This window comes from Acomys russatus, chromosome 4 (genome assembly GCF_903995435.1).
Source record: "Acomys russatus chromosome 4, mAcoRus1.1, whole genome shotgun sequence".
NCBI classification, from domain to species: Eukaryota; Metazoa; Chordata; class Mammalia; order Rodentia; family Muridae; genus Acomys; species Acomys russatus.
In genome coordinates this window covers 41744183-41861334 of record NC_067140.1, presented here as the reverse complement: position 1 = coordinate 41861334, position 117152 = coordinate 41744183, and the positions used below count along the sequence as shown (strand labels likewise).

Genomic DNA, 117152 nt, shown 5'->3' with positions numbered 1-117152 from the left:
CACGCCTGGAATCCCCGCACTCAGGGAAGCAGACCTCTATGAGTTGGAGGCCAGCCTGGTCTACACAGGGAGTCCAGGACAGCCAAGGCTACACAGAGCAACCCTGTATGGGGGTAGAGGTGGGGGTGGGGAGAATCTCCTGTTGTTGAACATCCAACTTGCCCTAAGGAATTCAACACCCCTAATCAGCAGAAAGTTGTCTCACGATAACTTCTCCCCTTTCTCTATCCTCTCCCCTCTCTTATATAGTGTTAGGGGGTTGAAAGGGAAGAAAGGGGGTGAAGAGGGGTGGAAGGAAGAGGAACCCACAAAGTAGCAAACACTGACTACACAAGTAGACCTCTGCGAATTTGAGGCTAATCTGGTCTATACAGGGAGTCACAGGCCAGCCGAGAGCTACACAGTGACAGGCCTTCTCAAGAAGCAGAACCACCAAAACCCCACAAACAAACTAGGCACATTAGTCTGAATTCAGATAGGAGAAGTGAACGTTTAACTAACTGGATAGCTTTTTATTTAGTTGTATTCATCCAAAGTGAATCGCCTGAGAAGTGTATAATTTTTAATTTGTATGGGTATCCCGTATGTGAGCATGTAGGCATAAGGTTATTGTGTAGCTCAAATGCTGATTTCTGTACCCCCCCCCCATATCTGGCTGCAATCCTTGTTCTGAGAATCTATCTCAATGTTGTATAAACTCTGCTCCCCAATTGTCCCCTGATATGCCAATAAAGCAGCTTACAGCCAATCGCTGAGCAGGGGAGAGAATAGGGCTAAACTTCCTGCCAGCCAAGGGAAGAGTTAGAGGAAGGAGGGGACTCAGCCACAGGCAGAGGTCCAGGGGAGAGGAGCTGGGCAGGGAAAGCTACAAAGTGCAAGTATCTCTGGGATGTATGCTGGGAGGAACCCAGGTTAGTTAGAGGGCTAAGAATAGAGTAATACGCTGGGCTGTGGTAGCACGCGCCTTTAATCCCAGCACTTGGGAGGCAGAAGAGGTGGATCGCTTGAGTTCAAGACCAGGACAGTCAAAGCTACACAGAAAAACCTTGGCTCAAAAACCAAAAAAAAAAAAAAAGAAAGAAAGAAAAATAGAGTAATAACTGCTTAGTTATTGTGTTGTGATGCTTATTATTAAACAAATATATAAAAGAGTCTCAATTATTTGTGTGATAGCTGGGTTAAGAGAGAAACTAAGAAACAAACACGTTTTTGAAAAAAATAACTTTAACATGAGCACACCAACCACTGGTCATGTGGAGATCAGAACACAACTTTGTGTGTGTTTTAGGAATCAGCAGAAGTTGTCTGGGTTACATGTCAAATGCTTGATGGGCCAACTCCATCTAGGCATCCGAGGATGACTTATTTATTTATGCATTTATTTATAGTTAGTGTGTGTGAGTGTGTTCTCAAGTTTGAGGCCTGTAAGTGGGGGTCAAGGGACAACTTTCAGGCTTCCTTTACCATGTGGGTTCCTGAGGTCATGATGGAACTCGGGTCATCAAGCTTGGTGGTAGGCAACTTTACCCACTGAGCCCTTTCACCAGCACTGTCTTAAATATGTTTATGTATGTGCATGTTTGTGTGTGTGCAGCTGCATGCTGGTACCCTGAGATCAAAAGAGAGCAGGGGCTCCCCTGGGCTGGAGTTACAAGGGGTTGTGAGCCACACCTTGTGGGTACTTTGCACCAAACTCTGGTCCTCTGGAAGAGCAGCAAGCCCATCTGTTATAAAACAAAAACAATGTGCTGCCTGGTAAATGGTTTGAGGGGGCTCCACTGTACTGTACCCAGGCTTAAATCTTTTAGTAATAACTACATGTGCTTTTATAGCGTTTGAATCCACATTTTATAAGCAACAGGTAGAAGACTGACTGTTTTGCTTTAAGAAATGCATAATTTGGGGGCTGGAGAGATGGCTCAGAGGTTAAGAGCAAAGGCGATTCTTTTGAAGGTCCTGAGCTCAATTCCCAGCAAACACATGGTGGCTCATAACCATCTATGATGAGATCTGGTGCCCTCTTCTGGCCTGCTGGCTCACATGCAGACAGAACACTGTATAAATAATAAATACAACTTTAAAAAAAAAAAAAAAAAGAAATTCATAATTTGGCTGGGCGGTGGCGGCACACACCTTCAATACCAGCACTCGGGGGGGCAGAGACAGGCAGATAGATCTCTGAGAGTTCCAGAAAACACAAAGTTACACAGAGAAACCTTGTCTCGAAAAAACCAAAAAAAAAAAAAAAATTAATTTATGCTCAGTTATAAAGCATTTTTTAAAAAACCAGTTAGGTCACATGTCTTTTATTATTTAAGATCGAGGCAGATAACAAAATGTTTTCTGTTAGTGTAGTTTGCTATTTTAGTGCCTCAGGCTTGGGGGTGGGGGGTAGTTTTCTCCGTGCAGCAATGACCGATCATGCCATGCGGGCACCAACTTCACGGACCTAAGGAGATTAGACTACCCAAGGAGGCTTGTCCTGACATGGTATTTAGGGGAAATGATCTTCCCTTCTGGACCGCAACCTCTCCGAGGGCTCCTCTAGTTTATGAACAAACCAAGCGGAGGAGGGAGAGAGGGAGGGAGGGAGGGAAGGAGGGAAGGGGGACAGAGAGAGAGAGAGAGAGAGAGAGAGAGAGAGAGAGAGAGAGAGAGAAAGAGAGAGAGAGAGAGAAGTTGACTTAGACGGAGTCAATACTCAATTTTCAAAGTCGTGTGTGTGTGTGTGTGTGTGTGTGTGTGTGTGTGTGTGTGTGTGTGTGTGACAAAATGAGTACAAGGGAGTGAAGTTGACGTAGACGGAGTCAATACTCAATTTCCAAAGTCCTGGCAGGGAAGGTGGTTTTACCTTTAGCTTCCCTTTTCTCCCGCGCCCTGGGCGGAGCGCCTCCGCTTTTCCGTACGGCAACATGGCGCCTCCCTGCGCAGCGCGAGTGACTTCGAGCCGCCCATCGCCGCGCTCCCTCGGCCCGCACCGGGCCCCGCGCCAGCCTTTTCCACACAAAAGCACGACAAGTAAGGCTCAGCTCCGACCCACCGGTTCCCGAGCCGCTTCGTGGCGGCGGGAGAGCTGCCCGACCGTCCGTACAGGAGCAAGGCGCCGCCCCACGCAGGGCAGGCGCGTCCCGCCTCCCACAGCCCGGCCCTGAGGAGCGGTCTCCGTGGCCGCTGCCCACCGGAGAGGGGCTGAGAGGCCGGCCGCCCTCGGCACCGCGAGCCAGGTGGCCCGGGAGGGCTCGAGGCCCAGGCGCCCAGCCCGCCGCGTCGCTCCCGTCTTTTCTCTGTGCTCGCTCCGCAAGATTCGCGGACACAGGGAGCTCGCCAGGTGAGCGGGGTGGGGGAGGCCGGCGGGCCAGCCCGGGGGACACCGGGCGCAGGCACCGGCGTTTCCTGACTTCTCCCGGCCGGTCGGGTCCCCGGGATGAAGAGTGGAAGCGAATAGGAGAAAGGGGAGGGTAAGGCCCACCCTCCAGGCCGCACTCCCGGCGCGCCCCTGCCGCTCCCTCGCCCGCCAAAACAGCTGTTTACAACGGAATCTCGACGCGCTTCCTGGCGCCGGTGGGCAGAGATCTTTTTTTTTTTTTTTTTTTTTTACTGAAAGACCCTTCCTGGAGGATTCTTTTGTGCTCAGCTGGGGCCCGTGTGCAGCTCCCACAGATGGATACCGGTGCCTCGGTTTTCTGCTTAGGTACCATAGATCAGGTTTTTATGATTGCTGAGTGAATGAATGAGAACCCCCGATGCAGCTCTCTAATTCGAGTTGCCAGGCGTGGACTTGTTGTTGTGTGCCAGCCTGTGGTTGCTGTGTAGTTTTTAATCCCTTAAAAGAGGAGGCGCATAGCTCTGTTGAAAACTGAAGTCACATAAGCCACCAAAGAGCCAGAATCGGTCCTCAGCAGTGACGGAGAATAGGACATTTTAAGAAGAATTGATGACTTTTTACTAGAGTTATTGTCAGTTTTAAACCACAGGCCCAGTGCTACCCTAACACTTTGGGCAGCCTCTCCCAATACAGTGACATCACACAGATGACACAGGGATTTATGTCTTATCAACAAACGGGTGCCTATTTGCTGAGACGGGAGGGGGGGTTGCGGATATACTGATAGAGCATTTGCGGAGAATATGGGTGGTCGCGGCTCTTGAGAAGTTCAAAATCCAGGCAAAGAGTTTCATTTTGTTTGTTTTTTAAAGTACAAATTAGCACTTTCTCCATTTGACCCCCCCCCCAACTTCTCTTACCCATCTTTACTACCTGCCACTTTTGCATTTCAGGTGTCATGCTTCTGCCAGAGGAAAGAAATACCCCCTTCACACACACACACACACACCCAACACACTTTATAGCTGGGTAAAATTCTATTCCTTTCAAAGATAGGTCACATGTCATCTTTTCTGGGAAGGTTTTTCTCAGCTTCCTCCCGCTATTCAGAATAGCAGTGTCATGCTACTTTTGAGTTTAATTGTGGTTCCCTGCAAGCATGTCTGTCTTTCTCTCTCTCTGGCTAGATTGTTTTCATCGTTCTATCCCAGTTTAAATTATCTTATTTTGGCTGGACTTTAAGGCAATGATGGATGTTAACTGTCTAGCAGTCAGCCCTTCAGGACTTCGGGGAGACGTGTAAACATTCCTAAGGTTGAAGGAGGGGCCCTAGAAGCAGACAAGAGTCTTGGGGGCAGTCTCCTGAGCGTCAAGGAGTCTTGCCTTTTCTCCTTTCTGTACCCAGGGAATGACTTCCCCTGGGCAGCTCCTCAGCATGTGAGGAGGATATGGTTTTATATCTTATAGAATCTGTAGTTACTAGTATACATCGGCTCTGTTGCACTTGCAAACTCTAGTAGGAGTAAGGACAAGGAAGGCATGGCTTTTGGAAGGAAAAGTTGGGCCGGGTGTGGTGGCACAAGCCTTTCATCCCAGAGCTCAGGAAGCTGGGGCAGGCAGTTCTCTCTGCGTTTGGGGGGCCAACCTGGTCAACATGGTGAGTCCTAGGCCTGCCAGAACTACATAGAGAGACCCTGTCTCCAAAAACCAGGATTGGGAGAGATGGGTGACAGGAGAGGGGAACACGACACAGTAAAATGCAGCTGGGTATACAGCCACCTTCTTAATCCCAGAGGCAGAGGCAGGTGGATTTCTGTCAGTGGTGACCAGCCTGTTCTCTGTATAGTTTCAAGCTAGCCAGGGTTATGAGACCCTGTCTTAGCAGCAACAACAAGAGACCAGAGCTACTTGGGCATGGAAGGCGCATTATTTTGACTCATAGTCCAGCAAGAGCATGAGGTGGCTGGTCACATTACATCCGTGGTCAAGAAACAGAGCAGCAAATGTTCGTGCACAGTTCTCTGGCTCCCTTTCGTTAGACCAGAACCCAGCTCAGGATATGGTGCTGCCCACATGTGGAGAGGAGCTGCACATCTCAGTGAACATAACCAAGAAAATCTCCCAGGCATGCCCAGGAGCCAGCTAAGCTAGACAGTTCACAAAGGGTCCTTTCCAAGGCGAAGCTACAGATCACCAAAGTGACAGATGAAATTGACAGTTACAACACGCCTGAAAACTCCAATCCCAGTGACTTTATCCTGTTTAATAGAGGGCTAGTGAGATTTTAGATAGTTAGACCAAGTGAATCTTCTCTCTCTAAGGTGCAGAAATGTGCCAAATCTCTTTAAAACATCATACATTTGTTTAGATTCTTTGACTACCTTCCAAGTGTGTAATGCAGCCAAATTAATGTTTATGACAATAGTTTGTGATCTTCAAAGTGTTATTCTCAGTGTTGTAAATGCAGAAGCATTGTCTTTCTTAACAGGAAATATCTAAAATAGAGAAGGGTGGGAAGTACTTAAAAAAACAAACAAACAAACAAATAAAACTTGAATAGCTAAAGAGATAGCTCAGTGGTTAAGAGCACTGACTGCTCTTCCAGAGGTCCTGAGTTCAATTCCCAGCAACCACATGGGGGCTCACCACCACCAATAATGTGATCTGATGCCCTCTTCTGGCATGCAGGTGTACATGCAGACAGAGCACTGTATACATAATAATAAATAAATCTTTTTTAAAAATAGCCTTAGTTAACCTGGGGCAGGGAAGATATTAATTCTCTAAACTACTTCCCATAGTGGGGCAGGTATGGAATACCTGTCCCAATTCCATGCCATCTGGTTCTAATAATTTCTGTCAAGCTACCTCTCATCCATAATCCCATATACTTGCTACTGTTCTTCATCTGGGCCAAATCCTCCATCCACGCTGGCCGTGTGCTTCTCCCCCACCTCATCCATGATGGCGCAGCCTCCTTCTCCAGTCTCTCCTCTTCCAAGATTCTCCCTCTTTCTGAGCCGGGAACCTTATCCATGCCTATCCCATTTGCCCTGCCCAGGTGTGATGGCCTCTTATTGGTCAAACAGGTTAGGCTCTTAGGTAAAGTACAGGAGGGGCAGAGACAACAAGCAATAATTAGCATCAAAATACATCAGACCAACCTCCAGCAGTTTCCCTTTTCTGTCTAAATAAAAAGGACATTCTCTTTGCATACAGTAAGAACAATTATGAAAAACTATAAGAACCAATAGGTAAGACTTACATACATAATGTCTAATCAAAAGGTATTTGGCAACTTTGAAGAAAATATTATCTATTCTATTTTGGTGAGTCTAAAGTTCAGACCTAAATCAATATCTATCAAAGCTCATATCTACAACCTAAAAATATCCATCTAGACCTAAAAGTATTTTCTTAACTCCTAAGCAACTAAGCTTAATTTTAAAACTATCTGGTCTTCAACCCCATCAGAGACTTGAGAAGGAATAAAATCAAAATAAAATACATCAGACCAACCTCCAACATCTTTCTCTCCTAGGAAAAAGAATAGACTTAACTGAGGATGTCTGAAAACCTTGACAAGTCCCATGTAGAAGGAGGAGAGCCAAAGCCGGATGCCTCTGAGCAAGGCCTGGAAGGTGCTCTGGAGCCCTCTGATGAAGCCTTACAGAAAAGAGCAAAGGCGGACTCACCTAGTCCCCAGAGAGTGGGAAGACCTCACTGTAAGCAAATTTAACTTTGATTAAAGTACTATGATTATTCTTTGCTTTTCTCTCTCTCTTTCTTTTTTTTTTTTTCTTTTTTCCCAAGATTGGGTTTCTCTGTGTAGCCTTGGCTGTCCTGGACTTGCTTTGAAGACTAGGTTGGCCTTGAACTCAAAGAGATCTGCCTGCCTCTGCCTCCCTGAGTGCTAGGATTACAGGTGTGTGCCACCACCCCGGCCATGATTGTTATTTTCAAATGGTTTCCTTGTGCCTGTGGCTCTGAACTAAGCTCTCATAGTATCACAAGACTGCCAGTGATGAGCAATTGACAATAGCAGCAGTTTCCCAACTACTGCTGCTTACTGCCTTGCTGTACTGCCTCCCGGCTTACTGCCCAGCTGCTTACTGCCCAGCCGCTTACTGCCCACCTCCTTACTGCCCAGCTGCTTACTGCCCAGCCGCTTACTGCCCACCTGCTTACTGCCCAGCCGCTTACTGCCCACCTGCTTACTGCCCAGCCACTTACTGCCCACCTGCTTACTGCCCAGCTGCTTACTGCCCACCTGCTTACTGCCCAGCCGCTTACTGCTCACCTGCTTACTGCCCACCTGCTTACTGCCCAGCTGCTTACGGCCCACCTGCTTACTGCCCAGCTGCTTACTGCCCACCTGCTTACTGCCCAGCCGTTTACTGCCCAGCCGCTTACTGCCCACCTGCTTACTGCCTTGCTGTACTGCCCAGCTGCTTACTGCCCACCTGCTGTACTGCCCAGCTGCTTACTACCCACCTGCTTACTGCCCAGCCACTTACTGCCCACCTGCTTACTGCCCAGCCGCTTACTGCCCAGCTGCTGTACTGCCCAGCTGTTTGGGTTTGCAATTGCACAAGAAGTGAAAATTTTAGAACAATGAATGTTCCCATCTCTCTCTAGCCTCAGTGGCATTCTACTTTCTCTGAAGTAGTCTGAGAAACAGGAGGGTAGAGTGAGACTGTAGCTTTAAGAATGAAAAGTGTGAGGCTCCTTTGAGCCAGGACTGTGCTTATGCTGGTAAAAGAAAAAAAATGAATGCATTTACCACACCTTAAATTCGTTTCCCCAGGGCTCAGTTCCCAGTGGCAGAGGGGATTCAGTTTGCTGAGTGAGTGTGGAAATCTTTTGAGGTGCTGGCAGGGAGGAGGCCTCCTAGATGAAAGGTGGCAAGCTCTGCCTGCATGCCCATCAGTTGCCCTGCTTATGTCTTTTATTAAGAACCCGTAAAGTTTTTGAAGTGAATCCAAAAATGCAGGTCTTTTGAAGGAGTGTCACAGTCTAAGAATGTCAGTGTTGATGTTATCAAACTGTAAATGAACGGTTGGTCTGCAGATTGGAAAGGAGAAATATTTTGGGGTTTTGGGGTGTGTTTCTAAAATAATCAAAGCCATTCTAGAATAATTTATCAGTCAACATAGCGTTCTTATAGCATGTACATACAAGTGGGCCTATTTTCTTAGTTTATGGGCACATAGACTAATAAATAGCACAAATTGTTCGCAGGGAAGTTCGCTCACTATAATGGTACCTGCTCTGCATATGTACTTGCTGTCTCCGATGTGTGTAGTTAGGGAGGTGGGTTCCCATCTTTCACACGAGGCACTGCCTCCTACGGTAGTTGTGGACGCTCAGCGGATCCGTGTAAAGCATGAGCACAGTGCTAGAAGCAGTAAACGTTCAGTAAACAGCAGTGGTGGGCACCACTGCTAGCATTATATCATCTGCTGCGTTATCTAATGGCAGGACTGAGTCCTGGGACGTGGATGCTGTCCTGTGGGTCTGAAACATCTTCCGTACGTCCATAGCTGTGGCACTATTGTAGTGAGAATTTTAGAATGTCATTTTCTTTAAAAAGAAAAACACAGGGCTGGAGAGATGGCTTAGAGGTTAAGACTGCCCCTCCAGAGGTCCCGAGTTCAATTCCCAGCAACCACATGGTGATCTGATGCCCCCTTCTGGCGTGCAGGTGTACACACAGGCGGAGCATGGTATACATAATAATGAATAAATTAATCTTTAAAAAAACACACAGAAATATTATGGGAATATGTTTTCATTTTAACACAAAGTGTGGGGATATGGGGCTGCTTCTCAGCAGGTGACTCTGATTTGTGACAGGCGCTAGCAGGGGCATGATTTTGCCGGCTGTAGATAGTTTGTGCGATTGTTCATCTTTGGGATTCTGGGGACTTTTCAGAAGATGTATAAATGCTAGGGCCCTGAGAGGTGGGAGGCTGTTGGTTGCTGCTGGTCACAGTTTGTTAAGTACTCGTGTGCAAAGAAGAAACAAGAGGAAATTAGATGGTGAAGACCAAACTTGTTCCCAATCAGCAGAAGGTGTCTAACAATAATGCCACTCCCTTTCCGACCCCGACTCAGGGATCGCTTTCCTTTGTTCTCCATCATTTTTTCTCTCATATCTAGTGCTAAAAGGGTAGAAGAAAAGGGGTAGAGAAGGACGGAGGGAAGAAGAACTCATAATGTAGCAAATGGTAGTCACACAAGCACTGTAGAGGCATAGAGAGTGTAGACGGAAGAACTGCCCCTGGATGGACTGTTGGAGCCCCAAGCACTTCTTCATTCTCCTGTGCCTTCTGGGCTGAGCTGAGCAAATTTCTCAGTCATGTGGAGCCTGCCACTATGTGCAGCTCACCACAGACCCAAAAGGATGAGTCTACTAGATCAGCTTCTGGAACCTCCAAAACTATACGCCAACTCCCAACTTGCTTTGTAGACCAGGCTGGCCTTGAACTCACAGAGATCTGTCTGCCTCTGCCTCCCTGAGGACTGGGATTACAGGCATGTGCCACTGCACCTGCCCCAAGTGTTTGGCTTTTTAAAGATTTATTTATTTATTATTATGCATACAATGCTCTGCCTCCATGTACACCTGCAGGCCAGAAGAGGGCATCAGATCACATTACAGATGGTTGTGAGCCACCATGTGGTTGCTGGGAATTGAACTCAGGACCTCTGGAAGAGCAGACAGTGCTCTTAACCTCTGAGCCATCTCCCCAGCCCCCAAGTAGTTTTTAAGATCCAGCGTCACGTAGGCCAGGCTGACCTCACGCTCTCTCTGTAGCTAAGGAGAACCTTGAGCTTTTCATTTTCCTGTCTCCATTTTCAAAGTGCCTGGTTACAGACTTGTACTACCGTGTGTGTGTGTGTGTGTGTGTGTGTGTGTGTGTGTGTGTGTGTATGCATGTATGTGTGTATGTATGTATGTATGTATGTGTTTGAATCAAGGTCTCACTCTGTAGACTAGGCTGCCCTGGAGCTCACTTTGTGGGTTGGCCTCAAACCCATGTAGTCTAATAGCCTCAGTCCAAGTGCTGGGATTACAGGTATAAGCTACCACACCCAACAACGTTTTCTCTCATTTATCTCCAGTATTTCTTACAGCAGCAGAGAACTAACAGAACTGGTAGTGTGGTTTTTCTTAACCATGTTAGTTTCTAATAAGTGAGGGTTTTTGGTCTATGTTTTCAGTTACTCTGTGAAGGATGGGACTTGCTTTTTAGCATTCTGTCCATGATGGCACAGCTTATTTCTAAGGCAAGAGCATTTCCCCCAGCACCTATGGTCAAGTTTTCAGGGAGCTAGACGCTTCTAAAACAGACCCAGGTTTCATTTCTAGCACCTACATTGGGCGACGGACAACCGCTTATAATTGTAGCTCCAGGAGATCCATTGTTTTTCTCCACTTTGGGTGCCAGCACTCATAATTCATATAGCTATATCTAGACTCACATAATTATTTTAAATATTATTTTTAAAATTAATATTTGAGCCAGATGGTGGTGACACACCTTTGATCCGAGCACTCAGGAGGGCAGTCTTTGAGTTCGAGGCAAGTTGGGTCTACAGATTGAGTTGTAGGGCTACACAGAGAAACCCTGTCTCAAACAAAAAGTGTTGAGTTTCATTAAAAAATAATTGAAGCCAGTGTAGTGGCACATGCCTTTAATCCCAGCACTCAGATATTGAAGTCTCCTGGTGAAGAAAACCCCTAAGCCCCAGGCAGCCTTTAAACCATAAAGATGAAGAGGCCAAGACCTTTTAAATTTTCAAAACGTAGGCCTTAGCTGGGCAGACTCTCAACGATCGCACCTAAGTTAACCTGTCCACCTTGCCTCACCCAGCCTCGTGGCCATCTGTCTCCCAGGCTCACAGTCACATCTGTCTCCTCCCATGTATCCTGAAAAAAGGCTTTTTTCTTTCCTCTTCCTAGAGTCCCAGAGTTCTCTACCAGGAAGTCCCACCATCCACTTCTTGTCCTTCTACTCAGCTCATTGACCAATCAGACTTTCATTGATGGCTGCTACGTCCATACAAGACATTCCTCTACACTCTGCCTCCCAGGTGCTAGGGTTAACGGGGTACGCTGCCATGCCAGGCTAAAATAAATCTCTTTTTATGATTTACTATTATAAATGTTGAATGTGTATCTGGCTTTTATGCCCTGTATATCCTGGGTCATATAAAATTTCTTGAGTGAAAAAGAATCACAAAAGCCAGGCACAGTGGCACATACCTTTGATGGCTGGAGAGATGGCTCAGTGGTTAAGAGTACTAGCTGCTCTTCCAAAGGACCTGGGTTCAATTCCCAGGAACCACATGGCAGCTCACAACTGCCTGTAACTCCAGTTCCAGGGATCTGACACCCTCATACCAATTCACATAAAACAAAAATAAATAAACCCCCAGCGCCCACAAGGTAAAGCCAGGTCAATCTCTGTGAGTTCCAGGCTAGCCTGGTCTGTAAATTCTAGGACGGCTGGAACTACAGACAAAAGATTCTTGGGGAAAATTAATAGTAACCAGTATGTATATATCTCTATATCAGTTTCAACTACATAACCCGAAGTAAGATGGATGGATGTATACACACACACACACACACACACACACACACACACACACACACGCGCGCGCGCGCGCGCCTCAAATCCTTAGGTTCCTTAGAACTTTACAAATAGAATGTGCAACTCTCAGAACATGGTTGGATGATGACCTTTGTAACTGCAAACCGCACCACAACCTTGAATTGCTAGAATATGGTCATTACCTCCCAGAATTCTCTGGTGCCCCTTGGCAGCAAATCCCATCTGTCCATTACAGTGTTGTGTTTTTTCCTCCCAGCACCAAGCTCCCAGAATAATGACTCATGAGACTCATTTATATATTTACAAATACCTAAGCCATATAGCTGGGCTGTTCTCTGATTAGCTCATAATTCAACCTATTTATACGAATCTACATTCTGCCATGTTGCGGCTGGTTACCTCTGCTCAGGTACCATACACATGTCCTCTTCATGTCTTCCTGGAGAATCTCCCCTGTGCCTGGCTCTATCCCAGAATCCTTTCTGCCTGCCAGATGTCCCACCTCCTATTTTCTGTCTCAGTTTTGGCCATTAACTTTTTATTGACAGGTGATGCTTCCATATAGACAGGAGAGATCCCTTCTACATCACAGCCCTTGGTAACCAATGATCTGCTTTCTGTATAATCTTGCTGTTTGTGTAACTTTATATAAATGGAATTTTGGGGACTGGAGAGATGATAGCTCAGTGGTTAAGAGCACTGGCTGTTCTTCCAAAGGTTCTGGGTTCATTTCCAAGCACCCACATGGCAACTTATAACTGTCTGTAACTCTACTTCCAGGGAATCTGACATCTTGACATATACAAACAGGCAGAATACCAGTGTACATAAAATGTAAAAATAAATAAATGAATCATCTTTTTTAAAAAAATGGTGGTACACATCTGTAATCCCAGTAATCAGGGAGGCAGAGGCAGGCAGATCTCTATGAGTTTGAGGCCAGCCTGGTTTACAAAGTGAGTCCAGAAAGGCTACACAGAGAAATCCTATCTCGAAAAACAAAAACAAAAAACAAAACAAACAAACAAAAAGGAATTTTCGGGCTCATGTGATGGCTCAGTGGGTAAAGGCACTCACTCCCTGCCAGGCTTCATGACCTAAGTTCAGTCTTTGGGACCCATAGCATAAAAAGAGAGAACCAGCTCCCACAACTTGTCTCTAGCCTCCACACGTGGTACACAACACAACACATATGTATTAATTTTAAAATAATTTTTAAAATAGAATTCTAGTGAATATTGTTGCTTTTATCTGACATTATCACTTGAGACAGTTCTTCTGAAATTTGTGGTTTGCATTTAAGAGCAGTTTCTTTGTGTTGCCAAGGAACATCCATTTGTAGTGATACACAGTTTCTTTATTCTTCTGCAATTGGTAGACATTTGAATTTGTCAAGCTTTTGTGAATAAGATTTTTAATATATGAACACAAATCTTTTCATAATCTTGTTTTCTTGGGTAATGGATTAGGACTGGGTTTCTGAGTCATGTGGTTAAGAGAGCTGAGGATATAGGTCAACTGGTAAAATATTTGCTCAAGCATAAAGATATGAATTTAAATTCCATAAGTCACATAAAACAGCTAGATGTGGTGGCACGTGCCTATAATTCCAGACCAGAAGAGTCAGAGACTCAGCAGAGCTTGTAGCCAGACAACCTAGCATAGGGTGAGTTCCAAGTTCAGACCATCCCGCTCACAAAACAAGAAGGAAGGTTCCTGGGAAATGACATCCAGGATTGATCTCTGGCCCCAACATACATACACACACACACACACACACACACAGGCACGCGTTGTGTGCGAAACCACATCAACTGTTGCTTCTAGACACTCTGCCTTTGTGCCAGTGTTCAGCTTATTTGCGTGCTCAGCCTGCTTCTGGCCAGAGCTAGTGCATATGTTGTTACAGCTCACAGTGGGTTTAATCTGCATTTCCCTAATGACAATTAACATTTTTCCATGTGCTTACTAGGCAATTGTATATCTTCTGTGAAGAAGTGTGTGTTTGACTCTTTTGCTCACGTTTTCTTGGCTGTTTGCTGTCTATTACTGAGTTATGGGATCTATAGAGCTGGCTATCTGTCTGTCAGGTGCTTCACCTGTGCTGTCTCTTGAGGCTACTTCCAGGTTCTCAGTAGATCTTTCACAGAGTACAAGTTTTAAATGCAAGTCTAACTTACCCGTTTTTCTTCTTAGAGTTTGAGCTTTTTGTATTGTAAAATTAATGTAGAGGCTTTTTCTACACCTGTTCTAGCTCCCAAATAGTGACATGGAGATCTGTTACATTTAAAGCACTCTAGCTGGGCAGGCACGCAGCTCTTCTAGCCCAGCTGTGCTGGCCCAGCCTGCTTCCCAGCCCTGTGCCCCACCACCCGCCAGCTCAGTCTCACCCTGGCTCCTCCTGCTCCATGTTTGTCCTCATGGCAACTCCCTCCTGGCTCCTGAGTTCTCACAGCAACCTTCTCCTTTTCTCTCTCCCTCCCCCGGGGGCCCCTAACTGGGATTGGAAGTGCTACATCAATTCTCCTGCCCAGCTATTGGCTGTTCAGCTCCTTCTTAACCATTCAGAGATGATGGAGAACAATGTTTGCATTGGAACAGGAGATTCTTCAGTAGCAATGACAGTGTTCATGTCCTGATTGCAACCAGATCCCTGGGCACAGAATCAACCTCTGAATATACAGTGCACTAAACCAGCTCCCCAACATTGTATCCTAAAACAAACAAACAAACAAACAAAACCCTGCTTCATCTAAGATCACAAAGATTTTCTTTCATCTTATAAAAGTTATATTATCTTTTTAAAAACGATTTATTCCAAATAGTGTTCAGCCTGCCTGTGTGCCTGCACACCAGAAGAGGGCACCAGATCTCATTATAAGTGGTTATGAGCCACCATGTGGTTGCTGGGAATTGAGCCCAGGACCTCTGGCAGAGCAGCCAGTCCTCTTAACCACTGAGCTATCTCTCCAGCCCCAAGTTTTATTATTTTAGCTGTTACATCTATGTTAACAACTCATTTTGAATTGGTTTTTGTTTATCTTGGAGGAAAGAATTGAGTATCTCTCTCTCTTTTATTTTAATGTCATTGTTCTTTGTCATTGTTGTTTTGAGACAGGGTCTCTTTATATAGCCCATGCTGTCCTGGAATTCACTGTGTACACCAGGCTAGCCTCAAACCTAGATATGCCTGTTTCTGAGTCCTGAGATTAAAGATGTGCACCATCACACCCTGCTGAGTGTCATTCCTTTTTGTTTTTGTTTTTTGTTTGTTTTTCAAGACAGGGTTTCTCTGTGTAGCTCTGCCTATCCTGAAACTCACAGGCATGTGCCACCAGCGCCTGGCTGTCATTCTTTTGTATATGGGTGTTTGTTTTAGAAATATTTCATTAAGCTGGGCATGGTGGCACACACCTATAATCCCAGCATTTAGGAGGCAGAGGCAGGGAGATCTCTGTGAATTCAAGGGCAACCTGGTCTACAAAGCAAGTCCAGGACAGCCAAGGCTACACAGAGAAACCCTGTCATAAAAAACAAAAAGAATTTTATTAAAATTGCCCTCCGACTACATATATATACACACAAGAGTGTGTCTGACTCTGTGTGTGTGTGTGTGTGTGTGTGTGTGTGTGTGTGTGTGTGTGTGTATTTGGGCCTATTTCTGTATTCTCTGTCATTTTGTGTGTCTGTGTATGTAAAACTTTATAGTCTTGATGATTATAGCTTGATAGAAAGTCTTGAAAGCAGCACAAATCTTCTAGTCATCTTTCTAGAATAGTCTTGGCTCTCCGGGTCTTTTGCATTTTCATGTACATTTTCGAATCAATTGGGAATTTTCAAAAGAGTCTGCTGGGATTTTGTTTAGGATACGTTCAATCAGTAGACTGACTTAGAGAAAATTTACATCTCCAAAATGTCAAGAATTGAAAAAAAATATTATTTAGGCTTTATTTGGGACATTTATTCTATTTTACCAATATGGATGATGTTAATTTTATTTTTATTTTGTATTAATATTTTCTGGAAATGCTGAGAATTTTGTGAGGAAGAATTCTGAAGACTTCTACAACTTTCTCATATGTGATTTAATAAAGTTTTTGTTGTTGTTGTTTGTTTTTGGGGGGTTGTTTTGTTTTAACCAAACAGGCTATAGCCAGCTCTTAGATTTGGTTCCCTTCTCAGGGGGCAGTGGGGAGCAAAGGAAAAGAATAAAGTTGGAAGGAGATGTATTTTTCTTTACCCTTGGAACTTTTCATCTGTTAAACCCTGGGCAAAGCATCGACGTTGCTTATCTGGTTTTAAGGTGAGATGGCATCACCATCCCAGGAGACTAAGGAATTCTCCAGTCCCTGGCCCTCGGAGGATCAACATCAGACTGAGACTAAGTAGAAGTACAATTCTCCTGTCCTGCCCAGACTCTGTATCCAAAACCCTGGGAGGCCAGCAGCCAGCCCCGCGCTCACTCCCTGTGGCTTAAAGCAGGAGAAACATGGCCACAGACCGCCTCCCTAGGGGTAAGCCTACCCCCTTGCTCCTTGCTTCAGAACAGTAAGGGGGAATTTTACCAGAACTTCTGATGCAGAAGATACACCTCAGGCTGCATTGAAAGAAATGAAAGCATGGAAAACAGTTCTGAGGCTGTTTGCAGTCAGCACAGGAGCAAAGGCTTCAGGACTTTCTAGAAAGAGATTTGGGAGGAGGTGCTTATAGTGGATGCACACATGTTTTTGTTTGATCCCAAGTGTGGGATGGGGAACGGATTTGTGAGAAAACAGGTGATATTTATCCACTAGGAGATGAGCCACCTCGCGAGGGGGCATGGTGTCTGTCAGCTGAAACACTTCTTAGTACAGACTCTGAGAGGAGATACATGTGCCCACCACAGGAGGCAGGGGCTTTTGGGTCTTGGAATTGTTTGGCTGTTCATCACTCCACTTCCAGAAGCTCCTAGAGAGAACTGCTCCAGAGCATGCTTTGGGACTCTGGGTTCTGGCTTCTGTTCCAGGTTTCAGGAGCAACTTTGGTTGAATTGCTGGTCTGCTGAAATCCTGCCAACTATGCCAAAGGAATCGCTCCCAGGAACTGATTCCACAAAGGTCTACTTCTCCTGTTCCCATTAACCTCTTTTCTCTCCTATCTAGGGTAGGTGGGTTGAAAGGGAGGTGTAAGAATGAAAGAATGTCAAATAAAGTAGGTTTTAAAAAGGTCAAAGCCTACAGGTGCTCCTGTGACTTTTTTAGTTTTTGATTTAGCAGGTCTGTCTGTATATTATAGAATTCTAGTACTCTTACCTTCTGATCTCTTCATTGGCAAGCTACAAAGATCTCAGTCTGTCTTTCTATCTTGTACTAGGTTTTTACTTTGAGATAGTGTCACAGATATATAACCCAGACTGACCTTGAACTTGTTATGTAGCTGAGACTGGTCTTGAACTCCTGACCCTCTTGCCTTTTTGTTTTGGTTTTGGTTTTTTGTTTGTTTTTTGAGATAAGGTTTCTGTGTAGCCTTGGCTGTAGGCTGTAGGTGTAATTAAAATTTTTGTTTGTTTGTTTTTTGTTTTTTGAGACAGACTTTCTTTGTGTAGCCTTGGCTGTCCTAGACTCACTTTGTAGACTACACTGGCTTCGAACTTAGTGATCTGCCTGCCTCTGCCTCCCCAGTGCTGGGATTAAAGGCGTACGCCACCACACTTGGCTAAAAAAAAACTATTTTTATTTTGCGTTCCTTAAATCTCTTTCTCCCTATTCCACCCCAGTCCTTTCCAACACCCAACACCAGCTAGGAGAGAAAGAAGGTTAGTGGGGAGAAGGGGCGTAGATTTCTTTGGCTACTTCCTGCTGTTTAGGGTTGTCAGGTTCCTTGGGGCAAGTCTAATCTCTGTTTCAGAATATCTCCAACTTTTTCTCATCACACTGCATCAACAGCAAGCAGGAGCAGCAGAGGGAGGTGCCAGCAGTCTTCTTCTTCTTTTTTTTTTTTTTTGGTTTTTCGAGACAGGGTTTCTCTGTGTAGCCTTGGCCATCCTGGACTCACTTTGTAGACCAGGCTGGCCTCGAATTTACAGCGATCCGCAGTCTTCTTTCTTGGAGCCCCCAATCTCCTCTTTCCATCTGGCATTTATCCCCGCAGGTGAGGGCCACACCCCTGCAGGAGTAGTTCCCAGCTGACAAAGATCACGCGCCCTCTCATGAGGCAGTTATCAGCTGTGGACAAACTGGAGCAGCCCCCATATCCCACACCTGGGATTAAAACAAAAACATAGCTGGGCGGTGGTGGCGCACACCTTGGGAGGCAGAGGCAAGCAGATCTCTGTGAGTTTGAGGCCAGCCAGGTCTACAAAGCGAGTCCAGAACAGTCAAGGCTACACAGAGGAACGCTGTCTCAAAAAACCAAAAACAAAAACAAAACGTTTACATATTGTAGGCTTCTGGAGGCAAAGGGCCGTAAACACCAGTACTTAATTTGTAACATTCAGCCTGTGGAGATAATGTAATAGATATATCTAAGGCCAGATCCAAGGCTGAGCTGCCTTCAGTAGCATGCATTAGATCAGTAATACCTAATTCCCGTTTTCCTGGGAGTCCATTACTTCTGGACTGGCCAGGGAAATCTGGCTGGTATTGTTGGTGGCCCCCTCCCCCCCCCCACCCCCTACCCCCCGCCTGCCGATGGGCCCCTCCTGCTGTTTCCCGCTGGTAAGATGTTACCTTGCACATCACTTTTAGATTGACAATCCCTAGCCCAATGTTTTCCTTTCCCACATCGGCTACAGTACCCTGGACGTCTTGGCACCTCATAGCCATCATGGCCAGAGGCTCCTTGTTCTGCCCTATGAGTACCATTTACTCCACATTGAGTGCACCTGTTATCTTGAGGTCTGGAACTTTTAACCTTACAGTTTCTTTGTACAAGACCAATTCTGCCACAATTAAAGCACCGGCTGTTATGATATCTGTGACCTCTTGCTATAGCTTGTCCTACAGTATTGTTTTGGTGTTCTGGAAAGCTAATATTAACTGTTTCTCTTACCTGTTCATCTAATGGAGCTCCTCTTTAAGGGTCTGATTGCCCTCTTACACTCCGTGTTAGCATTCTCATATGCCATAATGAGTTTCAATGCCTGTTTGGTGTCAGAATCTATTATTGCTCTATCAAGCACTGATCCCAATCTCTGCAAAAATTCTGTGAAGGCTTCCCCAGGCCCTTGAAATATCTTAATAAAGAGAACAGTTATCTTACCAGGTTCCTCTACCATGTCCCAAGCTCTTAAGGCTGCAACACGACATTGTTCAATCACTGTATCATCATATTGGACTTATCTTAAGTCAGCAACATATAAACCAAAACTTCCACAACACTTGGCTGTCCTGCAACTCCCTCTGTAAATCAGGCTGCCCTCGAACTCACAGAGATCTGCCTGCCTCTGTCTCCAGAGTACTGGGATTAAAGGCGTGTGTCATTAAAGTAAGTTTTTATTTTATTTTTTTTAAGTGTGTGTGTGTGTGTGTGTGTGTGTTTTAGAGGACAAGTGGATTTGTTTCTCTGTCAATGCAGGTCCCAGGGATTGAACTCAGGCTGTCAGGCTTGGTAGCAAGCACCTTTCCCCGCTAAGCCATCTCATGGATCTTAGGGTAGTGACTTTGACCTTGCTCAAGAATTAATACTGTTTTAATTTTGGGAAATATCAGTGTTAGTGCAAAAGTAAGTTGTTTGTGGGAGCAGAAAATATCCTTTTAGATATATTTGTGTTTGTGTGTGTGCTTATGGGCTCACACATTCCACAGTGCACATGGGAAGGTCAGAGGAGTCAGTTCTGATCTTCTGCCGTGTGGGTTCCAAGGACGGGACTCAAACCAACAGGCTTGGCAGCAGTCCCCTTCCCCTACTGTGTCACCTCATTGACACCAGAGAAGATCTTAAAGCTGGTATTTTCCTTTTGGGAAGTCAGGAGTTAGCAGAGGCAGAATGTAAACCTTCAGCTTTTTGGAGTGATGAAACCTGTAATTTAAAATTTCAGTCCCAATTTACTGTAGGTTTTTCCACTAAGCAGTCTTAGTGGGTACCATGTTTTGTGTATTACATAAATGCTCATTACTTTTAGCATTCTAGGTAAAAGGAAAATAAGAAAAAAGCTAAACCTGTTGTCTGAAATGTTGGGATTCACCAGCACTTGGAAGGAAGAGGCGGGTAGATCACTGAGTTTGAGGCCTGCCAGTTCTATAAAATGTGTCCAGGACAGCCAAGGCTACACAGAAAAACCCTGTCTCAAAGATCTAAATAAATAAATAAATATAAATAAATAAAGTTGGGATACAGTTATCACTGCAGCTGCCATCTGGGGCCTTAGTTTAACAGACACTCTTACACTGCTTTCTGTTACAGCCAGTCCTCCTCGGCTTGTCACTGTAGAGGAACTTCTAGAGACAGCAAAAGGAGTCACCAACATGGCTCTGGCCCACGAAATTGTAGTAAATGGAGACTTCCGGATTAACGCCGTTGAGTTAGCAGAAGGCAGGTGCGTGTGCAGACTTGTTTACTGGAGCTTTCCCTCTTCTGGGAATAACTTTTCATTCCATGCCAGCGTGTTCAAGTACGTTCTTCCTTTGGTACATTAGTGCTAAAAATGTTCCTAGGTTAGGAGTGACTGTTGTGCATGAGGGTCTGAAAGCCACGCATGCTTCAGGATACAGGTAAAGGGTCTGCAGTCTGAAGATCTTTGGTGCCGTCTCTTCCCTTTAAGATTTAGCCATCCTTTTCTCACTGTTTTCAGTGTATTCGTTTCCTTGTAACTATGACATTGTTCTGGAGTTATCATCTAAGTTGCATCCTTTGCCAGATTTTAAACTATGTGAAAGTAAGGCAGCCGGGTGAGGTGGCACATGGTTGTAATCCCAGTACTCAGGAAGTGCAGGCAGGAGAATCAGTTCAAGGTCCTCCTTAGCTATATGGTAAGTTAGAAGTCAGGCTACAGGAGTCCCTATCTCAAAAACCAAAAGACAATAATAACAGTAAAAGCTGCCTCTGTAGTTAAGATACTTACTGCTCTTGCAAGAGGACTTGAGTTCAATTTCACGCAGCTATGCTGGGCAGTGTACAATCTCCTGTAACTCCATTTCCAGGGGATCCCTCGTCTCTGGCCTTTGTAGGCACCTGTATTCACCTATGTGTATCATAGGAACTTGCTGCTGTCAGAGAAACTAAAATTAGCAACTCTGAACTTTCCAGTCTTTCGGGAATTTTACACTTTTAAGTTTTGTGTGTGTGAGTGTTTTTCCTGCATGTATGTATGTGCAGCATGTGCATGCTGGTGCCCACAGAGGTCAGAGGAGGGTGTTGGACCTCCGGGATCTGCAGTTATGGAGAGCTGTGAGCTCCCATGCGGATGCTAGGAAGTAAATCCCCGTCTTCTGCAAGAGCAGCAAGTGCTCTTGGCCACTGAGCCATTTCTCCAGCCCCGAGTCTTCATTCTTTATGGCAATGTTATGTGGTAGTCACTGGATTCGTGTTGCCTACTACGTGAGGTGAAAGCCTCTCAAGAGGCAAAGGAAATAGTATGTTGTCAGCTTATGTCTGGGATGTCTTTCCTTGGTCCTTATGGTTTTGAAGGTTTGTCACCGTACAGCCATAGAATTTATGATCTGAAAGTGATTTTAAGCTCTCACACATACTATATTATATATAAATATATAATATATATACACATGTAAATAATATGTCTTTTTTTTATCCTGTTGTCTTCAGCTTGGAGAAGAGAGTAAAGGAGATTGTGCATAAAGCATTCTGGGATTGTTTGAGTGTCCAGCTAAGTGAAGATCCTCCAACATATGACCATGCCATCAAACTTGTAGGAGAGATCAAAGAGGTGAGACGGAGAGTGAGTGGTGCTTAGGGAGTGTTCAGTCAGCCTCTGTGTTAGTTTAGAACACTAAAGAAATTGAGGGCCACAAAGTAAAATGATTTGAAGGAATTTTGATTGGGTACTTTTCACTTAGCAGCACTGTTCTTTTCTTTTTTGGTTTTTCAAGACAGGGTCTCTCTGTGTAGCCTTGGCTGTTCTGGACTAACTTTGTAGACCAGGCTGGCCTTGAAATCACAAAGATCAGCCTGCCTCTGCCTCCCGAGTGCTGGGATTAAAGGCGTGCGCCACCATCGCCCAGCTACCACCACTGTTCTTTAAAGCTTTTTCTTCAGCCAAGCCATGGTAACCTGAAGGCACTACTTATGTACAACAACAACAACAACAAAGTAAATATTATGTGGAGACTACAAAGCTTGGGTCATGAAATCTAGGGTATTTATAAATTTTTAATAGGTGTGGACACATTCAGTTTATGTTAGCTAAATGTGATTTGTGCTTTTGGATAAAGAAGACTCTGTGGTTGGCTCACAGGCTTCCGTAGCCACTGGCCTTTCCTTTGCTTATCATTGATCAGTTTCAGCCAAACATAGTAATACATACCTATGATCCTAGCACTTGGGAAACTGAGGCAGAAGGACAGCTAGCTTGTAGTCAGATGGGACAGCACAGCGAGACCCTGCCTCAAAGAACATAGACAAACTACCAACAAACTCCCAGGGTGGTTGTTGTTTGGCTTTTGGTTTTTTTCATCCAGGTGATTGCTAGAATATGAACAGAGCTTAATTAGCTATCTAAATGATTTGTGCTCATATTTGCCTGTAGCTTTGTTAAACAAGAACCTAAAACTATGTCCAGCATTATAATAGCCGCTGATGATCCTTTACTTTTGAATAGTAATAATTATGTATGTTACAAATGTGCTCTCTTGTAGACCCTGTTATCTTTCTTGCTGCCTGGTCACACTAGACTAAGAAACCAGATAACAGAAGCGTTGGATCTGGAGCTGATAAAACAGGAAGCAGAGAACGGGGCCCTAGACATTTCCAAGCTGGCAGAATTCATTACTGGCATGATGGGGACATTGTGTGCACCTGCTCGAGATGAGGAAGTAAAAAAACTAAAGGACATTAAGGAAATAGTGCCTCTTTTCAGGTATGAAATGTGTCTGTCATAGCACACCTAGTTGGAAACCTGTGCATATTTATACTTCCTCACGCCTAGGGACTCAGTCATTTCAAAAGTGTTTTAAAACAAACTTCTAAAACACAGAAATGTAGGAATTTTACCAATCACAGCCACTGTTTTTGTAGCACTAATAGGCTAAGGTAGGATCTTGAGTTCAAATCCCGGTTTGGGGCACATAGTGAGATACTGTCTGAAAAATGAATGCGTGAGGGCTGAAGAGCTGGCCGAGTGGTTAAGAGCGCTGGCTGCTCTTCCCAGCTACCTCATGGCAGCTCACAACTGTCTGTAACTCCAGCTCCAGGGGATCAAACACCTCACACAGACATACATGCAGGCAAAACACCAATGCACATGGAATAATAAATCATTTTTTAAAGTGAATGGCTAAATAAACAAGGGAGATCGCAGTTCTTCTTAGTTCCTGCTGATTGTGGCTGCGATGACTCAGGCTGTCCAGTCTTTGACTTATAAAGAGAAGTCAGGAGCATGCTTGGTTTCCCCTGCGTCAGTAGCTGCCCACGGGCAGTCCTGCAGAACTGATGGAGCATCTGCAGTAGAGGTGGCATGCCTTTCTGGAAAGTGGGCTGCTGTGGCTCAGTGAGCGGCATGAAATAGCAGGGGCCCCAGGGGCATCTTTCCATGTACATGATTTTCATGCAAAGACTGTGGCTGCAAAGGGCCATGGACCCTTGATCTCCTGCCCGTGTGCAGGGCCACACCTGCACCTGAGCCTAACCCACCTCCGGCAGGTGGACACTTAGCAGGCCATAGTCGTGGCATAGGCCAGACAGGATGGAGGGTGTTCTCAGTAGCAGGTCGGGAGTTTGTCCTTTGGGTACAGAGTGTCAACTAGCAATTATGACACTGAACTAGAGCATAGAATAACCCCAGAGAAACTGGGGTGTAAGAGAGAGGAAGAAGGAATAAAGGCCATTTTTGTTTTGTTTGGAACAGTGTCTCTCATGTAGCCCTAGCTGTTCTGGAGCTCCATTTGTGGATCAGGCTGGCCTCAAACTTGCAGAGATCCTCTTGCCTCTGCCTTTAGAGTGCTGGCACTGAAGACGGAGCCACCTCGCCAGCTCATTCTCATTCTTTGCTTAGGAAGTGGCTCGAGCTATGTAAGCATGAAGATGAAGGAGCTTTTGCTCAGGTCAAGATCTCTGCCCTTCAGGCTGCCAGGAGGGCTGACCTAGGACCAAGGAACATGTTCTGGGCTGGAAAGGCAGTGTTGAGTGTGAGCAGCAGAGGGTGAGACTAGGGGGTTAAAGTACCATAAAATTTTGCGGTCTTTCAAGCCAGTAAGTATTTGTGTTCTAGATTTTTTACTTTTTAGAAAATATTTTTATTTTATTTTAATTATATGTATGAGTGTCTGTGGGTATAGGCATGTGAGTGAGGATGCCTGAGGAGGCCAGAGAGCTACCCAACATAGGTGCTGGGAACTGAAATAAAGTCCTTCCTCTCTGATGTTTTTAGTTAAGTGGACATAAAACCTAGCCAGCACAAGCTGGGCACGGTGGCGCACACCTTTAGTCCTAGCACTCGGGAGGCAGAGGCAGGTGAATCTGGTGAATCTCTTGAGTTCTGAGTTCGAGGCCAGCCTGGCCTACAATGTGAATCCAGGCCAGTTAGGGCTCTGTTACACAGAGAAACCCTGTCTCAAAACAAAGAAACAAAAATCTAGCCAGCACAACTGATCCCTTGCCAGCTTTACACAAACTCATCACTTTTCAACTAGAACCTTTTTTTTCCCCACATTTATCCCCGTGATGGCACGTTAATATTAATATCACAATATAAAACATAAATAATTTTAAAAGTCCCATGGTCCTTATAAATTCAAACACGTTAAAAGTTCAAACTACCCAGTCTCTTAGAATCCAAAATCTCTTTCAAAAACTCGAAAGTCTCTCAAGTGTGGGCTTTTATGAAAATCCAAATAAGTTAAATACTTTCTTACTTCAAGAGGGAAGAACCAGGGCACAGTCACAAAGCGATCAAAGCAAATACATACGCTTAACTGTGTGAACCACTCAGTGTCCACTATCTGGGACTCAGCTCTGGCTGTGCGGGCTCCCCCAGCGGGCCTGGCCACACTCAGCCCCCTCCCTAAGCAGTCACACAGCTCATCTTCTAGGTTCAGGCTGGCTCTTCCTCACCATGGCGGCTGCTGCTCTTCACAGTTGGTCCATGGTACTGGCACCTCCAAAACGCTGGGTCTTCTGCTGCAGCTGCCTCTCCTGGGCTCTCTGTGGGGTATAAAGCCTCAACTTTCTCCATGACCCCTTCAGTCATGGGCCTTCCACTGCTGTTCTGCTTCCACCTTCACCAGTGGCCTCTCACAGCACCAGGCCTCAGCTACTTTCCATGGCACCTTTATATCTTCAAAACCAGTACAGCCTGGTTGGCTCTTACACCAAGTTCAGCTGTCAATGTGAGGTACAGTCTTGGCCACCTGTGGAACTCAACTTCTGTGTCCCGACTCTGAGGAAACACTTCCAAGAAGATTTCACCTCCTGATGCTCATCTCTTAATCACCACAAATCTCTTAGGTCCAGCTGACCAGCATTAATTGTTGCAGTAACGCAAAGGTTTTACTTCAGTGGTTCTGATGTCTGGTTAATCACAGCTGATTGATTCTTCACCTCCCCCTCCCCCACCTCCCCCCTCACCTCCCTTACCCCAGCTTACCAGAAACATGTTGTTCAACTAGCAAACAGCCTTGCTAGAGTTGAGTGTTTGTTTTGTTTTGTGTTTTGGTTTTTCGAGACAGAGTTTCTTTGTGTAGCCATGACTGTCCTGGACTCACTCTGTAGACCAGGCTGGCCTAGAACTCAAGTGATCCACCTGCCTCTGTCTCCCAAGTGCTGGGATTAAAGGCATGCTCCACCATGCCCAGCTTTGCTAGAGTCTTTAGGTGACTCACACTTCCCTCTGGAACTTTCCAAGCCAGGCCTCCATCGTCTGCACTGCTCTTAACAGCTTCCAAGCTCCCACAGGAAAGCTCACTGGAACACCCAATGGCCTTTCTAGCCCAAAGTTCCAAAGTCCTTCCACCACTCTCCCAAAACAACATGGTCAGGTCTGTCACAGCGATACCCCGTGATCCTAGTTGTCTTAGGGTTACTATTGCTGTGATGAAACTCTGTGACCAAAAACAAGTTGGGGAGGAAAGGGTTTATTTCACTCGCAGTTCTGTACAATTTATCATCAAAAACAGTGAGGATAGGAACTCAAGCAGGGCAGGAAGCAGGAAGCAGGAAGCAGGAGTTGACGCAGAGGCCATGGAGGAGTGCTGCTTACTGGCTTGCTTCCCATGGCTTGCTTAGCCTACTTTTTTTTTTTTTTTTTTTAAGATTTATTTATTATGTATACAGTGCTCTGTCTGCATGTACTCCTCCATGCCAGAAGAGGACATCAGATCATATTATAGATGGTTGTAAACCACCATGTGGTTGCTGGGAGTTGAACTCAAGACCTCTGGAAGAGCAAACAGTGCTCTGAACCTCTAAGCCAGCTCTCCAGCCCCTTATCCTACTTTTTTAAAAGCCTGCTTTTTCTTTAAAAAAAAAAAAAAGAATATTATGTATACAATGTTTTGCCTGCATGTACGCCTGCATGCCAGAAGAGGGCACCAGATCTCATTATAGATGGTTGTGAGCTACCATGTGGTTGCTGGGAATTGAATTCAGGACCTCAGGAAGAGCAGTCAGTGCTCTTAAACTCTGAGCCATCTCTCTAGCCCCAAAGCCTGCTTTCTTATAAAACCAAGGGCCCCTTTAATCCCAGTACTCAGGAGGCAGAGGCAGGCAGATCGTTGTGAGTTCAAGACCAGCCTGCTCTACAGAGTGAGTCCAGGACAGCCAAGGCTACACAGAGAAACTCTGTCTTGAAAAAAACCAACCAAACAAACAAACAAACAAATAAAACTAACACAGGACCATCAGTCCAGGGATGGCATCACCCACAATGATCTAGGCTCCCCCTATCAGTCACTAATTTAGAAAATGTCCTACAGGCTTGCCTACAGCTCAGTCTCATGGAGGCATTTTCTCAACTGAGGCTTCCGCTGATGACTCTAGCTATGTCAAGTTGACATAAAAGTGGCTAGCACAGGTCCTCTGGAAGAGCAGGAAGAGCCATCTCTACAGTCCCCCAAATTTATTTTCCTCATGATTTTCCAGATTGCTTTTGCTGCCCTTTCTAAGATGAAATGCGTATCTCTTTCATTTAAATGACTGCCTGCTTCTAAATTATTTTTCTCTTGTTTTTAGAGCAATATTTTCTGTGTTGGACCTAATGAAAGTAGACATGGCCAACTTTGCTATCACTAGCATTAGGCCACATCTCATGCAGCAATCAGTCGAATATGAGAGGAAGAAGTTTCAAGAAGTATTGGAGAAGCAGCCAAGTAAGTAAGCTGTGTAATACCTTTTCATTGTTGGCATTTGTGATGTATTTTAGTTACTGTAATGCGTTAACATAAAAGCGAACAACTGCTTCTAACCCACAACGAGAATGTGTGAGGGTAGTGTAATTTTAAAAAGGAAAAGCATGGGATGCTGTTAGGCCTCAAAACCAAAATGACAGTAAATAAACTCAACCGACAAGCAAGAGCGATGTGGGTAGGACACGAGAGTAAAAATGAAAAGAATGAAAATTACTAGATTAAATTTTTATTTTTCTCCAAGGAAAACGTCAGTTTCAGCTAAATTTTATTTTGAGTCATGATCTTTGTCCTTGATGACAAATCTCTTCTAATTAACTTTTCTTCTGTTTATGGAACAGCAGGGAATGCCACTGTCACAGGTCTTTGCTCTATGCAGGAATCGGTTTTCACAATAAGTCAGTTTTTACTCTTCATTACAAGTGTTGCTTGGTTGGTTTCATTTGTTTTTTTCTGAGACTGGGTCTCAAAATATATGTAACCCTGGCTAGCCTGCAACAACACTGCCTTTCTGGTACCAGGATTAAAGGCATGCACTGCCACACCCAGTTTTGGTTTTGTTTTTGAGTCCAGGTCTTGCTCTGAAGCCCATGCTGGCCTTAAACTATGACAGTCTTCCTGCCTTTGCCTTCCCAGTGCTGGGAAGAAAATGGCATTTTTACAAGCCCCACGTGACTGCAGGTAAACAACTGACTGAAGCATCTAGAATGGTTGTTTTAGCCATGCTTACAGATGCAGTGTGTGCTGAATTTCACATAGCAGCAGTTTTGCTGATGAGGTGAAAATGGAAGTCTCTGACTAGATCTTGTTGCCTGACCAGGCTGGTTAATTCAGTGGCTCCGAAAAGTTAATTTGTGTAGCCTCAGGTGGATGCTTGGGGCCTGGAAGGAGTGGGCAGAGTGGAGTAGAGGTGGGAGAAGACTGGCTGATGAGCCCTTCAGTCTCTCCCGTGCTGTGGCGCCCCAGGCGGCACCCGGGGACATGGTCTTAGAGGCCAGGGAGTGTGGTAGAGTATGGCCCCAGAAGCTCAGCTGCAGCAGAAGACTCACTGCTGTATTGGAGCCATCCTAGAGTCCCTGGTCGTCAGAGGATGCCACAGAGAAAGGCTGTCTCTAGAAGGCTAAAGGCAGGGTGAGGCCATGTGGCTTAGCCGCCAGGACCAAATCAAGAACTTGGTTCAGAGAACGCCAGGGAGGAGCTGACAGCTGCTGTAACCCCAGCTGCTGTCTTGGTTTGAAGGCGGCCTCCAGCAGAGCTGCCACTCTTTTTTACTCAACGTGGAGGACACTTGTGTTCTGATAGGCTACCTGCTGCACCACTTAGGAAAGCAGAGGGAGCATAAAGGCCCTGAAAGTCCCCACCCCTGTCCCCGCCAGGGCCCCACTGACAGACAGTGTTCCAACTGCAGTGACTTACACACCAGACTAGGCTGTGTGTAATCCTGACTGCGTAAGCCCTCAGTGTAAATGCTGAGCTGCACAGGGGACTCCAGCTGGTGTCTCGCCCTATTGGTCTGTGGGCTAGAAGTTTTACCATCCCTCAGCTGTAGTCACCTGGGCTTCCAGCCTTGTCGAATGTGGTGGTCACTGCTAGAGAAGAGAGTAGGAAGGAAGGGGCAAGGCCTGGCTAGGCACTGTGAGGCAGGTGCCAGGCCTTTCTTTGTAACAGGAGTCTTCTCTTCAGATAGACTTGTCTGAGGTCACGGAGTTATCGGTGAGCAATATGATGATTTGGATTCAGTTCCACGGGTCCCAGAGCTTATTCTCCATCCTGAATTTCACTGGAGGAAACGTTCTTCCTTAATGAAAATCCAAGAAGTGTCCCTGAAAGTGGCAGGGTAATGCGTGCAGTCCTGTTTTCCACAGATTCCCTGGACTTTGTCACCCAGTGGCTGGAGGAGGCCTCAAATGACCTTCTGACTCAGCCGCACAGACATGCCCTGCCGCCTGGGGGAGGGGCTGCCGGCTCTGGGGATGCCCCGGTGCTGACCCCTGCTTCTGTCCAGAACTACGCCTACCTGAAGCTTCTGAAGTGGGACCACTTCCGGAGACCCTTCCCCGAGGTAGCTGCTTCCGGGCACTTCAGCCAGTCATACTTTTCCTCAACACTGCTCAGCTTTTTTGGAAGAACCGTGTTATTTTGATATAAATCACATATCAAAAATGTCTTTTCATTTGAAATTATAATTCTTTATAAATTTTTCAGTGTAGAAAATCATGGTTTAGGAGCTGGGCACGGTGGCGCACGCCTGTAATCCCAGCACTCTGGGAGTCAGGCAGGTGGATCTCTGAGGGATTCCCCACTTTCCTGGCAATAACTAACCTGGCCTGTGGTTTCCTCTGTCGCATTCACTCCTACTTCCGGCTTTAGGCCCTGTGGCTTCTGTACATGCCTTTCTCGTGTTCCTTATTTTTTTTTTTTTTTTTTTTCTTTCAAAAGCTGTAAGCTTCCCTTTGTGCCTGAGTTCCCTGTTGGTACTAAAGGTGCCTTTGCGTAGGTGATGTTGGCTTATCGGAAAATGTGACTTTGGGTAGTGGCTTGAGAGCTGCTAGGGGGAAGTTCTTGACCTGACATTTCTCTTAAAACCTGGCAGTCTGGAAGAGAGCGGTTTTCACTGGGACTGCACATCTCTTCTTGGCATTCAGCGTGTAGATTTGCATGCTGAAGTCAACTCCTGCCAGAGTTAAGTGACAGCATGGTGACATTAGGAGCGAGATAAATTGAGGCTGTTGCGAGGCCCATTACAGTGAAACTTGTTACTGAGGGGGGACCTCAGTATTCAGGGAGGGTTTTACTGCCAAAGAAATTTGGGCTCTCACCCCATTTTTAAAATGTTTGTTTGAGGCAGGGTTTCTCTGTGTAGCCTTGGCTGTCCTGGACTCGCTTCGAACACCAGGCTAGCCTCCAACTCACAGAGATCCGCCTGCCTCCACCTCCTTCAGTGCTGGACAGGTGTGCACCACCTTGCTGGCTTGAATCAACATCTTTTTAACCCTCCTGCTGTTTTTCCCTGCCCGCCTCTGCATTTCTGGTAGGGAAGGACTGGGTTCTTTAACACGAGAGGCATCCACTTTCAGTGGCTTTGTGCGGTTATCAGCTCTTCCGGGTTTGTCATTTTTTTTTTTTTTTTTTTTTACTGTTTTCTCTATTTACTTACGTGAGGTTGTTGTTGTTGTTGTTGTTGTTGTGAGTCAGAGTCAGACTCTGTATCTCAGGCTGACCTTAGAGACAGCGATTCTTCTGACTCAGCCTTGTGGGTGGGTGGAGGGGTGCCCAGCTTGCCCAGTTCCTGAGTCTCCCTTGTGTTCTGTGTATTAGAATGAGTAATTGTAGGCCCAGCTTCAAGGAACTCCTCCCCCCTGCCAGCACAAGTGACTTCCTGGTTTGAGGGAGACAAAGATAGCATTACAGGACTTGGATGTGTTCCTTTCAGATCTGGGACAGTCAGTCCTGGATACCAGGAAAGCACTGGCCACCCTTGCTCCATCTTCTGACCCTTTGGGTCCCGCTGCCATTTACTGATAGAGCAGTGGCTCTCAGTCAGTCCCCTGCGGGTCGGGTTTCTTCATCTTTCAAGCAGCGATACGAAAAGAACCCCCTTTTTGTATATCCTCAGAAAGTAAAGGAAACTTGCCTAAGGACACTCTGGTGACTGTGGTATCTCCAGGCCCGCCTCAGCTAAAGCATGGTGCTCTTCCAGGTCTGAAAGGGCACCACAGAACAGGCGGAGGTATGGCCCACTGCCCCCAGCTGGCCAGCTTAGATCTCTGCTCAGCAGCGTGTCGTGTTCCTTGCAGACCCTTTTGATGGACCAGTCTCGTTTCCAAGAGCTTCAGCTGCAGCTGGAGCAGCTGGCTGTCCTGGGAGCTGTGCTGCTGGTCACATTCAGTGCCGCCGCCCCTGGACTTTCTGACCAGGCTGACTTTGCTGAGAAACTCAAGATGATGGTGAAGATTCTGTTGACAGACATGCACCTGCCGTAAGTGGTTAGGGCCCTGCAGTGGATGGAATTGCAGTGTGTTGTGGGAGTTTCCCAGTGTAAGGCTACTAGGCACTTAGGAAAGACTGTGCAGTTTATTCATGGCTGTCATGTTCAAGTTTACAGGGAACTGTGGGCTTAGCGAGGCTCTAGGATTGTGGTTCTCAAATGTCTGTGCTCAGAGCCCACACTGAGCAATTTGGTTTTTCCTGTGACTGGTACATTCTAACACACACGTAGAACTGAAGTGAACACTTCCCAAGATGGAACTTACTCTAAGTTTAACCTCTGTTTTCTAACCTGATCTTTTTTTGTTTTTGTAATTTTATTTATGTACTACATATACAGTGTTCTACCTGAATATAGCTCCTGCAGGACAGAAGAGGGCACCAGATCTCATTATAGATGGTTGTGAGCCACTATGTGGTTGCTGGGAATTGCACTCAGGACCTTTGGAAGAACAGGCAGTGCTCTTAACCTCTGAGCCAGCTCTCCAGCCCCTCTAACCTAATCTTTTTTTAAAAAAGACTTATTTATTATATATACAGTGTTTTGCTTGCGTGTATGTCTGCACACCAGAAGATAGCACCAGATCTCACCATAGATGGTTATGACCCACCATGTGGTTGCTGGGAACTGAACTCAGGACCTTTAGAAGGGCAGGCAGTGCTCTTAACCTCTGAGCCATCTCTCCAGCCCCTCTAACCTAATCGTATTTACTAAGAAACACCCCTTGGGTTTTTACCCACTTAAGTACTTTCACTACCATCGAGCAGTAAAACCGCAACCAGTGGAACATAGCCTTTGTCCCCCAGGACAGCCAGTTGCTTCAGCTGTGGCTCTTGGGAGATTAAGATCATAGAAGAAACAAACCTTACGCCTCAGGGGCACACCCACAACATTAGCTTCCTGCCCTTTGCCCATCCCTCATAGCATCTCATCATGAATGTGTCATTTTATCACACTGTAAAGTCTCTAGCAGCTGCTCCCTCAACATAGCGAGTCCATGCCTCCCATGATTCATAGCACACAGGGTGGATTTGAATAGTTCCAGTAAGCCATACTGTATCTGACAAGGCCCAGTGCAGAGAGTCTAGGAGGGAACTCAGCCCCTGACCTTCTCATCTGTCTCAGTTAGGGTTTCTATTGCTGTGAAGACACCATGACCATGGCAACTCTTAGAAAGGAAAACATTTCATTAGGGCTGACTTACAGTTCAGAGGTTTAGCCCTTTATTGGGAAGTATGGCAGCATCAAGGCAGACATGGTGCTGGAGGAGCCACGAGTTCTATATCTGGATAAACAGGCAGGAGGAAAAGAGAGACCCAGTGGGCCTGGCTTGGACATTTGAAACCCCCAAACTCACCCCAAGTGACACACTTCCTACAAGGCCACACCTACTCCAACAAGGCCACACCTCCCAATGCCATTCCATAAGCAGATGACCTTTGTTGTTCAGACCATTACATCACCCGTACGAAAGGCAGGGCTGGACTTGAACAGTGTGTGTGGTCAGTGCCTGTGGAGCACAGTTACACACTGTGACCGCAGGTGACTCAGCTGAGGACACGAATGACCTGAGGCCTACCCTGGCATTATTGCCCAGGCTCAGCCTTTGGTTGTCACCTCCATTTCCTGCCTATCCAGACTTACTTGGGAGCTCGGAGGCTACACAGCACTGCATCAGCCTGGAACTTGCTCCCCTCAGAAGTCCTAGAGTACAGAGGCTCTAGACCCAGAAGACTGTTGTCACTTTACAGTTATATGAGGTGCATAACCACTAAAGAGTAGCTGTGTCTAAAAGAGCTGAAAGGAAAATATTCTCATAGGGGTCTCGCCAGCAAGAGGCTGTCCTGCAGGTACTCTCAAGGAGTCAAGGACATTTGTTTTCTTTTTTGGATTTTCTTTTTCTTCTAAAAATAGCTAGTATAAGCTGGGATCCCAGTGCCTGAAAGGTAAAATGGGAGGGCCAGAAATTCATGGCTAACCTTGGCTGCCTGAGATCCTGACTTAAAACCAAATCAAACAGAAGCAGCGTCAGAGGGCTGGGCTATACCTCACTGGCAAAGCTCTTACCGTGCATGAGGTTTGGGGCTTGATCTCCAGCATGGTAAAAAGAAATCAAGATACAAAAGAGTATCTGCTGAAAACCTGTCGCACAGCTACCACGTTCCAGGGTTCTCTGTGTTTCCATGGAGGCGTCTGATGATAGTCCAAGCTTATCTCGCCACATAGGCATGAGCGGGAACTGTGCTTTGAGGCTCGGGGAGTAGCTGTTGGCAGAGTGCGGGTCTACCATGCCTGTGCCTACCATGCCTGTGCCTACCATGCATGTGTCTACCATGCATGTGCCTACCATGCCTGTGCCTACCATGCCTGTGCCTACCATGCCTGTGCCTACCATGCCTGTGCCTACCATGCCTGTGTCTACCATGCCTGTGCCTACCATGCATGTGTCTACCATGCATGTGCCTACCATGCCTGTGCCTACCATGCCTGTGCCTACCATGCCTGTGTCTACCATGCCTGTGCCTACCATGCCTGTGCCTACCATGCCTGTGCCTACCATGCCTGTGCCTACCATGCCTGTGCCTACCATGCCTGTGTCTACCATGCCTGTGCCTACCATGCATGTGTCTACCATGCATGTGCCTACCATGCCTGTGCCTACCATGCCTGTGCCTACCATGCATGTGTCTACCATGCCTGTGCCTACCATGCCTGTGCCTACCATGCATGTGCCTACCATGCATGTGCCTACCATGCATGTGCCTACCATGCCTGTGCCTACCATGCATGTGCCTACCATGCCTGTGCCTACCATGCCTGTGCCTACCATGCATGTGCCTACCATGCATGTGCCTACTATGCATGTGCCTACCATGCCTGTGCCTACCATGCCTGTGCCTACCATGCCTGTGCCTACCATGCCTGTGCCTACCATGCCTGTGCCTACCATGCCTGTGCCTACCATGCCTGTGCCTACCATGCATGTGCCTACCATGCCTGTGCCTACCATGCCTGTGCCTACCATGCCTGTGCCTACCATGCCTGTGCCTACCATGCCTGTGCCTACCATGCCTGTGCCTACCATGCCTGTGCCTACCATGCCTGTGCCTACCATGCCTGTGCCTACCATGCCTGTGCCTACCATGCCTGTGCCTACCATGCATGTGCCTACCATGCATGTGCCTACCATGCATGTGCCTACCATGCCTGTGCCTACCATGCCTGTGCCTACCATGCCTGTGCCTACCATGCATGTGCCTACCATGCATGTGCCTACCATGCATGTGCCTACCATGCACGGAGCCCTCATCCCCAACCTGGTTGGTAGCTTACAACTCTAATCCTAGTAAGTTCTAGACAGCCTGGGTTACATGAGACCCTGTCAACAAGCAAACAACCACCCACCTTGGTATGATTTTAAAAGGCTTCATAGGGCTGCGCATGGTGGCACACGCCTTTAATCCCAGCACTTCAGGAGGCAGAGGCAGGCGGATCGCTATGTGTTCAAGGCCAGCCTGCTCTACAAAGCAAGTCCAGAACAGCCAGGACTACACAGAAAAACCCTGTCTTGGGAAAAAAACAAAAACAAAAAAACAAAAAGGGGCTGTACAGCCTGGGAGGTGAGGGAACAGAGAAGAAAGCCACAAGTCCCCAGGAACTCAGTGCTTTCACGCTTGTCACGACAGGGCCAGTGACACAGGATACATGAATACTTTGATTTCATGAGGCCTTTGTTTTCCTTGCTGTTTTCTCTCCTCTGTTCTAGTTCCTTCCAGCTGGAGGATGCCCTGACTTCCGTTGGGGAGAAGGTGTGCCTGGAGGTGCACAGCTGCCTCTCCCTGTGTGGCTCCTCCCCGTTCTCCATCAATAAGGAGACTGTGCTCAAGGGCCAGATTCAGGCCCTGGCCAGTCCTGAGGACCCCATTCGCAGGATCATGGGTACGTCTGGGGGACAATGTCTCAGAGGATGTCTTAGTTACTTTTTATCGCTGTGATAAAACACCGTAAGCAAAAGCAGCTTTCAGGGAGGAAGGGGGTTTATCTCATCTTAGAACTGTCAAGTCACACTCCATTGGCGAGGGAAGTGAGGATAGGAGTTCGAGGCCGGGACCTGGAGGCAGGAGCTGAAGTTGAGGCTGTGGGGGAGTGCTGCTTACTGGCTTGCTCTCCGTGGCTCACTCAGTGGCTTATAGAACCCAAGATCACCCCCTAGGGTGGCACCACTCACAGTGTGATGGGGCATCCCACATCAATTACTCTTCAAGAAAATGGCCAGGTGTAGTGGGCCGACCTTTAATCCCAGCACTCTTCCCTTCCACCGCAGAGTCCCGAATTTTTGCCTTCTTGGAGACATACCTTGCCTCTGGCCATCAGAAGCTCTTACCTACAATGCCTGGGGGATTGGGTCCCATTCAGAAAGAGCTGGAAGAAGTTGCTGTGAAATTTGTGCGCCTGGTCAACTATAACAAGATGGTGTTCTGTCCTTACTATGATGCGATCCTCAGTAAGCTCCTCCTCCACTCCTGAGGTGCACAGCTGCCTCAACAGCTCTGCCGCAGTGCCCCTGCCGCCATGTGGAACATTCCTGTTTAACCCTGCTGGTCCAAAGGGAAGACTGTCACTGGCGAAAAGACTGGAGAATGCACTGAGCTCCGTTTTGAGGATGGTATTTATGAGTGCAAGTTTACAAACCCAAGAAGCGTTGGTTCTCTTGAGTTTGAGTTTATAGGTAGCAGTTAGCTTTCATCAGCTGGCTGCCGCCGCCTGCTCCAGCTGCTTCAGGTTGGAGGAGCCACTTCTCCCAAGGAGCCTGGGACCCAGCTCCCTTGTGGGTCATTGTTCTCAGATGTTCTATGCTGACAGCCATAAACTGTGACATGTCCTCCTGCCCCACTTACAGCATTCCTCCCACCACTCTCCCCTGTGGGTGTTTTAAGATAGGGCTATCTATAGCCTTACAGTGTCCTATCCCACACTTTCCCCACCTCTACCTGTCCATTGCTCTTTGGGTCTGGCCTAACCAGTGTTCAGCAGCCCTTTTGTTTTCCAGCAGAGTTAACTGATAACTTATTTTGTCTTATTTTATTATCACTATTATATATACCTGTGGCTGGCCTGGAACTTGTTTACGTAGAACAGTCTGGCCCCAGACTTGCATCAGTTCTCCTTCCTCTGCCCCGCAAATGCTAGGGATACAGGCCTCTGCCACTAAAGCCAATTGACATAATGAGATTTTTCAAAGCTTGTTTTGTTGGCTTTGATCAGAAAATGGAGCAAGGGTGGTCAGTGATTGCTTAGCCTGCAGAAGGCTCTGGGATGGACCTCTCACATCTAAACAGTGAAAGATGTACGTCATGCCGTCAACTGCTGGCATAAGTCCCTGTAACTTCGTTACTTCAACGGTAGGAGGATTGTTTGTGCCCAGCAACCCAGGAGCAGCTTAAGTAACAGAGACTCCAACTTAAAAGAACAAGAGCAGAGCCAGGCGTCGTGGTGCATGCCTTTAGTCCCAGCACTCAGGAGGCAGAGGCAGGTGGATCTTGGAGTTCCAAGACACCTAGGGCTACACAGAGAAACCCTGTCTTGAACCCTCCTCCCCCGCAAAAAGAGAACAGAAATACTGTTCTTTCTGTAAAAGTGCTTCTGAGCCATTACGGCTGCAGTTAAAGCTTATGGAGCCAGGCATGTTGACATATGCTTGTAATTTTGGCTCTTTGGAGGCTGAGGCGACAGAATTGCAAATTGAAGCCTGGATTATATAGTGAGAGCCTCATTCAAAAACAAGACATCAGTGACCTCAGAGGTCTAAAGAAATGAAATTATAGCTGGGCATGGTTGTGCACACCTTTAATCCCAGCACTCAGGGAGGCAGAGGCAGGAGATCTCTGAGTTCAAGGCCAGCCTGGTCTATATAGTTAGTGAGTCCAGGACAGCCAAGGATACACAGAGAAACCCTGTCTTAAAAAAAAAAGAAAGAAATTATCCTTAATCCTTAAAAGATGCATATATTTTAGTATAACAGGAAAGAAGAGAAGTAATTCACTGTGATGAGAACACGCATGCCGATGGAATTCTAATTCAGAAGTTAGACTTAAGCGTTTCAGGTAAAACAGCGCAACCTCACTAATCTGGAAGGAAGTAAGAAAGTCCTCAGAATTTGAGCAGAACTGTTAAGGAACTTGAGTGGCCAGGATTCCTGACACATGCTGTGACCACAAGAGTGCTTTGGATGTGGTACAGACGATCTGTTAAAAAGCAAAACTATACATACTGATATGAGCTTTCTAGACAGGGGCATTACAGTAGAAGCAGAGCCTTGAGGTGGAGTGATCTCCAGCTGGGTTCTCCAGGCACCAGAGACAAAAGGAACACTCACTCTGAACCGTCCAGTAATACTAGGCTCCAGGAGAGGGCGTGGTAAGCCCAGCCTGGGGCATAGTTCTGAAATCCCAAAGCTTCAGAAGCTGAGGCAGAAGGCTAGCCTGGGCTGCATAGCAAGACCCCACCCAAAAAAGAAAAAATATAAATAAAAAGAATGAGTGGCTGTTTGAGGATGATTTCTTCAAATATGTGCTACAAACTACTCTAATGCTGATTTTTGTTTCCAAGTAAAATATTGTGCTGGGTGTGGTGATGCACACTTTATTCCCAGCACTCCGGAGGCAGGAGCAGGCAAATCTCCATGAGTTCAAGGCCAGGCTGGTCTGCATACTGACTTCCAGGGTATAGAAGGATGCATAGTGAGACCCTGTCTCAAATTCTCAAATACGTAAATAAAAGTATGCTACAGTATGTGCTCAGAAAATCCTTAAGTTTTTTTGTTGTTACTGTTGTTTCTGATACAGAGTTTCTCTGTGTGTAGCCCTGGCTGTCCTGGAATTCCCTCTGTAGACCAAGCTGGCCTCAAACTCAGAGATTTACCTTCCCCTGCCTTAAGGATGATGCATCACCATGCCTGGCTGGAAGGTCATTAAAGTGTAGCCAGATGTGTCTGCTAACACCTGCAATACCAGAACCTATAGGTAGAGGCAAGAGGACTAGGAGTTCAAGGCCAGCCTTGGCTACTAGCACATCTGAGCCTAGTTTGGGCTACATGAGATCCTTTCTCAAAATACCGAAAGAAAGCAAACAACGTTAAAGTTTAGGACAGATTACACCTTCTCTTCCTCAGTAAGTAGGACATAAAAGTAAATAGATAGCCCTGGGGGTATAGATCGGTGGTAGAGCGCTTGCTTAGCACGTGCAGGCCTCCAGATTTGACCCTTAGTCTCCCAAGCCCCAAATCATTTGGTAATAACACAGAAGCTTCTGGACAGTTTGGGAGAAGTAACTTGGAAGCAGTTTAAAAGGCTCCAGCAGCTGTTTCTGTGTGGCCAGGGCCAAAGGACCATTTCAGACTTCTGTTCAAAGATGTGTGTGGTAGTTGTGGAGTTTGTAGGAGAGTTAAAGATCCCATGGGAGGCATTGTAGAGGTACTGAGCAGAGGGACGGTGCCTCTAGGACTGGCGTCCACTTCCATCACCTCTGGTAGTGAACGCCAAGCTTCCCTCACCTCCTGACAACTCTCTTCAGCCAGGATTTCTGCTCATCCCACTCTTACGTGAGTAATGATGAAGGAACGAATGAGGGGTGGCTGCTGGCATGCTGCGCTGAGCCTCGTGGATGAAGGCCCTCGTTTCACAGTCCGGCGACAGCAGGGTCTGCAGTTGTACCCCGGGCTTTGCATTATATGATGTTTTGGTGCGCAGCATTCTTGGTCATAGTTTTTACAGCAATGTCATGGTCTTGGTGAAGGGACAGCCTTGAAGCTTAATAATCTCTAAGCTGTATTTATTACTTATTAAATTTTATTTCAGGACTAGAGCTGGCTCAGCGGTTAAGAGCACTTGTTGTTCTTGCAGAAGACCCACATGGAAGCTCCCCACCACCCATTATGTCCGTTCCAGGGGACCTGACAGCCTCCTCTGACCTATGTGGGCACAAGATGTGCACATGCATACATGCAGGCAAAGCATTAATACACATAATCTAAATTTTTTTCACTAGTACCTTCAGAAATAGATGGTTCTAGAAATGAACCTCAGTAACTTAGAATTTTATGTAATACTCCTCATGTAGGTTTTGTTACACCTGTCCTCAATGTATCACACTCTGAACTCAAGAACCAGAACTATGGGCTGGAGAGATGGCTCGGCGGTTAAGAGCACTGGCTGCTCTTCCTGAGGACCTGGGTTCAGTTCCCAGCACCCCCATGGCATCTCACAACTGTAACTCCAAGATCTGATGCTCACAGACATACATGAGGTCAAAACACTAATGCACATAAAATGAAAACAAATTATTAAAAAGAAAACCAGAACTATGATGAAGGCCAGACATGGTGACATCACTTGATTTTGAAGTCAGATGTGTGTAGTGTCAACAGCACTAATTGGGTTTCGCTTCCCTTAAGCCTAACCTTTTTTTTTTTTTTTTTTTTTTTTTTTGGTTTTTCGAGACAGGGTTTCTCTGTGTAGCCTTGGCCATCATGGACTTGCTTTGTAGACCAGGCTGGCCTCGAACTCACAGCGATCCGCCTGCCTCTGCCTCCCGAGTGCTGGGATTAAAGGCGTGCGCCACCACGCCCGGCTTTTAACCTTTTTTTAATTCTTCGTTTTATTCTATTATTTTTGGTGGTGGTTGCCTCTATGTCTCCATGAACCACATGCATGCAGCCCTAGAGGCCAGAGGCATTGAGTCCCCTAGAGCTGACCTTACAGATGATGGTCGGACCCCGGCATCAGCCCTGAGCCCTCTATAGGAGCAGCCAGTGAGTGCTCTTAGTCACTGAGCTATATTTCCAACCTGTAAGTCTTTGCTTTACATCTCACTATCATAGCTTTGGCTGGCTTCAAACTCACAGAGCTCCTTCTGCTTCTACCTCCCAAGTGCTGAGATCAAAGCCATGTTCCACCATGCCCAGCTCCTGTCTTTGCTATCTGAAGCACTGTTGGCATGCTCAAAACTGTGGCCAGTGCTCAGACAGCAGGAATAAAGCTTTATAATGAAAGATGCTTTTAAAAAATACTTAATCTGCCTTTAATCCCAGCACTCGGGAGGCAGAAGCAGGTAGATCTCTGTAAATTCAAGGCCAGCCTGGTCTACAAAGGGAGTCCAGGACAGCTGAGGCTACACAGAGAAACTCTGTCTTGAAAAACAAACAGAAACAAATCTCCTAAAAGTTAAGTGTGATACTAGGAGCTACTGCTGTAAATGCTCTAAGTTTGCTTTAGGTGTAAAATAGTTATTTTTATAAAGATTTCATTTATGTGTGTCTGTATCTGTGTATGTGTGTACGTGAGTGCCCTCGGAGACAGAAGGTGGTGTCAGATCCCTGAAGATGGGAGTTACGGGTGGTCATGGACAACCTGTTTGGGATGCTGGCAACTGAACTTGGAGCCTCCGGAAAGGCAGTCTCTGCTCTTAACCGCTGATCCATCTCTTCAGGGTCTCAGAAACGCTTTTTTTTTTTTTTTTTTTTTTTTTTTTTTTTGGTTTTTCGAGACATGGTTTCTCTGTGTAGCCTTGGCCATCCTGGACTCACTTTGTAGACCAGGCTGGCCTCGAACTCACAGCGATCCACCTGCTGGGATTAAAGGCGTGCGCCACCACGCCCGGCTTCAGAAACACTTTTAAAAAACAAAATCAATGAATTTCTACTGTGTAAGTAAACTCCCCTCCCTGGCTCCTGAGTCAGGGTTTCTCTTTTTAGTAAGTCCTGGGCTTACTTTGTAGACCAGGCTGGCCTGGAACACACCGCTAACTGCCTGCCTCTGCCTCCCTGAGTGCTGGGATTAAAGGTGTGTAAGTAAACTCAACACATACTAACCATATTCCATTAGGTATGCTGGCAGAAGTAGGGTTTACTTTACTCTGTAGCTCAGGGTGGCCGCTCACTCTAGAAATCCCCTGGCCCCAGCCTCCTGTGGGGTTACAGGTTTTGTTTTTTGAGCTGTACAACTTGATTAATTTTATATTCCTTTTCTAATTTTTACTTTGCTAGTGTTGGCAGTACATTAGTGACATCCTGTTTCAAACATGGTCATAAAAGCCAGTTTGAAGCTGATATTTTTTTCTTTCTTTTTTTTAAACAGGGTTTCTCTGTGTAGCCCTGGCTGTTTTAGAACTTGCTCTGTAGACCAGGCTAGGCCTTAAACGCAGAGATCTACCTGCCTTTGCCTTCCAAACGCTGGGACTAAAGGTGTGTGTGCACCACAACAGCTTGCTGGGACTAAAGGTGTGTGTGCACCACAACAGCTTGCTGGGACTAAAGGTGTGTGTGCACCACAACAGCTTGCTGGGACTGAAGGTGTGTGTGCATCACAACAGCTTGCTGGGACTGAAGGTGTGTGTGCATCACAACAGCTTGCTGGGACTGAAGGTGTGTGTGCACCACAACAGCTTGCTGGGACTGAAGGTGTGTGTGCATCACAACAGCTTGCTGGGACTAAAGGTGTGTGTGCACCACAACAGCTTGCTGGAACTGAAGGTGTGTGTGCATCACAACAGCTTGCTGGAACTGAAGGTGTGTGTGCACCACAACAGCTTGCTGGGACTGAAGGTGTGTGTGCATCACAACAGCTTGGCTACAGGAGCTTTTTTAACATCACACACTCCCATGCTGCTTTTTGTTTTTGTTATTTTTGTGTTCTTAGTCCCATCCCTCCTAGATTTGATCTCTCTGAACCACAGCCCTTTAGAAAGGGTCAGTTCCCAGCTTTTCTGCAAGTGAGTCAAGAAGAGGGCTGTTTTCTCCGTGGTAACTGAGGAGCAAATATAGTTCTTTTGACAAGTTTTTCCTCACTATAATTTGGTTTTAAGTCTCCTGTTTAGCTCATGAGAAAAATATACTTAAGTACCTTCTGAAAATATGTCAACAGAGAATGAGATACAGTGAGTCCTTGAAGAACTTCATACTGACATTGCTTTTAAGAAAGATAAGCTGGGTGTGGTGGTGCATGTCTTTACTCCCAGCACTCAGGACAGCCAAGGCCCTGTCTTAAAAAACAAACAAACAAAAAACAAAAAGAAAGATTAAAAAAAAAGTTTAGCTTAGTGACATATGCCTTTAATCCCAGCACTTGGGAGACAGAGGCAGTGGATCTCTGTGAGTTCAAGGTCAGCCTGTTCTGTACAGTGAACTCTAGAACTACATAGACCCTGTCTCAAAAAAAAAAACAAAAACAAAACAAAACCCAAAAAGCAAAACAACAAAACAAATAATGAAGTAGGGATTGGGGAGATGGCAATTAAGAATATTTCCTGTTCTTGCAGAAGACGAGAGTTCAGTTCCCAGCACCTATACCAAGGGCTCATAACTATCAGTTCCAGTCTCAAGGATCTGACACCCTCTTGTGGTGTCCATGGCACTACATGCATACAGCATACAGATAGGCACACAAATTAAAAATAAACCACACAAAAAATGGAGGGGGCTGGAGAGAGAGGTCAATTTCAGTTCCCAGCATTCATGTCCAGTAGTTCATAACCACCTGTGACTCCAGCTTCAAGGGATCCCACACCCTTTTCTGGTCTCTGGGGACCACCACACATGTGACATGCATAACATTAAGAATAAAATATTTGCTGGGTAGTGGTGGTGCACTCCTTTAATCCCAGCACTCGGGGAGGCAGAGGCAGGCAGATTGCTTTAAGTTTGAGGCTATCCTGGTCTACAAAGTGAATCCAGGACAGTCAAGGCTACACAAAGAAACCCTGTTTAAAAAAAAACCAAAAAAAAAAAAAAAAAAAAAAAAACCCAAAAAACCTCAATCTCCCTCAGCTTGGGGAAATGGTGTGCACATTTAAGTATTTATAAATGGCTGGGTGGTGGTGGCACATGCCTTTAATCCCAGCACTCGGGAGGCAGAGGCAGGTAGATTGCTGTGAGTTCGAGGCCAGCCTGGTCTACAAAGTGAGTCCAGGACAGCCAAGGCTACACAGAGAAACCCTGTCTCGAAAAACCAAAATAAATTAAAAAAACAAAAACAAAAACAATTTACTCATGCAGGCCCATGTTCTCTCCACCCCAGCCCCCTTCAGCCTAGCACAACCCTGAAGTCAGTACAGGAGGACCTTAAACTCTTGGTCCTCCTGCCTCCTCTTCCCAAATGCTACAATTACAGAGTCCTAATGCTAGGCAAGCACTCAACCTACTGAACTTCATTACCAGCCCCTAATTTGTCTCTTAATCCAACAACAAATGCAAAACAGGAAATGACATATCATTGAATGTACACAAAATATGACTTCTTGTGTATTGCTAACATTTAATGTAAGTAGTATTAGGTGAATAATATGTCTCTAATTATTGTAATAAAATCTGAGGAAGCAGAAGAAATGGAGAGATGGCCAGTGGGTAAGAGGGCATGAGGCTGACTTTGAATCCCTAGCACCTACATAGAAAGCCAGCATACAGACTGCCTGGAAGCCCAGCATTAGGGGCAGAGATAGGCAGACCTTAGGAATTCTCTGGATTATCACAAAAGGTATGCTTCTGGTTCAGGGGAAACAGTGTCTCAAGGGAGTAAGTTATAGAAGACACCTGATGTGCTCTGTTGGCTTCTGGTAAGCACATTTGGATGCCCCCTCCCCACAGACACAGACATACACAAAAACAGAAGGAGGTATGTTTTTGAAGTCCTTTTATTTTTTTTCAAAGGACCTTTTAAAAAATTTATAACTACAAAACAGACACCATATATTCTGCCATAAATAAAAACAAACAGTAAGGCAGGACTACATAAGCAAACTGAGAACAAATATTTTCAGAAAATGTGAGAATGTTTTACAATCATAAGCCATCCAGTTTTTAAAATAAAACTGTGGAAAACTCACAAATCTTCAAGTGGCACATACAAGACACCCTTGAAAAGGAACAAGATGTGGCTTTGCCATTTGTACTGTTCTCATATATTCTTGCTTAGAGGATAGGTCTGCTCCATATTCAAAATCCACACAGGCTTGGTTGTTTATTTTTTTCTCAACCATATGATAGAGGCACCAATGACAATACAACTTTGTTTTAAAAAAACTTTGTAACAAAGTGTTGTCTCTTTTAAAACATATGACTTAAGAGGCAAAAAAGGAATCCCAGGTAAGAGTTTTTTTCCACTGAGAGGCAGGCAGGTTTTGAATCTGTCTTATCGTATTCGTTTCTGCTGTCGTGCTCTGTAAATGTCATGAACAGGGGGCACCACAGCCCCCTTTTCTTCATCTTCATCTGAATCCTCGTTGGGCCTTTTGACAGCCTTGGTGAGTACAGTGCTACTTTCCACTGGGCCATTGCCTTCCACTGCCAGCTCTGGGGCTCCACCAGTGATGATCCTCACGGCTTCCTCAACAGCTATTGGGATGGGGCAGAAAGGACAGCGCAGGAGGCTACAATGACTACTATAAAAGAGTGGGTGCTCTGCTCATCCCATAGCCTATCAGCAAGTGTGGAATAGTGTTACCAGTACCAAGAAAATGATTAGACAAATCAGAGTGCCAGGACTCTGATGCCAGGACTCTGATGGCATCTATCAGAATGTGCCCACTGCAGGAGGCTCAGATCGTTCCAGGTGGCACTGTACCTCTGCAGACTGGACTGTTGTCTTTAGAGAACGCCCCTTCCTCTTTGGGAACAGCAGTGTGGGCTTCACACTGAGGAGGGAACTTCTGTTACTTACTGTTTGGTATCTTGCATCTTCGGAAAATTTCCATCAGTTCATCCACTTGTACAAAAGGACCCTGTCATGACATGAACAGAATAAATCTCAGTTGCCTGACAAACTATTTTGCACTTCTCATTATATAAGAGAACATATGTGTGCACACATGCACACTTACTGTGCCCACAGAACCAGTGAGTACAGAGAACAAACCTGGAAGCAGATGGGAGGAGGGAGCAGTTTCATTAAGACAACAGCAGCAGGAGGCACTGGAAATACTCCACCAGGAACCGGGTGCAGGCCTGGAGCTGAGAGAGAGGGGAGGCATGAAGCAGGTGGGAGCAGCTTCTAGGTGAGATGCCCTGCATGCTTCCTATGTCCCCGCTGATTTTTTCTCAACACTTGAAAGTGTGCTGTAGTGCTTGACCTGCATGGCCAACTGAAATGGGCCAGGCAGGAGATGCAGTGTCACTTCAGTCACTGGGAAACAACATGTGACTTCATGTAAAGCAAGCAAGGGTTGAACTAAAGGACATTTTGTCAACTATTTTTGAATTACACAATGTTTAGCAACCCTGTTTAAAGTCAGGTATTCAATAGCACTGTTAACCAGAAGGGTCTTGTTCAAAGAGGCCCTAGAGGGGCTGCTAACCAGTCAAACTGTGGCACAGTCTGTGATACTGCAGCGAGTTTCCAGTTGCTCAGGTAAGCTGCACGCTGCAGCAGCTAGGAGAACTGCCACTAGGAATGGTCTACATGAATCTGTAGCACTTAGGGTTTTTTGTTTTTTATAACATCCTTAGTTCATCCAGTTCAAAGATTACTTGTCACTGTAGCCCTAAGTCTAATAATTAACTTTCAGTAGAAAAGGCCAGGTTACTTCCCTCCCACACCTTGGATTGAAATCAAACAATCTCAGTTCTGGATCTTACGTGCTAAATGCCGTGGCTGAAATGGAATCATCTGCTGAGTGTCTGGCTTAGGGTACTCTGGTTTTCTATCCACTTCATCTTTCAGAACAGGCACTATGGAAGGAGCTACAACTGGGTCTGGAATTATAGCAGCTAGCTTAGCACGGGAGACGTCCTGAAAATGCAGAACAGAAGAATCCTAAACCCGAAAAGGGTCTTAGAGAGCATTGTGAAGTTCCAGTCTTGAGGGTCCAGTAAGAACTGGGTTACAGGCATGGGAGGATGGAGAAGGGTAAGCAGGAAATCTCATCATGATAAAGACTGTCCAACACTCAACAAAGAACTCATTGGCTTTGAAGGTTGTATCTTTAAATTTTTACCTTAACCCAACTAAGAGTCATTAGCCTGCCTCCCGGCAGGATCCTTGCAAGGTAAATACAAGGCTGCAGGAACGGTTGTATAAGAACGGACACCAAGGGAACAGTGGGGGTGATTTGGAGGAAAAGACTCAAGATTTAGACTTTTGTTTGAGACAGGGTCTCACTATGTATGTATGTTCTCGAACTCACTATGTAAAACTGGCCTCAGACTTACAGGGATCCGCTTCCTGTGCCCGAGTGCTGGGATTAAAGGCATGCGCCACCATGCCCAGCTAAATAATTCTTTGGTTTTTGATACCTCCCTTCCACTGGAACTGAACAGCATCTCAGGTAAAGTGAAGAGCCCGGCTTAAGTGAAATCTTGCTTCACGACAGCCAACATAGAGATTATCGGTACCTATGCTGGCTAATAGCATTTTGTGAAAACAGTGAACTTCTTTATAATGGTACAGGAGAAGATGAATGTATATTGAGCAACTATTATTTGTCAGGCTTTTTTAGCCAGACTGTATTCACCCTTTGAAGCAATCAGTAGCATTCCTGGCATGGACTGAAGCTCAAAAAGAGGATCACATAGCTAATATCAGAGGAAGTGGAGACAGGACTAGGAACCCATCCTCTGACCTCAGATCTTTCAGCACTAGCAGGACCCTCTCCAAGGTATGCCAAAGGAGCAGTGCAGTCACCTGTTAACAGGTCCTATCCATTCTGGTCCTTCAAATCTGGTCAGACATAGTTGGTGACACTGCTACCATGCGGGCAAATCTAAATGAGCACTCACGTGAAACTGCTTGCTGTGGTGTACACCTTGCTATGCGACCAACTACCGCAGAGTGAACTACTCTAGTTCTCCCCAGTTACAAATAGAAATGGGAATACAGGCGGAAAAGTCACTAAAAAGTAGTTCTCATTAGAAATGGCCACAATCCCCCTGCCCCACACACTATTTTTTCCTGAGACGGGTCTCAATATGCAGCTCTGGCAGGCTGACCTTGAACTTACAGAAATAAAAGATACACCTGCCTGTGTCTCTGGAATGATGGGATTAAAGCCATCTGTCAATAATTTGTCATCTCAAAAAATGTTAAATTCTATTTGTGAGAGTGCAGCATGCACACAGGCGCACGTGTTTGTTAGAGCTTAGGTTGGTGGGTTCTAGGCATTGAACTCAAGTCACCAGGCTTGGCAGCAAGCTCTATTACTCACTGAGCCATCTTGCTGGCTTTTTTTATTTTCATTAAACTCTTTTAAAACCATTTTTATCCTAGAAGAAAAAAAAAAAGGCCTGGGGCTGGAGAGATGGCTCAGTGGTTAAGGGCACTGACTGCTCCTCCAGAGGTCCTGAGTTCAATTCCCAGCAACCACATGGTAGCTCACAACCATCTATAATGTGATCTGATGCTTTCTTCTGGCCTGCAGGTGTATTTGCAGCCAGAGCACTATATAATAAATAAATAAATAAATAAATAAAAAATTTTTTTTTAAAAAAGGCCTTTTCTAATAATTGTAAAGAAAAAAAAGCCTTAAAATGCCTGTGGTTTTGCACTGAGTAGTAAAAAAGGTATAAAGCTAAAGTATGTATGATTCTTCTCAAAGTTTTCAGTCTGGTTCAGACAGACAGTGAGACTAGACCAAAACAGTGCAGTGAGGATGGCCGATGGCCAAGATCATCCGATTGCCAGTTGATTTAAAGGGCCAGCACAAGACACAGCTTCCCTGTGAGTTTCCATCTTATGCCAAGGGCAACAAAAGAATCAATGGTTTGGGGCACAAAGACTATTTCTGAGGCTGCAAGAACATTAGACTTCAGGGACTCAGTGACTTTTCTCTTGAGTCAGGCACCTATACAGATAAGTGCCACACTTAGAGAAGCCAGTTCCTCTATGGGCGGCTGTTGAGAGCTGCAGATCTTTCAAGGATCGTGGGGCTTAGCAAGCTGTGGCTTTGCTTTGTTTGAACAGCCTAGGCTGGCCTTACTTGCTAACCCCCTGCCTTCCCTGTCCCCAATCCAAGGCTTACAGGGTGTGTGTACCACATCACCTACCTATGTCCCTTTTTGGTGTCTTGACAAAATATCCAGCAGTAAATGCATTTAGTTGAAGCTCTATCAAAAATAGTCATCAATTGATAAGATTTATTTTTAAAAAACCTAAGGGTCACTTTTCTCTATCATCCACAAGGCACTGACAGTTCCAGGTACACAGCGAAAGCCATTTACTCTCTCCCCTCAAACATTTAATTTTAATTTTTGTTACTTTTGGTAATCATCAACAACAAAATCAATGACTGTTTTCTGTCTTATTAGTAGCATAGTAAAGAATTGATCTTAGAATGAAAATTATCCATGAACTCCTAAAAAACCTTGGGGAAGTGGAGATAACAGGGTATCTTGGTGCCGAGTCCATACCTTATAGCCCAGTGCTTTGAGTTCACTTGCAGAACAAGGGTATAAATCCATAAACTTGTATCTGTCTACCAGCAAAGCTGTTTCTTTGCCTTCATACTCTTCTCTGAATGCTGTAAACCGTCGTTTTTCTACTTTGAGTATACTAGCTAAATCACCAATATTACTTTCAAAAGCTAGAAATCGAGCCCAGATTTCTCTGTAAGAAAGTAAATATAAACAGTACTTAGTCATAACAATTGTTTTAAAATAAAGATTTCCAAACAGAAAAATAGGATAATATAACAAACACCTGTCTTCCATTAGGTTTAATAATTGTTAGTATTTTCCCCTATTTGTTTATTTTTATTTTTGCCTAAATATTTGAAAATCAAGTACATACACAACACTTTACCCAAATATTTGGACATTCAAGCCCCCTCAGTATCTCTCTCTCTCTCGCTCACACACTCACACACACACACACACACACACACACACACACACACACACACACACACACACTTTTCCTATTTGAGGTAAGTAAGAGACATCAGAGAGGATAAACTGGTAGTGGAAAAGGAACGAAGAGTCCTATAATTTTTCCTGCATAATGTGGCTTCATCACTTTGTTTAGTGGAATGAATTATGTTGTAGAAGATGTTCTTCATTTAATGTATGATTAAAAATATATCCTAAAATCTTCTATGATTGATTCACTGCAGCTAAACTGTGTATATCACTGGTTTTGTCCTTTGTTTGGTTTGGTTTGGTTTTTTCCCAAGACAGGGAAGGCTTCTCTGTGTAGCCTTGGCTGTCCCTGGAACTCCCTCTGTAGACCAGGCTGGCCTTAAATTCAGAAATCTACCTGTCTTTGCCTTCAGAGTGCTGGAACTAAAAATATGTGCCACCACCACCTGGCTGTGCATATCACTGTTTTAATGTTCTTAGATTACTTAAATGTCACAGGCACCTAAAATAAGATGCCTATAATGTCCAGGAACAGGATACTACAGAACTCCCACACTGGTAGACATGTTTGTGATTCAGTGAGAAGGTTAAGGAAGTAAGGAGGAATTCACTACTGTTTAAGTGGCTAAGTTTGGAACTGAAGCCAAAATGCAAGGCCTTCCTATGTTGGCTGTGCCACTATACCACATCATTTTTTTTACAGGCACAGCCATAAGGTGAGGATGTAACAGGGAAAACCACTTTTCAATACTAAAGAGCCTCTGCCTTCAACTAGAGAGATACATTTCAGAATGCCAATATATTAAGTTCTAGAAAGATTAAAGTGGAAAGATATAGTAAAATATTTAATAAGTTACAAAGGTATCTCAAAATAATTTTCATCCTCTATAAAATAAAAATGTAAGCGTAAGCAAGTATGAAAATATTGCAGGTAGGTAAAATGAGACAGAAGAGAAATTCTTCCTGACACTCACACTCAAGTGCAGTCTCGTACATCAAAGGCCACACACTTTGCACGACTTACCCAGACTTCTCAGGAGGAAGGCTTCCAGATGTTAGAACTCTTTCAAACAAAACTCGAGTATTGTTGTCCTCTAGGATATTTTAAAGAGATTAAATGTTAGTAAAGTTTCACAGGTCAGCAACCCTTTTTTATAGCAGCGTAAAACAAACCCAAGCTTTATCTTGGTTAATCCTCACAAAAATCCAGTGCAGAAAAGTAACTGTCACACTCATTCTTACAAGGACAGGGATGGACTTGCAGGTTCGCAAGCATACCCGGCAACATTAACGAGCTCCCTATAAGGCTGCCTGAGGTGCCTAAAGTACCTCTCTAAGTCATTCCCCACAACTGAGGGAACCTTGGTGGAGTGCTGGAAAAGAGAAAGCATATTCTCCTAGGGAGAGGAAAGTTGGAATCCACTGAGAATGGGCCAGCACTGCCAGGATGTAAGGGGAGGGAAGACAAAGAGTTTCAGTGGGTTTGGAGAGCTTTTGCTGCCCCTGTAACAGAGCTGATGGACCCCAGCCCTCTCAAGGCCTGACAGCCAGAGCACATGAAACTGACTCCAGCATGACTTAACACAAAAAGCACTCCCGACTCTGAGAACTGAGCCTCATTACAAACAGCTGACCCTCCACTCCTTTAGCCCTTCACTGTCACCTACACAACTCCTAAAAGAGAGGGAGGCTCCCCGAGTCACAGGGTACCACAATCATGTGACCACCCCACAGTGTTTAACCTTACAAAGCAAGTATCTTTTGGTTTGGTGGTTACCGACTTTCTTGTTTCTGTTTTTACAGAACTGTACTCCATACGTCCCATCTAGTGGGCAAAGCTTTGTTACCAAACTACAGCACTAGCCCTAGAGAGGTTTTAAATACTTGTTTACCCCTAGGAAACAAGACAGGAGGTGCACAGAGTGGCCAGAGAGGAACAGACTACCGTCTCCTAACCAGCTTCACCTACTGCTGGTAGCGCTTTCCTGATTCAAAACCACTCTGTAGAGTCACAATCTACCACTATTCAGGGAGTGTAAGTACATGGTTGATAGGACAGGGGATATAGCTCAGTTGGTAGAATGCTTGCTGTAATATCTATTCTTGACTACATCTGGAGCTAACTAAAACCCAAGTGGCTGGGGATACCTCTGAGAATTTCTTTTATCCACATCTATTGAGGTAGGAAGATCCATCTTTAATCTGGGGCACACCTTATGGTGGCAGCTTATAAAAGGGCATGGAAGAAAGAAGCTTTCACTCTTTGCCAGCTTGTTCTCACTTTTACTGGATAGTTCATTCCTTCAATGGCATTCGAAGCTACTTTTTCAGGATTCTGGCATACACTGAAGACCAGCTGAGACATCCAGCATCATGAACTTAACAACTATTGGATTCTTGGACCTTCTTTTGGTAGCCAGTCATTGTTGGAGTAACTGGGCCACAGCCTGTAAATCATTCTCTCAACTACCCCCAAACACATACACATACATGTTTGAATATAACATCTCCTACTAACACACTTGCATAGCACGCAGGTTGGGCTCAGTGCCAGCACTGCATAAGTTGGGTATGGTAACCAACATGTAGGCAGGTAGATTTGTGAGTTAAAAGCCAAACTGTTCTACATAGTGAAGATTAGGCCAGCCAGGGCTATATAGCAAGACCCTGTCTAAAAAGAAAAACCCTGAATTTATGGATGATAGGTCACTATTTCCCGGGTGTCTATCAGTAGCTGGTTCTGCTGTGACGTTGGAATTACAACACTTTAAAGAATATAAAGCCACCCAAACCCCAAGTACATAATTTCAGATTGTTTAATATTAAGAAACCATGGCAGGGGTTGGAGAGATGGCTCAGGAGTTAAGAACACTGGCTATTCTTCCAAAGGACCTGGGTTTGGTTCCCAGCACCTGCCAGCAGTCTGGAACTCTAGCTGCAGAGGATCCAACACTCTCTTCTGGCCTCCAAGGGCAATGAAAACATGGGAACACAGACATGACATGCAGGCAAAGGACCAATACACACAACATAAAACTAACTGAATCTTCACAACACACACACTGAACCAAGGCAGATTTTAGAACCAACTTACCATTGAGGTGAGAGAGATAGTCAATATAAGCCAAAACATATTCTGGAATGTCTCCATATTTCTTTAGTCCCAATTCAAAAATCTTAAAGGCAACAGATTTATCCTAGAAGTAAAGACAGTACTGGTTTCCATGAAATACAAACAGTGTACTCAAAACAATACTAAAGCTAGAGAATCTAATAGGCATGGTGGTGCACACCTATAATCCCAGCGTAGGGACTGAGAGGCAGGAAGATTGCCACAGTGCAAGGTCATTTTAGTTTACATGGCAAGACACTTTCTCAAAACAAACAAACAAACAACAACAAAAAAAAACAATACCAAAGAAAAACTCCTACAATCTCTAAATACAAGAAGGCAAAGAAGAACTAAAATGGGAAATTAAACTCATGTCACATAAAAACCCTTGAGCTAAATAAAAAGCCCAGCACCACCATAAACAAAATAAAACAGCCAAGTAGCCAAGCATGCTGTCTAGGACATATAACAAGGCTGCCTGTGGTATTGTGTTGCCTGCAACCCCAGTACTGGGGATTACAGTGGAAGTTGGAGGACCAAGAGTTTGAGACCATGTATTTAGTGATATGCACCTCTAAACAAACAAACAAAAAAGCCAACAAACAAACAACAGACAAGGGGGAGCTGGGATGGGTCGGTCAGTGGTAGAATTTGTCACATATCAATCCCTGAGTTCAATTCCCAGCACTGGCTCCAACACCCCAAAAAGTTCTAAGTAAAAAGCTTATCTAGGATGCAGGAGGCCCTGAGTTCAATCATCTCCTGTAGACAGCCAATCAATTAAGAAAAAAGGAGGGGGCTGGAGAGATGGCTCAGAGGTTAAGGGCACTGGCTGCTCTTCCAGAGGTCCTGAGTTCAATTCCCAGCAACCACATGGTGGCTCACAAACATCTATAATGAAATCTGGTGCTATCTTCTGGCCTGTGGGCATACATGCAGGAAGAACACTGTATACATAATAAATAACAAATAAAAAAGAAAAAGAAAAAGAAAAAAGGAGAAAGAAAGAAAGAAAGAAAAAAATTAAATGTGGAGTTTAATAAGACATAAATGAGCAAGCAACTGAGTTGAATAATATTCAATGTAATTTTATGCAGATAAGCTTAAGATCTTTTTTACAAAATGGAGCAATTAAGCTCAATTATTGGGCTGGCCTAGAACTCATTAAAATATGCCTATCTTCACTTATAGTTCCGGGGTTAAAGGTTTGCCCCACCATGCCCAGCAGAACTACTTTTCTTTTCATGACTATATCTTAGATGAAGAAAATTTCAACATCACTATATAAGCATTCCAGTATTCACCTTACTACAGTAATACTCCATGAGTGCTGCAGTGACATAAACATGATGGCGGGTTCTGGCATCCTCTCTTGCTTTTTTAAATATCATTCTTCCAGATTTGATACCTTCTGCTCTCCTTGCAAATTTCATATATTGGATATATACCTACGAGAAAAGAAGTATTTGTATTCTACAAATTAGGCAAAATATGGTTCTCACGGCATCTAGTACCAGGGCATTGAGTTCTGTGCTAATGTTTCTAGTGTAAGAAACTACAGAGTAGAATTATAAGTTACTTTTCCCCAAGTGTTAGACACATGCTAATTTTTATTTATTTATTTATTATTTTTTTTTTTAAATTTTATTCTTGTTACATCTCAATGTTGCTAATTTTTATTGAGACATAATTTACAAAACAGAAAATTATTCTAAAGTGTATAATGCAGTAATTTTTCTTTTCTTTTTAAAATTATCATCAGCAGGTCATACAGTAATGACTACTAATCTTTGTTGTTGTTTCTCAGGGCAAAGGTTTTTCTGAGTAGCCCTGCTGTCTTGGCTGTCCAGAGCCTATAACTCCCTCTGTAGATGAGGCTCACTATAGAGTCAGAGATAACCTTGAATTCCTGATCTTTCTATCTCCACTTCCCAAATACTGAGATTACAAGGGTGAATCATCATGTCCAGCAGTGTTTTGTGTATAAAAACAATGAATCTTACTGTATATGAATTAAATTTTTGTTGTATCAAGTTAGACTATGATGGTGGGAGAGCAAGACTTAGGTTACTCACCAAAGTGGGGTCAATATCCTCAATTGCCAGAAGTCTGTTATATATACTGTGAACCTTCTCATACTTCATGCGACTCTAAAGTAACAGAGAAGTGAATATGAATATATACTCACAAATGAGCAAATCTGAGCGTTAAGGAACCTGAAGACTGTACTTCTGTTGCCACATACACACAACGGCACCTAGATTACATATAAATTTATGTGAACTTGAGGACTAGCAACTGTTTACTGTCATCAGCTCTGGCAAAACAAAGAACCTACCAAAAAATTTAGTCCTGCAGTAAAATTATAAGCATTAGATGTAATCCCAGTATTTGGCACGCTCAGGAACACACACACACACACACACACACACACACACACACACACACACACACTTCTAACCCTTCTGACTCTTCTTACCTCTTCATAATCTGCATATGCAAAATAAAGGAGCATGTTCTTCTTTAGTAAAGTGCTTATGGCTCTTTCGTATATATTAGCAGCTTCATCACTAAATAATTTGGCATTGTTCATATCCTAAGAGGAAAAATAAAGCACATCCTTAATAACTTTAATGTAGTTGAAAGAGTAAAACAGAGACAGTATCTACTTTAAGACTTATAAAAATCGGGGCTGGAGAAGTGGCTCAGCAGTTAAGAGCACTGTGCTCTTCCAGAGGTCTTGTGTTCAATTCCAAGCGCCCACATGGTGGCTCACAACCATCTATAAAGTGATCTGATGCCCTTTTCTGGTTTGCAGTTCTATATGCAAATAGAGCACTCACATACATAAAATTAACAAATATTTTTTTAAAAAAGAATTATAAAAATCACCAAGGATTTCTTCCTGTTCTGGGCAGAGGACTTGAGACCAGGAGCCTCTACCACTACCATCCAGCTATGCACTTCAGCCCCCAGTACTTTAAATTATACAAGAACCATTTAGGGGCTTTTTTTTTTTGGGAGGGGGCGCGGTTCAAGACAGGGTTTCTCTATGTAGCCTTGGCTGTCTTGGACTCACTTTGTAGACCAGGCTGGCCTGAAGCTCACATCGATTTGCCTGCCTCTGCCTCCTGAGTCCTGGGATTAAAGGCCTATGCCACCACGCCCAGCAAGCCATCATATTTTAATTCTAAGGAACTCTAATTATGAGTGTTCCTAAAGCTCATACTGACATGTTTAAATTTTTCTTTTTCTTTTTTGTTTTTTTTGAGACAGAGTTTCTCTGTGTAGTCCTGGCTATCCTGATATTTGTTCTGTAGGCTGGCCTTGAACTCACAGAGATCCACTTGGCTTGGTCTCCCAAGTGCTGGGATTACAGGCATGTGCTAACACCCAACATTTGTCAACATACACTTCTTATACATAAACATTTAATAAAATTAGCATATAAAATAATGAGTCTTATTTTGACATTTTCATATATATGTATCTGTATTTTCCTAAATTATACCCACTACTTTGTCTAGTCTGTCCTCCCCACCTCCCAAATAGCTCCCTTCTGCTATTTATGTATAAGTATGTGTTTAAACCTAGACAATACTTATATTTTATTACTAAGATTGGTATTATTTTTTTTTCAGTAAACCTTATTGCTATATCAAAATCACAAAAGAAAAAAAAAAAGAGGATGAGGAGGAATACACACCCCCTTTTCTGCAAGCAGCTTACTCGATTGTTCCAAATACTGGGCAGCTTCATACCAAATATCAGGGTGATGGCCCAGCACAAGTAGGCACTGCTCATAAGCAAACATAACTAAGGAAAGACAAGCACAAAACATGTGAGATACATGGCACTAACACCACTATCGTCACAAGCCCCGCAGCGAGATTATTAGACTCAAGCATAGTCTTTAACAATGAGTGATAATTAGTTCCAACATTCGAGAAGGATGTACACAGAGGAAATCATTAAGAAAGCAAAGTCCTTTGACCACGATACACACATACACACATGCACAAACAAACATAGGAGGAAATCCTGAGTGATTTCACTGACTGGCATCTGGAGACCAAAGGGGCAGAAGCTGGTCAGTGAGAAAGAAGTAAGTAGGACAGAGGTAAGGATGGGTACAAATTGGCAGAGGCTGCCAAGGATGTGGTAGAGTTCTTGTCTGGCATGCATGTGGTTCTGGGTTTCATCCCCAGTGCCCCAAAATAGGTATAACAAAGAAACAGTATTTATAAAGTCCTGCAAGTAAGTGGCCTGCAACATTGATGAATTCGGTGAAATTCCAATCCATTGGTAACAGTAATTTGTACAAGAGTAACTCTTCTGGGCCAGGCAGCAGTAGTGCACACATTTCTCTGTGAGTTCGAGACCAGCCTGATGTACACAGCAAGTTCTAGGATAGCTAGGGCTACACAGAGAAACCCTGTCTTAAAAGACCAAAAAAAATAAAAAGAAAAAAATAAAAAAGAAATAAAAACAAGAACAAAAACCAAAAAGATGAAGTCTTCTGAAATTAAAAATTACCAACTCAAGACAGAAGGCATCTCTGCGACAGAGCATATGCTTAGCCGGCACAGATGCACAAGGTCGTGGGTTCAATCCCTGGCATCTCTCTATCTTCATGAGTGTATCTGTGAGTCTGGTTTCATACACATACATTAAATAAGAAAACTGAAATAAAGCACCCCCAAAAAATAAAAAATGAAGACCAAACAAACAAACAAACAAACAAACCAACAAACCAAAAACCCAAAACAACCCCAGAAGATTAAAGTGCACTGCAGAATGAAAACTCGGTAGTCTTCAGAAAAGACAACAGAACCCAGTCTTTTTTTTTTTTTTTTTCTCAAGACAGGGTTTCCCTGTGTAGCATTGACTGACCTAGACTCACTTTGTAGACCAGGCTGGCCTCGAACTCACAGAGATCCACCTGCCTCAGCCTTCTGAGTGCTGAGGTTAAAGGTGTGTACCACCACACCTGGCTTACAAAATGTTTTAAAGGAAAATTTTTTGATTATTCATATAGGTAACAAAACATGAAAATGTGACCAACAGTCAAAAGTCAAAGGACCAACCTCATGATGCAATCGGTACCTGAGGACATTAGAGCTACTATAATAATCATATTCAAGAATCTAAAGAAGACACATTATAGGGGTTGGAGAGATGGCTCAGGGGGAAGCGCACGTATTCTTGCAGACAACTTGAGTTCGAGTCCCAACATGCACATGGCAGTTCATAACTACCTGTACCTCTAATTCCAGAAGATCCAATAACCTCTTCAGTCTCTTTGAGCACCTAGCATGTACACTGTGACATATGAGTCTCAATAGAGAAATTAAAACTATAAAATCTGTGGAAATTCATAAAACTAAAAAGTAATGTAAAGTGAGTAATTTATATTCACTGCTGGATTAGCTTAGCAACAGATTGAATATTAAACAAGGGGTAAGTGAACATGAAGATAGATCTATTGACATGATTATTAATGAAAAAACATAAGTGGAAAGAAAACAAAAAGATTTTGAAATAAAAAATCCAAAGTCTCATCTGGGCATGTAAGCACATTTCTGTGACCCCAGCACCCAGGAAGCTAAAACAGGAGCATCGTGAGCTGGAGGCCAGCCAAGGCGACAAAGTGAGCTCAAAGCCAACATAAGTTGTGGAACAAGAGCCGGGCATGCTGGGCAGGGCAGACTCTGACGCAACCCCAGCCGAACATCAAGCAGTCCAGTGCCATGTAGCCAAGCCTTTGGGGACCTCTGTTACCTCTTTTTGTTATCAGGGTCTGGTCCTCTGTGCGGAGAGGGTTGCTCTTCTCCCACTGGATGTACTTCTTCCACATGTCGACTTGCTGAGCCTCTTGAGGAGTGTTCTGAGGAGGCACTGACGGAGCGTTGCGGTCCAAGCCTTTCATTACCGTCTCATACTCCTAAACAAACATTTACAAGGTTTTGATAAGCCTAGAACAACTCAGATATATGAGGAGAGAGTTGTTCAGTCAGAAATATTTTGTTTAAAATGTTTACTTTCCTACCCCTAATATCACTTTGTTAATATGATTTTAGAATTCAAAGTTATCCTCAGACACATAATGGGTTTGAGGCCAACCTGGGCTACATGAGACCTTGTCCTGAGAAAAAGAAGTCAAAAAACATCCACAAACAACAAAGCAAAACTCAAGAGTAAGGAAAGACATAACAGAGTATTACCAAACAAAGTCAGATCCCTAGGAGTGGTGAACAGGTCACCCATGGACTACCTTCGCAGGCAATGGAGGAGGGCCGCTCTGCAGGGTGTATGATGTGAAAGGCAGCATGAGTGGAGATTTGGTAGCATTGTTATTGACAACTTTGGAGAAGCTAATAGCTTGTACAATTTGGCAATTTGTCCAGTGAACAGAAAGGTATGTACACAGCACAAAATCTGTCCCAGAGAGCTATGTTATTTTATGATGACAGTGACTACAAAGTAACACAATATTTAGATAAGCAAATATGAAGAAAGGTTATCAGGTACTTCAATAACTCTATGTAAAGCTGTTTTGAAAAATATTTTTAGCCAAGCATGGTGGCTCATGCCTATAATTCCAGCACTTGGTAAGCTGACACAGGAAGAATTCCATGAATTCAAGCTGTAGCCTGGGCTACAAAGTATCAGGGCAGTCAACACTACATAGCAAGAGTCTACTTCAAAAACAAACAAAAAACAAATTAAACACTTTTGGACTGGTGATATGACTCAGTAGTAGAACACTTCCGAATGTGTGTGAATCCTTAAGTTGGATGATGCCCAGTAACGCATACACACAATTTCTTCCAAATCCAGCTTATATTTTTTACCATTTAATATAACTTAAACAATTAGTTAAATTTAACTATATCATTTTGCCAAGTATTTGATCCTAGCATTCACGAGACAGAGGCAAATTGATCTCTATGAGTCTGGAGCCAGGACAGCCACTGCTACATAGAAAAATCCTGTCTCAAAAAAAACAAAACAAAAATAAAAATCATCATTTCAGACAAATATCAACTAGCTACAATTAGTTGTCATTAATTAGGACTACAAATAATTGAAAATATCAAGAGTAATATTAGTTGGAAAGCTTTGCATATTATTTAAATGATTCAATAACATTAAATTACGTAGCCTAGTAGAATTTCATACCTTTGCTACACGTCTAGCATTCATGTAGTCTCTACTCCGATCTTCAATCATCTTTTTAGCTAAATGAATATTGATACCCTAAGGGAAAAAATATTGCTATTAATTGCTTTTTCTTCTCTTTTTAATTTTTTTTTATTTTTCTTTTCTTTTTTAATAAACTTCCGCAAACCAAACCCACAGCTTCTTGCATACTAGGCAACTAGACAAAAACTCTACCACTGAACTATATACCCAGCTCAGGGAAAAATAAACAACAACATTAAGTAGACTAGCAGGCAAGATGGTTTAGTATGTAAAGCACTTCCATATAAGCCTGATGACTTGGGTGCCATCCCTAGAACCCAGGTCATGGTGAGAGAACTGACCCACAAAGCTGTCCTGTGACCTCTAAACAGGCATGGTGGCACACATGCTGTTTTGCTTCTACAACAATGTCTAATTTGTCTGTTGTGAGTAGGCTATAAAATCCTATTCTTAGGAAATCTTTTTACTTATTTATTTTGTGTGGCTGGATGGATGGGTGCACATGCATAGAGGTCAGAGGACAACTTGCAGCAGTGGGCTTTCTCCTTTTACAATGTGGTTCTGAGTATTTAATTCAGGCCATCAGGCATGGCAGCAAGTACCTTTACCTGTTGAGCCATTTTACTGGCCAAGAGTTTGTTTCACTTTCTTTCTTCTTCTCCTAATGTGTATTGTTATTTTGCCTGAGTTATGCCTGTGCACTAGTGCATAGCTGGGGTCCATGGAGGCCACAAGAAAGAGCTGGATTCTCTAGAACTGGAGTTATACATTGCTGTGAACCACAATGTGGGTGCTGGGAACTGAACCTGGGTCCTCTGGAAGAACATCCAATGCTCTCAACTGCTGAAGCTGTTCTAGCTCCTGACCCAAGAATTTTAATGGACATGAAATCATGAGATTCTATCTTATCCAGTCAAAGCAGTCATTAAGCAAACAAATAATGCTGGCAAGGATGTGGGCAAAAGGAACACTTATATACTACTGGTGGGAATGGAAATTAATTCAAAAGTCAATATACATTTCTTTAAAAAGCTACAAATAGGGGCTGGAGAGGAGGGTCAGTGGTTGAGAGCACTGGCTGTTCTTCCAGCAGACCTGAGTTCAAATCCCAGCAACCATGTGGTGGCTCATCTGTAGTGGAATCTGATTCCCTCTTCTGGTGTGCATGAAAACAGAGCACTCTCATACATAAAATAAATAAATAAATCTTTAAAAAAAAAAAAAAAAAAAAGCAGCGGGCATGGTGGCACATGCCTTTAATCCTAGCACTCAGGAGGCAGAGGCAGGTGGATCGCTGTGAGTTAGAGTCCAGGACAGCCAAGGATACCCTGTCTCGAAGAAGAAAAAGAAAAAAGAAAAAAAGCTACAACCAGACTTACTATATAAAAGACTTGAAGCCAACACATCACAGAGATACTTGCACATTAATGATTACTGTAGTATAATAAAAACTTTAAACTCCACAAATTCTTTTATTGGAATCAGTATAAAACAATGTATCTAAGAATATATAGTTCTGTGGTAGGGTATTTTCCTTATTTGCATAAAGCTCAGGGATTAGTCCATGGTGCAGGAAAAAAAACAAAAACAAAAAAAAACCAGTAGCAGTAGCATACAGTGTAATTGAGACCCCTAACATTAGAGGGCTAGATTCCCTGAGTTTACAGTAGATAACAAGTAGCATGGCCACTTTGTAATAAACTGGCTTAATTTACCTCTTCATACTTGTTGTAATCTCTCCAGAGTTGTTCGATATTAATCATTGGATTAACACAACCTCGTTGATAAACTCTTCGGACAGCAGTTATTCTCTGATTTTCTGCATAAGACCCTACAGCTTCCCTGAAGTTGGATAAGAAATATTATTAATTGTACTATAGCTAAATCAATTTGTTTGTATATTTTGTTTGTATATTAAAAATTAAGGCAATACTTACACGCCTTTTAAGAAATTGATGTAATCCACCCAAATCTAAGAAATAAAACAAAATGTTAGTATCCTTCTTGATATTTTCATATGTAGGTGTATACCTAGAATCTCAGGCATGCTGGGTAAGTATTTTACCACCGAGCTGTATTCCCAGCCCTTGTGTATATCTTTAAGAATTTGAACTCTACCTGATAGGACATTATTTCCATTCCAATTTTATCCAGTGCAAAATCGTAAGCTTGAGCCATTTTTTCTCTGAAATGAATATGAAAAACAGTTTTAAAATTTGTTACCATCTGGGTAAGGTAGCTCACACCTGTTATCCCAAGAAGCTGTTGACTCAGGAAGCCAAGTCAGGAGCACTACCCTGTGGTAGAAGACATTCCCAGTTGCATAGTGAGTTCAAGGTCAGCCTGGGGTATGTAGTGTACCACACACTACTCTGAGCTATACAGAGAGACCCTGTCTGAAAAAAAAAAAAAAAAATCAAAAACCAAGATCCAAACCTAAAGCTGTTATAAACACATCAGGGGACATCCAAGTCAGAGTCAGTGAAGACAGGCAGGTGTAAGTCATGGTGGGGAGTTAAATACCAAGAGGTGCCTTGGGCATCTTGAGTGGCACACTGCGCCCTATCACTTGCCAAGCATGGTGTGGTGTGCTGAGACAATCATTGACAAGCTTGTCAAAAAGTGCTCTGGTGTTGCAAATACACAGTGCTTCAACATAGGAAAATGTGAATGAGTCAGCTCTCCAGTGGAAGATAATTTCCCAATTTCTTGGAGAATTCTGACTTCAAATACTTAAGGTTTCTTCTCACCTGTAGCTCAGAGACTAGAGGTGGTGTGAGTCATGTAGAAATGGCTGTGTGTCTAGAGACAATACGCACTGCTCCCTGCCACTGCCCACAGGGTTTTTCTGTGTAGCCTGCCTGTCTGTAGAGCAGACTGGCCTCAAACTCAAAGCTCTACCTACCTCTGCCTCCTCAGCATGGGATTAAAGGTGTGTATCACAACACTCAGCCCAACGTACATTTTTTTTTTTTTTTGGTTTCTCGAGACAGGGTCTCTCTGGGTTAGCCTTGGCTGTCCTGGACTCACTTTGTACACAAGGCTGGCCTCAAACTCACAGCAATCCACCTGCCTCTGCCTCCCGAGTGCTGGGATTAAAGGTGTGTGTCACCATGCCTGGCTTTTCAATGTACATTCTCTTTTTATTTTTTTTCCCCCGAGACAGGGTTTCTCTGTGTAGCCTTAGCTGTCCTGGACTCACTTTGTCGACCAGGTTGGCCTCGAACTCACAGCGATTCGCCTGCCTCTACCTCCCAAGTGCTGGGATTAAAGACATGCGCCACCACCGCCTGGCTCAATGTACATTCTTAAGACCACGGTTTCACTTACTTGTAACTTGGCAGTTTACCCTTGGTTTCTCTGACGTATGAAAGATAACACTTCCATAAATCAATGTGCAAAACCTTCATAAGGCATCTTTGAAATAGCTTTAAATATAAGAAAGTAGTATCAGCATCCAGTTAAATACATTTCATATTTGCATGAATGAAATAGCATATTAAAAATAAAGTCAGGTCTTTCCAGGAATTAATTTTCTTATAAATAAAAGGCAAATAAAAGGGATGGAGAGATGACTTTGTGGTTAAGAGCACTGGCTGAGGGCCTTGGTTTGATTCCTAACACCCCCCGAGACAGGGTTTCTCTGTGTAACCTTTAGCTGTCCTGGACTCACCATGTAGACCAGGCTAGCCTTGAACTCACAGCAATTTGCCTGCCTCTGCCTCTCCAGTGCTGGGATGAAAGGCATGCACCACCACCTGGCGGGACCTTTACATTTTAAAAAATATTTATTTATTTATTTATTTATTATGTATATAGTGTTCTGCCTACATGTATGCTTGAAGAGAATATTAGATCACATTATAGATGGCTGTGAGCCACCATGTGGTTGCTGAGAATTGAATTCAGGACCTGTGGAAGAACAGATAGTGCTTTTAACCTCTGAGCCATCTCTCCAGGCCAGGGACTTTTAAATTTTTAAGAAAGCGAAATACTGACAGGTACAGTGGTGCATGCCTGTAATCCTAGCACTTGGGAAGGCAAAGGCAGGCAACCTCTGTAGTTTGAGGCTAGCCTGGTCTACAAAGAGAGTCCGGGACAGCTAGAACTATACAAAGAAACCCTGTCTCGAAAAAACAAGTAAGAAAAAAAAGAAAGGAAAAATATTATTACAATATAATTATATAGCCACTACTTGGATTCAATAATTTATATCATTTTACCATATTATTTACCATATTGGTCATGTAGGAACTCTTATTTTTTGGTTTTTGAGACAGGGTTTCTCTGTGTAACCAACTGCCCTGGAACTCACTCTGTAGATTAGGCTGGCCCGAAACTCAGAGATCCACCTGCCTCTACCTCCCAAGTGCTGGGATTAAAGGTGTGCACCACCACTGCCCAGCAGTCATATAGAAACTCTCTCACTGCCCCCACCCCTCCCGCAAGTCACGGTCTCTGTGGGTAGTCCTGGCTGTCCTGGACTCACTTTGTAGACCAAACTAGCCTCAAACTCTTATAGATCCGCCTTCCTCTGTTTTCCAATTGCTGGGATTAAAGACATGTGCCACCACCGCCCAGCTAGAAACTCTTAAACTTCAAAATAGATTTAAGAGAACTTACCTTTTCAACCTTGTCATAATTTTTAGCTTTAATCTGAAGAGAAACAAAACAAAACAAAACATAGGATTAATGTTACTCCTTTTTAAGGGTATCAACACACAACTTCTGAATTCTTGACCTTTTACATGAACCTTATAAACTTTTCATTCAAAAATAACAAATAATTCAGGTATAGTGGTGCAAACATATGATCCAGAACTGTCAATCATAGAACCCATGTGAAGGAGAGAACCAATTCCCAAATGAGATCATTTATTACCTATCATTATTATCACTATCACAAAACTTTACTTGGACTTAAGTATGCCCTTTAAACTTGTTAAATGCAAAACTGGATTTTACAGTCTTTTTGTCCCTTCTTCCACAATAACCCTTGAGCCTAAGGCCCAGGAGTTGTGCTGTAGATGTAGCAGCTGGGAGTGAGCTTCACAGTTGATTGGTGTGGCTTTCTGTAATGGTCTCTGTCTGTTTAGAGAATTTTCCTTATAAGGGTTAAGGACTATACTTCTCTGTGGTTATATGGACAAATCTCTAAAATGTAGTTAGGGATTATGCTTGTTTAGTGGAGGGTGTAGGCTCTCCTCCAAGCCCTGTCTAGTGGCTAGGTTTCCAATACTAGGCGTGATTTCCCTATTGCTGAGCAGGTCTAACGTCTAATTAGAGAGCTGTTAGTTACTGCCAAGGTTTGCATGCCATTACTGTAGCTTTAGGGTTATTGTGCCCTGCTGGTTATTGTTGTGGTTCACAGGCGTGAGTGTTGGTGTTTCCTCCTTTGGAAGCTTACATGGCATCTTCTGACACCACAAAAGGTAGTCCTGGGGGAAGTGGCTTTCAGGTTAGGTCCAGCTCTGGGGCCTCTGGGCCCTGTGTCTGAAGTGCACGGTGTCTTTATGCTTTGGGAGTCTCTTGGACCATTGAACATAAACCCCAACACCAGGCCCAAGAAGCCCTCTTTTGAGCTGTTGGTCAGGGTTGTCCAAGAGACTCCTAAAACATTATCTTTTTTGAGACAGAGTCTCACTATGAAGGCCCAGCCTCCTTGGAACACTTTGTGTAGGCCAGCCTTGAATTCACAGAGAGACACTTGCCTGTCTTCAGGGGGCTGGGATTAAAGGGGTGGGCCACTAAGCCCAAACTCCTTCCATAGTCTCCCCACCACCCAAAGTCATATTTCCCGCCCCCTCTTTTAAACAGAAGAAAAAGTCACTAAAAGCTACGGAGCCTGGTTTGTGTGGCTACCTACCTCTGAGTACAGCTTACCCCAAGTGTGGTTGATATGCCTATGTTGTTTCTCCCTCTCTCAGCATCTACCATTGGCAAACAACTTTTGGTTTGGGATGGAACTTTGTACCCACTTCCCCTCCTGCACTGGGATTTTTGTCAGGTTTGAGCTTGTGCAGCTCTCTGTAAGATCTATGTGTATTTGTTTGTCCAGCTGTGTCTATAAATGATGTTTCCTAAAACCATCCAGGCTCTTACCATTTTCCTGCCTCTTCCCCTTAGATCCCTAAGCTTTGTGGGGGAGAGATATAATAAAGACATGCCATTCAAGGTTGCATACTCCAAACTCTCTCACTTTCGGCTTGCTGCCCAGTTATGGGCCTCTGTATCTACTGTAAATAGAAGCTTCCTGGATAAAGGTTGAGTGATGCTTTGCTCTATGTGGACAGCAGTATGTTATTAGGAATCATTTTCTGTCAGCAGAATAATTGTAGTAGATTTACTCCTGAGGCCCATGACCAATCTAATCTCAGGTTGTTTGCCTGGTATGGGTTCATCTCATACAGTGGGTGTTAAATTCAACTCAAAAGTGGATTTGAACCTGTAAATTTATGACTTTTCCACTCAAAAAATTTTTTTTTCTTTTTGGGCCAGACATTTAATCCCAGCACTCTGGAGGCAGAGACAGGTGGATCTCTGTGAGTTTGAGGCCTAGTCTACAGAGTGAGTCCAGCATAGCCAGGGCTACACAGAGAAACCCTATCTTGAAAAACAAAAGCAAAGCAAAACAAACAAACTGCATTTTTTTCTTTTTAAGTTATCTTCTGTCTTCCAGTGTTCTTCTTTTTAAATGAGGTTTTTTGGTTATAGGCTCAAAATATAAGCTTTATTTTTTAAAGTTTATTTGCTAGATTTTCCAATAAATTAAATCTCTGTATGGCCATTCTATTTCATTTTACCTACTGCTGCTATATTTAGTTCTCAAATGTTTTCTGGCACCAGGTTTGCATCATTAATGGACTTTGAATCTTGTGTTTAACTGTTTTTGTTTTTGTTTTGATTTGTTTTTTTTTTCTCCATCTCCTCTTACAGCAGCTGTTTTGTTGGGAACCTGTTGTGTCAATTTTAGTTTACATTCTTCTGGTTGCAACACGTTGGCTGTTTTCTGATTCATGGAGCTGTGCTGACAGAGAAGTTGACTCCTTGCTGATAGCTGAGGAGCAGGTATACACAGCAAGCAGGATGCTGCTAGTCCTCTACCAAGCAATCAGGGATGCATGCTGTGGTAGGAAGGACTCAACCTGCCTATTTGGTTCAGGTTTTTTTTTTTTTTTTTTTTTATGTTTTTGTTTGTTAAAAGCCAATATGGGCTGCAGTTAAGGGCATTGTCCCAGCACCTACATGGCAGCTCACAAGAACTCTAGTTCCAAAGGATCAACTTCTGGCTTCCATGAGCACTGTATCCAGGTAGTGCAGAGACATACACAAAAGTAAAACACCCATAAACACACACACACACACACACACACACACACACACACACACACAAAAGAAATCTTTGAAAAAAAAAAAAAAAAAGGGGGGGGGCAAGCTAGTGTCCTCTGTGGAAGAAAAACAAGGAACAGGCTCTAAGTTTTAGTGCACGCTCTATGCAAACTCCTCTCAGAATCCATAGAACTTGAGGCCACGATCTAATCATTTGATTTGAAGGGGTTGAAGGTGAGTGTGAAAGAGGGTAAGTTTAAACTCAACTGCTTCCTACATACAGATGAAATTATTTACAGTTCTTATGATTGGTCAGAAAAACAAAATTATTCATTGTTGAAACTACCAAGAATATGAATACACAATCCCCAGCAGATGTAAAGTTACACAACATGGCAATACGTACAAACTTCCAAATCAAGAAAGACAAACTAAGGTCCTATGTATCAATCTACACTCACCAGAATGGTAAAACTTTAAATGGGTATTAAGCAGGAGATGGTGGTGCACACCTTTTCATCCCAGTACTTAGGAGGCAGAGACAGAGGATCTCTGTAGATTTGAGGCTAGCCTGAACTACATAGTGAGTTCCAAGATAGCCAGGGCTATATAGACAGACTCTGTCTCAAAAAAGAAAACAAAACAAAAGACAGAAAGAAAAAAAGATATTAATACTATCAAAGACAAGCAGGGAAAAGTTATACACCAGTGGACAAAGCATGACATAAGGAAGGCCACTAGTAACAACCATTAAAAAAAAAAAGACCCAGCCAGGTTGGTGATAGCTCAGTTGATAGAATGTTTGCCTAGTATTATTAAGTCCTGGGTTTGATTCCCAACACCAAATAAATCAGATATGGTGACTCATGTGTTTCATCTCATCATTTGGGAACTGTAGGCACAAGGATCAGAAATTTAAGGCCATCCTTGGCCACATGGCAAGTTTGAATCCAGCTTGGCACACATGAAACTGTATCACAATTAATAGAAAAGAGACTCAATGATTCCATTCCTGGGGTCCATCCCAAAGAAACAAAAGCAGCAGGTTATATAATGTATTTGTACACAGCTATTTATTGCACAGATAGCCCAAAGTGAATGCCCACAATGTAAACAGTATAATAAATTATGATGCCTCACATAATGGATTATGTACCCATATAAAATGAACTAGCTACACTAGCTAGAGAGATTTCCATAAGACCATGATAAATGCTTGTAGGTTAGTAATGTATATAGAATAATTCATATTTATGAAACAATGGTAAAAAAAAAAAAAGGTTTTGGATTGCTTTATGATCAAGAAAAAACATGGAATAGATAGAAGGCTGTGAAACACAGTTTCACAGCTGTTATAAAGTATCCGCCCTCTCATAAACAATACTTTATGTTGTTTCCCCTACACAAATTGGTCCTGTCTCCTGAACTCTTTGATTCTCATTCTTCTTTTCCTTCTCCTTTTTTGAGAGACAAGGCTTCGCTGTGTAGTCCTGGCTGCCCTGAAACTCTGTAGACTAGGCTGGCCTTGAGATCAGAGATCTGACTGCCTCTGCCTCCCAAGTCCTGGGGTTAAAGGTGTGTGCCACCACTAGGCTGATTATTTCTTTAGTTGATATTAGCATAACAAATACATGAAGAAAGATACTTCTGACTAATATAAAGTGAATTTTCCAGTACTTAGTACACGGTCACTGATTGTCAATCATTAATTCAACAAACGAATATTGAGAATCCCTCTAGTAAGCCAATCTTAATAAAAATACTGTAACAGATATGATCTCATTATTTGTGTGAAAGCATATGCGTGCACGTGTATGCACACACGTGTGCATGCATGCATGCGTGTGTGTGTGTGTACACACATGTGCTAAAGAGCACACACGAGGTCAGAGGACAACTTATGAGTCTGTCTTCTCTACCACGTGGGCCCTAGGGATCAAACTCAGACCATCTGGCTTGATGAGCACTCTCTTACCTGCTGAGTAATCTCACGGGCCCTCCGTCCTGTTTTTGAAGGAGGGTCTTTTCAGTCCCTGGAGCTCACTGACTACGTTAGATTAGCTGTCTCAATGAACTCCAGGGATCCATGATCTATCTCTGCCTAGGGTTCCAGATGTGATACAGTCAGTTTTTATGTGGGCATGTGTGTGTGATATTAATGTCAATGTATGTGTGTCTGTGACCAGAAGTCAGAGAGGTGTTGGTTGCCTCAAACTGGCGTTCCAGGCAGTTGTGAGCTGCCTGTTGTGAGTGGTGGGAATCAAACTCACAAGAACCAATATATGCTTTTAACCACCAGCCACTTCTCTTGACCTTAAACTCAGATCCTTATGCTTGCAAAACAAGCACTTTACCAACTAAGCCAAATTCCTATTATAATCCTTTCATTTTAAAAGGAAATTTTTTTAGGTGTATAGATATTTTGGTGCTATGTATGTTTATGTACCATGTGCATGCAGTACTCTTAGCAGGTAGAAGAAAACGTCAGGGCAGGTGCGGTGGCGCATGCCTGTAATACCAGCACTCAGGGAAGCAGAGGCAGGCAGATCTCTGTGAATTCGAAGATAGCCTAGTCTACAAAGGAAATCCAGGACAGCAAAAGCAACACAGAGAAACCCTGTCTCAAAAAACAAAACCAACCAACCAACCAAACAAGAAAGTGTCAGATCCCCTGGAACTGGAGCTACACATGGTTGTGAGCCATCATGTGAATGAGGGGGACCCAACTTGCCCTCTGGAAAAGCACCCAGTGTACTTAACTGTTGAGCCATCTTTCCAGCCCTTTAAACATATTCTTTAAAAACAATTGAGCAATTATTCTCAATTTGCTTTGGGAGCAAAATCTGCACTGTAATAAAGTGAAAAGAATATGAGCATACTATATCAACTATTGACTCATTGCCAGATCAGCGTTGCCATGGACACGGCAGGGATGGCAATGTCCACTTCAAAAGGCTGCTCCAAGGATTGAAACCACAAACCATCTGGAAGGTTCAGGTGCTGAACACTCCTACCAATAATCAAAAAAGGATAAACTTGTAGTGAGAAACGCTTTACCTATGCTGACACATTCATAAATATTCTTAGTCACAAGCCAGGTAGCACACGGCTGTGATCCCAGCACCTAGGGGTGTGTTGGGAATGGGGCGAAGTTCTGGCTCAGCCAGAGATACACAGTGAGAGCTTGTTTAAAAAAACAAAAATTCTCAGTCACACTCATTAATCTTATTCCATTTTATACCCTTCTGTTAAATAATTTAATTATCCTTATAGATGGTGACAGAATACCTCTGGCCTCTATTAGAACTTGCATTCATGTATACAAAACACACACACACACATTAGATCACAAAGTTCAAGGCAAGTAACTACTTAGTAAGACTCTGTACTTTGTCACAAAAAACTGAGGCAAGATAATCTCAAACAGTCTACATATTTTGTTGGGGCTTTCAGAAATTCACATTTGGAACAACTCAAAATATGTGTTTTTAGACAGTAATGAGCAAACAAAAAGGAATTCTTATGGCAGTTGTTTACAATGAAGAATTGCAGATCTGTACTCCTAACCTGCTCTCACAATCTTTTTCACACTAAAGTGCAATCCATACACTTTATGGGTCAAACTAATGTGAATTCAAGGGTGAAGATGTTGAATTTTAATTATGAAAAATCGCTTAGGCCAGCTGGTGGCAGCATATACCTCTAATCCTACCACTGGGGAGACAAAGGCAGGCAATATCTGAGTTCAAAGGAAGACTGATCTACAAAGCAAGTTTCAGGGCAGGCAAGGCTACACAGAGAAACCCTGTCTTTAACACCAACAACAAAAGCTTAGTTCTAATCATGACACCTCAGAACAAAGGGAGGCCTAAATATAAATCCTATTTTGAACATTTTTTTCTTCATTCCCCTAATTCAGTGAAAATTATGTTGCTGAAGATTGCAGAATTTAAGCAGTTTTAAGGAATTTGCAAAACAATGACTACAAGTGGTCTAGGAATGGTAGTGCGTACCGTAATCCCAGTAATCAGGAGGCAGAGACAGTAAGATCATACATTTGAGGCCAGCTTGGCCTACAAAGTAAGTTCCAGGATAGACAAGGCTATATAAGGAGAGTCTATTTCAAAACCTACTCAAAATAAATAAATATGTACAGTTCCCCTTTGTGTCTCAATCAGAGTTTTACAGCAGAGTTGTCAAGAAGTGTCTACAAATAGACCAATTTTTATTTAGCAGACAATTACATGAACTCCATTTGTCAGGCCTTTCTCCATTTCCAAGCATTGGTCAACAAAACTGAGCCGTGACTCATGAATTGTATTTTAATTGTAGTGAAGACAATTTAACAACTAAAGAAAAAAGATAACTTGTAAGTTTTGCCAAACTATAATTTTTAAGTTTTCCTATAACAACATTTATTACTTAAGGAAGCCATAATTTTCCTATCAATTATAGCTATACATAGGGCTAAGAATATGGTATGGCTCAATGGTAGAGTGCTCACACTAAAAAAAGAAAAGACCAGCCACCTTAGCACCTCCAATCTGAATGAACCTCTCAAGCCACTAGCCCCTTCCAAGTCTTGGACCAAGTGAAAATAAAGCCTTTTGAAACAGAGGGGAAAAAACAAAAACAAAAACAAAAACAAAAACAAAAAACAAAAAAAGAAAGAAAAGAAAAAAAGATATAAAAGTATGGATACAAAAGCATCGGTATCAGTGTACAAAAGCATCGGTTAGTGGTATACACACTAACAAGATTTAAAGGTTGGCCACACTAGCAAATGCCTTGTACACTTTAAGCACTTTATTGTCGTAGAATTAACTATTTACAATTTTAACCAGATATTCTAGACCCTCATGATTATAATTAAATGTATTAAAATTATTGTTTTAAATAAAATTATGCCTTCATTAAATTTACTTCCCTTTGGGCTATTTCTACTAATCACTGAGTACTACTTAGCCCTTTACTTTCCTGAGTCAACTAAAAGTCTGTCAGGGCTAGGAGCTGCAGCTCAAGTGGCGGAGCATGTTTCTCATGAGCAAGATTTTAGATTTGATTTCCGAGACCTCTCTCAAGATCATGTTTTCTTGTGATTTACCAAGTGGATATGAGAATACTGTAACTGAATTCTATTAAAGATCTTATAACTTAACTGGAAACTTAAAAGCAATGTTAAGAACAATACAGAAATCAATTTAAATTTAAATTACTTTGTATATGCTCTGTATCCTATAAAATCCAGGGGAAAGGGAATGACAAGTAGAGTTTGTAACAAATTTTTATTGAATAAATGGAAGCCAGGCCACTGTGAAAAACAGGTATAAGACACCCCCCCTCCCCCAAATCACATAGGAGTCTCAGGTTTTTTGGAGAATAGTGAAAAATATCTAGGTAAGTAAGAACATATAATGAAAAAACAGGTTGGCTAATTGTAGTGCAGATCTACCACAGAGGGCAAAAAGAGCCAAGCAGAGTTAAAACTGATACACAAAAACACCTGGATGTCACTGCGATTCTTCTGGCAGGTGATGATGATGTAATAGGGGGAAAGATGGCTTGTCAGAAAAGTGGTGGTGGTGGGGTTTACAGATCAGAGGAAACACGGTAGTTTCTCATGCTGAGAGTACTAGTTATAAGAATAGCTATTATTTATCTGTCAGGGAATATTGGCCTGAGCCAGTAATACAAAGGAAAACAGAACAAACAGTTATCCATGGGACAAACACGAAAACTGTTGAAAGTGGTTGCACAGTAAAGTTTATTTTGTATTAGATTATTAAATAACTGTAACTGAGGTAAAATGAATGCCAGGATATAAACCACTTTCAAGTAAGATCACATGACTTAATAAAGACATGAACAAACCTCCTTTTCTTGCTTTTTGGGACAGAGGCTACTATGTAGCCATGGCTGTGTTTAAACCCACTATGTAAACTAGGCAGATTTGCTGAGTGCTGGAATTAGAGCTTGTGCCACTATGCCTCATCAGGACTCTTTCTAAATTATCTATTCCCAGACAAAAAAGAAAGATCTATAGAGTACCGGAAATAAGAAGAGAAAGGGGAGAAAAAATAATATCAAAGTATTCAGACACTATGAAACAAAAAGACTTGGTGGATTGTGGGGAATGCCACAGGTCAAAAGGAGAGTACACAAAAGACAAGGGGCCACAGCAATAAGGTCATTACTTATTTATTACAATTTGATACTTGTAGCAATTCAACTTCTTAGGACTTAATAAACAGTAATAAAATCTGGTAACACTAGCAACATTTATCACAGATACTCAACAAGTTTATGTGCATTAACTCACTGTTTGAAAAACAATCCCTTCTGTGGCTGGTGAGCTAGCCCACTTAAGTTCAATCCCTGGGGCATGGTGGGGGAAGAGAGCCATGGCAATTGTGCTTGTGAGCGCGCGTGCGCACACAGACACACACACAAATAAATAAAATAAAAATTATGAAAAAAAAAACAAGAAATGAAAAACAATCTGGTTTAAGAAAGAAGAAAATGAGGTACAGGGACATTTAGACTTGTCCAAAACTACACCACAGAATCTCACTATGTAGCCTAGGCTAGCCTCAATTCATGATTCCCCCTTGCTTCAAAATTCACCTCCTACACATATTTTATAACAAATATAGGAGCTGGAGAGATGTCTCAGTGGTTAAGAGCACTTGTTCTTGCAGAAGACCTTGTTTTGATTCCCAATACACACATGGCAGCTCACACTCTCTGTAACTCCAGTCCCTGGGGATCTGATGTCCTCTTCCATAGGCACCAGGCACATACATTGTGCACAGACATTCATGCAGGCAAAACACCGATACACATAAAATAGATCAAACAAAAACCAAGTGTGTACATTTAGAATAGAGAATGGAAAGGGCTAGGTATGTGCCTCAATTTGTAGAGTGCTTGATTAGCATTCACTGAGTCTTTGGATTTGAATTCCAGTACCATATTAAATGGGATGCAGGCATTTATTGTCCAACCTTCTGTTCTCTTGCAGTGAGCTAAAAAAATACTTGGTGTGGTGGTACACACATAGACTTACAGATCTCAAGAAGTAGAGGCAGGAAAATCAGAAGCTCAAGGTCATTTTTGGCTACACAATAAGTTTGAGGCCAGCTTGTGCTACACAAGACCCTGTCTCAAACACACACACATACTAAAAAAGAGACTACTCATCACGATGCACACCTACAATCTCAGCTACTTACAACGCTGAGGCAAGAGGATCACTTGAACATAGAAGGCTGAGACCAGCCTGGAAAATATAACAGCCCTCACAAGATAACAAAACAAGACAAATAAACAAACAACTCCCATGAAAAATGGAAATATATCCATCTTATTTTAAATGTAAAAAACTTAAATTTCAAAGTACTCAAGAGGATGTTTTAAAAATAGCACACTAGGAAGGGTGGGACCAAGAGGAGAGGAGGGAGGGAGCTGCAATTGGGATGTAAAGTGAATAAATAAACTAATTAATGAGACAAATAAAAATAATACCCTAAAAAACTACACATCTGATGTCTATGTATGTACTAGATAGAGTGCAAGAGACAACAGCACAGAAAGAATGTTTACAGAACTGTAGACCATACTGTGAAGGCTGAGACAATTTCTCTGTCTTAGTTACATATTTTATTTCTAGACATCTTTTACAACAGTTAGAGAATTGGGTTGTTTTGGTCAAACTGATTTCTAACATTCCCCTTCAACTATCATGTGTGTCTTTCTATGCATAAACATTCCCACTGCAATCCTACTTTTGAATGTCTCAGAGATTTACTCAGGTTAGCAAAACCAAGTAACTGCTAAGCATGCTGATTTCAACCATGCCTGTGAGACACAGAGGTTGGGCCTAAACTTCATCTTGTCCTATTTTAAGAGAGCATCGACAATCCCCATCACTGAACATTTATATTCAGCTTTATTTTAGATGGAATAGTTTGGCACCACCAATCCAATTACCTCTTAAGGCATAATCGACCCACAGTGTTTATTTTTTAGAAACAGTGTCTTACTAAAGTATCATACATTGGCCTTGAGCTCAAGATTATCTCACCTCTGGGTCCCCAGTCTAGGATTATACATGTTTACCATGTTCTATGGCTGTACATGCTTGCCAAGAACTTACCCAAACTGAACTGCCTTCAGACTTTACATTCTCCTGTTTTTAAAAGCAACTTTCCCACTCATGAAGAACTTACCTATCACCATAGACCTACAACTGTGAAACAAAGCTTTCGCTTATTCAATAACTTACAGTGTACCCATACTCAAAATAGTCCATGTTTTAACAAATCAATATTGTTACCTGAACACTCTTAAGAAAACCAATTGGATTATGATCCAACACCCACCTTCTTAATCCTTATGCAATTTTCTGACTTTATTATTAAAATAACTAAATTACAAATACCTTTAAAATGCTTATTAAATAACATACCATCTTCTGTACCAAATTATGCATTCAATTCCTTGTTCTCAAACTAGTTATTAGCTACTCTTTTTAAAATTACAAAGTAGCTTTAAAAAAAAATTTATATGGCTCAATTTGAAAGATCTTACCAGAAATCTTTGATAATGAAATACAATTTTTTTGTTTTGTTTTCTCTGTGTAGCCTTGGCTGTCCTGGAATTGATTTGTAGATCAAGCTGACCTCAAACTCTCAGAGATCCACCAAGCTCTGCCTCCCCGAGTGCTGGAATTATACATATATGCTACCGTGTCTGAATATGATATACAAATTCTAAAAGGTAGACCTAAAGAAACATTGTGAATGTATAAGAATCTTTAAAAGCTTTATTAGTTTCTCTTTCCTTTCTCCATTTTTTTTTTTCTTCCCCTTTTGATACAGGGTCTCACTCTGTAGTTCTGGCTGGCTTGAAAACGTGTGTGTGTGTATGTGTGTGTTTATCAGAGCTTCTTTGTAGCCCTGGCTGTCCTGGAACTAACTCTATAGATCAGGCTAGCCTTGAACTCAAGAGATCTGCCTGCCTCTGCCTCTGCCTCCCAAGTACTGGGATTAAAAGGTGTGTCCTACCATGCCTGGCCAGCCTGAAACTCTTATGTAAACCAGGCTAGTCTCTGCCTTGTAAGTGCTAAGTAAAGGCATGCACTACCACACCTAGCTGTTAGTGTCTTACAAAGCAAAACACTGGAAATAATGTACAAAATTGGGTAACTAGCATTTATTTCAAAGAGACTGCTATATGAACAGTACAAGTGAGTTTAAAAAAAATAAAAGTACGCTTCCATTTCTAGGGCGTACCTGTGACACAGCGCTTGCCTAGCTGTGAGGTCCTGCGTTCAGTTCACAGCAGGAGAAAAATACTCTACCATGGGAAAAATACAAGCTAACAAAAAAGCATGAAGAGGGGACTAAAGAGACCAACCCACCAGTTAAGAACATTTGCTACTCTTCCAGAGGACACGAGTTCAAACCCCAACACCATATTAGGTGGCTCACAACTGTATTTAATTCCAGCTCTGGGGAATCCAACACCTTCTTCTCTATGGATACATGTACAGATGTACACATACATATGTAAATAAAAATAACTTTGTTTTGCCTGCATACATTTATGTGCAAATGTTGGATGCCCTCGAACTGGGATTATGGATGTTTGTGAGTCATCATGGGTGCTAGGAAACATCCCTGGTTTTCTGCAAAAGCAACAAGTGCTCTTAACCATTAGCCATCTCTCTACTCATAATACTAAAAATAGTACTTTAAAAAGCTGTAAGATTTTATAGACCTAGTAGATAGAGTGATTAGGTTAAAGGTAAAAGGTAGCTCGTCAGTGGCCCAGACCTGGATCATGAATTTTATTATGTATACAGTATTCTGCCTGCAGGCCAGAAAAGGGCATCAGATCTCATTATAGATGGTTGTGAGCCACCATGTGGTTGCTGGGAATTGAACTCAGGACCTCTGGAAGAGCAGCCAGAGCTCTTAACCGTTGAGCCATCTCTCCAGACTGTGAATTTTATTTAGTACAACCTGGGATAGACAAAAAATCCTTAGTCTATAAAAAGAAAGAGATAGAGATAGATAGATAAATGCAAGACTATAAACTTTTCCTTTAGACTCATAATTTTCTAATTTTACAAAACACATTACCCTTTTAGATAAAAAAATACTTTTCCTTTTAACAATCAGAAAACGTTCGGCTTTTCCTCCCATCTTCCTTTTACTTGGTATCATTCATTATGTTTGCCTTTTAAACTTAGTCTTTGATTCTAAAATTATCTATTCATGTACTTCAGTAGTAAGCGCTAATGAAAGCCTATGACAATCACACATTCCCACTAACTCATACAAGGATTATTTTGGTTCACTCATTCAGCAAACAAATGATTCAACATAATTTTCTTTTCAAACTCAGGGTCTCATTTTGTAGATCTGGCTGGCCCTAACTCACAGAGATCTATCTGCTTCTATCTGAGTGCTAGGATTAAATGTGCATGGTATTATAAAACAAACAAACAAACAAACATATGGTATTATCAAAATACCATGAATGCCAGGGAAATGGCCCCGCATGTAAAAGCCCTGACCATGAAAGGCAGACAACACAAATTTAAACCTGGAACTCATATAAAAGCCAGTGACACACATTTCTAATCCCAGCACTAGGATAGTGTACTGATGGGGTGACAGAGACAGGAGAATCTGAAGGCACTAGGCCCACAAGCCTGGAGCATGCAGCCCTGCAGCAACAGCCTGCCTCTACAAAGGATGCATGAACTGATTTCTGAATGCTATCTCCTAAACTGCATGCACGCACGCACACACACACACACACACACACACACACACACACCTCTTCAAGATTCCTTGAATTTTCACAGTATCCAGAAGTGTGACATTCAACAGTACTAAATCAATGTAGAAAAGGTCTAACTAGTTGTCTGCATACTCAGAAATATGAATATCCATGTTTATGCATTATGATCAAATGCTTACAAAAGACACTCTTGTTTTGTTTTGTTTCTTGAGACAGGGTCTGAACTTACCAAAATAGGGCAAACTCTACTAGAATTAAAAGTATATGTCACAGGGCTGGAGAGATGGCTCAAGTGGTTAAGAGCAGTGGCTGTTCTTCCAGAGGACCAGAGTTCAATTCCCAAGCACCCACATGGCAGCTCACAACTGTTTGTAACCCAGTTCCAAGTGATTTGACACCCTCACTCAGACATCAATGCACATAAGGCAAACAAATCATTAAAAAGTATTGTCTTAAATACATTGGGAAATGTAAAAACTTCTAAAAGTTCCTTATAAGGTCTGTAATGCATAAGACAGTAGTTCTAAAAACTCCCTTCAGTTTACTTTATTTGTGCACACATGCCACATGTGAGTGTGTGGAAGTCAGAGGACTACTTGCAAATGTGAGCTCTTTCCTTCCACCATGTAGACCCCAAGAACTGAGCTGAGCTGACAGGGCTGGTGAAGACATCTTTACTTGTTGAGCTAATATGGAGTCTTAAATTTAGTAGATTTCCATAATTTAAATCCTTACACGAGTATAATAAAATTCAATTCCAGGCAGGTGGTGGTGGCGAACACCTTTAATCCCAGCACTTCAGAGTCAGAGTCAGGCTGATCTTTGTGAGTTCGAGGCCAGCCTGGTCTACAGAGCAAGTTCCAGGACAGCCAGAGCGGTTACATGGAGGAAACCGTGTCTTGAAAAACCAAAAAACTAAAAATAAAATAAAAAATTCCATTTTCCATTGATTCTACTGAAGAGAAACACGTTTTTTAGTTCTTAAATATCTCTTAAATAGGCATGAAAATGAGAAAGTAGAGGCTGAAAATAGAATATAACCAACAAACTTTCCTTAAAGAACAACAAAAAGGTAAAAATTCTAAATTCTGTAAATATAAAAGCCTTTTTCTTTGTGAATTGAGATGTCTAATTTAACAGCTCATTACATTGGACTGTCAAATTATCAACAGACAACAAATATAATAAAAAATATAATAGGAAATGAATGACGTAGTGCTGAGCTGAGAACCTAGCAGTCTTTTCTCAGTCTAAATCTGAACGAGAACAAAGGACTAGGTATATAACTCTTGGTTGATCAGTTGCCCCCCTTATATCTCTGTCTTATCACAATATGTATATAAAGTATAAAATCTAGGGACAAATATTCAAAGTTGTATAGGTAAGAATTTCATTGGATAGGGTGGGTTATATTTTTGGAAAACCAGAATGGAAATGTTTGATGCTAGTAAGTAAAATATAATCTTTGTACATATTACTTATTTTAAAAGATCTCTTATTGAAAGATCTTATCATGATTTTAACGTGAATCATTTTCCACAAAATGACACAATACAAGTCTCATACACAAAAAAATAAAAGTCTTTCTCACAAACATCTTATTTTTGGGAAGGGGGAAAATCAAGGGCTGTTTTTCTTTTTTTAAAGAGTTATTTATTATATATAGTGTTTTGCCTGCAAATACACCTGTACACCATTAGAGGACACCAGATCTCATTATAGATGGTTGCAAGCCACCATGTGGTTGCTGGGAATTGAACTCAGAACCTTTGGAAGAATAGCTAGTGCGCTCTTAACCTCTGAGCCATCTCCCCAGCCCTCAAGGACAACTTCATTCCAGATTAAGAGAAAAATTCAAAAGCAAAAAGCCGCAAATCTTGGCAACTAGGTGGAAGAAGGAAAAGGAAGAAAAGGCCATGCCATTTCAGTTAAGCATTGAGGTCAGCCACATGGCTGGTCAAGAGCCATGGCAAGAGGAGGGAAGCTTCCCAAAAGAAAAGGATGCCCAAAGCGTTAGGGAAAGCATATTTGGACTCAGGCCAGCATCTAGAAGAATAAGAAAAGAAAAAGGAAGTTATAACTTTTGCATAGAGAATCAGGAAGAGTCCAGTATGGTGGCTCATGCACCCAGCACTTGGGAGACAGAGGCAAGTGAATCGCTATGAGTTTGAGGCCAAACTGGTCTACACAGCGAGTCCAGGACAGCCCAGACTACACAGAGAAACCCTGTCTCAAAAACAAACACAAACAAAGACTTAGGAAGGACAGATCCAACAGAACTACATGGGGGCTCTCGGTCAACTGACTCTCATACATATTTCATAAGCAAATGATCAGAAAATAAAATCCAACCAGCAGAGATTTGGCCTTTAAAAACTATATGAAACTATTTTCACAAGGACATGCAAATCTTCTCATGTCTGATGTTGGGTTGTAAAAATAAAAAAAAGCTTAAAAGGTTTATAATAAAAATAATCATCGTCTGGTAAGATGGCTTAGCAGATAAAGCACCTGCCACATAAGCCTGACAACAAATTCAATCCCTGGATCAACTTAAAGGTAGAAGAAAAATGACTCCACAAAGTTGTTCTATGACCTCCAAACTCCTGCCGCCTCACACTTGTGTGGTGTGCATGCACATCAATAGTAACAATTTAAAAAATTAATGTAAAGCTTAGGAAATTAGAGGTTTGACCAACAAAAATAAAAGTATAAAACATAGCTGATGAATTCTTATGGTAATAAATGCACCAAAACAAAAAGAACTATTGGTTCTTTGATCAGCCCCATTAGAAAAACAAGTAAAGGTAATACTAATGATAGCATCCTGATGGTTTAATATTGCCAGAAGCATTTGAATGTCTAAACTAAGCATGGCAGTACACGCCCGCAAAGTTAGAACCTGGGAAGTAAAAGCAGGACTACCAGGAGTCTAAGGTCACCCTCTGCCCACACTGGGGGTTCTGGGCCAGACTGAACTGCATGAGACCATTTCAACCCTCTGCCCCCTCAACCTCCAAAGGACCCTCAAATATCTCTAAATTGCCAGGCTGGAGAGATGGCTCAGAAGTTAAGAGCACTGGCTGCTCTTCCAGAGATACTGAGTTCAATTCCCAGCAACCGCACGGTGGCTCATGACCATCTTATCATGTGATCTACTGTCCTCTTCTGGCATGCAGGTATACATACAGGCAGAGCACTGTATACATAATCTTAAAAAAAAAAAAAAAAAAAAAAAAACCAAAAAACTAAATAAACCTCCAAATAGCAAATTGTATTGAAGACAAAATTTCCCTTTAACTTACCCAATGTTTGTGTAAATATAGGGAAAAGATGAGGAAAACAAATTAAGAGAAAGAAATTCAAAGGACTAGAAACATGAAAACATGCCCACTCTTCTTCATAAAAGAAATGCAAATGAAACCTTCCCTGCAATGACCTTTACCAGATTAATTTTGACAATTTCTTATATGAAATAATTTTAACCCAAAAGTACTGACAAAGTTAAAAGATATAATAACAGTGTCTAAAAATTACCTAGGAAACTAGGTGCTTTAAAAAAAATTATCATCAGCAGAGCTGGAATTTTAAAATTTAACAACTTGAACGGACTTGCACTTGAGTTCTGACAAATCTAGACTCTTTGATAGAGCAATTCTAAGACTTTAAAAAAAAAAAGTGTATGGATGTTTTGACTAGACATGTTTGTGCCACTGTGCTGAGCACAACCTGAAGCACTTCCCTTGTTGGGTGAGTGTGCTCTTGAAGCAGTACATGTCTGAGTCGACAAGAGGGTGTCAAATCCTCTGGAAATAGGGTTACAGATGGCTGTGAGCCACCATGTGGGTGCTGGGTATCAAACTTAGGTCCTCTGCAAGAGCAGCCAAGTGTTCTTGACAACTGAGCCATTGCTACAGCCTCACACATCTAGGAATCTAATCTACAACTGTAGGCAATGTATAGAGTTATTCACTACAGTAATATCTGCAATAAAACAAGTTGGGGAAGCACTTTTAATGTTCTGAAACACAGGAGAAAGTAAGACAGACAGTAAATTGTGTGCTAATAAAAAAAATCCACATTTGGGGCTGAAGAGATAGCTCAATGGTTAAGAGGGCTGGTTGCTCTTCTAGATGATCAGGGTTCAATTTCCAGCACCTGACATGGCAACTCCAGTTCAGGAGAGCTGATGCCCTCTTCTGGCCTCCATGAGCACAGGACACACATGTGATGCAGATAGGCACGCAGACTAAAAACCCAAAATGAAAGTCATCTACTAAGGTGAAAATGAAGAGAGTACGCACATAAACACATTAGATATACTAAGTTCCTGAGAAACCTAACAATGTTACCAAGGAAAGCCTTTTGCGCTTCAAGGTTCCATCATAGGCACCTTCCTTATTTCTTGACCTTTGACTCTTATTCACATGCATTCGAAAGCTGTTCCTTAGGAGGTACATACCTTTGGGGGCTTTCTATTATTTATGGCACTTGGGATTGAACATGCAACGCAAATACTGTACCAGTGAGGTATGTCCCTCACCCTTTATGTCTTTATTTTGATATGCGATAAGGCTAAACTGTTCAGTCCGATCTTGAATTTGCTATGTAGCCCAAGTAGGACTGGATGTGGCATTGTTCCAGCCAGCCTGCCAAGTAGATAGATTACACATGTGTACCATCATGCCTGATCTTTTTTTAAATGTTAATGTTAATATACTAAAATACTGCCAATCAATTCTCAAAACAATCACAAAACTTTTAAGAATGCAAAAATGAAATAAAACATACATTACACATACTGAGACTAGAAGTACAAAATTGTTCAGCTTATCTGTTAACATACATGGTAGTGTTCATGTATATATCCAGGTGTACATGCCATGGTATCCATGTAGAGTCAGAGGGCAACTGATGGTGCTAGTCTTCACCTTCCAGCTTGAGACAGGGTCTTTTGTGTGTCATTGCTTAAACAGATTAGTTAACCCACTCTTGTGGGGATTCTCTTTGGCTCCAGCTCCCATCTCACCTTAGCAGAGCTGAAACTAGACACATGCCACTGCATCTGGCATTAAATTGGTTTTAGGAATCCAAACTCAGGTCCTCATGGTTTCATAACACACACTTTAACTCCTTAGATATTTATCCAGCCCCCATGGTATTTACAGGAAAGATTATGCTCAGCCTTGAAGCATCTATTGGAATCGAAACTAGGAAGAGTGACATATGCCTATATTTTCAGCACTTGGATGCCTGATGCAGGTGGGGTGAGAGTTCAGGGCTAGCTGGAAGTACAAGACAAATTCAAGGTCAGCCCGGTGTTCACACTGTCTCAAAAGTAAATGAAATTTGAGTCATCTTTTTAAAAAAACTACTTGCAGCTGGGCATGGTGATACACGCCTTTAATCCCAGAACTCTGGGGGAAAGGCAAGTAAATTGCTGTGAGTTTGAGGCCAGCTTGGCAAAGCGAGTCTGGGACAGTTAAGGCTACACAGAGAAAGCCTATCTTGAAAAAACAAAAACGGGCTGGAAAGATGGCTTAGTGGTTAAGAGTACTGGCTGCTTTTCTAGAGGACTTGGGTTTGATTCCCAGCACCCATATGGCAGCTTACAACTGTCTATAACTCCAGTTCCAGGAGATGACACCCTCACATAGTCATACATGCAGGCAACGGACAAAACAGTATCAATAAGTTTTTTAAAAAGGAAAATAAATTTACAAGGGACAGTAAGATTGGCTCAAATGGTAAGGGTGCTTGCTGCCACGCCTTAAGACTTGAGTTTAATTCTTGCACGTACATGGTATTAGACAATTAACTTCTCCAAATTGATATCCTTTGATCTCCAGATGTAGCATGAATCCACTATATGTACACACACATAAAGAAATTTAAAAACAAATCAGATTTATAGAACATTTATCATCTTTTATTAAAAATAAAAGCCAACAAGTTGGGCTAGAGAAATGGTTCAGTAGTTAAGAGTACTTGCTTGCAGAGGACTTGAGTTCAATTCTCAGCACACACACATGGCTCTAGATAAGACAATCTCTGGCATCTACAGCCACCCAAACACATGACACATACAGACATATACACATAAAAATTAAATAGAGATGTTTCAGCAGTGAGCAGGACATACTGTTCTTTTAGAGCTCAGTTCCCAGCACTCACATGGTCTCTAAATCCCACTCTAGGGAATCTACTTGTTTTCTGCACTCTGCTGGTACTTGCACTTATGTGCACATACAGCTCCTGATATATGTCTAACTTAAGAACAGTAAAGATTGTTTTCAAACAAAAAACAAAAAACAAAGAAAAACCAAGCAGAGAATGTGGCTCTGTTAGTAAAGTCCATGTCTAGCATGCCCAAAGGCCTGGGTTTAATCCTCAGCATCATGTAAAATGGTTATAGGGTCACACATCTGTTAACCCAAGCACTTCTGAGATTGGGAATACCCAAAAATACAATTTAGCAGTATTTTATTAACCTTGACAAGAAATACACTCCATCCCATAGTTTGAATGCTGTTTACTGGCCACCAGGTGTTTACTTCCAGCAAATTGAGGCAGTTTGACCATGTTGTTTCCTCTGTTGCTTTGTGTTGTCAAGCTAACTGCCATCAGTCTTAAGGTCACATTCTGTATTCTTCTGAGGACTTTTTGTTGCTATTAACTTTCATCCGATGTCTGGATGTAGCTCTCCCCAACCCTCCTGGGATTCAACAAGCATCACAAATCTGTTGACTAGAATTCTAGAAAACTCTTCAAATTTTGCTTGCCTTTGATGTTTCTCTTCTTCTAGAATGTCAAGAAATGTTTTGGTTTTTAGTCTGTTAAAGCTTCAAACTGGAGTCCTTTGATTCTCCTTTATCTTTCATTGGTGTATAATCTGTCAACCTAACTCAATCCTAGCTTTTGAAATCTTTGGAGTGCTATAGCTACCATGGCAGTTTCTTTACATACTTAGTTTTAAGCAACCAAATCGTTCCATGTCTCAGATTTGTAGCTAATCTGAGCCCTCATATGAAGGTGCATTCCTCCAGAAACGTTTGAATAATTTCCAAGCATCAGTACCACAATTTAGGCCAAGTCCCCTTAAACTGATGGTTTGAATTCTTCTCAATACTCAACCCATGTAACATTGTTACGTCATTTTAAATGGCCTTGCTGTCACGTATCAGGATTTCCCTATTCCATTCTTCAGATCAAAGAACCTTCCCTCATCCGTCCAGTTTGTAAAATGGCATAGACTTACTCCTGGGTCACCACTGTTATTCTGAGGATAGCTGTTCGGCACAAAGTTCTAAGAGAAGAAAGCATGACACTGAACCTCCAAAGCAGGCAGGTCTTGAGTTTCATCAGAGTACAGAGGGCTTTGAACAGCAGCTCAGATTCTCCCAGTTTGGCAAAACCTCTTAAGACAATGTTTAACCACTCCTTCGAGCTCCTTTTCCATTTTCTTCCCAGTGAAGCTTTGATCTTTGGAATTCTTTGTTGTACAGTCAACTCTTCAGCACCTGAAGTTTTAAAAACTCTACCCCGAAGCTTAACTTCAGATGCAAGTATCTTGTTACCCAGTTTTCTATTGCAGTACACTTCAGTAACATCAATTCCCCTCAAATTACACGGCAACTGTCTTGGAAAACAATTATTCTATGCAGCACTCTTGAAAGTGAAAAGGTTAGAGTAAAAGCCTTAACAAGATTTAAAAAACAAAGGCAAACAATATTAAACATAGGTTTCCAAGGCTTTTCTGTAAACCAAAAGCTCATCTTTCAGATATCTGAAATCTAAATATTACAGTTAAGTTAAAACAAGAATTAATATATGTTTTAATGTATGAGTGTGGACACTTGAATCATGGTATGAAGAGGCCAGAGGATAACTTAATGGATGTTGGTTCTCTCCTTCCACGTTGTGGGTTCCAGGGACTGCAGGCCTTTCTCGCCCCCGCCCCCCTTTTTTTTGAGACAAGGTAGTCCTGGCCAGCTATGTAAGCAGGTTGGCCACAAACTCACAGAGATCTGCCTGTCTTAGGCCCATATTTTCCATATTTTTTAAAAATTTTCTACTCATAGGTTATATGTTAGCATATGGAAATATGTAGTATTAGTCATACCTACCAAAGGGATGGGGAAAAGTTAAAATGGTTATCTTCTAATTCAGCAATCCAACCCATGAAATTTGACAACACAGGAACCCAAATTTTTATAATGTAAGTACATATGCAAGCATCTCAGAATTTTTACTTCAATATAGATAAATTTTATTATATCCAGTAAGAACTTTAATCTCAAAATCACAACCAGCCAATTTTTGTAATATTAGGTTAGTATAACCCTTAAATGGATAATCTTACAAAATATCTCACTCCCACCTCACTTTACATTACATATCAAGATAATTTAAAAGCTAAGACATGACTAAAATTTCAGAACTCCAGGGACTAAAGCAGAAGGATATGACGCTCAAGACAGCCTTGCAATTGAGTAAGGCAAGAAAGAGAAGATAGGAAGAAATAAGGGTGAGAAAAATAATTCTAAATGTCTACAAACCTTTCTCTAAAATTAAATGTTAGGGATGGTAGACAATTAAAAACAGCCTGTGGAGGCACTTGAGATAGTGCTGCAGATAAAAGCACACTTTGCCCTGAGCATAACAATCTAAATTTGATCCCACAGGCCCACAGTTTAAAAAGAACTCTGGTAGATTGCTTCTGACATCTACATGTGTGCTGTGTCATTTGTCTGCTTGTAAGTGTGCACATTTACACTAAATGTAATTTTAAAACACCTTTTTAAAGTCTCTTTAATGTTTGTTTGTTTGTTTGTTTAGTTTTTCGAGACAGGGCTTCTCTGTGTAACAGGCCTGGCTATCCTGGACTCACTTTATAGACCAGCCTCAAAATCAGAGATCCGCCTGCCTCTGCTAGGATGAAAGGTGTGCATGCACCACCACGCCCAGCTTCTTTAATGCTTAAGTATAAAACAGATTTTTTTCTAGATGTGTATGTTGTCATTAAAATAATCAGCCACCTAAAATTTTAGTTGTACAAGTGAAACTTTGTCATAAATTGTTATATTTTGATTTTTAGAAATTAAAATTCATAATTTGGGGCCAGAAATATGCTCAGAGACTAAACACTTGCTGTTTTTGCAGAGGCCCAGAGAGTTTGGTTTGCAGAACTGACATGGCAGCTTACAACCATCTGTAACTCGTTGCAGGAAATCTGATGCCTTTTGACCTTAATGAGCACCAGGCACATAATGTGGTGGACAGACATATACACAGGCAAAACATCCATATACATATAAATAAACTAAAGGAGCTGGAGAAACGGCCCAAAGGTTAAGAGCATTGGCTGCTCTTCCAAAGGTCCTCAGTTCAATTCCCAGCAACCACAAGGTGCCTCACAACTATCTATAATGAGATCTGGCGCCCTCTTCTGGTATGCAGGCAAAACACTGCATACATATGAGTAAATAAATCTTAAAAACAAAACAAAACAAAAAAACCCTAAAACTCAGGATTTGGAGGCATGTAATTTCCCAGCATGAATTTTCTCACACATAATCTTAAAAATGCACACAGCAAATAAACTAGTTATTTTCTGTGCAATTGATCAGCTAGACACTGACAACATAGTTTCTTTGCAGTTGGCAGTTCATATGAAAACATTTTCTTCTCTCAAAATATAAGACTATGGGATATTAATTTGTTTTTCTCAAAGTACATAAAATAATTAAAGTGGAAAGAAGTTTTTATAGCTTTTCAGTTTTAGCATTTGAAAGTAAAAACTGAAAGCAAAAGAGAATTTCTAACCAATACACAATTTGTCTTTAAGAACTGACAGTAGGATGAGCATAGCAGTGGGTGTCTTCAACCCCTGAACCCCAGAGGCAAAGGCTAACAGAGTCCTGAGTTCAAAGCCATCTGATCTACATTGTGAGCTCCAGGACAACCAGGGCTATATAGTAAGATCCTGTCTCAAAACAAGTAAACAAAAACTAGATAGTACAGATAGCTGGGTAGGTAGGTAAGTAGATTGATGGGCCGAAGGATGGATGGATGGACTGAACAGTAAGCAGGCACTAGGAAGATGGCTCAGAGGTTAAGAGCACAGGCTGTTCTCCCAGAAGACCCATGTTTAATGTCCAGTACCCACTGGTGGCTCATAACTTTCTATAATCCCAGTTCCAGGGGATCCCATTCCCTCTTCTGGCCCTTGTGAGCACTGCACGTAAGTAGTGTAAAGCCACATACAAGCAAAACACACACACAATTATTTTCCATTACTTAGCTCCTAAACTTGCACTTTTCTGTAACAAAATTATTCACACTTTTTCTTCAATGTCAACAATCTAGCTCATGTTCTTGTACCTAAGAAAACTTTCATGGCATCTGCTTTTAATCTCAGCACTGTGAAGGCAGGGCTACATACATAGTAAGATCCTGTCTTAAACAAACCGAAGTCTTCATGTAATAGTTTATTCAGAATGTTGGAATGCCTAGAAGCAAAACTCAAGCTTAAAACCCATCAAGCTAAACTAGGGATAATGTGCCCTATAATGCAGTTCTTCAGAGGTAGAAACAGCAAGAGCAGGAGTCAAAGCCAGTCTAGGATTTCTAATACTCAAAGCACGCTTCTCTCTCTCCCTCAGTAAAGCCTCTCTTCGCCAAGGATCCCTAGCTAACTTCCTCTCTACACTTCAGGCTTCGGGGGATAAATCTTTAAGAGGATTCCCTTGCCCTGCCCTCTCTATATTTTGTCTTCTACACCAAAGATGTACATAGCAACTAACAACATCTAGCACGTTTTTACTCAGTACACAGTGCAAAGTTAATAAACTTTATAATTTACAAATCTTTTTCTTTTTTTCTTTCTTTCTTAAGATAAGGTTTCTCTGTGTAACAGAGCCCTGGCTACCCTGGATTCACTTTGTAGGCCAGGCTAGCCTGAACTCAGAGATCCACCTGCCTCTGCCTTCTAAGTGCTGGGATTAAAGGCATGCACCACCATGCCTGGTCCCAGGTACCCTTTCTAACAATCTATGGGTGTAATATTTTTAGAACTACCGAAAAATTTATCTGATTAAAACTAATGCCAGCATATAACAAAGCACCTGTTTCATTCTACTAAAACCCTCACCTTATTAAGGTTCTTTAAAGGATGAGACTTTCACATAAACAAAACAAACAACTCCACAGACTTGACTATTTGTAAACACAATTCTGAGCTGTCTATATAGTCTTTTTGTTGTTGTTTTATTTTTAGAATTTTGAGACAGGGTCTCACTATGTAGCACTAGATGTCCTAGAACTCATTATGTAGTTCAGGCTGGCCTAGACTCAGAGATCTTCTGCCTCCCAGTGCTAGAATTAAAGGTACATAGTACCACATCTGGCCCTGCCTGACTATATAACCTTCTTAAAGTTGTAACTACTACATAATTTTCTACCCATTAAATTCTTTGGAATAGTAAAAGTAAAATTATAGAGCTCTTCAAAATTAGAAAGCAAAATTGAAAGCTGTAGCACAGGTAAATGACTTAGACTGTAAAATATAATGGACTTTAAGAATAAACTTAGCAGTAGTTTAACAAATCTATCTGTATGAAGGGATTTCCTCTCTGTAATGTAAAATGGAACATTTATTAGAGGCTTAGCAAACCATAAATCACAAGTAACACGAACCCAGGTCTGGCATTATACAGCTGTAATTCCTGCACTCAGGAGTCTTAAGCAAGACTCTCACAAGTTTGAAACCAGTCTGCATTACATATTGAATACAAACAAAACCAAGTAACTAGAAATGTTGATATAGCTCCAATAAATGTGGGGTATTTATTCCCTCTAAGACTCTTTTGTTTTTCGAGACAGGGTTTCTTTGTGTAGTCTTGGCTGTCCTGGACTCATTTTGTAGACCAGGCTGGCCTCGAACTCATGGCAATCTACCTACCTCTGCCTCCCAAGTGCTGGGATTAAAGATGTGCGACACCACGCCTGGCCTAACACACTTTACACTCTCTACATTTAATTATGACCCGTTGCTAAAACAGACTCAGATGATCTGTCTTAAAATACTGGGAATGTGAAGAATTTCAAGAGCTGGGGCAGCTTGTATAGGGCATTTATCTAGCATGTACAAAGCCCTGGGTTTAATAACCCCAGCACTGAAATTAAAATAACTAACAAATGTGTTCTTTCCAGTTATTTGAAAGACTTCAAAAAAATACAAATGACCTGTGCCCTCAGTTACTTCAAATCAGACCCATGCAGGTACAGGTAAAAAAGCTAGTAACACATAAATTCTGAGGAGGTAAATGTCTAAAGACAAATTGCAAACAATATAATCTCAGAAGTAGCCATTATTATGACTTGGGGGGGGGGGGGATATAACATTTTCTTATGTTAGAAGTAAGTGTGAGAGACCAGGCAGTGGTAGTGCTCAAGCCTTTAATCCCAGCATCTGGGAGACAGAGGCAGGCGAATCTCTCAATTCAAGTCCAGCCTGGTCCACAGAGCAAGTTCCAGGATGGCCAGGGCCAACAGAGAAAGCCTCTCTCAAAAGGAAGTATGAGATGTACGCTTACTTTGAGAAAAACAATCACAATCTTCATCTGAAAAAAAAGTACATAGGGAGCAGGGAATCTCCACCTAGCATGAATGAGGCCCTCAGTTCGAATGTCTAGCGCTATATAAAGGGGGCATGGTGGCTCCTACCAGTAACCAAATCACCCTTCCCCCAAAGCAAATACTTACAAAAAAGATGCTGAAAAACAGTATACAGAATAGTACAAAGAATTTGTGAGATAACACATTACATAAAACAAGTCAGATATAGTGACTCACATGTATAATCCTAGCATTTGGGAGACTGAGGCTATGTAACTAAATGTTTTAAAACAAAGCATAATTTGAGACTGCATATAAATTACTGTACTCCAACAGCTTCTAAAAGATTCACCAGAAATTCTTTTAAAGTAATTTTATGTGGTTGAGTAATCTATTTTTAAAATGCACCTGGAATTCTGAAAGTCTTACACGAACACAGCTAATAAAAGAAACTAGCAGCCATGTGTGGTAGTGCATACCTTTAATCCCAGCACTCAGGGAGGCAAAGGCAGGCAGATCTCTATGAGTTCGAGGCCAGCTTGGTCTACAAAACAGGACAGCCAAGGCTACACAGTAACTGTGTATGTGTGTGTGTGTTGGGGGGGGGAACTAGCAAGAAAAAATGAATTACATATTAACCTGAAATATATCTGCTTTCATACTCTGTTTCTTGGTAGATAATGATTGAGAGCCCAGATTAAGGAATTAGAATTATTAAGTCCTCAGTTTAGTTTAAACTAAGTATCTGGGGAAAAAAAAAAAAAACATAATCCATACATCAAAAAGGTAAATTATGACTAACCATAACACACAGGAAGATAAAGTGTTACACAAAATTTTTATTTTTGAGACAGGCTCTCTCTACCTGGCTCTGACTGGCCTCAAAAATCAGAGATCTACCTGCCTCTGCCCACTGAGAACAAGAATAAAGTACTGGCCACTATGCAGGCTTACATATTTTGAGTACTTGGAGTTGAACCCAAGGCTACAGAAGGGAACTACCACTGAACTACATACCAGCTTTTTTCAAAGTCTCACTAATTGCCCAGGCAGGCCTTAGCCTCCTGCCTCAGCCTCCTCAAGTATCCAAGATTACAGGATCCTCTAAATGTGTGAATTCTAAACCTGTACTCACAGAGTAAAATATTCAAAAGAGAAACTGCATTGGTATTGAAAAGATTATTTCCCCTTATCACTCCTTAACAATAGAGCACAAGTATGTCCACAGTGACTGCATTGTAGCAGGTATTTTAAGCAATTCAGAGATGAATTAGAGCATATAGAGAGGAATTAAAGTATATTTAAGTTAAATAGACTTGAGCATTGTGGATTTGAGATCTAGGACTTCCATGGGTATCAAGGGATGACTGACCACAGGGGAAATGTTAAAAACTGGCCAATCAATGCAAAGAACATGTTGGGAGTGTTTGGCATGTTCATCCAATCCAAGATGAAATAATTTTGAAATAGACATAAAATACACTATAAAAACAGCTTCTATTTTCGAGGCATGCTAATCTACACCTATAATCCTAGAACTTAGAAAGCTAAATAAAGCAGGAAGCTCACAACTTTAAAGGCAATCTGGAAAAAATATAAAATGTCCATTTAAAAAAAATACAAACATTTAATAATCATTTTGTGCCACAAAAGCAAATTAAATTTATATAATCTGGACTGTCAACTCTAAGTACTTATAATCTAATGCTTTAAGCATTTTGGTACCTACCAGGTTCCAACAATGAGAACCACAAAATCCAAATATTTTAATTTCGTACATATGGGTGCATTGCTGGGTGTCTGTGTACCACCTGTATGCGGGGATCCTTCAGAGGCTAGAAGATCCCCTGGAACTGCATTTACAGCTGTGAAATCATGTGGGTGCTGGGAATTGAACTCCTCTCCCAGAAGAGCAACCAGTGTTTTTAACTGCTGAACCATCTATAGTCCTTCCAATTTTAATTGCAATACAAAACCAAAACTGATAATCAATAAAGGAGTTAAAGGAATGCTATATAAGAAACTTAAAACATTTTAATTTAGCACTCATTTAAACTATTAAAATGTATGTTAGTTACTGGAAAATGTTATCACTAATTTTTTCCAGTTTAAGTGATTCTCTAATAAAATATGACACTTCCTTGAAGCCTGTTTGAGATTCTTAACAGTTTGGCTTTTTAAATGTTGAGTTCTAATTTACTGGGGAGGGGAAGCATGTACCATGGCACACATGTGAAGGTCAGAGGACAACTTTGGGGCATTAGTTTTCTTATTCTACCATGTGGTCCCTGGATACTAAACTCAGATCATCTTTTAAGTGGCCAAGTGCCTTAGCCTGGCTGAGCCATCTCCTTGGGTAGATGGTCCTGTAGAACACATAGCAGTGTTGGCCTTCAACTCATTTTCGTGTCTCTGTACCCTAAGTGCTGGGATTCTAGAGAACAACAGCATTCCTGGAAGGTTTATAAAAAGGTTATGGAACAAGGGCTCAGAGGTTAAGAACACTCACTGCTCTTGTAGAGTTCCATTCTCTGTCCCATACGGTGGCCCACAACTGCCTGTAACTCCAGTTCTAGGTGATCCAATAGCCTTTTCTGGCTTCTACAAGGTATTGCACTCATGCATGCAAAACCACATACAAACATACAGACATAATTTTAAAAAACAAAAATAAAAAAACCAACAATCAATTTGCTAAGTAAAAAACTTCCCCAGTACAAAAGCTCACACTTATGGAGGCAGGCAGGTAAGAGTTTAAGGCTCGCCTAGATCTATAGCAAGGCCCTGTCCAAAAGGGAGGGTGGTGATGGTGGAAAAGAATTCAGCATATTCCTATCCCTGACTGTAGGTCTAATAAATGGCTACAACATTTCCAAACACCTGATAGACACCTCAGAACACTTGATTACGTAAGCAAAGAACAAAATCACCATTCCTACAAGGCCAGGAAATGGTCAGCAGACAATAAAATTTGACTGTTGTCTTCTAAGGTTTCAACTCACTAAAGCTGCAGGGAGAAACACTTATTTACCTACCATGTGTTCTTGTTAAAATATCATATTATAATACTGGAGTAAAAACTCAGGCTTGTGTGCAAGCTTTGGTTCCAAAGTGTAATGACTTGATGCACTCACGTGTAAGGAACCTAAATTATCTTCTCACTATACAGTTCACAGTTGAAACAATATCCTCCTTTGCTTTAAATGCGCCAGTGGTTGAGCATTTAAGGTACTGAGTGAAAACAATTGAAGACCATTATCACTGAGTGTTCAACACTATTTCTTTAAATGTACTATAAAAGGCTGCAGAAATTACCATAAAAAAGCACCCCCCCCCCTTTTGGAGGGATGGCCCAGCCATTAAAAACTAGGCTCACAACCAAAAAAAAAAAAAAAAAAAAAAAAAAAAAAAAAAAAAAAGAAGAGAGAGAGAGAGAGAGAGAGAGAGAGAGAGAGAGAGAGAGAGAGAAAGTCATCTCCCATTGTGAATTTTGTTTTGTTTTGTTTTTTCAAGACAAAGTTTCTTTGTATAACAGCCCTGGCTGTCCTCTGCCTCCTGAGTGCTGGGATTAAAGGTGCGTGCCATCACGCCTGGCTCCATGTGTGAAATTTAAGGTAAAGAAAATTATATATGTTTTATGCAAAAGGTAAGATTTTTCAATCTACAACTGAGCATATTTAGGAATATTTAGATTTAAGATTGAAAAAAACAAACCCAACAGCTCTTGGATTTTAACTTTTAGTATCACAATACATTATTTCAAAACTGTATGTTTACCTTTGCATTTGACACAAATGTCTTAAGAACTATTGATTAACACCTCCAAACAGGAAATTTTCTTTGGAAGTCAAAGGCATACAGAATGGCTACTTACCCACATTAAGCTTCCCTGGGCCTAAGAAAAGCAGGTTTTTCAACAAGTTGTCAAGGCAAATATTCACTATTATTCACTATCTTTGTCAAATGGCTGTGCATTCCAAAAGATGGGGGAACATCCATAGATTTCAAGTTATTACATATACTAACTAACTATTTGTTTCTTGCTAGGAATTTTCTAAGAGAAAAACAGTTCAGTAGTATCTGGGCATCAATGTCAGCACTGAGGAGGCTGAGGGAGGATTATCCTGAGTTGGAGACCAGTCTAAGTTACAGAGTAACACTGTCTCAAAATGGAACAGGGCTAATGAGACACTAAGACTCTAAAATTGCTTGTCATCAAGTATGGAAACCTGAGTTCAATTCCTCAAACAGTCAGTGGAAGGAGGAGAGAACCAACTCCCAAATTTCCTGAGTTCAATTCCTCAAACAGTCAGTGGAAGGAGGAGAGAACCAACTCCCAAATTTCTGACTTCTGCTATGTTATGCTATGGTGCTCTTACACACAATAAAACAATAAAAAACCAAACTAATTCACCTAAGTGTTATAGAGTATGCCTGTACTCCCAGCTGCTGGGAAGCAGAGCTGGGAGGATGAGGGGGAATTTAAGGACATCCTTGGCTACAAGCATGAACCCAGCCTAAATTAAATCATCCTCTCAAAAGATCTCTCTCTCTCTCTCTCTCTCTCACACACACACACACACACACACACACACACACACACACACACCCTACCAAAAATGTGAAATATGATTTATAAAAATTAATATTTACTTTTGTTTGTGGGTATGGAGGTCATTGGATAACTTGAGGTTGTTTTTCTCCTTTCACCATGTGAGAGCCCAGGATTGAACTCAAGCTGCCAGGCTGTGGCTGAGTGCTTACATCCATCCAGCTCCAAGGTCATTCAAAATGTGGCACATGCCTGTAATCCCAGCATGCAAGAGTCTTGACATGAGACATGTCTTTAAGAAGGGAGTTGGGGGGAGGGGAGGATTCCAAGAACCTTTTGTTTTTTAATAAAGTCAATTGCCACATGTTCAAAGTTAGAGACCCTGAAAAGTCTTATGTGTGCTGGAATTATTTGTATTTTCAAATATGGAAGTTGAATGTACAATACTGTAAAGCATTTAAGCAGTTTTTACTCATGGATACCATATTGGGGTATATCTTCACCTCTTGAGATGGGAGAGAACCATAGAGGATAACACCAAGATGATCCTCTATGATTTCTCTCTCTTTCTCTCTCTCTCTCTCTGGGCTGTCTGTAGTGATGGCTCAGCAGTTAAGAGCAACAAGACATGAGTTTGGTTCGCAGGATAAACAGGGTGGCTCACAAACATTTGTAACTCCATTTCCAGAGAATATGATGCCTTGTTCTGACCTCTGTGGACTTTAGGCATGCATGTGATGTACATTCACACAGGGAAAACATTCATAAAACATAAATCTAAATAATTTTAGGATTAATTTTATTTTTACTATATGTATGTATGTTTGGAGATAAGTACACGAGTGCAGTCGCCTCTGGAATCCCAGAGATCACCAGGTTACCTGGGGTGGAGTTATAGGCAGTTGTGAGCCTCCTTATGTTAGTGCTGGAAACTCAGAGCAATATTTGATACTAACTACTGAGTCATCTCAAAAGCCCTAACTTATAATCTTCAAGTCTACATTCTCACAAAATTTTAAAAAGTACTGTTATTCCACAAAAGTGTAAATTCAGGCTGAAACACTAATATCGTCAAGAAAACCTCAAACTACATGATCTAGGAGTTCTGTTTCACAATTAACTTGAGATTATACATCTATCATAAATCTACTTAGTCTTTTTCTCTATTTTCAGATTCTTTTTGAGTTTTTGACACAGCTCTCTCACTGTAGCTCAGGCTAGAATGGAAATCACTAGTAGCACAGGCTGGTCTAGAACTTGTGACAAGCCACATACCTTTCAAGTGAGTTATGAGTCACCACCTACCCAACACTAGAATTCTGATTTACCAATTGACAAGTCCAGGCCTGATGAGATGGCTCAGAGGGTAAACTTGCTTGCCTTACTACCAAGTCTGACAATCCAAACCTGACTCCTAGTCTACATGGTAGATAGAGAGGAGCTGTCTAATGACCTCCACAGGCAAATGATGGCACAAGGGCAAGCATGAATACACACAAATTAAAGTGAATATGAAATTAAAGTTGAGAAATTTAAAGAACTTTAATTAGCAGAATACTTTGCCTAAAAAATGGCTAAATGTCAGAAAAAGAATCCTTCCTAGAAGGAAAACCCTGTAAGGGTTTCTTTTTGTTTTGTTTTTTCAAGTCAGGATTTTTCTGTGTAGTCCTGGCTGTCCTAGATTCACTTTGTAGACCAGGCTGGCTTCGAACTCACAGTGATCCGCCTGCCTCTGCCTCCTGAGTGCTGGGATTAAAGGTGTGCGCCACCACATCCATCTTAACTTCAAGTTTTAAAAAAACTATTAGGACTATAGACTGCTAACAATAGTGACAATACTTAAATATCGATGCTAAAAAAATGGGTGGGGAAAAGGAGAAAGATACAATGAAACATAAAAATATTTTACTATTTATAACAGTAAATATGGAAATACTTCAGTCATTCATAAAAAAGTACTATAATTATCCAAAGTCCTTTCAGATACCTGATCACTCAGTTATGGTGATTCTTATCATTTTCTCTATATTTATACATTTAAGAAACAGTAGATTAAGAAGAGTTTAGAGTAAAATCTGAATAATCACACAGACATGGACCAACATTTATTACAAACAGGAAAAGTAGATCTAGTAAGAGTACAGATTTTTTTTTTCAATAAAGGGCTATAAAGCTTAAGTAAAGAAATTTCCATAGTCTACATAATTTTATCTGCATTTAAAAATCACATTGCTCGGTATACACAAAACATTGTAATACAGTAATTTAAACTACTACGTAAAGGCATTAAAACAGAATCAAGAATGGAGAAATTTATTTCAATTTAAGTCACTCATGTTCCATCTTAGAGTTCACGTCCATTTTCCAAGTAAGGTTATTTTGAGAAAAGCAAAAAATGATACTTTACAACCTACTATTTATAAGGAAAGAAAAAACAAGTATAGAGCAAAGAATTCACATTTAAAAATTTAAATGAAAAGCCATCAACTCTCTACATGCTTTATTAAATCACAGCTTCCACAGACAGCAAGGTGCATCATTGCTATTACCAGCAGCATAACTTCTTCCTCCTTCACCTATCTTCCTGTTTGCAAACTCTTATGAATATGGCTCAATTCAAGAAAAATTACTTGGAATAATAAAATATTGTACCTTACATGTTATCACAGTTATTACCTAACTATGTGAAAAGCTACAGAAACCACAAAGAGGGAGAGATATTTAGAGGACTATAGAAAAATTATGTAATGTTCTTCAATTCCGTGGTAACCTAGTGACCTATTAAATCTCTGAGGAAAGTAGCTCTGAAAGAGTGCTGAAGTTCATTAGGCTAGAAGACCCTAAAAAACTGAAGAAAAGCTAAAAAGACTTGAGTTCACTTAAGACATCAAAAGCAATTCAATAACGCTGCAGATACACTAAAATATTTCTTTTACATAAAAACTAGGAAGTCATATTTAGATACTGTCTCTGATAACACTATCGTGTTACTTCTTGTTTTTTGTATTAAATCTTTTGGGCCAGAAGTTATGGAACACCAAAGAAAAGCAATGCATTTTGAAGACGTGAGACAAAAATGATTCTAAATATTGTAACAGTAAGTATGTTGGCCTAATTTTCTAAAAATATGATTTGATTCAAATGTGCACCCACTAGGAGAATTTTATCTCCAATACTTTTAAACTATAGAATAATAATAATAACAACAACAACAATAACAACCACCACCACCACCAGGAAAGCAAACACTCAAGTAACAAATCAAGGGTCCCATTTTAAAATGTATATTTTACATAGATAAATTTACACAATCCTGTGTGTAAGCTTTTTTCCTAAATAACTGTTTTGATTTTTTGTTTTGTTTTGTTTTGTTTGAGACAGGGTTTCTCTGTGTAGCCTTGACTATCCTGGACTTGCTTTATAGACCAGGCTGGCCTCAAACTCACTACGATCTGCCTGCTTCTGCCTCCCAAGTGCTGGGATTAAAAGCGTGCACCACCACCACCCGGCCTAGTAACTGTTTTTGATATACTCTTTATTTTTAAATTCATATTTCACACTTAAAAATAATTTCAAAAACTATTTTCTTTTGCTCCTTCTGTATTGAAGCAGAATTTATAAGAAATGTCCCAGGGGAAGCATTTTTCCTAAAGAAAACATATTTACTTAAGATGTTTGTTTTAATAGAAAAAAGATCTAATGTGTTTAGCTGAATGTGACATCATAATTGCCCCACCATGAAATACTGAGTTACAACAATGTGTTAACAAAGCTTTATTTTCTTGAGTGTGCATACAGGATGTTATAAAACAGTAAGTACTCTAAATAGGTTATGTTTTCAACAAAAAATAAAGGTCACACTGAGTGACATGATCAAAAAAAATTTTAGCTTCTTGTGGGTCAAAATATAAATGTGAAAATAAATATTAAGAGTAAACCAGGAAAGAGAAAGACAGCTTAGGTGTGTATTTCTGAAACCAGCATTTAACATTGTAATTCCTAAACCAGAAATATAGTAAGTTAAACACAAATATATTTGGTATCATTTTTCTCAGTAATAATTTTTATACATATACATATTTCTGTGCATCTTATACATACATACATATATATTTGTGTGTGCACATGTGTGTGTGCCTGAGTGTAAAACAGCTGCAAACATTACCACTAGACAAACCAGGCAACTCCTAGCAGCTCTGAACTGTTATATGAATAAAATCTGTTACTTAAAAAATCTTTCAGCCTCTTGGAATAACACCTACTCTTTTTGCAGTTTTTTAAGAAGAATATAGTTTATATCTTTTATGTAGGGAGGAAAAGAAACTTTTTTTGCATTTATAATTGCAGAAATAAAACCTCATTGCCAATTTCATCTTAACTTACAATCTGAATTTTGGAGAAAGAATTTCATAACTTAGAGGGTACTTCTTTGTTTTCCAAAAATAATTATCTTTCAATCATGTTCGTTTTCTGTGAGTTTAAATATAAACTAATGTGTTTGTAAAGTCAGACTAGAAAGTGAAATGAGTGTAGGTGATCTGGGTTGTTTTATCAAGTAATAGGAAACAGTATTGTCTTCAGCATACATGAGACAGGCCTGCTGAGTTTCAAGCCCATCTACCTTGATGATTTAAATATAGAGAGGAACAAAATGGTTCCAGAGAGCACGTGATGAAACCTTAAAGATATGGTTATGGGTCAAAGTACCAGATTCATGACATAATTACCCTCTCATACAAACACACACACACACACACACACACACACACACACACACACACACACACACACACACACACAATGTTCCTATTACTACCTAGTAATTTCCCTTCCCCCAAAATAACACAATCTAAACTACAGCACAGCTTCATTTGAGTATACTGGAGCCTCTGTTTAAATATGTTCCTGGTTGGGACTATTCTGAAGATGCATCACAGGTGATACTGTGCTACATAGTCTATTCAGTACCACTGATAGTTAAAGCCTTTCAGAGGCCCCAAAAAGACTCAGACATCATCAAATTCCAACTACAGCTGAGGCTGCAGAGTACTTATGTTTGAGAATGGATACTAAAAAATATTAAAAGTACTGCATAAATAGTAGAAATAAAATAAACAGTTATCATTTTCAGCTTAATGTGGATATTCCAACTACTTCTGTCTTTTCCTTCCATCCCATTAATTTATAATCTGTGAGTGATTACTTATTGCCAATTAACATTGGCACATTAACACTTTATTATAGCTTTGACCATTAATTCTAGTCTTTAAAAATAAATTTTGTTTGTTTGTTTTTAAATCACAGTCAAGAATGGGACCTTATTCATTAAAGTAAACAAGCCTGACTTTAAGTTAAGACAAACAGAAAGGAAAAGAGAAATCAAAATATCATAGGGGTAAATTATGATTAGAAAGTTTGAGTCATATTAGCTTATTCTTGTATAATGTAAGCTTTATCATTTGGCAAAATAACTGTAAATTACTGAAGTGCTTAAACGGACAAACCATGCATTTTTCACAAAATTAAAATGTGAAATAATTATTCTCCAAAATGTTTCATTTCGCCAGACATTTAAAATACTCTTATTAACTAAATCAACATTTCTGTATTTTCGTATTAGTTTGTTATAGGAATAAAAGAAAAATGAGTTCTAAATAAATGACACAGGAGGCAATAAATTGACACGACAAGTAAATAAAAGGCTAAAGCACTCCAACACCATTGAAACTGTTTTAATGTTGTTGCAAATCCAAAATGCAACAATCATCAGCTTGTGAGAGACCCAAATTTCAAAGTCACTTTAATTACTCCTTCATGCCTATTTTACAAAATAAAGGCAAAGACATTTAAATCCTCCTTGTCCTGATTATACGACACTCCTAACTTTTCTATCACTATAGTGTAAGCTGTAATTCCCATCAGATGCTATATAAGAAAAAATAAATAAAATATTAACCTCTGCTTCAATGTACAGTTTCCAGAATCTGCCAGAACTGGGGAACTGGGCAACAAGGCGCTCGTAAGTCTTCCGTGCTTTGTCTATAGGTTGATTCTAAAATTAAAAACCAATAAACAGCATTTACAATGTTAGGACTATGAGAATATTATTACTGCAGAGTCAAGTAGTGTGATTGGACCCATAGAGAAGGAAATGTAAGCCTGTGTCACTAAACCTGTGCCTCTCGAATGAGAATGCTCCAAGCATCAAGGTCATATGGATTCTCTTCTAATTTCTTTTCCGCTTTCTTCACCTTCTCTGGGACATACTCAGCTGCCTGAAGAGGGAAAAGAACAACAACAAACTGAAGTCACTGTTCCAGAAATCTCATTAAGTCAAGAACAAAACCCATATCTGTCCCTAGATCCAATGTTAGTACAAAGTGTTAGAACATCAGTTTAAGAGGAAGGCATTATCTGGACTATATGAAATGCATACTTTATCAACAGTTACAGGTGGACATGGTGGTGCATGCCTTTAATCCCAGCACTGGAGAGGCAGGATCACTGAGGGAATCCAGCCTAGTCTACACAGCAAGTTCAAGAATAACCAAGACTGCACAAAAAGAATAAGTGATTATTTTTGTTCAATAAAAATGAACTTTAATTTTTATGTAAGATACTTAAAAAACATAATCTGTAGTTTATGAACACAGTGAAAACTACATGAAAAGATTAAGATGTAGCTCTATTGTTAGTGTCTGCCCAGTATGCATGTAGTCTCAGGCACCACACACACTGGGTGTGGTAGTTCACTCGAGTAATTCTAGCACTCAACAGGTTGAGACAGGAAAATCAGAAATAGAAGGCGATCCTCGCTTACATGTGAGCTCTTTGCCAGACTGTGCAGAGGCAAGACGATCTTTGTATATTTTTGAGGCCAGATTGGTCTATATAGTGAATTCCAAGCCAGTCAGGGATACATAGTTAGACCCTGACTCCAAAATGGTGTTTTCCAGAGGGGGTGGGGTTGATGAGACATACACGAAAGGGCAGCAGTAGCCTCTAAGCTTATTAGCTTAAAGTCCAGTCAATAATGTAAAAGTCTGCGGTGTGGGGGTGGGGTGAGAATACAGGGACTGCAGGCATCTAGTTCAGTAGCAGAGTGCCAACCTAGAGTAAAGAAAGCTGTTTGCCTGGAGCCAAGCTGTGTTTGCCTGATGGAAAAAAGGGAAAATAACTTTTTAAACACCAAAAAAGAAAAAAAAAATTTATCCAATGGAATAAAAAGAAAATTTTCTATAATTAACAGATATTTTCATTGTTGAGGTAAGGGGAAGCAGGTAGCAACACTGACCAAAATTTAATATGATTATCTGATACTGAGTATCATTTCTAGGAATTTACGTTGTAGTATAACAACGTAAAAGAAAACGGTCAGCTACTGGCCTGCTGTGTAAGACTACCAATAATTTAAGTAGCCATGTCTGAAAGAACCAGTTATTATGAAATTTGGAGTCACTGAAAACAGTAAGAATAAGTAGCAATATATTTCAATATCTATCATAGTGACTAAGACTTAAGGTGGACATAGGGCACATATGTATAATATAGATACTTATTTGGACACCACACCCTTAGAACTCTGAATTTTCACTATTCAACGAGAAACAATTGTTCAATGCCTATATTCTAGATGTTGTTGAAGGAGTCCTTGCACTTGACAAAGTGGAGAATTATTTCAAAAGGCTTCCTACTTGAAAAACCAAACAAAAATGTTTTAGAGGGGCATGGTGGCTCATCCCTGCAATGTCAGTACCTAAGTCGCAAAAGAAATAACAATGAGTTCAAGGACAGCCTGTAGCACTAAGTAAAAACTTGTCTCAAAAGACAACCAAGAAAGCTGGGGAGATGGCTCAGCAGGTAAAAGCTGCTGCTGCTCGTTCAGAGGATCCATGACTCCCTAATGCCTGTAATTTCAGCTCCAGGGAATCTGGGAGTCTCTTTTGGCACCCTGGGATCACCCTACCCCCAAAATACACATAAATAATATACACAGAAACAAAAAATTTAAATAACCAAGAAATTTTGTTTTGAGATAACTATAAAACAGTAATTACAGCTGGGTGTGGGCTCTAATGTCTAGCACTTGGGAGGCAGCTCTGTGAGTCCCAGGCATCTAGCAGACAGACCTTATCTGGGGATAAGGGTGAATGGGAAGCAAAAATAAAGACTGAAAAAACTTAGGGTTCCTAAAATGGGCTTCAAATCACAGGTTAAAATTAGCCTAAGAATTGGTTCAGTTCCCAGCACCCATACTGAACCTCACAACAATCTGTAAGCCTAGTTCCAAGAGATCCAATGCCTTCTTCTGGTCTCCTCAGACACAAGACATGCCCATGGTATACAGAGATACATACAACCAGGCAACACACACACACACACACACACACACACGCCAGAGAGCGAGAGAGACAGACAGACAGAGACAGAGAGCATGAGCAGTTAAGATTAAATAACAACTATGCATTAAGGAGGCTGGCAAGACTGCCCAGCAAGTAAAGGCATTTCCCATGAAAACTTGATAACCTTCCATACCTGGAACCCAGAAAAGTTGTCCTCTGACCTCCAAGCACCCACATATACACATCACGCATGAGCAGCACAATTAAAAAAACAAAAAACTAAAAGGATGATTAAAGAAGGAAGGATTAATAATATGGTTAAAAGTTAGTCAAGTCCTGCTTTGCATTCATGAGGACTTGAGTTCAGATCCCAGCACCTGCCTCAAAGGACTAGGCAGATAATGAGAGGAAGCTACTCACTACTCACTCCATGCAACACAGGCACACTTGCACGTCACACTACAGAACAAGGAAAACTCATGCTTACTAGGACATGCAAAAAAGGAGACATGGTACTGTATATCTGGTCAAAAGACTGTGACAGTGAGGGCCACAGGCCTTTCTAAGGAAGCTACAAATGTTTTACTACACGGACATGATGTACCTGTCAGATTACCTTCTAAATAATCATGTTTATGCCCATATATTAGTGATGCTACCAGGTTTGGTCAGAGAATATTCTGTTTGCAATGAATTGTAGTAATTATCACAGACTCATGACTGCTCAAAGTGACAAGAGTAAGTGACTGCTGAATGCTCAGCTTTAAGTTGGACATCTACATTACCTTCCCCCAAGGCTCACTTTGGAAGAGGGACTAGAAATGATTAAAAGCCCAGAGGAAGGGGACGTGGTGCAGAAAGCTGCTATCCTGGCAGCACTTGGTCACTGCACCCTAGAACACACAGCAGCTGTATTAGACCTGTAAAGTGAGGATGGGTTCTAGGCCCCTCCTGGACATCTACAGGCGGTTAATAGTTGCTGGAACAGAAAGAGACATTTTCTTTAGTGGAATGACCACCGGTAAGATGCCCATGCTCCTGAAAGCAACCCTAATGAAACTCAATGGGCTCCTTAAAGGGGAAGAGGGGAAGACAGAACATATAGAAGAGAAATTACATATTCCAGAGGAGAATCAGAGGGAGAAGGTAAGAGACAGAAGATAAAGGGGATATACAGGATCAAAATACATTAACTACATGTATGAAAATGTCATATTGAACCCAATGTGAATAATTAATATATGCTAATAATAATAATACTTTAAAAGATATACTGAGTCCCATAAGGAATGGGTTATTTATTTCCTGGCTCTGTTGCTAAAACAAAGAAACAGGACACAGAAGGAAAACTCAAGGCAAGTTTCTAGTGCTCATCTGAAATAGAGACTAAGGCTGCAACTACACAGCTCAAAAAGGACAGGTAGCCTTTAATCCCAGCACCTCAGAGGCAGAGGCAGGTGTATTTTTGAGTTTGAGGCCAGCCTGTTTGCACAATTGATTTCCAGGATAGCCAGAGCTCCAGAGTGCAATCATATCTCAAAAAAAAAAAAAAAAAAAGTACCAAAAGCCAGCTTTTGCCTTCAGGCAACACTAGTGGGAAACAAGCAGGGTAGGAACATTAAACTAAATAAATACAACAAAGCTAAGCTAACTCCCAGGGCTCGTTATCAATCACTTAATTTTCTCTGTGAATAACAACTTAATCACAATTGACTACAAGAATGGAGGTTATGGGGGCTGGAGAGATGGCTCAGAGGTTAAGGTTAAGGCCTTTCTTTTTCTCTTTCTTTGAGACAGGATTTTACTGTGTAGCCCAGGCTGGCCTTCAGCTCAAGAGATCCACCTGCTTCTGCATCTCAAGGAGAACCCACTACGCCTGGCCAAGATACCCAAAGAGATTTCTTAAAGATGTAGGTTTTATCAATGCTTGTATTAGAAATTAAAAATGAATTTAAAATATTAAAAGTACTGAACTCACTTAAATATAAGTATCTTGAGATCAAACTATATTAAGTGGTAGAGCACTTGATAGCATTTGTAAGGCTCCATGTTCAACCCCAGCACAAAGAAAACACCTTAAACATCAATATCTGAAAATAAAAAAAATAAATAAAAAGCAAGGCTGTGGTGGCACACACCTTTATTCCCAGTACCGGGAGAGGCAGAGACAGATGAATCTGAGTTCAAAGCCAGATTGGTCTATAGAGTGTGTTCCAGGATAGCCAGAGCTACACAGAGAAACCCTGTCTTAAGCCACCCCTCCTCACCCTCCCCACACTCACCAAAATAAATAAATAAATAAAAATTTAAAAAAATCAATATACATTTTATAAAAATGTACACTGTAAGACAAATAAAAAGATGGCTGTGGTTGTTTGTACACAGGCTAATCAAACTTAGGTAGTGTGCATGTTAGGCAAGAACTTACTACTGAGCTATTCCCAACCAATGGTGGTACCCTTGGGTGATCTTTTAAGCATCTAGCTGAGAGGCTGGAGAGATGCTCAGTTAAGAGTCCTGCCTGCTCTTACAGAAGACCTGGGTTCATTCCTTAGCACTCAAATGGCAACTGCCAACCATCTCTAACTCTAGTTCCAGAGTATCCCATGCCATCTTCTGGCCTCCAGGGGCACCAGGCACAAACATGGTACCAATATATATGCAGACTAAACACTCATACACATAAAACAAAATAAAGAATTTTTTTGAAAGAAGATGGGTATTGTGGTTCAGTAGTAGATAGAACATGTTTAGAAAGCTTAAAGCCCCATGTTTGAGCCTCAGCTCTCAAGTAAAATGAAAGTAATTAAAAAAAAAACCACACATCTTACATTTATTTTCGTTTTATGTGTATAGATGTTTTCCCTGTATGTCTGTGTACTATACACATGCAGTGCCCACAGAGGCAAGATGGGCATCAGATCCTTTGGAACTGAAGTCACAGGTGGCTGTTAATTGCCATGTAGACGTTGAGGGTACTGAACCCAAGTCATCTGCAAAAGCAACAAGTGTTATTGTTTGGTTAGGTGTTTTGTTTTGTTTTTCAAGACAGCATTTCTCTGTGTAGGCTGTCCTGGACTTGAACTCACAGAGATCTGCTGCCTCTGCCTCTCCAAGCGCTGGAAGTACAGGTGTGTGCCACTGCACCCAACTAAGTGTTTCTAGCTAAGTGTTCTTAAATGCTGAGCCATCTCTCCAACCCCAATAAGTAATATTTTTTAAAAGAATAAAAAAGGTTAAGGGAGTCAGGTGGATCACCATGAGTTCGAGGCCAGCTTGGTCTACAAAGCAAGTCCAGGACAGCCACGGCTACACAGAGAAACCCTGTCTAGAAAAACCAAATAAAAAATAAAAAAATAAAAAGGCTAAGGGTACAGCTCAGTGTTAAGTGTTTGCCTAGCCATGAATGAGGCTCTGGACTTAATTCCCAGCATCATAAAAACAAAAATTAATAATAACAACAATAATAATAAAGGCAAACATGCAATTTTCTGTTCGTTCTAGAGAGGTAAGAGAATAGAATAGAGCATAGAATAAAGTAACTAGCATAAGCTGGAGTGGTGTTACATAGGAGGTCAAAGTGAAATTGAAAAAGAAATTAGCTTCAGCAGGTGTGGCAACTCACACCTGTATCCCAACACTTGGGAGGATGAAAGCGCTAAGACTGAAGCAAATTCAAAAGCTAGCCTGGGTTACATAATGAGTTCTAGGACACCCTGGGCTATATACATACACATAACTTTAAAAAAGATTGTCTTTTCCTAAGTGACATGCACCAAAAATATGGAGGAGAGGGAGGAGCTATAGAGATGGCTCACTGGTTAAGAACACTTACTGTTCTTCCATAAGTCCCAAGTTCAATTCCCAGAACCCATATCGGGGTACCTCATAATCACATGCTCATAACCAGCTCTAGAGGAATCTGATGCTACCTCTGAGGGCATTGCACTCATGCAGAAATACAACACAGAGAATTAAAAATAAAGCTTTAAAAATATGAATGCTTCAGGCACAGTGGCACATGCCTGCCTCGTGTATACACCAAATTCTAGTATAGGATAATCAGGGCTACATAGAGACCTGTTTTGTCTCAATTTTACACACACACACACACACACACACACACACACACACACACACACACACTCTCTCTCTCTCTCTCTCTCTCTCTCTCTCTCTCTCTCTCTCTCTAAGGGGGGAAGATATCATTTAAAAAAGGAATGGGAAGTTAAGATGATTTAAACCTATACTTAGATAATAAACTTTTCTGTGACCATTTTAACAAGCAGAGATGAGCCTCAATTCCCATTTCCATTATTGAATGTACTAACTACAGTTAGAGAGAGTTAAGGAGGAAAATCAGTAAAATATTCTTCTTATATACTCTTCAGCTTTACTACTTATTTTTATCAAGTATATACTTAAAAGCAGCATACAGCTCACATTTGTAATTCCAGCACTTGGGAAGCTGAAGCTCAAAGACTGAATTCCAGGCCAGCCAGTTCTACACTAAGTCTATCACAAAGAGCATGAGCTAATGACTACAAGAATTCTGAGGTTTACAAGCTTTCTTTTACTTAAAATCCCCTCAAGTACATGTTTAGTACATGCTTTAAATGAAAATTCCCAGTTTACCAACAGAATCACAGGTATCAGTCTGAAAGTTGTAGCACAGACATCTCTATTTTCATAATGCACCAAAATAATCATGACAAAAACGAGTCCTAAACTCGACTATGAGAAACACTAAGTATATGGTATAATATTTTAGTTAATGTCACATGCCAAATAGGACTGTGTTGACAAAGTCCATATTTGGGTTTAGTGACCATCACACTTTCAGTGAGCTGAGCGTGACGCTGGCTAGTGTAAACAAAGGTCTAGCACACAGCACTACACACAAACCTAACAACTGTGCTGCTGCCTTAAATACTTTCAATGTTTTTAATTAAAATACCTAACAGGATAACACATACTCATTATTTTTTTATATAAAAATCTCAGGCGTGGTGGGGCACGCCTTTAATCCCAGCACTCGGGAGACAGAAGCAGCCAGATTGCTGTGAATTCGAGGCTGCCCTGGTCTACAAAGTGAGTCTAGGACAGCCAAGGCTACACAGAGAAACCCTGTCTCGGGGGGATAAAAAAGAAAAAAAGAAAAAGAAAGAAAGAAAACTCAAAAACTGAGGTGGCACACACCTTTAATCCTGCACTCCAGAGGCAGAGGCAGGTGAATCTGTGAGTTCGAGTCTAGCCTGGTCTACAGATGAACTTCAAGGATGGCTGGGCCGCACAGAGAAACCCTATCTCAAAAGCCAACAACCAACCAACCAACAAACTTAAAAAGCAAGGAGTAGCCAGGTATGGTGATCCATGTTCAAGGAGGCAAAGGCACTAGGATCACTGAGTTTGAGGCCAGCTTGGTCTGTATTGAGTTCCAAGCAAGCCTGAGCTACAAAGTCAGACCCTGTCTTAAACAAATAAAATAGTAAGGTGTGAACCTGGTGTGGTAGTGCATACCTTTAATGTCAGCAGTAGAAAGGAAGAGGCAGGTGGATCTCTGTGAGTTCTAAGCCTACTGGGACTACTGAGTTAGACTCTTTCTGAACTCAAGAAGCTAAGACAAGAAGATCAGGAGTCTCTGGGCAGCTTCAGCTACATAACCAGGTCCTGTCAAAACAGTATGCTATACAATATTATTCAGGCATGATGGTTCGTGCCTATAACACAGCACTTAGGAGACTGAGTGAGGCAGAACTGTCCTGAGTTTGTGGCCAGCCTAAGCTTACGTAGCTTATGAGTTTCAGGGCAACCCTGGTTACAGAGTAAGACCCCATCTCACAAAGCAAAATGAATTTTACTAGCGTGCCTGAGGCTCTGGGTAACACTAACATCATGGAAAACACCAAGTAAACCAACTAGAATGCCCCATTAGGCCAGGAGACAGCCTCCTTTCTCTCTCTGCTTTCTTCCTTTCCCCACTGATTTTTAGATCCCCACCTGGGGCCTAAACAATGCCTTATGCACCCCAGGCAAGTATTTTATTAAACGATAATAGAAATGCTCCTCATTGCATCATTTGCTCGTGCACTTTATTTTTATTTTGTATTCTTTTGTTCAATGTACCCTTCAGAGCAACAGGCAAATACAATTCTGCCATTAGCTTATACCAATGGGCTCACAGATTATCCCTACCACAAAACCCCAGGTTGTAACATATAGTTGATGTAAACATGTTTGCTATTCCATGTTCTGCAATAATGACAAAAATCTCAGGAATGTCATTAAACAACATGACTATTACCTACATAACTGTTATCCAGTTTATGTCCGCCTTAGAATAAGCACAAACTTAATTGAGCATGCTCAATTAATAATATATATTACAGGACAGGTGTCACATTTAGGACTAGATGCCAGCTTGGTCCTTTGCCAATGTAAATGAACTGGGTTCAAGAAAAGCAGTTTGAGAGGCAAGAGGTGTCTGGGGATTCGAGGCCAGCCTGGTCTACAAAGTGAGTCCAGGACAGTCAAGGCTACACAGAGAAACCCCGTCTCAGGTTTCTGAGAAGAAAGAAGGAAACAGAAGAAAAGCAGTTTGTATAGCAAAAATCCCTCCAAATTTTCCTAATACAAAAATCATATTCAATTTTAAAAGCTAAAAAAAAAAAAAATAGGAGTAAGGTATTGGTTGAAATAATAATCGTACTCACTTCATCTCCTAGGAAGCAAATACAAATCAATACAAAGATCTGGTAATGAAGCTCTGTGGAGCATGCGTTTAGCTTAATGAAGATTCAATACCTAGCAATGAAAGAACCATCAATAAAAGACAAAAAGAGTCAGGTATGGTGGCGCACACCTTTAATCCCAGCAGCCAGGGAAGCAGAGGCAGGTAGATCTCTCTGAGTTCTAGGCCAGCCTGGTTTACAGAAATCAAAAAACAAAACAAACATTCCCCAAAACAATATCTAACATATTTGGTTATCCTACTTTCTTCCCAATCACCTCTTTTCACACTCACCTTGCCTTTTAAATTATTCAGTAATAGTGTTACCTTTAAGTAGTTTCTAAGTACTAACAAAATAAACTAGGCTTCAGATATTACTATAAGGACTTCAATTTTTTTCTCATTAAGAAGTGTACCACATTACATATATTTTCCCATTTTCTCTATCCTCTCCAATCTATTTTTCACTCATGACTCCTCTGGTTAAGAAAGACCAGAAGAGGCAGAATTCCCACAAGTTTCAAATCAGCTTGGCCTATTACAGCAAGACCCCATCACAAAAAACCAAAACAGTCACAAAAGGATGTTTTTCTTATTTTTTCTGAGAAAGATTTACTTCAGTCTCTTAAATGCTGGGATCAACGGTGTGTGCCACCATGATTGTTTCTGAATAGCTTTCATTTCTGCTTAGGTTTTCTCACCCATAATTAAGGATCACTTCTTTTTAAAGGCCTTATTTTCATTTTTGTGCATGAGATGTTCACCGGTGTCCAAGGACCAACAGAGGGCATTGGACCCCCTGAAGCTGGAGCTACAAGTGCCTGTGAGTCTCCCTATGTGAGCACTAGGGACTCAATTCCAGCCCTCTAGAGCAGCGAGCCATCTGAAGGTCATTCTAAGTACTCAATTGTTCTTCCACTGGCCATTGTCTTAAACACCAAGAACTGTATAGCCAGTTCACATTTTAAAACCCATTACACTGTTTAAGTATCATTTAATTACTATTTTAGCTAAAGTAAAAAAACACAGTAACAGAGATTTACTTCAATGCAATGACAGCAGAGGAAGGAATGGAAAAGGACAGCTCTGTGATAAATACACTGCACTTTACACTATTTCTCTCTCTCTCTCATATTTGAGATGTATCATTAAACATGTAAAAGCTGGGGGCAGGGCTGGGAGGCTGGAGTATCATTCAGTGGTTAAGAGCTCTTACAAAGGACTCAGGCTCAGTTCCCAGCACCCAGATGGTAGGTCTCAATCGTTAACTCCATTTCTAGGGGATCAAAAGCCCCCTTCTAACATCCTTGGGTGCCACACACACACAGTACATATATAAACATGCAAGCAAAACACTCATACACTTTAAAAAAAAAGTACATCCCCCTATAAGCCTAGCATGCAGGAGGTAGAGGCAGAGGCAGAGACAAAGGATGATAGCAAGTCCAGACAGCCTGGTTTACAGAAAGGCTTCCTGGACATCGAGGGCTACATAGTGAGACTGTCTCAATCAACCAAGTCAACTATTTTTTTTTTAATCTCCAATTAATAACCAACTTATTCCAAGTTTGTTAATAGATGGTTACTGAGGAGAACAGTATCAACACAGATTACTAATATGGGAAAATAGTTTATTGAAGACATCTGAAAATCACACCAACCAAATAAACATTATCTATCGTTAGTAGTGGAATAATCAGCAAAAGGTGCTACCATGTGTTCTTGTTTGATTTATAAGCAGAATTCCATTTTTAAAATGGGTTTGGAGCAAGGACTCATCAGTTAGAGCGAATACTGCCCTTCCTAAGGGCCCCAAGTTTGGTCCCCAGCACCCACTAAGGCTCACTATCTGTATCCTGCTCCAGGGGGATCAGATGCCACCCGCCTCCATGGTGCAAGATGGTCTCCCACCCTCCTGCCTCACCCTGAGTTTGGGGATACAGGAGTATGCCACTCTAGCTACCTAGCCTTTTGGGCCAGTAAGATGACCCAAGGTAAAGGTGCCTGCCACCACGCCTTAGTTCAATCTCCAGGACCTACAGAGTAGGAAAGAACCAATTTTTAAAGGTTGTCCTTTGACCTCCACAAGCCCACTTGAGCTCTCACATACACACTCACACTCTCTCTCACATACATACACCTACAAGATTTTTAAAATGCTTTTTATTATATTCTATCCAAGATATTTAACTTCAAAATTATCAAGATTGAAAATAGACCTAAGTATAAAATCCTTGGGAAATACAGTAAGCATCTACTAGATGACACCATCAAAAATTCCCCAAACAAAAATCTTTTCAAATAGACAACAGAGGCATAGGAAGATTGTTTATGAAGTAAGCAAATGTGTAGATACAGGATCAGTGCTTTACCTAGATTAAATTCTGATGTTTGGTTGGTTTTTGTTTTGTCTTGTTTTTTGAGACAGCCTCTTATATCCCTGACTGCCGTTAAACTCATTATATAGCCAACGACGACTCTGCCCTCCAACTCCTGAGTGCTGGGATTATAGGTTTTGTGCCACAAAGCTGGCAGAATTTAGGATTTACTCTGGGCTGGATTCCAGATCTTTGTGCATGCTACACAAGCACTCTTACTAACTGAGCAACAGCCACAGCCCATAAACCACAAATATGAATATGAATTATATTATAAATATATCACTATTTGGCTGAAGAGATGACTCAGCTGCTAAAGGCTAGGCTCACAACCAGAAATACAAGAAACACATCATTACTGAGCTAGTACACTGGAGAGAACCCATGATTCCAGTTCTTGGGAGGCGGAAGTTCAAGGTCATCATCAGCTACAAATTGAGTTTGAGGCTGTCCTCAAACCTGTACAAGACTCAATCTCCAAACAAACAAACAAACAAACAACCCAGCCAAAACAAAGCAAAAAGCCCAGAAGCTAGATGTGGTGGTGCACTCCTTTAATTTCAGTACTCAGGAGGCAAAGGCAGACAGATCTCTGTGAGTTCCAGGCTCCCCTGATCTACACAGCCAGGGCTGTCACATAGAGAAAGAAAACAAACAACAGCCCCACCACCCCCCAAAAAATCAGAAGGTGCTACTAGATTTCAAGGGGGACAACGATATGGTAGTTTCATAACAGCATTAATATCATTATATAAGACAATATGGAAATAGTGTGGACTCAAGTGTGATCTGTCAACTTTTAAAGAAATGTGTACGAAGAAAGAAAGAATGTAAAGGTTAGAGGTAAACATCAGTAGTAGAGGCTTGCCTAACATGTGCAGGATCCTGGATTTGAGTCAAAGCAACAAAACAAGAAATACATGTGTAAACACATTTATGTAATACAATAATATATAAACCAAATACATATATATGGCAAAGTTTGTAACCACTGTTAGGTTAGGTGAAAACTATATTAGGAGTTTATGAATTTTTCCTTCAACTTTTTTGTTGTAAACTGCACAATAAAATTCAAAGGAGGCAAGTTTGTTATGGTGGTTCATATCTATAATCTCAGGACTCAGGATGCTGAGGCAGAAGAATTACAATGAGTTCAAGGCCTAAACTCCTAAATTTAAAAAAAAAAAAAAAAAAAAAGCGAAGGATGGCGGTACACTATCTTTACTCCTAGCACTCAGCAAGACAGAAGTAGACTATCTCCATGAATTCAAAGCCAGCCTGCTCTACATAGCAATTCCATGCCAGCCAGGACTATAGCTAACACTGTCAAAATAAAATAAAAGGGGATTGGAGGGTAAAGGTTTATACGGTCTCAGTCCCTGCTTTCATTAAAACATCAAATACTGTGTTGAGGCTGTAACTCAGCCCTTGCGGGCTCCCGAGTGCACAAGGCCCTGGGTTCAATCTCCAGCTGGGGTAGACCCAAAAACTAAACCCTCACAAGTCTATAAACAAAACCATGGCAATAGTTTTGTCTTTTTTTTTTTTTTTTTTTAATTTATGTGCATTGGTGGGAGGGTGTCAGATCTTAGAGTTACAGACAGTTGTGAGCTGCCATGTGGGTGCTGGGAATTGAACCCAGGTCCTTTGCAAGAGCAGGCAGTGCTCTTAACCACTGAGCCATCTCTCCAACCCCCTAGTTTTGTCTTTATAATTTTATATAAAACAATGAATTCTAGACACATCCAATGAAACCTCAACGCCATGAAATAAAAATGCTAGCCCAGAAAAAGTGGAGTCAAAGAAATTGTACTTTTGTATTTGTGGGTACCTTAACTTTAGATAAAATACAAAGCACTGCCAAGACCTCAGGAGTGAAATCGGTGCTCAAGCAAGCTTTGCTCACTTCCTAAAGTAATTAAGTTATAGTTCACCTACACTTCATGAACAGTCAACCTCCAATAGCTTCCACGGTATAAGCTGGGAATTTGGGGGGCAGGGGGAGGAGGAAGAAACAAGCTTATTTTATTGCTACAGCAAAAGGAAATTTAGGATTTAGTAGGACCTTTCTTTAAAAAATAAAAATACAAGGATCAAGATTGAAATACACAACTTTCATAGAATCATTTTTTTTAACCTAGTAGGCAAATAGTATCCTACAAAATTTAGGATATAGAAGAGCTAAAGACAGAGGCAGGCGGATCGCTGTGAGTTCGAGACCAGCCTGGTCTACAAAGCGAGTCTAGGATAGCCAAGGCTACACAGAGAGACTCTGTCTCGAAAAACAAAACAAACAAACAAAAAACAGCAAAAGAACCCGACGTGGAGATGCATGCCAGTATTCCCAGCTAATCCTAGCCCTGGAGGCCAAGGAAGCAAGACTGTAAAAAAGGTCGCACCTAGTCAGAGCTTTACAGTAAAACTTGATCTTCAAAAAAATAAAACTAGCCGGGCGTGGTGGTGCTCGCCTTTAATCCCGGCTGAGGCGGGCGGATCTCTTGTGAGTTTGAGGCCGGCCTGGTCTACATAGGGAGTCCATGACAGCCAGGGCTGTTACATAGAGAATCTCTGTCTCGAAAAAAATCAAATAAATAAATAAATAAATAAATAAATAAGTAGAAAGTGAAAGGGGGAACCTCATACCTAAAAACCCGATTTTCAAAATACTTAAATATCATTCCTATCTACCATCCAAACAGATGGGGCCTAAAGCACATTCCCAGTTTTCAATTTATCAAATTCCGCAATGTTTGAGTAGCCGCAAAAGCAAAAATAAAGTGTTCCTAGACGGGAGGGGGAAAAAAAAAAAAAAAGCCGAATTCACAACCCACCCACCCACTGACCCACAGCTCGGTCCAGCCACGCACTGCTTTTCACCTTCGCTCTCTCGGAGGCCTAGTTTTCTACACTGGTTTCGTTTTTTATTTCTGGGGACAGGAGACTGGGGAGCAGACGGTGGAAATACTGCCATCGCAGGGACACGTTAAACTAATCCCCGGTAACACTAAAATGGTTATCAAATAAACCGTCCCGACCGAAGAAATGCGGTCAGCAGGAAGAAGCAACGTCTCAGCAGCTATTGTCTAAGTCAAATGCTTGTTCTAATGAACCCCACGGAGAAGCCAAGTCACCGGGAGACCTCAGGGGGTGTGCTCCGGTCCCCCGGGCTCACTAGACCTCCTGAAGCCCCTTCCTCACGCGAGCCCAGCTGGCGTGTTCGCACCCAAAGGGCCTGAAAGAAGAGGTCGCCACGAGGCTCCGCCACTCTCGTTCCTCACCTGCTCCGCGGCTGCGTCTCCTGACATGGCCTCGGGGGGATTACAACGTCAACAGTGGCCGGCGATGAAAAGCTAGAAAGGAAAAAATTAAACTAGAAATAACTCCCTCCCCCCCCCGCAGCAAAAACCAGTAACGCTACCCAGTGCCCAGCAGAGCCAGAGCCGCCACACGACTCGCCACCGCCCACTCAGATATGAATTAAAATGGCTGCGCCCCAGCCGGCTGGAGGGGGGTGTGAGGAGCTTCCGTATTCACTTCCGGGACAGTGGGCGGGGCTGGAGCTCAACTCCCGGATTATTGGAGGCGCACAAGTGTAGAGCGATCCCAGGGGGCGGGTCCGATGCGGGAGCTAACGTCACGGCCCGGAACTGATGACGCCGCTGTCCCGATTTCTGTAGGCGGCCGGAAAGATCCAGCCTATTGGTCTAGGAGCTCCCGCGCTTCTTGGAATTTAATTACTGAGTTGCAGAACCGGGCTCCTCCCTGTGAATCCTGACTGCCAATCGGTTCAGTTCAGGCTAACTGACCATTTTAGGGAACAGCGTTGAGAGTTAGAAAAATGCCTCTCATATTTACGGGATAAGAAGTCTACTAAAGGGTTCTGTACTTTCATTTCTTGAGGCTGAGAGGAACAAATAAAGTCCGTATTAACATTTGCAGTCGCTATTCCTTACAAGACCCGGAATTTTGTCTTAGCAGCTCACCATGGTTTTGTGTCTGCAAAATTGCGATAGTAGTGAGGAACTGAAACTGCTTTGCGTCCAGACTTCTCACCTCATTAGAGGGATTAATCTGGGCAATTTGCATTTCCTGTGTCTCTGTTTCCTTGCCTATAGAGAGGAATAACAACAACAGCTGCGATTTAGCTAAAAAGTGAAAACCCTTGTTTGGTTGGTAGCGCAAGCCTTTAGTCCCAACGGAGGTAGGCGAATCGCTGTGAGTTCGAGGCCAGCCTGGTCTACAAAGCAAGTCCAGGACAGCCAAGGCTACACAGAGAAACCCTATCTCAAAAAAAAAAAAAAAAAAAGTAAATGAAGTCGCCAGGTGTGGTGGTGCACGCCTTTAACCTCAGCACTAGGGAGGCAGGGGCCAGTGGACCTCTATGAGTACGGGGCCAGGCTGGTCTATAAAGTTACAGGCAACCATAGCTATTTAGTAAAATCTGTCTTGAGAAGTCATAAATAAATAAATAAATAAATAAGAGGGGAGTGGGGAATGAGAACTTCTTTTCCATCCTACTCCTCAACGGACACTATTCAACACCTTATTGGTTTTAGCCTATGGACTTCCTATTTTCCCCTCCCCTTTCAAGCAGTCAGATGAATCAAATAGTTACTGCACCATTTGATAAGGAAGGCTGAATATATCAGGACTATTTTCTACAATGGGGTATCAATCTTTTAAACTGTTGCTGATGTACAGTAACCAACTTAGAAAGCTCTCCAACAGTAGGCCAGGATGATGGCTCAAAGGGTAGAGGGGCCTGTTATTTCTTGCCTAAAAACCTGAGTTTGATCCTGGCATCCAGTG

General features: G+C 41.9%; 2 protein-coding genes across 3 annotated transcripts; one reads left to right on the top strand and one right to left on the bottom strand.

Moving 5' to 3' along the window:
* The first annotated feature begins 6875 nt into the window (after positions 1–6875).
* Positions 6876–36419, top strand: Tcp11l1 (t-complex 11 like 1). Of its 2 annotated transcripts, none has more exons than XM_051144273.1 (9): positions 6876–7050; positions 20332–20464; positions 21691–21811; positions 22740–22960; positions 27268–27404; positions 29306–29502; positions 31238–31419; positions 35195–35367; positions 35753–36419. In XM_051144273.1, exons 1-9 carry the CDS (start codon positions 6891–6893, stop codon positions 35953–35955), a joined length of 1527 nt encoding a protein of 508 aa, XP_051000230.1. In that variant the 5' UTR covers positions 6876–6890; the 3' UTR covers positions 35956–36419. The 2 variants fall into 2 exon arrangements, with proteins under 2 accessions (XP_051000230.1, XP_051000231.1); XM_051144274.1 differs by having other exon boundaries at positions 6931–7050; positions 20336–20464.
* A 7683-nt stretch (positions 36420–44102) lies between these two features.
* Cstf3 (cleavage stimulation factor subunit 3) lies at positions 44103–115844 on the bottom strand. Its single transcript, XM_051144272.1, has 21 exons — positions 115622–115844; positions 101067–101168; positions 100850–100945; positions 64206–64238; positions 62913–63010; positions 61701–61767; positions 61520–61554; positions 61298–61424; positions 59559–59636; positions 58158–58320; positions 56083–56192; positions 54856–54972; positions 54452–54526; positions 53681–53824; positions 52359–52461; positions 50289–50358; positions 48818–49013; positions 46052–46205; positions 45333–45427; positions 45138–45198; positions 44103–44812 (listed from the first exon to the last, which is right to left on the bottom strand). Exons 1-21 carry the CDS (start codon positions 115646–115648, stop codon positions 44610–44612), a joined length of 2154 nt encoding a protein of 717 aa, XP_051000229.1. The 5' UTR covers positions 115649–115844; the 3' UTR covers positions 44103–44609.
* Between the last annotated feature and the right edge of the window lie 1308 nt (positions 115845–117152).

Coding starts and splice junctions, on each gene's coding strand:
- Tcp11l1 (XM_051144273.1), top strand. CDS start 6,891: ATGTCTGAAAACCTTGACAAGTCCCATGTAGAAGGAGGAGAGCCAAAG. Junction 27,405..29,305: donor AGTATTGGAGAAGCAGCCAA/GTAAGTAAGCTG, acceptor TGTTTTCCACAG/ATTCCCTGGACTTTGTCACC. Junction 35,368..35,752: donor CCCCATTCGCAGGATCATGG/GTACGTCTGGGG, acceptor CTTCCACCGCAG/AGTCCCGAATTTTTGCCTTC.
- Cstf3 (XM_051144272.1), bottom strand. CDS start 115,648: ATGTCAGGAGACGCAGCCGCGGAGCAG. Junction 101,169..115,621: donor GAGACGCAGCCGCGGAGCAG/GTGAGGAACGAG, acceptor TTCCCTCTTCAG/GCAGCTGAGTATGTCCCAGA. Junction 56,193..58,157: donor GACCCTGATAACAAAAAGAG/GTAACAGAGGTC, acceptor GTCTTTCCTTAG/TTATGTTTGCTTATGAGCAG.